General features: G+C 46.0%; 3 protein-coding genes across 7 annotated transcripts; 1 reads left to right on the plus strand and 2 right to left on the minus strand.

Moving 5' to 3' along the window:
• The first annotated feature begins 23,832 nt into the window (after nucleotides 1-23,832).
• PPP1R1A (protein phosphatase 1 regulatory inhibitor subunit 1A) lies at nucleotides 23,833-31,546 on the plus strand. The gene is made up of 7 exons (XM_061205439.1): nucleotides 23,833-24,090; nucleotides 27,625-27,685; nucleotides 28,686-28,723; nucleotides 29,061-29,124; nucleotides 29,717-29,872; nucleotides 30,761-30,867; nucleotides 31,415-31,546. The coding sequence occupies exons 1-7, from the start codon at nucleotides 24,007-24,009 to the stop codon at nucleotides 31,418-31,420; spliced, it is 516 nt and encodes a 171-aa protein (XP_061061422.1). The 5' UTR covers nucleotides 23,833-24,006; the 3' UTR covers nucleotides 31,421-31,546.
• A 969-nt stretch (nucleotides 31,547-32,515) lies between these two features.
• Nucleotides 32,516-59,558, minus strand: PDE1B (phosphodiesterase 1B). 5 transcript variants are annotated; one of them, XM_061206319.1, is made up of 16 exons: nucleotides 59,420-59,558; nucleotides 59,209-59,331; nucleotides 42,628-42,741; nucleotides 41,552-41,734; nucleotides 41,298-41,364; nucleotides 40,835-40,951; nucleotides 38,460-38,600; nucleotides 37,947-38,047; nucleotides 37,740-37,865; nucleotides 37,521-37,622; nucleotides 36,369-36,489; nucleotides 35,970-36,051; nucleotides 35,546-35,654; nucleotides 34,988-35,118; nucleotides 34,361-34,480; nucleotides 32,516-33,892 (listed from the first exon to the last, which is right to left on the minus strand). In XM_061206319.1, exons 2-15 carry the CDS (start codon nucleotides 59,316-59,318, stop codon nucleotides 34,377-34,379), a joined length of 1,608 nt encoding a protein of 535 aa, XP_061062302.1. In that variant the 5' UTR covers nucleotides 59,319-59,331; nucleotides 59,420-59,558; the 3' UTR covers nucleotides 32,516-33,892; nucleotides 34,361-34,376. The 5 variants fall into 5 exon arrangements, 4 of the variants coding, with proteins under 4 accessions (XP_061062302.1, XP_061062300.1, XP_061062301.1 ...); XM_061206317.1 differs by having other exon boundaries at nucleotides 59,209-59,298; nucleotides 59,420-59,498; XM_061206318.1 differs by lacking the exons at nucleotides 59,209-59,331; nucleotides 59,420-59,558 and adding an exon at nucleotides 47,860-48,164.
• Nucleotides 59,559-66,028: 6,470 nt separating this feature from the next.
• On the minus strand, nucleotides 66,029-107,112 carry NCKAP1L (NCK associated protein 1 like). Its single transcript, XM_061204825.1, has 31 exons — nucleotides 107,011-107,112; nucleotides 105,848-105,958; nucleotides 105,027-105,119; nucleotides 100,295-100,351; nucleotides 99,647-99,789; nucleotides 98,728-98,818; nucleotides 98,500-98,637; nucleotides 97,622-97,670; nucleotides 97,370-97,526; nucleotides 93,696-93,752; nucleotides 93,308-93,404; nucleotides 92,778-92,887; nucleotides 92,474-92,606; nucleotides 91,997-92,078; nucleotides 91,758-91,816; nucleotides 91,396-91,541; nucleotides 88,984-89,116; nucleotides 88,575-88,694; nucleotides 86,285-86,430; nucleotides 85,845-85,976; nucleotides 82,322-82,540; nucleotides 80,669-80,799; nucleotides 78,195-78,292; nucleotides 77,968-78,061; nucleotides 77,734-77,816; nucleotides 77,358-77,438; nucleotides 73,849-73,942; nucleotides 72,823-72,939; nucleotides 72,059-72,168; nucleotides 70,090-70,179; nucleotides 66,029-66,200 (listed from the first exon to the last, which is right to left on the minus strand). Exons 1-31 carry the CDS (start codon nucleotides 107,110-107,112, stop codon nucleotides 66,069-66,071), a joined length of 3,405 nt encoding a protein of 1,134 aa, XP_061060808.1. The 3' UTR covers nucleotides 66,029-66,068.
• Nucleotides 107,113-143,346: the final 36,234 nt, after the last annotated feature.

The following is a 143,346-nucleotide window of genomic DNA, read 5'->3' on the forward strand; positions in this document are numbered from 1 at the left end:
AAAGAATACAGAAGCTCCAAACGGCTAGCTTAATTCCCTTACTGTCAAATTCTTTCAGACTAACCAAGTTCAGTGGAAAAGAAAAACATTATAAAAGATTATAATGACAATAATCATCATAATAACCATGATAAATAATGATAGTAACAGGATAATAATTCATTGACTAAATAGAAAGTCATGAGTCCATATTAATATAAATAAGTGAATAAATAAATGGGGAAGTGAGAAACTCTGCTGTTTTCCTTCCAGCAGAATGGCAGCTAATGAATGGAGAAGGAATGATTGAACTAGAAAATCACTATTTGGCAACCACTACAATAATAAAGAATTCAGCCAAGAAATATCAATGAGTGCAAAACTAACTGGTAAAAGTTTGATGAGGAATAGGATATTTACATAGCCTCAAAGTACCTTGCCACAAAATACTTATTCATTACAAAGAGGAAAAAGAGTAACTCCCCAGAGGAGACACCTGACGGACTTCACATTTATCAGTGATCAAAGTTAACATCACAAAAATGGGACAAATCGAAATTATGTCCCACCTGATAAAACGTGAACGTGAAGAATACAGTGTCACTTCTTGATATTCCTTGATATTTTTCCATCTGAAAAATCAGATGAGCCCAAATTGGGGAACATTTTACACAACCGACCTGTAATCTTCAAAAGTGAAAATGCCATGAAAATCAAGGAAAGACTGAGGAACTGTGACAACTAAATGTTCTGCAGAATCTTGGATTAGATCCTTTTGTCATAGAGGACATTACTGGGACAACTGACATTTAAATGGGGCCTGTGGGACTCACAGATACAGAAAACAAACTAATATTTACGGGGTGGAGGGGCAATATTGGGGTGGGGGAGTGGGAGGTGCAAACTATTGGGTGTAAGATAGGCTCAAGGATGTATTGACAACTCGGGGAATATAGCTGATGTTTTATAACTGTAAACGGAAAGTAACTTTTAAAATTGTATAAAAACTTTTAAAAATTAAAAAAGAGATCAATGAAATAAAATAAATGGGACCTGTGGTTTAGACAGTAATAAGGTATTAATAGTATATAAAATGTAAATTTTCTAGGCCACCCTCCCACACCGTTGGTGGGAATGTAAATTGGTTCAGCCACAATGAAGATCAGTATGGAGTTTCCTTAAAAAACTAAAAATAGAGCTACCATATGATCCAGCAATCCCAATCCTAGGCATATATCCAGAGAAAACCATACTTGGAAAAGATACATGCCCCCCAGTGTTCATAGCAGCACTATGTACAATAGCCAGGACATGGAAGCAACCTAAATGTCCATCAACAGATGAATGGATAAAGAAGGTGTGGTACATATATACAATGGAATATTACTCAGCCATAAAAAAAAGAATGAAACAATGCCATTTGCAGCAACATGGATGGACTTAGAAATTATCATACTAAGTGAAGTAAGTCAAAGACAAATATCATATGGTATCACTTATATGTGTAAGCTAAAAAATGATACAAATGAACTTACAAAACAGAAACTCACAGACTCACAGACTTAGAAAACAAACTTCTGGTTATCAAAGGGGAAAGGTGAGAGGAAGGGATAAATTAGGAGGTTGAGATTAACATATACACACTACTTTATATAAAATAGATAATCAACAAGGACCTACTGTATAGCACAGGGAACTCTACTCAATACTCTGTAATAACCTATATGGGAAAAGAATCTGAAAAAGAATGGATATATGTATCTGTATAACTAAATCACTTTGCTGTACACCTGAAACTAACACAACATTGTAAATCAACTATACTCCAATATAAAATTAAAAAAATTTTTTAAATGTTAATTTTCCGATTTTAGTGCTGGTATTGAGGTTATGATGAGGCTGTCCTTGTTTGTCAAAATTACACAAAATTCAATAGAAAAGAAGTCAGAAATATTGAAAGTCAAAGGATGGGCAAAAGCGCATAGGCAAATTTTTTAAAGGAGAATATTGATCTTAATATCAGATAATATTTATGTCAGTACAAAGACATTAAATGAGACAACGAAGAGTATTTATATGAATAAGGTTTGCAATCCACAATAAAAAAATTTAACAGACACAAATATTTCTGCACCTTCTAAAAGAGCACCAAAACTTGAGGACAGGCAAGATTAGTAGTTGGAGAGGCTCTAATTACCTGTCTCAGTCCCCAAAGGTCAAGTAGAGCAGAAAAGCATGGCTATGGGGTATGTAAGTAACTTAAATAGTAAGATAGAGCTAATTTAATACTCTTGAAAAGAGAGAATATTCCTTCATTTCAAAACCTAAAAAAAAAAAAAAATGCATAAAAAATAATATCATGGTAAATAACCACAACAATAATTATGACTAACACTTCTATAGAACTTTTGTTAGCACTTTTATGAGTTCATCAGTTTTTCATTAGAGTTCTGAAAATGCTTACTCATTCAGTTCAGCAGTATAGTCAGTTACCAGAAACCTGTACTTGTCAGAGTCTTTTCCATGAATTTCTTGAAGATGAAACCCTTTTATAGGAACATATTTGCAAAAGACTTCTATAGAACTTAAAGACATGTCAGGCACTGTTCTAAGCACTTTACAGATTTCAATTTTTTTAGTCCTCATAACAATTCTATGATGAAACTTGAAACAGAAAATTTGAATAAGGTCACATAGCTGATACAGGGTAAACCAGGATTTGAACTGAGTCAGTCTGACTCCAGAGTCCACACTCTTAGCCAATACTTTAATAAACTCTAAAATGTGGGAGAAATGCAAATGGACATTCTCTAATCATAAAACAATAAAACTAGAACTAGATAATCCCCCCCCTAAAAAATTCTTATCCAAATAGGAATTTATAATCTTCTTAAACAACTGTTGTTTTAAAGGGGAAAATAAAAATACTCTGTAATTGCCTATATGGGAAAAGAATCTAAAAAAGAGTGGCGGGCGTCCCTGGTGGCGCAGTGGTTGGGAATCCGCCTGCCAGTGCAGGGGACACAGTTTCGAGCCCTGGTCCAGGAAGATCCCACGTGCCATGGAGCTACTAAGCCCGTGCGCCACAACTACTGAGCCCACGTGCCACAACTACAGAAACCCGCGCGCCTAGAGCTTGTGCTCCACAACAAGAGAAGCCACTGCAATGAGAAGCCCGTGCACCACAACGAAGAGTAACCCCGACTCGCTGCAACTAGAGAAAGCCCGCACGCAGCAACGAAGACCCAATGTAGCCAAAAAATAAAATTAATTAATTAATTAATTATTTTTAAAGTGAAAGATTATTTTGCTTCAATATGTGCAAATAAATTTTTAAACCTGAATAAGATGGATTGTTTTCTAGGAAAATATGCAAGAAATTGATCCTGGAACAGGAATCCTAGAGGTCCTTGGAGATCCCTCTGGACACTTCCTCTCCTTGCTGAGGAGGAAAATGAGGCCCAGAGAGGGCGAACGGCTGGCCAAGAGCCACACAGTGAAGTAATGGCAGATTGACCCTTGGACGTAGGTGTCCCAACTAAAAGCTAATTTTTTAAAAAACAAAATAGGCTTTCTCAAGTTTATAAGACTCGCTCAGGTTATGTCAAGTGACATTGGGAGGAAGGACGACCAGGAAAGCATCTCAGGAGGCCCAGTGGAGTGCTGTGCAGGGTACAACCGGGGCTGGGCCGTGAGCCCCTCCGGCTGCTCTGGTGACAGTCATCTTGCCCTAAATATCAGCCCAGGACAAGTACTGCACACATAATGACCTCTCTCTGTCTCGCTGGCGTCTCTCTGCCTCTCCTCTCCTCCTCTGCATCTACTGCTTTTACATCCCGTTGAGTTTTTGTTCTCTCCGTCTCACATTCCGAATTCACTGAGAGGGATCTCGTTGACTTGGTTAGGGACCATCCATTATGGAGCACTGGAAATGGACACGTCTCTCACTCTGGCCTCCTCAGAAGCCACTGGTCTTCCCTATGTCCAGCCTGTTGGTGGCTGCCTCTGGATAAGACCCAGACTTCCTCACCAAATAGGAGTGGCCAGAGGAACAGGGTCAACTGACACAAAGTTGGGAACTTGTATGTAAAGAACCACTGTGACCTCTTTTCTCAGAAGGGAGCTACAGGCCTGGCAGCCGGGCTCCACTCCTGTCCATCTTCTGTCTACCCCTGAACCCTTAAGTACAAAGGACAAGTCTCCGTCTTGAAGGGATAGATGGCGGAGGGTGGAGGCTGGTCTGGAGCCTTGGGGTAGGATTGCCAAACTTGGCCAGCAAAATACAGAACACCCAGTTAAATGTGAATTTCAGAAAAACAATAAACAACTTTTTAGTTTAAGTATGTCCCATGCATATTTGAGACATACTTATACTAAAAAAAAATTATTCACTGCTTATCTGAAATTCACACTTAACTGAGTGACTCGCATTTTATCTGGCAATCCTACCTGGGAAAGCAGGGATCCAGTCTGTTTTGCTCAGTGTTGAATCTCAGGTACACATAACATGCCTGGTATATAGCAGACACTCATACAATTCTTGTTGAAATATTCAATTATTGAAGAAGGCCTCTCAGAGGTCCCTCCCTCCCCATTAACGGTAAACATATCCCCCAGGGGCCAGCTTTGAACGGACAAATTGACTCATTCAGTTTACCAGACTGGAGCACTTAGCAAGTGTCAGGATCTGTGCTAACTAAATTGAGATTCAGAGATAAACCATGGCTCTTGTCCTCAAGATGGTAATTGACCAGTAGGAGCAATCGCTCTAAACAGAGAATTACAATCGAGTGTGATAAATGCTAAACAACAGAGGTCATCAGGTCAGGGCCAGGAAATTTTGCTCACCACCATATCTCCAAAACTTGCAACATGGCAGGCACTCAATAAATAGTAGTGGGATGGAATCACAAAAAGGCGAAGATATGAACAACGTATCATGGGACCACAGAGGTGCGGCGATTAACCAAGAGATTGGTCATGGTGAGAAGGTGGGGTTCACTCCAGGGAGGAGGTATTATTTGAAGTGGATTATGAGGTAGGAACACAGCTGGCAGATGGAGAAGAAAGAGCATTCCTGACAGAGGAACAGCTTGAACGGGAATAACACTTCAGTGAGCAGGGAATAATTCAAAGGGCCGAGAGATGAAGTCAGAAAAGTGGAGAGCCTCAAACACATGGCCAAGGAGTGTGGACTTTATCCAATGGATAATGACGGTCATTAGAGACTTTTGAGTAGGGAAGTGGCCTGAACTTCAGGGATTCCTCCAGCATCAGCACAGAAGATGGACTAGAGTGGAGACAGACTTCAGGCCAGAAGGGCAGTGAGAAATAGCCTAGACTGGAAACGGTGGAGGCCCAAACTTGCGGATTATTAGGGGTATTAGGAAATAAGCCTATAGGGCTGCAGCCGTGTCCTCATTCACGCTGTGAATGCCCTCCCCTGTCCATGCCCTGTTCCTAAGTGCCCTGGGCTGCGAGAGGGGAGGTGGCCAGTCAGTGGGGGAAACTGGAGAGGAAGGGGAGGCAGGAGGCAGCCCAAGGCAAGCTTCCTTCACTTCACAGCCTCGCCTAAGGAGAGAGCAGCACCCAAGCCATCACAGGATTCCGGCCAACCCCCGGGCTCTTCCCTCTTGCTTGCAGAGGGAGGAGAATGACCCAGCTTAGCTGGCACAGCCCAGAGCTCTCTGTGGTCTACAGGTGGGACTTTATCCTCCGTGGGAACCCCACATGCCCAGCAAGTCGTGCTCCCTGCTGAGGACAGGAGATTCCATCACGGGGCGGGTAGCAGCCCTCACCTTCCTGGAGATGATCCAAAAAACAGGTTCCAGAGAGATCTTTGAAACCTCCAGCCAGAGGAGGGCACAGGAAGTCAACTAGTTCAGTCCCAGGCCCAGAACCAGGCCTAGGACATTTGAACATAAACCCCCTCCTAATTTCAAAAGTAACAAAGAACAAAATTTAAATACACTTTCTTTTAAAGTAAAATACAGGGAAATGAAAGTCCAAAATTCTTCTCTTTCCAATTTCTTATTCTGCTCCAGGAGGTCTCACTCCAAAGGAATCTGGTTTTGTCCATTTGCCTAGGCATACCTGTTCCTAAAGATTATCTGTTTCCAGGCTTCCCTGGTGGCGCAGTGGTTAAGAAGCCGCCTGCCAATGCAGGGGACACGGGTTCGAGCCCTGGTCCGGGAAGATCCCACATGCCGCGGAGCAACTAAGCCCGTGCGCCACAACTACTGAGCCCACATGCCACAACTACTGAAGCCCGCGCGCCTAGAGCCCGTGCTCCGCAACAAGAGAAGCCACCGCAATGAGAGGCCCGCGCACCGCAAGGAAGAGTAGCCCCCGCTCGCTGCAACTAGAAAAAAGAAAGCCCGCGTGCAGCAACAAAGACCCAACGCAGCCAAAAATAAATAAATAAATTAATTAATTTTTTAAAAAAGACACTTCTGTCATCTTGCGATACGTAGAAATTTAAAATAATGCTGCCAATAGTACTAATTTAACTCAGGTGGAACTAGAGCTATTTCTTTCCTGTATGATTTCCCCTTAGTGTGCGTTTCATCTTCTCAGTAACTATGTGGAGGGTCAGTCCTGACTCTACAAATTCCTGGGCTTGGCCCCTCAGGACGTGAGCAATACACACACACACACACACACACACACGCACACACACGCCCAGATAACTGTGACCCTTTGAAACTTATATAACAACACTCACAGTGCTCCACCTGGTCCTTTCTTCCCTCATGCTGGGCAAGCAACTGTCTACACTAGTTTCCCGGGTCCACACTCCCTCTAGCGGCCTCTCTCCTCTTTGCATCGTTGTTAAATCTGCCCATTCATCCTCCCTGATCTTGAAATGAATAAATATTTTGCTCTTTTCTAGTTCTGTCCTTAAAAGCATTTAGGTGTGGAAACTTCCTTTTTCTCTTCAAACATCTCAAGCACGCCCTCTAAAAACTCAAACTATTTCCCAAGAAAATCTTACCTTTTCCCCCAGCTTGAACAACAGAACTTCCTTCTTTTTCTCTTTCCCTTTCTTGCTGACTTTTCTCACCACAAGACCAAGACTTGTATCTCTCATGGACCCCATGCCTCCTTGACGGCCTGAGTAAGTCTGCTTTCTAGAGATAGAATGTTCCAGGTACAAGACTTGTTCGTTTCTCTCTTATCTTTCAGGTTTGCGATAATTCCAAATTGAGTTTTCTCCACTTTCACGCACATTGGCATTTCCTCCATTTAAGGGGTCCTGGTCCTTTTTATTGGTATGAAGTCCGCCACACCTCTGTGGTTAATCCCACAGCAGGCGTCTGAAATACACAACTTCTGAAATAGGCAGGGCTAGCTTTATAAAGGTACAACCCCAAGCCAACTTGAGACTGTGTAGCAGGAAATAATTCTAGGAACCTATGGACAGTCCATAAATAAAATCCCTCCATGGTTCCTTCTGTGGCCCTAAGTGAAGTTCATAACAAAGTAGACAATCAGGATCTGGGACAGCCAACCTAGCCTCACTTACTAAAGATTAGCACAAATAATCTGAAGCCAAAATTTAAGTCTTGTGCTCTGTACCCACGTGGAACTGGGGTAATTTCATTCCGGCTTCAACTGTACCTATAAGGCTGCAGGTCAGAGGTAACTTCAAAGCCTTTTACCTTTTAAAATCCACTGTACTGTGTCCCCCAAGGCTAGTCCTTGATTTTATCATCAAGGCTCCAGAAGGGAGCCTCCCCACCTCTGAATCCGGCCAATGGAGAAAGCACCCAGAGAACAGAGGGCACAAAGGAGACAAAGTATCAGTTTTATTAATGACCGGACCAGCTCCAGACAACCCACAGCACTCTGACCTCCCTGGCAAGCTGAGCTGGAGAATACAATTGAGACACGAGTCCAAAAGGGGCCTCCTCTCTTTCCTGCCTGCCTGCCACTAAACAGAGAGGGAAACAGCAGACATCCCCCAGTGGTGAGGAGGCGAGGGGAAGCCTGTCCAAGTGTGTATGTTTGCATCAGGAGAGGGTAGCAGAGGAGGAGGCAATGTTATTTGGGAACATTCCCGTTCGTGCATTAACTCCACTTCCTGGTGAAACATGGTCCAAGAAATGTTCTGCCTCACCAGCTGCCATAGCATCTCGCCCAGCAGTCACCCAGAATAGGAGACCCTTTCATCTTGTATTACTTTTCTTTTTTTGTAATTGAAGTATAGTTGATTTACAATGTTGTACTAGTTTCAGTTTCTAGCGTACAGCAAACCATTATGGTTTTTCACAGGTTGTTGAATATAGTTCCATGTGCTATACAGTAGGACCTTGTTTATCTATTTTATATATAGTAGTTTGTATCTGCTAATCCCAAACTCCTAATTTATCCCTCCCCCATCCGCTTTCCGCTTTAGTAACCATAAATTTGTTTTCTATGTCTGTGAATCTGCTTCTGTTTTGTAAATAAGTTCATTTGTATCATATTTTAGATTCCACATATAAGTGATACCATATGGTATTTGTCTTTCTCTTTCTGACTTCACTAGGTCCATCCATGTTGCGGCAAATGGCATTATTTCATTCTTTTTTATGGCTAATATCCCATTGTGTATATATATACCACATCTTCTTTATCCCTTCATCTGGCCGTGGACATTTAGGTTGCTTCCTTGTCTTGGCTATTGTAAATAGTGTTGCTATAAACAGTGGGGTGCATGTATCTTTTTGAATTAGAATTTTCTCTGGATGTATGCCCAGGAGTGGGAATGCTAGATCGTATGGTAGCTCTATTTTTAATTTTTTGAGGAATCGCCATACCGTTTTCCATAGTGGCTGCACCAACTTATTGTACATTCCCACCAACAGTGTAGGAGGGTTCCCTTTTCTTCACACCCTCTCCAGCATTTGTTATTTATAGACTTTTTGATGATGGCCATTCTGAGCAGTGTAAGGTGATACCTCATTGTAGTTTTGATTTGCATTTCTCTAATAATTAGTGATGTTGAACATCTTTTCATGTGCCTACTGGCCATCTGTATGTCTTCTTTGGAGAAATGTCTATTTAGGTCTTCTGCCCATTTTTTGACTGGGTTGTTAGGTTTTTTTGTTATTGAGTTGTATGAACTGTTTGTATATTTTGGAAATTAAGCCCTTGTCGGTCGCATCATTTGCAAATATTTTCTCCCATTCCATAGGTTGTCTTTTCATTTTGTTTACAGTTCCCTTTGCTATGGAAAAGTTTATACGTTTGATTAGGTCCCATTTGGTTTGGGTTTTCTTGTTTGTTCGTTTGTTTTTTGCTATTATTTCTATGGCCTTGGGAGACTGACCTGAGAAAACATTGCTACGATTTATGTCAGAGGGTGTTTTGCCTATGTTCTCTTCTAGGAGTTTTATGGTGTCATGTCTTATGTTTTAAGTCTTTAAGCCATTTTGAGTTTATTTTTGTGTATGGTGTGAGGGAGTTGTATTAGTTTTCTAATTACAATTTCTAATTACAAATTACCACAAATGTACTGGCTTAAAACAACACAAATTTATTATCTTGTAGTTCTGGAGTTCAGAAGTCTAAGATGGGTCTCACTTAGGCTAAAATCAAGATGTCAGCAGGAACACAGTCCTTTTTGAAGGCTCTAGGGGAGAATCCATTTTTGTGACCTTTTCAGCTTCTAGAGGTCACCCACATTCCTTGGCTCATGGCCCCATTCTCTCACTTTCATACACAGCAACATCCAGCCAGGTTCTCACTTTGCTATCAATCTGTTTCTCTCTTCTGAATCCCTCTTCCACACTTAAGGATCCTTGTGATTTCATTGGACCAAACCAGATAATCTAGGGTAATCTCCCTATTTTAAACCAGTTGATCAGCAACGTTAATTCCATCCAAATCCTTATTTCCCCTTTGCCACATAATCTAATATATTCACAGGCTCTGAGGACTAGGACATGGACATCTTTGAGGTTTTTATGTTTTTTGTTTTTTTGGGGGGTTTTTTTTGGCCTCACCACATGGCATGTGCTATTTCCCCGACTGGGGAATTGAACCCGCACCTCCCTGCAGTGGAAGTCTTAACCACTAGACCATTAGGGAAGCCCCGTGGGTTGTTTTTTGGGTTTGTTTGGGGGTTTTTTTGACATGGACATCTTTGGGGGCCATTACTCTGCTACCACACATCTCCTGCTCCTATGGGATTGGCCACTACTCACACCCCCTAGTTCTTGGTACCACAGGAATTGGTTACCCCAACCAGAGGCCCCAACCATCCAGCTAGATGCTCAGGTCTTTATCCTATCCCAACTGCTCTTAGAGGAAGATGGTCAACTGAGTCACTCTTGTCAAGCCTGTTCTGTTTTCCTCAGTCATCACTGGAACCAAACCATAGCCTCCAGGACCCTATTATCCAGACGCCCATCTCCATTTGACTCTGTCTGTCCCTAATCCAACCCAGTCCTCTGCCTCTCTCTCTCAAACCCTTTTACTGTGCCCTCTAGAATTGCTGATCTGTGATCAGCAAACTCCTTGAAATTGCCAATGTCTTGTTTTGAATGTTCTCTCAATTGCCTGATCTTAAGAGACATTTTAAGATTTCCTAAGAATCCCACGGTGTCTGCAAGACTCCCAAGTGGAAGCTGCTGTCTCCCTTACCACCATTAACCTCAGAGCCAGAAGGTGGGAAGGGACGTCCTCCTTGCTCCCCATCTCTGCTTCTACCCCACTGCCCCTCATTGACTGACACCCTCAGCACTTGGTCTTCCTCTCCCCACCTGCTCCTCTCACCATTCCTGATGTTCAGCATTCACACAGATGACCTCTCATCCACTCTGGCTTCTCAGCCCTTGACTTTTGTACCTCAGCCTACTCTTTGCTACAGTAACCTCCTAAATCTCCAGTTCAAGAATCCCATCCTCCGTCTACAACCTCCTGACCTTTCATCTCCTTTGCTCTAGAAGTCCAGCTGTAACAACTCTTTCACCTTGTCCGGACCTCCAATCTACTGACTCTGCTATTGTTTCCATGTAACTAATGACTACATTTCCCAGGCTTCCTTGCAGCTAGATGTGGCCATGTGACTAGACTGTGGCCAGTAGGATATGAGCAAATATGATAAGGGCAGTTATGGGTGAGATCCTTGATAGAAGAGGAGTGTGTCCTCCCCTTCTCTTTGCTCCCCTTCCCACTGGTGGGAATGAGATGAAGAGGTGGGAGCTGGAGCAGCCATCGTAGGCCACTAAATGGAAGCCACATATTAAAAAAAAAAGTTGTGGGACTTCCCTCATGGCACAGTGGTTAAGAATCCACCTGCCAATGCAGGGGACACAGGTTTGATCCCTGGTCTGAAAGATCCCACATGCTGCGGAGCAACTAAATCTGTGCGCCACAACTACTGAGCCCATGTGCCACAAATACTGAACTCCCACGCCTAGAGCCCATGCTCCACAACAAGAGAAGCCACCGCAATGAGAAGGCCGTGCCCCGCAACAAAGAGTAGCCCCCGCTCACCACAACTAGAGAAAGCCAGTGAGTGGCAACGAAGACCCAAAGCAGCCAAAAATAAATAAATAAAATAGTTAATTTTTTTAAAGTTGCAAAATAGAAAAAGCCTGAGTCTTGAATATTGTGGAGCCACCATAGTACCCCTGTTTAACTTCTGTTAAAGCTGCAGTATTATGACCTTATTACTGCATCTGAACTAGTATCTTAATATACTTGTCCACTTCATCTTGCTAGCTCACTAAATATAACCTCCATATAATCAATTATTCAAGCCAAAAACCTGAGTCAGTCTTGATTTGTGCTTTTCCCTCAATGCCCACATTAATAAGGCCTTGAACTCTACCTCCAGAATATATCTTGACTTCCTCCCTCTCTCCCGTCTCCCTAGTTCCACCACCATGATTCATCACTCAGATGTCTGCAGTGGCCTCCTGACTAACCTCTCTGCCTCTACTCCTACCCCTTCCAAACCACCCTCCATTCAGCATTTAGACAAGTGATATATTTAAGGTGTATATCATATCACGTCAGCCAGTCTGCTGCTTAAACCCTTAGGTGTTTTCCACTTGCACATCATGTAGAATCCAACCCCTTTCCCAGGGCCTACAGGTTCCCACCTATATCCCCCCAACCTCTCACGCTCCACTCTCCTGCTCAGTACCTCATGGCCACGCTGGCACCCTTCATGGTCCTGGGACACACAGCGTCTTTCCCAGCCCAGGGCTTTCCTCCTCAGGGCTGTTCCCTCTGCTTAGAACCCCATTCCTCTTGCTCTTTGCTTAGCTGACTCCCGCTCATCCTTCAGGTCTCAGCTCAAATGTCTCTTTTCAGAGAGAGCTTCCCTGGCCACCGCATTCAGTGCTTAGCCCCGCCTCCCTTCCCTTCTGTCACCTCACTCTCTTTACTCCCTCATTGCACTTACCATGGTCTGAAATTATCTTATTTATATACTTGTTTACTTGTGTATATGCTTTCTACCTCAGAAAAATGTGAGCTCCATGAAACCTGGGAACTTGTCAATCATTAGTATTCACCATTTTCTCCCAGGTGCCTTGAACAATAATAACTGGGCAAACAGAGTTCAATGAATGAAGCCGAATTGAATTCACGAGTGAATTGAATGAAGGAATGAATGAATGGTGAAATTAGCTACTCCTTTCCTAGGAAGGAGCAAGTAAGGGACAGAGAGAAACAAGAAGGGTTCACTCAGACGCCCACCCCTTGCGGAAGAAGGGAGGAAAGTCCTCTCCTCTAATGGAAAGGGGCACAGGGAGGGGACAGCAGAAAAGGGTCTCCCTTCCTCGGAGTGGTTGGGAAGAAAAGATCCTGGGAAGGGCTGAGAAGCCTTTGCTCAAAGGCCCCGTGCTCTGTTCCCCAGCCTCTACAGGGTTTACGCAGAGATGAGGAGACCACATTCCCAGAGAACAAGGTACAGCATCAAAGGTTCAGGCACTGCACTGCAGAAGCCTGAGGCTGTGTCTCGGAAAGGGCTTCTCAACACATGCACAGGGAGGGGGACCCCGGAATTGGGAATTTCTTTTATTGGGGGTGAGAGAAGGGTCTTTAAAAAGAATATTCCCCACCGCTCCCAGACTTCCTACACAGAATACAGAACTCCATCACGTGGAGGGAAGAGGAGGGACGGGACAACCTCCACGGAGCTTCCTGCTTGCGCCCTCTCACTCGAGGAGACAGGAAAGCTAAGGCTCCGGTGATCTGGCCTTGGACCAGGAGAGACACTTGTTCTCTCCACTGCCGGTTCCATCTCCCCTGTTCCAGGGGCCCTTCTCCTCCAAGGGAAATCACAGAATCTTCCATTCATAGACACTGATGCACAGTTTCAGAACAACCCAGGATCCCAGAGAATTGAGTTAGGAAGAGTCATTAAAGGTCCAGCTTTGGGCCTAATGTAAGGAGCTCCCAGACAGCCTCTGGGTACTTCAGAGACCGAGCTCTCCTTACACATAATGCAGCCTTTCCCAGGCTTAGGCAGCTCTGATTATAAGAGGTTCTTCCTCCCAGCCAGCCCAAATCTGTCTCCTTCACACCAGCGTTGCTAGTTCAGTCTGGTGGACCAGCACGGATGAGCTGGTTGTTCCCATGTGACAACCTTTGAAACATATGAAGGCAATTATTCTAATAATAAATGCTGCCATTCGATGAATGCTTACCAGGCACTGTGCTAAGCATTTTATGTATATTATCTCGTTCAATCCTTGCAGCATCCCTAGCATGTAGGAATTATTATTCCCATTCTGGGGATTAGGAAATAAACTTGAGAAGTAAAGCCATCAGCCCAGGGTCACCCAGGTATTGGAAGAATCAGGATTTGTTCCAAGACCCGTCTGACTCCATCCAAAGCCCATGCCCTCACTTCTCCTGTTATGCAAGATCACCCATCCCTAACAGAGTCGTCTTTAATCCTGGCTAGACAGCACCAAATCCTTCAAGCATTTCTTCTCTGAGAAGCTCAAGGCGCCCATCTCCCCATTTTCTCTGATAACTTCCAAGTTCAATAAAATCCTCGCGTCATCTAGGCTCAGACCCTCTTCCTGGAGACTGGAGAATGGAAAAGGAAGCTCTGCTTCTGGGACAGCCGAAAATGGAGTCTTCCCAAAGTTCCCCCACTGGGCCCCAGTCTCCCCTCGGTCCTCAAACACAGCCCTGATGACCCACCAGTTTCTGCTACCCTCACCTCCCTTATCACCTGTCAACTTCCTTGTCCCCCAGGACTTGTCCATCTGGCTCCCCCTTATCTCACGCCTCTTCTTTCCCAAAGTCCTACTCATCCTTAAACAAACCCAACTCCAACTCCCCCTCCTCCATGAAGCCTTCTCCAGCTCCTGCTCCTTCCTCAGTGCTTCCAAAGCCCTTATTTCTTCTTTTTTCGGCTCTATTGAGATATAACTGACATACAACATTGTATGAATTTAAGGTGTACAATGTAGTGATTTGATATATGTATATTTTGTGAAGTAATTACCACAATAAGTTTAGTTAGCAGGTCCATCACCTCACATACTTACAATTGTGTGTGTGTGTGATAACTTCTAAGATCAACTCTCTTAGCAACTTGCAAATATACAATACAGTATAACTATAGTCACCATGCTGTATGTTACATCCCCAGAACTTATTTATCTTATAACTGGAAGTTTGCACCTTTTGACCCCCTTCACCCATTTTCCCCACCCCCACTCCGGCAACCATCAGCCTGCTCTCTGGTTCTAGGGGTTTGATACAAAGCCCTTTTTTCTGCCTCTGCAGCGGAAGTTGCTATTTTGCATTCCATCACATCTGTTCACAGCACTGGTTAGGCTTCTCCAGGGCAGAAAGTGTGGCTTTTTAATTTATTAATTAATTTATTTGTTTGTTTGTTTTTGGCTGTGTTGGGTCTTCGTTGCTGCGCGCGGGCTTTCTCTAGTTGCGGCGAGCAGGGGCTACTTTTCGTTGCGGTGCACGGGCTTCTCATTGCGGTGGCTTCTCTTGCTGTGGAGCACGGGCCCTAGGCGCACGGGCCTCAGTAGCTGTGGCCCGCAGGCTCCAGAGGACAGACAGCAGTTGTGGCGCATGGGCTTAGTTGTTCCGCGGCATGTGGGATCTTCCCAGACCAGGGCTCGAACCCGTGTCTCCTGCATTGGCAGGTGGATTCTTAACCACTGCGCCACCAGGGAAGCCCAGAAAGTGTGGCTTTAATGTCCAAGCCCATTACAGTGTAGGTGTTTGGTAACTGGCTGTTACTGTCAAATGCAGGCTGACATCTTTGATCCTTCAACTGGAAGAATGGTGGTTAGACTGCAGAAAGTCAGAAAGCAAGATCAACATTGAAGAGCCGCTTTAGATACAGGGAGAGCTGAGCCCCTCCACGTGACCCAGCACCTGGGCGCCACCTGGTCTCTGGGAATTGAATAAAACAATCCAGCTCCAATGAGTCCAAGGAAGGAAACAGGGTTTGAAGCAGGATCTGCTGCCCTCTGGTGGCCATTCCACCTCAGGGCCGTTCACCTGATGTCCTCTCCTCCACACAGAGAAGGTGCTAGTATGAATTTAAAACCTGATGCCCCTCTCTCCCGGCACAATTGTAACTGTCCCAGATGCTTTTGTAACAGAATATTAAAATTAGAATTTCAACTGGGCACCAAGATACAATAGATGGAATTTCAAAGAGAGGCGCCAAATCATCATAGGAAAAATTTCAAAAGAAGTGTTTAAGAACTAGTTTCTGACCCCCTCAGCCAGATCAAGGAGACAGAAAGGCATCATTATAGAGAGAGAAGGTGTTAGCGAGACAGTAACAAGGAAGGGATGGGGTTAAACCAGAGTATGTCATATCTTGCAGAAGTAGAGTACCAGGCAATAAGAGAAAGCGTAACACGCCCTGGACAAGCTTACGTTAAGAACCAGAGCACACATTTCAGAACCCCTCTCTGTTCTCTTTACTGATGATTCGGAGAAAGGTGAACTATGGCCTCCTAGGTCTTCATGTGGAAAGAATCGGTCTCAATAATTAATGATTTTAAAAAGAAAAAAGAATGCAGAAGCTAACTATTATCAGAAACTGAAGCAACCATAGCAAAGATAATAAATCAGTCTTAAAGACACCCAGTTTCTCTTTCAAAGGTAAAGATCAGCCTGAAGCACATTCTTGAGCTGTTCTGTAGGATCCAAACCCCCTCAACCACTCAACCACCAGATTCACTGGAGCCCAGGGAATGACAATACTGACCTTTGCTGACCCTTGTGACTTCACTCAACGAGGTGCCTGGATTTTGTCAGGCTAGAGTGCCCTTTGCCTCATATCAATGCTAAAATCTCCACTCCAAGGGCAGGGATTGCCACCATTTTGGAACGCACAACATATGTTTGAACGTGTCGTACTGCACAAGCGCGTCTGGAACTCCACCTCTACGTGGAAGATCACACTCGCCCGTTCATGAATACGCATGCACCTTTAGCTTAAAACTTCCCTGATCCTGATGTTTCGGGAGACAAGGCTTTGAGAGCTATCTCCCTGTCTCCTTACTTGTCACAAATAATAAATGTTTCTGCTTTAATCAAAAGTACTTGGCGTGTTCATTGGCTAAGCACCCCAAGCGATGGACCCATTGCGTCCAGTAACAAAGGGAGGATTTTGCAAGGAGGAAATGCATGGAGGAAGCTGTGCTGTGAGCCCCATCCCCTCTCTCCCAAGGAAGAGAAGGGGGCCTGCCCCCTTGCAGCAAACCTAGTGGATGCTGGCACGGGTTACCCCAAGAGCTGAATACGTGGCCCCTAGAGTGGGGAGTAGCATGTCCTGGGGCCTGGATGCCTCCCAGAAGTTTAGAAGGAGAGACAAGCACCAGGGGACTGCCTGTAGGCAGGCTGGCTGAGCTGGAGCTCTGGGACAGCCTGGGCTCCCAGAGTTTGCCTGGCAAAGGAAGAACCAACTACGGGTCCTGGGGGAGAAACAGGTGTATCCCCATGCATCCGTCTTGGGTGCTGTCCAATAGGGCTTCCTCAAGGGATAAAGAGACCCCAGCAGCTGAGGAAGGAGGCTCAAGTTCCTGGGATAAGGAAACACAGGTGAACGGAGCAGATGGCAAAGCTCTGAGGAGCCAGGAGAGCACCCATGAGAGAATGGTCACGAGAGAACGTCAGAGAGGAAGGGCGAGGACCCTGCCAGCTGATGGAGGAGGAGGCTGAGTGCCAAAGGGTGTAAAAACTCGCCTACCCCTTCCTGCCTGCTCGGCACCACCCCCACTGGACAGGGCTGGGTGAGGAGGGGGGAGGGAGAAGAGAAGCCAGCCACCCGCCCCTTTCCTGGCTCCAGCTGAAGCAGGGTCCAGCAGACCACAGAAGAGTGATGTTAAATAGAATATTATGCTTAGTGAAACAAGTCAGAGGACAACAAATACTAAACGATATCACTGCTATTTGGAATCTAAAAATGATACAAATGAACCTATATACAAAACAGAAACAGACTCAGACACTGAGGACAGACTCATGGTTACCAAAGGGGAGAGGAAGGGAGAGAGGGACAAATTAGCAGTATGGGATTAACAGATATACACTGCTCTACATAAAATAGATAAGCAACAAGGATGCACTGTATAGCACAGGGAATTATGTCCAATATCTTGTAATAACCTATAATAGAATGTAATCTGTAAAAAAAAACCACTGAATCACTATGCTGTACACCTGAAACTAATGCAATATTGTAAATCAACTAGACTTCAATCAAAAAAAAAAGACTAAGAATAGCAAGCTAAAAAAAAAAACAGTTTTAGGTTTTGGTTCATACTTTGGCCTGGTCATTCTAATTTCTGAATTGAGCCTGTCTCTTATCTAAGAGTGAGCAGAATAGTTAAGAGGCTTTCCTGGGTTTTCTCCCAGGAACGAGAAAATAAATTCTCCCTGCCCACTGGCCCAATAAAGTATAAAGGATTGCATCATGAAATCAAACTTATCAGGTAATCAAAATGCAACTTTATTCTTTTATTACATGAAAAGTTGTGGTTGTCATATAATATATAGTATATAATAGACACAATAACATGTACAATATACAATACAGAATATGTACGATATACAATGTATAATGTAATGGGAGTTACACTCTCCCCTCCAATGAGACTAAATTACAGGGACCCAGGATTTTCCCTTCAAAGTCCCCTCAGCCTTCTTGACTCCAATCTAGAACAGCTCTACTCCCATCCCTTTGCCTCTGTACCACCAGTAGCCTTTCTTTCTAGGCCTCTTGAGACCCAGTCCAACCCCACCTCCGGTTCCTGAGCACTTCCTCTACTTCTGGGGGAGGGGGAGGGACCCAGAGCCTTGGTCTCCTGTACCAGCCCTGGCCCAGCCTTCTAGAGTACTCACCACCTCGCTGACCCACCAGGCAATCTCACTCTCTGTAGCGGGCCAAAGAGTGTCTCAAAAAAATTCACGTCCACCCGGAACCTCAGAATGTGACCTTATTTGGAAATAGGGTCTTTGCAGATGTAATTAATTAAGGATCTTGAGATGAAATTATCCTGGATTTAGGGTGGGTGCTAAATCCAATGACTGATGTCTTTACAGGAAGAGGAGAGAGGACACAGAGAGCACACAAGAGGGAAGAAAGCCATGTGAAGACAGAGGCAGGGACTGGAGTTATGCTGCCACAAACCCAGGAACACCTAGGGCCATCAGAAGCTGAGAGAGAAGGAAGGATTGTCCCCTAGAGCCTTCAGAGGGAGCATGGCCCTGCTGACACCTTGACTTCAGACTCCTAGCCTCCAGAACTGTAAGAGAATAAACCCCTATCGTTTTAAGCCACCCAGTTAGTGGTACTTTGTTACAGCAGCCCTAGGAACTAATACACCATCTCCCCCTGTCCTTCCGGCTATAGCAGTATTCAATGGCCAACCCCCGGCAAGAGGAATGCCAAGGCTTGGGCTGGGGCCCAGTGCCCTCTGCCAAGCTTGGTAGGAGTGGGGGAGGAGGATGGGCTGTGACTTTCAAATGACCTTTCTCCATCCACTCTCCCCTGCTGAGCAGCCCCGGGAGAAAACCAGGCATCTGCTCCCCGGCCACCTACCGTCAACAACGTACCCGGAGCCCAGGGGGCCCTTCCCTCCTACTCCCAGTAACCTACCTCAGTCCCGTCCTGTGGCTGGGGAATTTTCCATCCCACCCCCAAGTCAAAGTCAGTAGATGTAATGATTAACAGGGCGGGTGTTAATTAGCAGGGCAGGGTGATCATCCATGCTGATGAGGACACAGCTGGCCATCAAGAACAGCTGACCAGACAAGGGTGGGAAGAGCAGGATCTGGCTAAAAAGGGGCAGGGGGTGTTCTGCAGACCCCCTCCCAATTCTGAAAGCTTTGAAGCCCCCATTTCTTCGTCCCTGCCTTTTCCAGAGTCAAAGGAGAAAACATTAGCTAAGATGATCTCCTCGTTACTCGTGTTCCTTTCACAAGAGCTTGATGGGTGCCAGGCACTGAGCTAGGCGCTCTGTGGACATCACCTTATCCCACCCTCACTAGGATAGTAGAGATACCGGTTAGTTACAGATAAAGAAACCAAGGCTCAGAGAAGTTAAACGTCTTGCCCAAAGTGGCAGAGCTAAGATTTGAACCCAGGAGACGGTTATCCGAGCAATCAGAGGTCATATTGACCTTCCTCCTTCCCTGATGCACCTCATTCTTGTACTTTCACTTTGCAGTATTTGTCATTTATAATTACCTAGTTACCCTACTCCACCCGGAGCCCTGCTAGGCTGTAAGATGCCAGCGGACAGAGACTGTACTTGTTTTGTGCTCCACTGTATCCCCAGTGCTTAGCACAATGTCTGGCACATATAAATACCTGATAAAGATTGGTTGGAAGTATAAATTCAACCTGTTAGAGAGCTGGGGTGGAAGGCGAGGGATTGGGTCTTCTAGACTAGTGATGATCACAGGGTGCATTTCAAGAGGTCCTCTGGTCTATGCCCCTGCTTCAGGTTCAGCCGTTGCCTCCAAATCTGGCTTATTGGGGGAAACATTGGCATGGGTTCAAGTCCTTGGGAGAGCTGCTTCCTCTCTCTTGGCCACAGTTTCTCCTCTCTAGCTCAAGGGGGTTGGGTTGACTGATCTTTACGTCTCTTCCACCTCTACCAGTTTGTGGTTCAAGAAGAGGCAAAGCATTTTGGAAATGAGCATCCCCTCGGTTTGAATCACCAGCTCTGGCCCCATTCCCAACAGTGCCAGCTGCAAGGGGGTGTGCACCCAAGCCTGGCAGAATCGCAGCAATGGGTTTTTTCGCAGGCAAACCAGGACTCATGCCGCTGGAGGAGGCTGGGCCTTCCAAGTCATCCCCTGAGAGGCCACACACCTACTCCAACGGTGCTGCTGGGGCTCACAAGAAGTTCTGGAAACTTCTCTTGCAGAGATGGCTTCTAGATGGGCTTTGGAGCCCCAGGGGGCAGACAGCCTCACTGCAGGATACGCACACCTCAGTTCTAGATCCAGTTCTGCTCCTCACCTGTTTTCCCTCCTTCTTCACAAGGCACAACCCCTAAAGACTCTCACTCGTTTCCAGAAGAGCAAAGCCACCCCAAAGGACAAAGATTCGCTCCCCAGTAAGGATTTTTCAGAGCAGATGCCACCAGTTCTGAGATGATTCCAAAAGAGTTTCCAGAAATGTTTAAGAAACTGCAGCAAATTGGTAGGAGCATATGGCTTCCCAGGGGACCACTTGGATAGGGTCATTACTCCTTTGGGTGTATAAAGTCCTCAGAGCTGAATGCGTGGAAAGTGCGCATGCATCATGTTTTCTTTTCTTTTTTTTTTTTGAATTTTATTTTACATCATGTTTTCAACAGGCAGGAGTTTAGCCCTGCCACACTGGCCAGCAGGGAGACGCAAAGATAGAGGTAAGAGCTTGGCCTCCTGGGTTCTAATCATAATTCCTGCCCTCCTTCCTGGTTGGGTGTGGGCATTAGTGAATTAATGCAGGAGAAGGTTAGTGGGGGGTGAGGATGACAGACAAATAAAAGCAGAAATGCTGAGAGCCACAAAGAGCAGCCACATGAAGCCAGAGTCCAGCTTGGAGAGTAGGGGCGGGTGCGAGCTGGGAAGCAATTGCATCACCGAGTCACATCCCTGTAACCTTAAATATTTCATGGACCCAGAAGTACACCACGTGGAACAGCTGCCGCTCCTCCGGTGGGGCCGGGACTGCGGCAGGGACGTGAACGCTTGCACACACACAAGCACACCTTGCACAGACACGTGCAAGCCAGGGAAGGGCTGGGACGGGGCAGGCTCCGCTCTTACTCATTCTAGGAAGGGCTCCAAGAGCAGGCACTGCAACTCCCAGCCTCATGTGCAAGCGACCCACGTCTCCTTCCACCCACAAGCCCAACAGACACCACGGTCACCCACCCAGCTCCGGGCATAAAAAAGGTCAAAACGACATCACAGGCCTTCACAGACAGACCCCTTCCAGCTTGTGCAGCAACCCCAGGACCAGAGGCTGCAGCCAGCCACACTCCCCTCCCCGCTACCCATAAACGTTTTGCCCACCCACCCCCAGGCGCCTCCCAAGCCAGAACCAGGAGCTGCCTGTCCTCCCTCCCCGCTCTCTCCCCTCCTCTGCCTCTACCCCAGCACTGGCTGCTCCCAGGAACCCTTGTCCTACACAGCCCCCATCAGCCATCTCTCCAAAGCCTGAGCGCTCTGGGCCCTCTCCTGACCTGGAGCTTTCAGCGGAAGGGAGTCTGAGAATCTGGAGCTTGAGAAGGGAAATGGAAGGGTGGATGTGAGGCTTTGGGAGGAATTTCCATGACCAAACCCAAGTTTGAAGGGAATACGGCAAACTGGGTGACCTGGGGTGGGTGTGGAAGGTCTTCTTTTGAGAACCTGGAAAGGTGACTCCCCTAACTCTGCTGTCCTGCCAGGAGATAACGTGACAATAGTAACAGCAGCTATCAATTAATTGAGGGCCTTCTGTGTGCCAGGTGCCTTACCTCCTATGATACTCAACCTTATCAGGTAGGGACAATTCTGCCCATTTTACAAATGTGGAAATCAAGCCTCAGCGAGGGGCATCTGAGTCCCCAGAGACAGGGGTGTGGGAATCCTGGCTTCAAGTTCCAGGTTCCAGGGTCCTGGTGGAATGGGGTAGGGGAGGGACAAGTCACCTATTTAAAGGACACCTTGGACCCTGCTCTGTGTATGTGTAGTTAGGAGATGGGTGAGCGGAGGGAAAGCCAGAGAGAGCACCTGGGTCCTATTGGGCCCCCTTGTCCCCCACCCTAACCTTATCCTCTTGGCTTCAGTGCCTTCACACACCCTCCTTCCAATGTCACCTGGGAGGAGGGGAGCAACTGGAAGGGAGGGATCTGAGGATCCAACCAGCTGTTATCCAGACTGGCCCTGCTACCTAAAAGAGAGCACAAAGGGACCATGCACGTGTAGGCTGGGTGTAGGGGGTCATTCCTGGAGTCCAAGTGACAGCAAAACAGGGGTGAATTAACAGCAGATAGAGGTCTGGCTGGCCCACTGGGTCCCTATAACCCCAGCCTTGCCCTGAGAAAAGTGAGCCAGGCCTGTTTTGTGTAAAGGGATACAGTTAGGGGTAATGGCAGGGGAGGTTATTTTGGGAGGTAAGACGGAAAGGGGCAATGTGAAATCCAGGCCAGGGAAGGGCTGCCTGGAAGAGGAGGCAACTGAGGATTTAGGCTGACCACTTAGAGGAGAGGATGATCCCAGGGTTCCCAGAGAACCAGGCATCAATCTGTATGGAACGTGCCAGTTGCTCAGTTTAAGACTAAAGAAACAGATCTCTGGCCCTGGCCTCTGCCCAGCCCCTCCCTCAGAACTCCCTTTGCCCATTTCTTCTCCTCCCCCAAAGATGCATCCAGCCCTGCCCCTCCTCAGTGCCCAGCACCTCTCCTCCCTCTACCCAGTGGCCCCCAGCCCCTGGCAGAGTGCCCACCAGCTCCGGTGAATATCCTATCTCCCTCACTCACTAGTATTGACATCTTCGTCCTACACCAAACTAGTAAGTTCTTCACACAGTCTCACCTCCATCCCTTCAGTTACAGCAGATCCTTTTCATTATTCTGCCAATAGTGGAACTGGAAACCAACCCCATCTATAAACAAGCCACCCCAGCAAAGGTGCTTCCCTCTCCATCCCCGGGGAGCATTCTCCCCTGGCAGGCCTTTCACCTGCTTTACATCCCCAGAATTTAGCAAGCAAGAAGAGAAACCTATTTCACAAGCATTACTGGCTCCCCACCCCCATTTCTCCTTCTGCTGAGTCCCAGATGGTCCTGCTCCCTGAGCCCTCCACCCACTGCCATCAGCACTTCAAGACAGAGGCTCTGGATACCCTCTAAGGTCTTCGGTTCCCCCTCTCGCTGCACAGTGAACCCAGACCTGTGCCCAGACCCCACGCCTCCCCTCCAAGTTTCCACCTCCGCTCTAGCGGTTTCCTCTCAGTGGAAAGTCCCTCTCCTGGTCTAACTTTAATCCCTCCTGCTGCAAGCCTAGATCCCCTTTCTTTCTTTTCTCTATGAGGCGACCCCTTTAAGATCAGAAAGGAAATCTTCCTCTAGCGTTTGCAGTCTCCTCTCTGGCAGCGCCCTTCCACATTCCCAGCCCCTCAATTCTGCCCCAGCCTGGAGAAGTTCTTCGTGGCCGCTCCCCACCTCCACTCCCCGCGCAGAACTCTGAGGATCCCCGGATACCCATCCGGGTTGTGTCCACTGCGACCGGGACCCAGGTTCGCCCGCCAGCGGGGCGGTGACCCCCGCCAGCCGGCGGCGCAGCCACCACGGGGTTAAGGCTCCGGGCGTGGGGAAGGGGAGGGGGCCGGGAGGGGCGGGTGCCGAGCCAATCGGCGGCCGCGGAGTCCCCGGGGCCGCGAGCCGGGAGCGCTGAGCCGGGAGCCCTGAGCCGGGAGCCCAGAGCCAAGCGCGCCGGGCTGGGGCCGGGCCGGAGCGGAGCGAAGAGGGAGCGCTCCCGCCCCAGCCCCGAGTCCGCCGCCTGCCCGCCCGCCGCCGCCGCCGGCCCAGCGGCCGCCGCCCCAGCCATGGAGCAAGACCACAGCCCTCGGAAGATCCAGTTCACCGTCCCGCTGCTAGAGCCGCACCTTGACCCTGAGGCGGCGGAGCAGGTGCGGAGCGGGGCGGGGCGGCAGGGAACTCGCCCCACAGAGGACGAGGGACCCCTGGACTGTGCGATCCGAGACCCCCGCTCAGTCCTCCCTTAGCGGTGCGCCCCTGCGAGCGCCGGCGCGCTGTTTGGGGGGGGGGGTCTTCTCTCCCCTCCCCCACCGTGGAAGCCCCGTCTCCCCGTCTGTGCTTCTTCGAGACGGACTGAAGGACGAGCGCCTGCCCTCGAAGCCGGTCGCCGCGAGAGTCGCTCCCTGCCTCCCCAGCCCTGGGGGAGGGGGCTTGCCTGAGGACACGACCCCTCCCCCCTTCGCCAGTCTTTCATCCCCCACCCAGTCAACCCCCCGCCAGAGTTTCTGAGCTCGGTAGGGGCGCCCAAAGGTGTCGGAGGGCCTAAGGGAGAGGGCAGGCAATGGAGGGAGTTGAAAGAGGAGAAAGAGCCCCCCCAGCCCTCTCCTAATTGGGGGCGACCCTGCCGGACCCCAGAGGGTGAGAACAAGAAGGGGCTGAGGAAAACTGCGAGGGCCGGGCTTGGGGGAGAGGAGTGGTCGTGTCTGCAGGCTGACTCCGCCGCGCTCTGCAGGTCTGGACACTGGGTCCTTATTCCCATCTCCTGCCCTTTGGATCGGTAATGGGGGGGGGGGGAGGGCGGGAAGGGGAGGGCATGGAGAGAATGGCCCTGGGGAGCGCGAAACGAGGGCTTTCTCGGGGCTGGGGTCCTAGCTGGGCGTGGGCAAGGGAGAAGCACTGTGCTGGCCTGGGCTCAAGGGGTGGGAGTCCAGGGCCCTGGCCCAGCCTCCCGGCCTGGCCTATTTTTAGCTCCGAGCAGCCTGGCAGAGGCGGCAGTGTATGAGACTGTGTGAGCAAGTGTGTGTATCAGGGAGAGTGAGCATGTGCGTGGAGACGGTGACCACCCGTGGTCGCTACTACCGCCCATTTGCCAAAGATTTGCTCATTTGCTCATTGCTCCATCTCTTTTCGCGTTCTCTATCCATTTGCCTAGACATCCCTGTTCCTAAAGACTATCCATTTCCCGCAAGGTCACTTCTCTGTTTCCCCCAACCGGCTGCCAAGTCTCTGGCTGGGCCTCCCCACCTGAGAAAACTCTGACCTCTTGGGATGGGCTGGAGAGAGTGTTCTTTCTGCTGTTCCAGCTGTTTGGTGGAATAAGGTCTGATGTGAAGGGAAAGGTTGGGTACACACGCTCTCCTTATAATGTTAGCTTCCCAAAGTGTGGGGAGGGGTTAGGGACCTGTGTCTCCATCCTCTCCCTGGCCTGTGGGGGGAGCCGGATCTCCAGACCTCTAAGGTGTGACAGTAGGAGGGAGGGTGGTGAGACTGCAAACCTCCTGAGGATGAGGAGGGTGGAGAGCCAGGAGCATGGGGAGCGTCCCCTTGGGGTCAGGAAAAAGGCTCTTATGCCTAGAGGCAGTGGGCTGGCTAAGATAACCTCAGACCCAGGGAAAAGGGCCCAGGAGTGTGAGCTACGGGCTCAGAGGTGAGGTTCCAAGCAGAAATGCCTTCCACTGGCACAGCCAGTGCTCACTGCCTGACGCCTGCCTCTGTTTGGTGTTAGATGTGGCAGGTGTAGGTGTGTGTTGGGGGAGGGCAGGCCAGCTGGCCCAGGGCTCTGGGGAGCAGGGGCGGAGGATGAGGCAGTGCTAATAGAGCCAGAGGGAAAAAGAGCTGGGACTTCAGCCTTCAGCCTGCTTTTCTCTCATCTTCAGAAATCTGTGACTGCTCAGCCTGAAATTCTACCTGCAGTCTAACTTCAGCCACCCTTGCCGTGTTACCGAAGTGTGTAGGCAAAAATTTCCAGGCTTGGCAGGAACACCTAACCCAGACTGACATGAGAGGGCGGCAGGGGTTGGAAACTCTGAGTTATGGAGCACAGAGTGGCAGGGGATGGAGGGGTGCCCACAACTACCAGGTCCTTGGCATAACTGGTTTGGAAAGAAATCAAAGGCAAAGGCACCAAATGTCCTTGAGAACTAGGATTTGCGATCGGGGCAAGGAAAATAAGAGACCGCCTACTCATTTGCTAGTAGTTCAGGTGCCTGGGAGGTACTTCAGGAAGTCTAACTTTACTCCCTCCTGCTGTAGGACATCAAAATTCTCAAAGACTCTGAGTGCTTAGAAATCTTGTCCAAGGCAAGGAAATTGGTTAAGGGACCTGTCCAAGATCACAGAGCCCTGCTGCCCTCTCAGAGGCCCTTTCTGTCAAACTTGCAGACTCCTTCTCATGCTCCCAACCCCCATTAATCCCCACCCCCACCGCACCCTCTCCCTGTCTCAGCTCCCCTCCCCCAGGGCAGGAAAGAAATAGAGCGGAGTCCTCTCTTAGGAGAAGGATGGCCTCACCCCACATGCACGAAGCACACTTGCCCACCTGCTGGCCCCCAGCACGTTTGCACCAGGAATAGCCAGAGACGGACTCACAAATAATGTCTATGCAGTGCATGCTTGTATGCACACACAAACACACACACTGAACTGGTATTGCCAGGGACCTTGAAATGCCACCAAAAACAGATACTGCTGGATTCTCCTAAGAAAACAGTGCCCACCCCAACCTACCCCCATTCTTACCCATTTCTTCTCTGAGGAGTCCTTCTCTCACATTAACCCTGCCCCCAGCTAGGGCTGATACCCACTTTCTGCCCTGGAGGGAGCTGCAGGGACTCCAACCCCACGGTACCCTTCACTTTCAAGCCTCCAGAGAAACGGAAAAAACTACGTGTCCCAAGAGTCCTTGGACTGACTTCAACAACAGTCAACTTTATTGGCAGCAAGACAAAAGAACAGAGGCGGGGAAAGGGGGCTCAGAGGCCCAGCAGTCAATCCGCTCTTATCTGTTACTTCCTTAGAATGGGACCCCAGAGCCCAGGATAAGATTTTTCAGCTTAGCTTTACTCCCTGACCAGGGTCCTGCCTCACGCTTCTCCTCATGTTATATACCATGACAAGGATTTCTCCAGGCTGTATTTCCTGACAAATCAGAAAGGCAGTGTGTACAAGGATAGGGAGGAGATGAGGGAGGGAGGGGCATGGGCCAGGTGAAGGCACGTTCAGACCTACCTTCTCTGTGCTGTCCTCCCAGGCTGGGTGGGGATCGAGGGGCGCTCTCCGCAGGTGCTGGCCCACGACAGGTTCATGTCCGTTTGGGGAGTGGGCTGGGAGACTAAGGGGAAAGCTTTGTGCCCTCTCGGGTTACTTCTGACCATTGATCCAGGATGGATGGAAGGACAGCAGGCCAGAGATTGATGCATTAGCACAGATATAGCTGCTGAGATGGAGAGCTGGGGCCAGGACCCAGGGAGATGCGGAGACAGAAAGGGGGTTGGGGGATGCAGGGAGTGGAGGTGGTCTTCTGGGTCCCCAGGGCAGAGGGACGGGCCCAAGAAGGTCCACCCGGAGACCGTGGGTTCAGTGTAACGTGGCACTTTTTGAGGTGTGCTAAGTGGGCGGCCTGGATTATGTTGCTGAGTGTGCGCGGGGCTGTGATGCTTCCACGTGTACTTGACCTCTTCCCTCAGATCCGGAGGCGCCGCCCCACCCCTGCCACCCTCGTGCTGACCAGTGACCAGTCATCCCCAGGTAACCCCAGGATGGGTCGCTGAAGGGAGTGGGGGCTGCTGAAGACAGCTGGGTCCCAGTGAGAGAAGGTGGGTGCTAGACAGGAGGGCACATCTGAGGAGCCCGCGGTCTCCTCAGTCCTGGAGGCAGGGAAGTGGTGGCTGGGTTAGCAGGAAGATTTCCTCTGCTTTGGAAAGACAGAGCAGTGCTAGGAAGGAGACAACCTGGTTCCTAAGCCCCCCAGGAGTTGGGGTGGTCAACGGAGTGTTGGTTGCTGTGGCAACAGCCTTCCAGGTTTCTCCAGCAACTGAGAGGCTGCTGCCCCCACCGCCAGAGGCGGTGACAGCTGTGAGGGGGAGGGACCGTCGCCATCAGCTATTCTCATGGCCCCCAGAGGGGAAGGGGAAGGTTAGAAACAGCTCAGGGAGCAGCTGGCATTCTGGTCACCAGTGTCTCCATCAAGGTCTGGGGAGAGAACAAGGTCTCAGAGAATGTCAGGGGCGCTGGCGAGAGAGTGGAAGAGAGGTAGTGATGCTAATAAGCCGGACTGGAATTCAGGATACCTGAGTCTCCAACTTTCCTCCAACTACTAAAAAGGACTGTCCTGGGCCCTGCACAGGATAAGTTTGCTGTTCTCTATCCGGTGTTCCCTCCTAGGCATGTTTCAGTTCTGGATTGGGGGTGGGGGGCTGATTGGAAGGAGACAGGGAGGAAAAGGACAAAAGGACCACAAACCCTGCCTTGGAGAACCTCCAGGTCTGAGGCAAGGATGTAGATACAGACTGACCACAGAGGCAAGGACAGGACTAGAAGCAGGAGGTAAAGCCAGCCAGCAGAGCAGGAAGGAGCTGGAGGGAAGAGGCCGGGGACAGCCACCATCAGGGCCAGCTTCCTAGGGGCAGATGTGAGGGATGGATCAGGAAGGAGGTGATTGCAGAGGCTCCTCCCCTTGGGAAGTCAGTCTGCGGGACCCCCTGGATTTCCCATCCTCAACACTTTCTCCTTTCCCTCCTTCCCTCAGAGGTGGATGAAGACCGGGTCCCCAACCCGCATCTCAAGGTGAGCTGGCCCCTCCCGCTCAGCCCAGCACAGAGAACCCCCAGGCTCATTAGAAAATTATTACTCAACGCCCCCATCTGTAAGACCTTTTGTCTCCCTCTTTCTTGTACCCACCCCCAACATGTTCTTCAGTGGATGTACACACATGGTCCTCTACGTTCTCCCACACACCGTCTCCTTGCTCACCATCATGGGGGTGGGGGCCGAGGAAGCAGGAGTTTTCTTCCCCCACTTGCTGAAGCCCACACCTACCCCCAGTCTCCAGTCCCAATGCATGGCATGGCAGGGAGGAGGGCGAGAAGGGCGGACACCCACCTGTGCTCTGTGCCCTTCACAGTCCACTTTGTCCATGTCTCCACGGCAACAGAAGAAGGTGACGAGGACCACACCCACAATGAAAGGTTCGGAAGACCCTTCCCCGCTATGCCTGATGCTGAGCAGTGGCCGGGATGACCCCTTTGGAAGGAATCCTTGGGAAGTCATTAAATCTGCCTTTATTAAAGGAGAGTTGTTGCTGGACCACCCGGGGCTGCATTCCAGCTCTGCCACCCACTAGCTGGGTGGCCTTGGAGAACCTGCTTAACCTACAGGGGCCCTGAATACTACCTCACTTTAGCAGTTAAATAAAGTATGTGAACTCACCCGGCATAGTGCACAGCACAGAGGAGGTACTCAAATATTTCTTGAATCTAAATTGAGTCTTTTCTCCTGCCCCCAAAGGAGACCAGGTATCCCAGCAAGTCAGGAGGATCTTTTGATCTTAAAGGCTCTTCCTTTCCCCTCCCTTACCTTTGAAAAAAGTACATTTTATTGTCTAGCTTTAGTCCCTCCTTATTGCCCAGCAGATGTCCCTCCTTGTTCAATCTCAGACAGGAAAGTCAAACCACACGGGCAGTGTGTGCTGGCCCTCTAGTGGGGCTGTCAAATCTGAGGGTCCATGGAGGAGACTGGGCAGTCACGTCCATTGCTCTCTCCCTTTCTCTTTGCCCTCAGAGCTCCAGATGATGGTTGAACATCACCTGGGGCAACAGCAGCAGGGAGAGGAGCCTGAAGGATCCGCTGACAGCACAGGGACACAGGAGTCCTGCCCACCTGGGATCAGAGACACAGCAGCGGAGTCGCGGCTGCGCACCTCTGGGAAAGCACACAGTACGTTCAGGCTGGGGAGGGACCAACCCCAGGGGAGGCCAGCCTTACCCGTTGTAGGGAGGGGCCTAGCAGTAGCCAGAAACTGTCTTGAGAGTATGGATTCTTTGCATGGACGGTGTGTGTTTGCATCTCTTCATCTTTCTTTACTGAATGACACCATCCCCTCCCAACTTGGACTGCAGAGCTCCCTATTGTATCGGGGGAGCCCGCTGGAATGGGAGCAGCCTTCACGGGCTGGAATCCTGGCCCTGCCACTTTATCAGCCCAGAGGTCTTGAGCAACTTAACCTCAATCCGTAAAGTGACAATGATGGCGCCTATTGCATTGGGTTGTTTGTGAAAATTCAATGAGACTGGTCCTTAGCCCAGCAGCGAACACAAAGTATGCAAGAAATGGAACCTGCATGTCCACGAGTCCTTATCCCAGATGCGGGCCAGAAGTCAGAATTTTTCCAGTTTTATGAAGGTGACACGGTATATATACCATATGTTCCATAATACCCCCAGCAGAGCCCCCTGTAATCAAACACATGAATATTTCTGCAGGGACATGAATGGTCACACTAAGTGGGATAAATAGGCTATCAAAAGCTCCTCTCTGTTCAGGTCAGGTTTAGCCACACTTTGAGATCATACCCAAAATTTTAAGCTTTTTTTTAGAGGGTTTTTTTTTTCGATTTCCGATTGCAGATTTTTAAAAAATAGTGAACCTAAGTAGTCATTGTGACCAGAGAAAACCCTGTTGGTCTTGCCCCGTTGCCCTCCGCTTGGTCTTGGGCTCCTCTCAGGGGTCGTTGAAGTATGGGCTACGGTGAGCAGAAACAGCTCCCTCTCTCCAAGCCCTCCTGAATACTACCTGTCCCTCCCACCACCTGTTCTCCCTCCTCAGAGCCTGCAGAATCCATCCCTAACACTCAGGAGAGGGGCAGTGAGAAACCCAGCACAGAGGAACCCTCAACCCATAGACCACCATTGGATTCCCAGGGAGCCAGTTCGGTAAGACCCCAGGGCTGGGCTGCCTGGTCTGCAGGAGAGCAGGCTGTGTGGAGAGGGTGAAGGCTAAGATCTGGAGTCAAGGAAAAGGGGGACAAAGGACCAGCTTCAGTCACTGAAAAGCTGTCCTTTGTGGCCAGAGGATTTGCATCTCCCCAGAAGGACAAACGAAGAGAAATGGGATAAAAGTGCAGCAGGAGGGATTGAGGTTAGACTCTGTCTGAGGATTTCTGGCTCCTGGAATGGGTGATGGAAGTAGACCATGGATTTTCTGATAAAGGGCATTTGGAACCCAAAGGGAGATCCTCACCTGTCCAGGCTGGTGAGCAGTGGTCCTGCCTGGAGTGGAGACACTGATGAAATAACCCCGTGAGCTCTGATTTTACAGTCTCCCCTCCCCTGTGTAGACTGGACACGGGGCCAGGGACTGGTGTCAGACATTAGAAGTTAGATGCCTAACGGGATGGTTGGGCACACCAGCAGGGGAGGGGACAATAGGACCTCAGGCCTCTCACTCACCTTCTCTTTCTACCTGCTTCCCTCGCAACAGGTCTGAGAGTGAAGGAGGTATCTTGGAATCAAGACTGCAGTTGGGAATGCATGGACACTGGATTTGTTTCTTATTTCTTCACTTTTGGGGAAAATCTCTTGTTTTTAAAAGTGATAAATTTAGTGTTAAGTCCTTGGTATTTTCCTTCTTTCCCAACTTGGAGAATCTGTTCTCCCTCCCGTCTTGTCCTGCCCTCTCTATAGCCCCCCTCCCTCTTGCCCAGCTGCCTCCAGGAAGGAGGAAATAAGGAAGCTGGGCAGGAGCCTTGAGAAGGATTTTTTCCCCAGCCTTGCCCTGACTTGCTGGGGGAAGAGAGCTGAGGGTCAGATAGGTAGGAGGACTGACTTCCGGGGTACCAAGAAGGAAGGATGGCCCCAGGCTCTCTTCATATTGAGGAAAAGATACAGCCACCTGGCAGGGCTGCCCTGAAGCCTTGGAGCCCTAAGGCCCGGCTGGCTGCGACGCTGCTTTGGGCGCCATCTGCTGAACAAAGCCGGGAACTGCACCCTGGCACTTGGCCCATGGGAAAGAGGCGGGGCGTTGAGTGGATGCCTCCCTGCCTGCCCTCCAAGCCTCAGTGATTCCCAAGCTTCAGGATGTGTTCCCTCTCCAGCTGTGCGGAGACCACCACCCAGATTCCAACCTGTTAGCCAAGCTAGATTGAGGACACAGTGGCTATTCACGAAGAGGCCCTTGCTGGGAACTGGAAAGGTCACCTCTCCCCCTTGTCCAAGACACCGAGGGGCCAGGGTAAACGACGAAAGCTGAGCAGAAGTGAAGAACCTTCCTCAGACCCCACAGCCAGGCCTTTCCTGTCTACTGCTTTTGATTTTTCCAGGCAGTGGAGGGGAGAGGGGAGGAGGGAAGGCAAGATTCACCCCTCTTTACTGAAGAAGTAGTGTGATGGAGAGAAAAAAGAACTTCAGAAGTGTAAGGTCCCCTTCTGCCACCCTTGCTGTGCACCTCAGGCAAGACCTCACCTCTCTGGGCCTCCATATATAACAGGATGAACACCGCACCAGGGTTTCATCAGCTTGAAGAGACAGTGCACGTGAAGATGCCCAGTGCACTTTCACCCGGCAAACAACACACACAGCCAGGCCAGGTCTCCCTTCTTTATTGATCTCTGGCTATAGCAGGATTCTGGGAGACCAAGGGCGGGGGTGAGTCACATGCGTCTCTGCCCCACTCAGGGTGGGGTAGGAGGGACAAGTGGCAGGTGGCAGGTCTAAGAGACCATGGATATGACTTCACAGGAACAGGGCCCACTGTACAAATGCGTGGTTGGTACAAGACAGGAGAAGGGCAGTCACCTGGACTTGGGCCCTTCCTGGGACAAAGTGGGGTGAGAGGAGCCTGAGGCGAGGAAGGGGCAGGCGCCTGGCTGGGCTCTCTCCAGAGGACACGAGAGCAGCAGCCCTGAGCCCCTGCCCGTCTGCCTTCCACCCACCACTCCCCACTTGTCCTGGGGAGGGGCCTCTTGGGCCGGGGCTAGGAGGGGGAGGGACCCTCTCTGTCAGCAGCACAGGATTACTGGGTTACACCTCACCCTCCCCACGCGCCCTTGACCCCAACCCAGCTCTCCCGCCTGTGCTCGTAGGATGTATCCTGAAGGTGCTTTGCTGGGGAGACTTCAAAGCACTTTACAGACATTGGTCGGATGGGAGCCTCCCAGCCCCAGGGGAGAGGAAGGAGGCAAAGGGTTCAGGACTCAGCCAGGGCAGGTGACAAGCCCCAGGGGCCTAGACCAGTCCCGAGTCCTTGGGGACCCCAGGAAAGGCCTCCTCTCAGCCCCTGGTGGCAACGGCTCCTCTTCCCCCGGTCACCATTTCAGAATGGGAGAGAGGGAAGATTGCAGGGTCTGGGCTGGGGATGGGACTGAAGCAGTGCAGGTCTGGGGTAAAGAGGATGACCCCCATTCCCAGGCCCTAGAAAGGTACCATGCCCTGAAGGAGCCCACTCCCCTACCCTCACATAGGGCTCTGAAAACCCCCAGCTTCCTATCCTATTCCAGCCCTTCCCAGGGGAGGAAAAGGGGGACCCAGACCTGCCAGCTAAGATCTGGGGTGGGGGCTGAGGAAACCCCCAAAATGTATTGCTTAGAAACTTGGAGGCAAAAAAGATGGGGGAGGACCCAGGGGGCTGGCATCTCCAACCCTCCCCCGCAGGCCCTGGGAAGCCTCCAGGAAGCTCCCCTCCAGCCAATCATCTGGTCATAGGGAGAGTCCAGAGGCAGGGGGGATGGACACAGTGACCACTGGGAGCCTGAAGTTCCCCAGTCTTGCCGCCGGGAGATTAAAGTGCGCCCCAGTGGTTGTCGGATGGGGACAGGCCCTTTCCCCAATCCCACAATCTCTGGCATTTGTCCTTCGGGTGGGTTGTCTGTTCCTTGACGTCCATGCTCCCTTGGAGCAGATGGGGGAGCCAGTCCCGATGGATGGTGCTGATGACATCGAACACTTCGGACCCGGTGAGGACCTGGAGGAAGGGGAGACAGCTCGGTGCTCTGATCTCCGCCTTCATCTCCAGCCTGACTTACCTTCCTCGGGTCCCACCGGATCCCCACTCAGTCCCGCTTACAGTTGAGCAAAAAATGCCCTGCAGAAGGAGCTCAGCCAGGGCGCGAGCGGGGCTGGATTGAAAGTCATGCCCAGCTGACCTCCCGGAGCCTTGGGCCCTGACTGCTGCCTCTCCCCAAGCCCTCACAAAGGAGCTGCTCAGCCCCACTCCTCTCCTCCTGCAGGTGGGCGGACTCTGCTCTGCACTCAGGCCCCGGCTCGGGTCTGTGTGTTCACTTCCTCCATATCCCCGCTGGGAAAGAGGGAAGGACCGCCTTGCATCCACTGAACCCCAGAGATGACCCTTCAAAGAGGCCTGTGGGACACCCCGCTGGCCCGACTCCCTGCAGAACCTTAAGCCCCTCCCCGCGCACCGCGACAGGCTCACCTGGGCCAGCCCCCGGCTAGTCCAGATTCCCGTTCTGGCTGTGCTCATCGTCGGCAGGGGAGGCTGGGGCCTCTTCCTCACAGGGCGACAGCTCGTCAATGGACATCTGGTTGGTGACGCCTACAAAGGGGCATGAGGGAAGCTGGGACCAGACCAAGCAGTATATTTCCCCCAAACCCAAGGAATATGTGGAGACAAGTAAGGGATTCTCACACATCCCCCTTCCTTCGAGCTGAGCTACGTTCAACCCATGCCCACCCGGGGAGAGCCTCTCCAAGCTTGCTAAAATGCACAGCCCTCAACGCCCACGTTAAGGAAGAGATGTCCCAGCCGGGGCCACCAGGTTACCACATCCACAGGGCACCACTGACAGACCGCAATGTGCATGGGTCCCTCGGGTCGTGGCATGTGGCTGTCCCTATCCTCTCTCAAGTCTGCATTCTAGAACAGTCCAGGCCAGTCAGCCAGTCAGTCGTTCCTGTGATCTTACTGCAGCCTAGTCAGTTCCCTTCCCAACTCAGGGAGGGAGTCAGACAAAGGGTTGCTTGACGGGCTTAAGGAAAAGGGACCCGCTACTGCTGCATCAGCCGCCCTCCCCGCAAGGCCTCATCCTCCCAATGGACCCACCGCTTGCCGCCTGTTCCTTCCATTTCTGCTTGTTCTCCTGAATGTATTTGGTCCAGGTAGAGCGGAAGCTGACCACGTCGGGGTTGGGGTCTCCCACTTCCACATCCAGAGAAGGCTGGCGCCACTGGAAGCTAAAAGCCAGACCCCCAACATTGCAGAGGTCAGGCCCTGCCCACCCCAGAGCCATCTTCACAGCCCTTGGAGTAGAGGGGATGGAAGACCAGGAGGCTCAGGGAGCCTCATCCTTCTCTTTTCCCTCTGCTAGGCACCCGCAGTCCCCATCCCTCTCCACACCTTCCCTCCTACTAGAAGGAAAATAAAAGCAGATTAGCAGAAAGGCAATAAAGACAGAGCTAATGGGAGAGATATAAATACGGTGGAGGGAACACAGGTGCAGACCACACTCCCTGCCCCGCCTCCTTCCGCCCCTGTGTGTGACTCGCAGTAGAGGGGCTCCCACTTTTGGAGTCGCCTGCTTCTCCACGCCCGCCATGCCTGTACCTCCTCCCTGGGAGTCGGTGCTCTCTGTGGGCTCCCGGCTGCTGCCGCCACCCTCACCTGGGCTGGGTTTTAGACTTGGAGTCTTCATCCCCCATGGGCTGGACACTCTTCTCGGCCACATCAGTCAGCACAGAGAACGTGGGTTCCACGATGAAGTCAATGAAACCTGCAGTGCAGGGGTAACACAATGGAGCCACCTGACCTGGGGGGCTGGGCAGAGGATATGGCCGGCACAGCTGTGCCCCCGGCTGCATGTAAAACAGGGTCACCTGGGGCTGAAAAGTTCCCGGTGGGGGCAGCCTTTGCGATGATGTCTTCGCGACCCCAGAGAACTCCACCCCAGGACTCCATGCTCTAGCACAGCGGGCTTGCCGCTACGGGAAGAATGGCTTGGAAGGATGCGGACTTGGAGAGGTCCTGACCCGGCCCAGCATCCTTTAGCCTTCGCAACTCTCTCCTCCCTGCGGGAAGGGACACTCACCAATCTGGGACTGTGCCACGAGAGTGGAAGTGCGGTCACAGAGCGGAGAAAAGGGCAGGCCCAGCTCTGCCTCTTTGTCACCCTGGGGGAGCAGACAGGGCGGGGAAGCACCTCAGTCTACCAGATCAAGGTGCAGCTGGGGGTAGAAGGGGCTGCCGGGGGAGAAGAGGGATCTCTGTGCCTTTGACCTGGAAATGAGTGGCATGCAAATGCCACTGCCAGCAATTAACTGTTAAGCTTTTCGGAGATGACATTGTATCCCATGGGTTTGGGATCAGGTTGGCAGCAGCAGGCCACTGAATGGGGAGCTGGAGTAGGAACAGGAAACTTGGAGAACAAAGGGGAGAGAAGGCCCCATGGAGGGGGGGCGGGGCGGGGGCGGGCAAAGAGGCCTCGTACCTGGCGGAAGAATTCCTCCATGAGGGCCTTGGTCCAGCGGCTGTGAACCGACCACTGCTTGGTTGGGTGGCTGATGTCAGCAGTATGGAGCAGTAGAGACAGGGCCTTGGACTTATCAATCCTATTGGGGCAGATGGCAAGGGGAGGGAGACTGATCTTTTAGGAAAAGGAAGCCTGGACCATTCCTAACTTCCCATCACATGCCCTCTCTCAGATCAAACTTCAAACACCCTGTGAGGCTAGACACACACACACACACACACACACACACACACACATTTACATATGTATAGGAAGCAGCCCAGGCTCTCAGAATCAAAGGGCCTGGGTTCGAATCCCCACTATACCTATCACACACTAGCTGTGTGACGAAGAGCAAATTACTTAAAATTTACATATTTCATTCTCCTCAATCCTAAGTGGAAATAATAACACAATCTGCCACATAGAGTTGTTCTGAGAATTAAATGACATACAGCATATAAGTATTTAGAAGAGTGTCTGGTACCTAATAAGTGCTCGGTAGATGTAATCTATAATTATTATTATTATAATTATTATTATTATTTCCCAACAATGACACGCTCTGACACTGCACACTCTCCCACACACAGACACCATACATTAACACACACCTTCAGGACACACAAACACAGTCTGTTCTCCCTTACATTTATATACTCCCACCCACTTTTAAGCAACATTAGATGTAATTATGGTATTTCTTCTGTGCTTTTTTTTTTTAACCTCACATGACTCTCCCAATAGCCCTATTAGAGTAGGAACTGGTGGCAAGCTATTGTGGAGGGAGGCATTACATTTTCACATTTCACAGATACAGAAATGAGTCCAAAGAGTTGAATGCTTTTCCATTACATTCCAGAGTAAGCCTGACCTGAAGCTGCCCTGAGAACGCCCACCTCAGACCCCCAGCCCAAGCGCTCTCCAGTAGACCGGCTGCCTGGGCTGTACACAAACCCAGGGCCACGTGCACACACATCACATACACGAGATACACTCAGATAGCTGGAGCCAGGAGAGTTTCTATATCCAGGTAAAGACTTGTCACACCCTTTATCCATGTGGATGCCCCCCCCAATTCACACAGCCCTCACTCTGGCCTATGCCCAGCCACACCCCACCATATCTCACCTTTCCAGCTGCTGCAAGGCTGTCTTCATGGACTTCACTTGCTGGAAATGGCAGGACATGTCTGTGGCCAACACCATCTCGATGACCAGGGCCCGCAGCTCTCTGAAAGGACAGAACCCAAGTATTGATCAGCACTGCTACGCAGGAGTTCCGGGAAGTGGGAAAAGAGGGTTGGGGTGAGGGGGTCTCTAGGGATGCCCACTCCTGGCTTCTGCTCACACAAACTCATCCTTGGTGAGGTTGATGAAAATGTTCATCTCATCGTCCTGCATCATTCGGAAAACAGAGCTGATGTGGTGATTCTCCAGCACGGAGCGATCATTGTACAGGATGGCGCATTCTGACCTGCAAAGCCCAAGTCACCGTGTCCGGCCCTCTGCACCTCCACCTGGCCCCTCCTGCCCCTGCCACGTCCCCACCCCTCACTTGGTCTGGATGTGGAAGCTGTTGGTAGTGCCGGTGTGCTCATAGTCGTGGATGGCTGCAGCAAAGATGATGGCCAGGACCTCGATCTCCGACAGGCAGTGCTGGGAGAAAGAGACAGACGATGAGAGGGGGCGGACCCCCTGCCGGCCCCTGCCCAAAGACCTCCACACACAGGCAGGACCGCTCAGCCCAGCCCTTCCATTCTTCGAGGCCAGCTCTTGGGCTAATGCAGCCACGTTTCTCAGCTCCCGGAATGGCCAAAGACCTTCCTCCATCCCAACCAGCAACATTCCCATCACATCCCGGCACACATCCCCAGCGCTGCCCATGAAGTTACAGTCCACCCAGGAATACTCTAGAGTGAGTAAGCCCAATCTGACTCTGTAAAGACTTTGGGATGCCAAAGGAGAGGAACCAAAGAGAGAAAAAAGGAAATGGGAGTAAAGTCTAGACTTCCCGGTTCTGCAGCCATAAGACCCTAAGTCACAGAAGAGTGATTTCCAGGGCACCTACCACCATCCCTGTGCGGAGCAAGAAGCAATGGACCGTCTGGGTAACGTCAGCTGCATGGATCTGGTTATGGTAAGGGTTCTTGTACTTCCCATAGCCTGTCTCCAAGGCATCCAGGAAAGTCATCAAAAACACAGTGGGAATCTGCAGTAGGACAGAGGAAATCGAGATTTGTGGAGGATGTGCGGGAATGGCAGCGGCCGAATACGGAGGTCAGCAAGGCCCTTTCTTTGGAAGGCAACAGGGCATAGGAGAGCGCTGGCTCTGCAGTCGGGTGAACCTGGGTTCACATCCTGGCTCTACCACCTGCTGGCCGTGTGACCTTGCGCAAGTCACGTGCCTTCCTGTGCCTCAGATGCTTAACTGCAGAATGAAGATAATACCACCTACCTTGAATTTAACGAGATAAGCACAAGGCACTTAGTAAGTGTTCTCTAGAGAGTAACTATAATTATTATTATTTCCCTGGAGATTTTTAAGCAGAGGAAAGAAAGTTTCCCTCCTACCTTCCAACCACTTCACCCCATCCCCAAGCCAATACACTGGAGAGGGGCTCAGAAGCAAACGAAAGAATAAGATGACCCGGAGAGGCCCCTCTAGCCAGATGTGGATCACCCCCTCCTCTGAGAAGCCTTTCCCCACCCTTCGACCACCACACACACACACCCAAGCACCAGGAGCCAGAGCTCTGTCGGGCCGCCGGCTACTCAATCCTGTCTCGGTCTCTGCATATGCCCTGGGGTACGTTTGCTTCCTTCAAAGGCCCAAGGTTCCCAGAGGGCCGGGCTGGTCCCTAGATCTCTGAGGCTGCGAGGAGAGCGGGGTTCAGGACTTGAGGAAGCTTCTGTAGAGATGCGCAGTAGTGACGAGACAACAGAGGATGTGCCACTAGTCAGTCAGACCCTAACATCCCCCGCCCCAACCCCTGGAGGGCTGTGCCCCAAATTCAGGGAATTTTAAAGGACTGTTTCCATGACAACCGCCCTTGCTTTTGCGTTGCCATGGTGTCCCTGGAGGAAGGGAAGGGGAGGGGAGGAGCATGGGAGGGGCTGGGTGCCCAGGAAGGGAAGGTGGAGCTTGAAAAGGGCGGCTCCAAGGGGTTCTCCACTACTAGAGCAAGAAGGCGCCTCTCTCTCTAACTGCCTTGGAGCAAGGTGGGCTGGGGCTAGGCCAAACCCAATGTGATGCAGTTACTCTCGGAGTTCCCCGAACCAGTCCTGCCGGGTGAGGAAGCACCCATAGGAGAACTTGGTGTCTGCAGTAAGCCTGAGAACCAGTCTGGAGAAACATGAGCTGGGAAAAGTCTTAGGAAAAATAAGAGCCTGCTGTTCTCCGTCCTGGAGAGGGCAGGATTGGAAAGAAGAAGAAAACGCAACTGCAGAAGAACAGGGCTCAGGGAGGCACTGAAGAAACTCTCAGCTGAGCATCTCAGGGAAGTTCTGGAAACCCCTTGGGAGTTGTAAAGGGAGGAGTCAAGGGTCAAGGAAAGGCTCTCACACACCAACAGTCTGTTATAGTGAAGTGGAGGCACAGGTGGCCGGGTGGCCTTCCAGAGCCCTCTGGGAGGGGCCCTCCGGCTGGACTCCTTTGACCCCCCCAAACCCCTCAGAACACATATGCTCTCCTCCACCCTAACGCCTATTGTCACCCCCACCCGAGTGCTCACCAATTATCCCCATGGCGACTCCTCAGCCCCCCTCACCCTCCACTTCCGAGTGTGGTTTTTCCACGTGCAAGTGATTTTTTACCAGCCCCTGTTCCCAAAAGACGCTCCCTCCTGGCACAGGATCTGAAGAGGACATTAATCCTGTACACTTCCTGGCCAGCCAAGCTGAATGGAGCAAATGGAGTTCACACCCTCCCTCCCCTCCTACAGCCCCACCTAGCCTTGCCAAGAGCTGACCCTCTCCCTAAAATTCCTCGGACAGAGACTAGAGCTGGAGGGGGAGGGGAGGGAGAGCCCCCCACCCCCGAAACAAATGGAGAGACGCTAGTCCTGCAGGGCACCAGCTGAGAGCATCCGGCCTCTAAGCCTCCAGCGTCCATGGGCAGGGGCAGGAGGGCTGAAACAGGGAGCTGAACTTGCAGCCAGCCTGGAGAGGACAAGTTAGGGGACAAAGCAAAGGGCGAGAGTGCAGAATCCTAGGCTGGACAGTTGCAGGGCTAGAATCTTCCCCTAGAAAGCAATACATGAAGCCAGGGGCTGGGACTGCAGCAAGTGAAGGAAAGGCTAGACTGGGGTGTGCACGGGGCGACTTCCCTGACAGTGAGACTGAGCCAGGGAGCTTGTGGAATCTGCTGCTTGTTGGGACTCTTTGAGAACAGGGTGGTGGGAGTGGAGAATCCTACCCAAAGGCAGGGATAGGATGCTGCCCAACCTTAAAGCGGCTGATGAGGTTGTGCCGAGTCAGCAACTCAAAAACAATGGTCCTCAGGGCGTGGTCATCAGCTGCCCGGTTCAAGGAAAAGACATCAAAGCACCAGAGATCCAGGTTCTGTGGAGAAACAAGGAACTAGGCAGGGAGACTCCCAAGGGGGACATCCCCTGCAGCAGCAAGGGCTGCAGGTAGACTTCAAGGAGGACTTCCCAATGATTACAGAGGCTTGGGAAGCAGGAAAACAAAGAAGTGGTAAATAGGCCTCTTTCTTCCCAGATATCATTCAGTATGGGAGTGACAAGAAGTCAGCAGTGTGCCTCTTGAGTGGGGAAAAGTTGTTTTGAGGAATATGGAAACAACAGTTAAAAGGGAAGGCAAAAATCATCCCGTAAAGAGTCTGAAAGTCCCAAGGACTCTTCCACCCCCGCAAGCTTCTCCTCTTGCCTGAAACCCCCGGGATCACCTTGAGACAGTTGAGGACCGCAGTGGAATAGGTGGGGCCCACAGAGGTGTACGTTCTCCGGAACATCCTGAGGGAGAAGAACGGAAAGGAGCCCAGGTGTGAGGTCTGGGAATGGGGTCGGATCAGGCGGGGCTGTGCGGATAGGCCGTGGGCATGTGGGGCTGGTGGTACAGTGGGGTCCTGGAAGACGAGGGTGGCTGGGAACGAGGGACACAGCGAGGGGTAGAAGCGGGCAGGGCGTGGGTGAGCCTCACCGTTCCACGAAGATCCCAGCCTGCACCGCGTGCACGATGCTCCGGAACTTGGGCTTCTCCTCTGCTCGGCGGCCTTTGGCCCGGGCCTGCTGGGTGAAGGTGGAGGCCAGCCAGTCCCGCACCTCCGAAGGCACCGCGTCAGACCGCAGCTCCTGCAGCTCATCCTCCGTGTCCAAGATTTGCCTGAGGCCCCAGAAGGGGAGTCACAGAGGAAAGACGGCAGGTGCTTCCACAGCCTAGAGGCCCAGGCCCAGCCACACCTTGGAAACTCTCACACCAGCTCTCTCCCCTCTCTGACCCTCCCTTTCCTTTCTTTCGCTAAGTCTTTTTACTTCTGTTTCTCTATCTGATGTCTCCAATAATGAAACAGGTCACTATGCGAGGTAGTGAGCACCCCAACTCTGGAAGTATTCAAGCAGACAGTGGAATGGATACCACCCATCAGGATGTTACAGACCAGCAGCACTGTCCTCCAGAAATAAAATGCAAGCCACGTATAAGTTACTTTAAATTGTCTAGTAGCCACATTCAAAGGTTAAAAAGACAGGTGAAATCCATTTTAATGATAACGTTTCTTTAACCTAATACACACAAAGTACTATCATTCCAATGTGGAATCAATATAAAAATATTAATGAGATCGTTGACATTCTCTTTTCAAAATCTTGTGAAATCCAGCATGTATTTTACATACACACACATCTCAATTCACACTTGCCAGGTTTCAAGCCCCACAGCCATGTGTGACCAGTGGCTCCCACCCTGGGCACGCAGTTCTGGAAGGCCTCCGCACTGGGAAGAAGGTTAGGACTAGATGAGCTTCAAGGTCCCTTCCGGCTCTGGAACAGTGTTCTCTTCTTGATGTCTGTGTTTGTCTCTGTCTCTGCAACTCTATGCCTGTACCTCTGCCGATATTTCTACCTATAGATCTATCTGCCCTCCCGCCCCTCCTCCCTGCTCTGGCTGGGTCAGGTTTCTGTCTGACTCCCCGGCCCTCCCTGAATCACTGTGTCTGTCTGGTATCTTTCTCCTCTGTGTGTGGGTTTCTCCCCGCAGCCCCATGTCACCACTCTCACCGCGTCTCATTTATGTAGACGGCCTCCAGCAGGGAAGCGGTGTACTCCAGGTTTTTCTTCAGCTCCTCAATGTTTACCTCCCCATTCTCCAACTGCTTCACCATGTAGCGCAGCCTGTAGGGGCCCGGGTACAGATAACCTGCTTAGGCGCTGCCACCTTGTCAAGAGAACAGGATACCTCTAATAGGATGCATTTTACAGAAACAGCCTCAGTCTTCCATAACCCATTAATCTTTCTAATAGCATAACAGCAGCTGGGCTTCCCTGGTGGCACAGTGGTTAAGAATCTGCCTGCCAATGCAGGGGACACAGGTTCGATCCCTGGTCTGGGAAGATCCCACACGCCACAGAGTAGCTAAGCCCGTGCGCCACAACTACTGAGCCTGCGCTCTAGAGCCTGCAAGCCACAACTACTGAGCCCACGTGCCACAACTACTGAAGCCTGCGCGTCTAGAGCCCGTGCTTCCCAACAAGAGAAGCCACGACAATGAGAAGCCCGCGCACCGCAACGAAGACCCAACATAGCCAAAAATAAATAAATAAATAAATTTATTTTAAAAAAAAAAGAAAAAGAATCCACCTGCCAATGCAGGGGACACGGGTTCGAGCCCTGGTCCAGGAAGATCCCACATGCTGTGGAGCAACTAAGCCCATGCGCCACAACTACTGAGCCCACGTGCCACAACTACTGAAGCCCGTACACCTAGAGCCCGTGCTCCGCAACAAGAGAAGCCACCACACTGAGAAGCCCATGCACCGCAACAAAGAGTAGCCCCCACTCGCTGCAACTAGAGAAAGCCCACGTGCAGCAACAAAGACCCAACGCAGCCAAAAATAAATGAACAAATTAATTAATTTTTTAAAAAAAGAATTAAAAAAAGAACAGCAGCTAATGTTTTTCATCTCAGGCCATTGCCACTGCCTGTACTAAGTTTACCTAGCCCCCAAAGTTAAACCTCGGGCTCTTCCACGGTCCCCACCCCCCTCTGACCTCTCAACGCCCCCCTTCTAGTCAGTGTTTCCTGAAAACTCTTGTTTAGATTGCCCTGAAAACTCTTGTTTAGATTGCCCGGGGCCCAGCAGAATTAGGCAGGTACAAGCTCCCGGGGTGATGTTTTGGGGATGCGCTGTTTCATAGTCTGAATAACCAAGATCTGAAACTGCTTATTTCCCTCTAAGAGAGGGCTTTGGGATCAACAGCCATCAAAAGAGCCCCAGCATTCTTTCATTATGTCTTTTGGTCTTGGCGGGGAGGGGGTACATGTCCACAGCCCCTCTGTCCCTGGCAGGGATGGCAAAGACATAGAACAAAGACCAATCTGAATGCTTTCGCCTGGCCTCACTCCATCCCGGCAGAGCTAATCGATTATGATTCCAGAATCCATCAACCAGGACAAAGCAGGGTTAACCCCTGCCTCCCCAGTGCCACTCCAGAGAGAACCTCTGGCCAAGGGTGACTGTACCCATCCCCTACCTCTGCCCTGTGGCAGCTTCCCACAGAGACAAAGTGGGGAGGGTGGGGTTGGAGGTCTCACTTACTGGATGCTTTGCCTGAAGGAACAATCCCTCATATTTTGCACTCATGAATTCCAGGGGATTAACAGGGAGGCTTCTTAAAAGTCCGGTTTGTGACTGCCTGAGTCCAGCCCAGGCAGTCACAAAGCAAACAGAGCTCTTTGACTTTAGATGGTGATTTTAAAGAAAGCGATGAAACATTCCCCTCTGGCTCCTTCCCCCAGCCCTGCCCCACCCCATCCCACCTAAAACCAAGGTGGCGTGAAATGGTGGCCAGCAGAGTTCCCCACTGAGAGGGGCTTCAGAAACCCAAGGTCACCCTATGAGTCAGGGAGGAGAAGAGAATGAGTCAGGGACCGGAGGCTGAAATTAGCATCCATTCCCAGGGATGCCAGGGGAGGGAGAACAATGGCATTCCTGAACAGAAGCAACTCTAGAATCCCGGGGTCTCAGCAGCTTTGGAATAGGGGCGTCCAGAATAGCCAACCCCAGGAAGCGTCACTGGCCAACTCTCACCTCAGGGACCAGCAGTCCTGGCCAAAGACAGGTCTGAATGCAAATGGGGCAGAAGGGAAAGGGGAAAAATGGGTGGGGAAAGAAGTTGGAGGGTGACGCTGCAGTCTGCTCGGTGGGCTATCTTCAAATATCACTTCCAGCCTTCCTGTTGCACCATCTCCATGTGGAAAGAGCAGGTGGTTCAACAAGGAAGAGTCCGGGTTCAGTAAAGCTCAGCCCCAGCTCAGGCTTCATTAGGGAGGAGGAATAGAAGCTGACAACATAAAAGGCTTTCCGGGGGGCTTCCCTGGTGGTGCAGTGGTTAAGAATCCGCCTGCCGATGCAGGGGACACGGGTTCGAGCCCTGGTCGATCCCACATGCCGCGGAGCAACTAAGCCCGTGCACCGCAACTACTGAGCCTGCACTCTAGAGCCCGCGAGCCACAAGTACTGAAGCCTACACGCCTAGGGCCCGTGCTCTGCAACAAGAGAAGCCACTGCAATGAGAAGCCCACGCACCGCAACGAAGAGTAGCCCCCCGCTCGCCGCAACTAGAGAATGCCCGCGTGCAGCAATGAAGACTCAACGCAGCCATAAATTAATTAGTTAATTAATTAAATTAAAAAAAAAAAAAAAGGCTTTCCAGCCAATGGGCTGGAAAGGAGCAACTGAGAGCTGACCAGAGATCACAGAGGAAAGAGATACACTCTGCCATTGGGGCACACGGCTTCCCTCTCCTGGTCAGTCCCCATGGCCAGGGACCCTCAACTCTGGGGACGCACAACCCAGGAAGAAAAAAAGGCCTCTGGTCCCATCTCTTCCCAATCCCAGCCCCAGTCTTCCATTTCGATCAGCCCCTTTTACAGCGGAAAACTCTGCCCACTAGGGGTCAATGCCCACCACCAAAGTTCTTCTTTCTTGAGCCACCTAGGGAAACACACATTCCAGCACAAGCTCCCAAGTGAACAGCCAAGCCCATGGGTGCTCATTTGCATGTATCTGCATAATCTCTGACAATGCTGCCAGCTCTACATTCTAAAAAGGGCTTTCTCCTACATTATCTCCTTTTGTCTTCACAATGGGCCTAGAGGGAGGGAGAGAGGGAGGCGGGAAGGCAGTGCTGCCCCTATTTCCAATGCAGAAACCCAGGCTCCCAGCACAACTCTGGGAGGCAGGACTCCTGGATGCAGACCTTTCACTTCCTGGCTCTGAGTCCTGGGCAAGTCACTAATTCTTCATCAGTGCCTATCAAAGTGTGGCCTGTAGACCACTGCATCTGAATCACCTGGGATACTTGTGAAAATTTTAGATTCTGGGCCTCACTGCACACCTACTGAACCAGAATTTCTGAAGTTTGGGTCCAGGGATCTGCATTTTTAACAAACATCCCAGATAATTCTCATTCACACTAAAGTTTGAGAAACTTTATTTTCAAGCTTCAATTCCTTCATCCGTTAAATAGTGAGGATAATAGTAAACCACCTGTTAATAAGAGGATTAAATGAAAGAATGTATGTGAAAGGCCTGGCATATAAAATGAGGCTCTTTAAACATGATTTGAATTGGAATTAACTGACCAGCATCATGCTGGCCCAGCTCACGCCTCACTCCCTTCAAGTCCAACAAGCGCCTGCCTTCTTGATCCCAAGTCCAGATGGAGAAGAGTGAGCCTAGTTTGGATGGAGGCTGGTAATTAGGAAGCCCCCTAACAGAGGAAATGAGAGGATGATAATGACCATGATCTCTCCTTTATAATTACAAACCTGACTTGAGCCTCACAATCTCCTTATGGGGGAGGTTATAAGACTCGTCCAAGGTCACAAAACTTGTCAATCTCACTCAGGTCGGCAAGCCTACAACTCACTCTACTGGAGCCTAACTGTGTCCCAAACACCAAAATCGAGGCTGGACCCCACTGCATCACAGCTCCTTCAGGGTCAGTCGTCCATCCTTCCTGGGGTGATGGTGTCTGCAGACACCATCAGACCCCCAGGAAACTGGGGGTGTCTTGATGGCACTGACAGTGACTTTTCTATCCTGGCTGCTGTGCCCAGAGCACATAGTACATGCTCGGTAAATGTTCATTAAACAATAAAAGGGAAAGGGAGCAGATTAATCAGGTCGGGGGCTATCTGCCAGCACTCCCAGTTGAGATCTCAGGGCTTGGGGAGCAGAGTGCGGTTGTAGGCTGGCTTTCAACACACCCCTCCCTCCAAGTTCCTCCCATCTCCACCTCTCGATGTTGTCCAGGAGCTCTTTTATAGCTCCTGTTGAAATCTGAACCCAACATGATCCAGATACCAGAAGGAGGGGGGTAGGGAGGAAAAGAAAGATTAAAGAATAAATCTGCCAAATGGGGAGGCCAAGGAAGGGACCTGGACTCGGGCAGCTGGAAGGATCCAGGTGCTGAACTTCTCCCTCCTGAAGTTACATAACTCTCCCCACGTGTCTCCCCAAGACACTTCCTGGCCTGGCGGGGGGCCTCTCTGATTCTAACGCCCTTCAGAGTTAGGATCTCCACAGACCCACCCAAAGTCCACACCTTGGCATTCATCTGCTTGGATGAGCAGGATGCTCACCCCTGTCCCGTCCTCGTCCAGACCTAAGGAAACCTGGAAGCTTCCCAACAGCCCTTCCACTCCACTCCTAGCCCTGGTTCACCACCACCACTTCTTTCTGCTTTATCTTCAGTCCCCATACCACGACGGGAAAGCCTCAGGTCCTGACTGCTGGAGGCCCCAGTCTCTCCCAGCTCTAGGCAGCCAGCTGGAAAAGGCAGCTCTGAATAGTAATAATCCCAACGCCCCAGAAGAGTGCAGCTTCCCCAGCCCCCATGGGATGATCTGACGATTTCCAAAGTCCCCTGCCACTACTTCCAGCACCCACACTCCCTGAAAGATCACTGTAAGTAGGGGGCTTAGGACAGGGCAGCCTCAAGCTAAGAGGCTGGGAGTTGAGAGAAGAATCCTATTTCCCTCTGGAGGTTTTAAGACCAGATGAGGAGATATTGGAGGAATATGAGGTCCTAAATGATGCTGGGGGGTCAGGAAGGAGAGAAAGAGGGGAAACACTGCTAAGCCACCTGCCACTGCTAACACACACACACACACAGCATATGGGGCTGTCAAGTCTTGATCCCTCCCCTCCACCAAACTAAGACTGGTAGACCCACAGCAGCCTGTCCTCCTCCTCCCCTCTCCCTTCCTCATCCCTGGCGCCTACCTGAGGATGGGGCCCTGGAGGTGACTCCTCGGCACAGCAACAGGGCTTGCCATGGGAATCAAAGTTTCCTACTTCAGAGTATCAAAATGCTGCCCCCGGGCCCCCTGGGCCCCTGAGGGGAATGGCTCCCTCTTGGGTCCCTGACTTCCTCCTCCAGGTCTCAGCAAAAGTGACTGACCAGAGAGAATTTGGGGGAGGGGAACAGGAGGAGCCTGGCTGGAGGAAGGAGTGATGAGGCAGAGACCCAGCCCACAGCAAGTGGGTGAGAGGCCGCAGGAAAAGTTTCACATCTGAATCAGACTGAAAACGAGAATCTGTTCTCAGAAGAATCCCAGAAAGGACAGAAATAGTACAGGCCAGCCCCTTGCTCTGAGGAGGTGGGGCTCCTCTTTGGGGAGAAGGAAAGGATTAGCAGGAGGCTTAAGGGTGCAGGGACAGGGAACCATCCTGAATTTGTCCATGAGAGGAAGTCTGTAGTGAAGGGAAAGGGCCCTGCAAGAGCCCCTCAGCGAGGCTAAGGCAGATTCGGCTCCCTCCCAGGGTCTTTTTCCGGGGCCATTCTTCAAAATGAGCTTTAACCCACCTGAAAGGATGGAAGCAAGACCGGAAGAGAACTAGAAACTGCAGGAGAGGGGCTCGCTAAAGCTAGGGATCCGGGGATCCTTACCCAGAGGTCCGCTCAACAGGGAGGGAAGCCCCCGCCCAAGTAGTGACTGAAAGTCAGAAGGACTTGCTCATCGAAACCGAGAGGCTGGGCAAGTTTCTTTAATACTCCCAGCCCCAGTTTCCTCATCTGTAAAACGGGGACTGGGGAATAACCGTGAATTAACTGGAGAGAGGTCAATCCAGCCCAGAGGGAGAAGAGAAGTGATGGGATAGCCTAGAAAGTGCCTGGGAACCAAGACCCCTCTTCCTCCTCCAGGCTTTGCTCTCGCTCAGGTTAGGAAGAAAACAGCCCGGCCTCTGCAGCGCGAAGTGGACGTGCGTATACAGCTCCAGCCCGCCTCCGGATTGGCTGTGGGGTGACGTCACCAACACAAGTGCATTGGGGTCGCGATTGGTCAGCGGAGGGGCGAGGAGGGGCTAAGGAGGAGAGCCGGAGTGAAGCCAAACGCAGCGGATGAAGAGAGTTCCGCTCGATTACAGTCTCCTTAATCTACGGCCTAGGGCTGGGGGTAACGTGAGGATGAGGAAAAGCGGCTAGAGGGGATGAGTATGACAGGAGAAAGAGAAAAGAAAAGAAACGGGCCAAGAGCCAGGATTTTATGATGGGAAGTCTTGCTCCAACCCCGCACACACCTCGCCTCGCACCCCTCCCCACCAAAAGCAGGGAGAAATTAAAATACCTTGTCACTGTGCCATAGCCTTGAAGGCTTATAAACAAATGAAGTTTGGGAAATTACTGGGACCAGCGGAAGTGGGCTTCAGCAGCAACAAGAAGCAGCAATGCAGGTTAAATGTCTACAAAGTTGTGTTCTAGTAAACTCCTGGTAGCCATGCAGCGCGGCCGCTGCGCTAGGTAGTGTTTTTAGAGAGAAAGGACTAGACCCAGAGTCAGAGACCTAGAACTGCCACCCAGGGGATGAGGGACAAGTTATTCAGCCTGCTCCGTAGACAAGCTCGCTTGGAGCGATACAGATGGGGTGGGAGTGGGGCCAGGTGGTACACCAGCAAACACCAACCCAAGCCAGCTCCCCTCCCTCACCTGACTCCAGGCCCAGCCCCCTGAGCCAAGTAGGCACTAACCTCAACCATCCTACTGAAAGGTAGAGATTTCTTAGACTAGAAACGCTCTAGAGAGGATGTCTTGTCCATCCCTCTGCTCTCTTGCCCAGTAGAACCAAAGATGGTTGGACAAATAACGGCTTACCACATCACCCCACGTGCATACATGCTGCATCATCCCAGCGTGCACCCCGTACATGGTCATCCCAGCCTATTATCAACTGTTCCTAATTAGAAAGGATATTGATCAACCACCATCCCTTCCTGGGAAAAAAAATTTCACACGTATCCACTCACCCACACATATACACACATGCCAACTCTACCTCTGTCTGAGCTAAGGAGATTGTTCCCTGGATGGGAGGCAGGGCATAGATGTGATGATCCCAGCATGAATTTTCCTTCAGCCCTTAAATGTAGTTTTAAAATAGCAAGGAGCCCAACTATAATGCCTCCCTCCCCGGTCCATCCCCACCATTTCCCACCTGCACTGAAGAACAGGAGCTGGAATAGGGGATGAGCAAAGCATAGGAGACTCTGCCTGTGGTCAGAGAAGAGGGGTGTAAGCGGGAGTGGGTGGAGGGGTGCTGGGGAAGGGATTACCTGGCTGATCTAAAGGCTCCAAAATCTCAGAAATTGAAAAAAATCAAGGAAATCATCTAAATCCAATAGAAAAAGGATGTGAATTAAAATCAGGAGATTTTTGCCTGGACTTTAGCACTATGTGTGACCTTGGACAAGACACCCCGGGCTCCAGTTTCCTTGTCTGTAAAATGGGTAAATACACGCTTCATAGAATTCTCACAAGGATCAAACGAGATCATATGAGAGCACCCTGGGAACTATAAAGTGATGCATAAATGCAAAAGATTACTATTTAGTTTTTATTTTAGTTAGTTCATTACAAGTCCTCCATGAACAAAGTCTAGTTCATTACAAGTCCTCTATGAACAAAGTCCCCTGTGCCCACCCTTGTACCCAGGGCCCCTGATGTGGAAAAGCCCAGTCTCCCCGCCACCACCATTCCAGATGTCTGGGTCTCCTCCCTGGCTCCTTATTCCAGGGACCAGGGAAGCAGCGGAAGCGGAAGCTGGGGACATGCAGAGCATGGAGCTCCAGAAACCAGGAACAAGCAGATCCCCACCTTACCCAAGCACTGCCGCTCCCCTCACTCCCCTGGCTTCCCACTGCTGTACAGGCAGCCCCAGTTCTGGCAGCTGGCTGGGCACAGTGGCGGAGGTGGCTCCAGAGATAAAAATAGCCCCCCCGGTGACAGAGCTGGGGTGCCATCCCGGGAGGCGGCAGGCCTCAGGTTGACATGGCAGCGGTGGTGAGAGATCTCCAGGTACTGGACAGAGGAGCTGGATGGAGGGAGGGTCGAGGGAGAATTGGGCAGGGCCTGGGGAAGGCTGGTGGGTAGTGGGGGAAGGACAGGAGCCAGGCGAGTGGAGGGAGATGAGGGAGAGGGGCAGGAGGTATTAAGGGGGCAGGGAAGGAAAGAAAGGACACTTGAAAAGCGCTGCTGCAGAAGGTCTGGGAAACACTGAAGAAGAGGGGGATGAGTCGGCTCACACCCTGCGTGTGGCTGAAGGCAACTCCCCCTCCGCCTCCTGACCAGATGCCCTTTCTAACAGGTGTTCCTAGCAACGGCCCAGCACCGCTCAGATCAGCTGAGGTGGGGGTAATCTAAGCAGCTGGAGCCTTAGCCCAGACTAATAAGGACCCAGATACCCCAGCTGCCTACCCAGCACACAAGTGAGTCACCTCTCCCTCAGGCTTCAGCCCTTGAAAGAGGGAGGAAATAGGAGGGGTGGGCAAGAAGGTCAGGGGAAGGCTCACCAGAGAGGATGCTCCCAGGACCCAGCCCAGAAGACCTCTGTCTCTGGTTCACTTGCTCACTCCTCCTCGCCCTCCCTGCACTATTTAATTCTGCTCATTAACCACCTCCGCGTGGACCACCCCACCGGCCCTCCAAGCCACATCCCAACAGATGTTCCCAGCAGATGCCCTGCTTCCAGGGGACCTAACAGATGTTGAAGGTGGCCTTGGATGGGAGAGTGAGTTGGAAGCTTGGCAAGGTACTGACTGCCAGTGTGATGGGAGCAGCTCTAGATTGTGAATCAGCAGGATTTGAGTCTGGCCTCAGCCCTGCCCCCCACCTCACCAACTGTTTCTGGGCCTCAGTTTCCCCCTCTGTAACACATAATGGTTCTCAGAGTCACTGCCTGGGTTGGAGGCACTAGGGAAGTAGGGTGCCTGGGTCTCGAGTCCCTGGTTGGAGTTTATCTTTCTGACTGGCTCACTGCTTCCCCCAACTTAGCCCTAACCTGATGCTTTAAAGGAGGAGGGTGGCTTTCTTCTTTACCTTAGGAAGGTTACATTCTAACCTCCGTGAACTTTCCAGGAAGTTCTCCTTCATATCTATCTTCAGTCCATCTCGCTGCAATGAAAACAACAGCATTTTCTTGGCATTTCAAAGAAGAACAGAAAGGAAGAGAATGGGCAGGACGAAGAAGTCTTTGGGGTGAGTCTGGTGCAATTTGATTTATTATATTTCTTTCAGATTGGAATTTATAGAGCTACTCCTTGTAGAGAGACAGTTGGAGCCTGATGACACTGTTGGCATGTGTGCTCACTCAACCCAGGCCCCGAGAAGTTTCCAAACAAGGTGGGCGCAGAGGAGAGAACTAGGCAGATGGTGCCAAGTTAGATGATCAAGAGATGATAAACAGGGGAGCAGAGAAGCCAAGGAATAGGAAGGAAAGAAGCTTCTCTAGTCCCCAGGTCCTGCCTGCCAGAGAATCATTAAGCCCCCTGGAAGCCAAGCTCCCTTCCCAACCTAAATGGTGCCAACACCAGCTGGCAGGCTAATCCCACTGCAGCCACTGTAATTATTTGCAAGTCTGACTTCTCATTGCAGCTGCGGAATCAACTGACCTGGGGGCCTGGCTGGATCCAACAGTACCACCTGAGTACCCCCTTTCTAGCTTTTCTCCCAGCCCTGAGCCCCCAGGCCTCTCCCTGGATATGCCCTTTCTCCCCCAAGCCTGCTTCTGCACCAAAACCCCATCCCAGCTCCCTCAGTGGACCTCTGCCAGGTCTGGGATGCTGAAGTCATATCCTAACCTGCTGTTTTCTTCCCAGAGAGGGAGAAGATGCCGCTGGAACTGAGGGGAGAGGAGCAGCTGCAGGGCTGGGGACATGGGAGACAGAGGGGCAAGAGCCCTGGCACTAGGGACCTTCCTGCAGTGAATGGATCACAACTCACTTTTCTCCTTTTCCCTTCTCAGTAGCCCTTCTTCCCCTTCAAGTCCCATCTTTGTCCCACTCACTATTCCCAGGATTCTCCCCCAGTTCTCGGGGACCATTAAGTCTTCCTCCCTTAGGGGACAATCTCATTATATAACAACTTCCAGTCTCCCAGTGGTCTCACCTGCAGCCCACCTGCTGCCCTGGTTCTGACCCTCTTTCTCTGCTGCTATCCTGAAGAGAGTTGGAAAATAGCTACTCAACTTCCATACCTGCGAAAATCAGCCCCCTGAGATCCAAAGGCAATTACCTGGCTTCCTCCCCAGAGGAGCTGGGAGGATGAGGTCACTGAGAAGGCGAAAGAAAGGCCTTGCAGAATACAGGAGTTGAGGCTGGGCTCATAAGGCGGCCCCAAAGGGTGCCTGCAGCAAACTTGCCCTGAACCATCACTGCAACAACGCCTGAGCCTGGGGAAGCCAGCGGGGGAGGGGTGCGGTCCTGGCTCCTGACCAAGAGACAGAGGAAGAGGGACAAGAGAGGAGAGCAAAATAGAGCCCAGCAGAGAAAGAGAAACCAGAAAGAGATGGGAACAAAGGAGGGAAGGGGCAGAGGAAAGGCTGCAGGAAGACTCAAAGAAGAGGAAAGCAGAGGGAGCAGAGAAGCTGCAAACAAATCCTTGATGATCCCCTTAAAGACTCAACAAAGAGGGAAATATCTGTTTCAAGGTTCCCGGCTCCTCCATCCCAGTCTGATGGGAATAGCCAAAAAAATAAAGAGGAGAAGATGAGACACAACCCCTCACTGCATTGACTTCAGGAGCTCCCTGGACTGGGGGCGGGTAGAAAGGGTCTAGAGACATCCAAGCTTCCTGAGTCTGTCTGTCACCTGGCCTTCCAGTCCGATAGCATCATCCCCAATCTATTTCACCCTCCTCCTGGCAAAAGTGATAAGTGGCAACCTCAAACGTGGGATCTCCTCTGTCTTTTTTAACCGGCCTCCTGGGGCTCCCGGGCAAGCAGAGTGCTTTTGGGTTCTAAGGGACTTTAGAGATTCTCTAGAATAGGATGTGTCATACCTGGTCATATCACCCCCAGGCCTAGAGACTTAGGATAAATGCCAGAGGGGAATTCCTCCAATGCTCACGGAACTCACCAACGCAGTCCCTAGGCTCCCCACACCCACCAAAACTTAAAATTGCTCCATCCACTTCTAGTTTGACCAATCGGAAAGAGGTGACAAGGAGTAAGTTTCTCTCTTTTCTTTTGACCTCAGGGGCCCACACCCTTTGTGGGACAGCCCTCTTCCCACCCCACCCAGCCTTCTATTCTCTAAGCTCAGTCACCTGCCTCACCCCCTCCAGACAACCACTCATCAGCAAGACTCTTCCAAATCAGGTCCCAGATGCCAGGACTCGAACCTATTAAGTCATTCATATTCCTGCCTCTTGAGTCTTTATTTTCTCCCCACCCAAGCCAATGGCCACCCATTTATTCCCATTCCGCTGCCTCTTCACACAGCAAGCTCTCCCATGCTGAAAGAACTTCAGACTTTATCATTTAACAGCCACTTTCATATGGACGCTACCAAATAAAGAACAGAGACGCAGAGATTATGTGACTTCAAGATCATGCAGCTAATACTTGGCAGAGTGGAAACAAGAACTCAGGCTCAAGTCTCCCAACATTCCCTCTGCTCTTCCACTGCCACCACTCTGGTCCCCGGTCCCCTCCAGCCACCTGTTCTGACCAGAGGTTTGTGAAGTTCTCCCCTTGGTCTAAATTTGAGTTCCCGTATCTCTGCACCTCCCCCTCACCTTACTGCAGGTGTTTTCCACCCTCTACCATCGAGAGATGCCTCATTCAAGACAATAGAGGGGGATATAAAACCCAGGGAGGAGAGATTCCCTTCGCCATGGTTGGATATAAAGGAAGAAGGGCCAATCCAGGGAGGAAGGCACTAAAAATCATTCCCACCAAGGCCTGGGAGAAATGATGCTCCTTTTTCTCCAGAGGTCCAGGGAGCCAGTTTATCCTGCAATCTTCATGGAAACTCCACAGCCATATGCAGAGAAAGGACAGCAGCACAGTTTTCAAAACTGGTAAGAGCCACAGAAGATCAGTCCATGGGTCATATACAAAATGAAGACAAAAGGTGGGATAAGTCAGTGAGGCACCCAGTCCAGTCCCTGGGCTTCTTCCTCCTGTGCATTCGATCTCCCCAGGATTGTCCAAAATTTGGGTCTGTCACAAACACATACACCAGATCACACATACATATTATCCCATTACCTATACACACACTCACGTACACACGTACATCATCTCATTCACACATAGGACAATTTCAGGTATTCAGGTAAGCGCATGTTTATTATCCCAACATATTTATTATCACACATGCCATTTATAAACATAAAAACAGACATCGTTATGGAGCTCACACTCCACCAAATGTCCTTGTCACGCACATCAACCTTTACCCAGATTCATATGTATACACGTCAGGCATTCACAATTTCATCCTGATATGTCTCGTTCACATATCCAGATTGTTTCTGTATCCTCTCTGTAACTCCTTCAGTTCCAGGCTCTGTTCTGAGGTCCTCAAAACAGAGGACCACACCTTTTGTACATCACCCTCTAAAAGCAACAACAAAAACAACCTCTCCCTTTCTGCCATCCCCATGCCTACTCCCCTCACCCCCTACACACAGGAACACACACAGCACAGAATCAGAGACAGAACTGGGCTCTGTGACATATACAGGTATATTCATTCATTCATTTGTTCATTCCTTTATTTAAGAGCAATTTTTGAGTGCCTATTATGTTCTGGGTCCCACACTAGACTCTGATGAAACAAAGATGGGCAAAAATAATCCCCAACTGGGTCCTTGCTCCAGGTCCCCTGAAATGTCCTTGAACCACAGCTTAGGACATTGGGTCTACACCATGGGAGCCTGAGTGTACACCATGTGGAGAAAGGAGAAGAGAAAGGGATTGCGTCTATACTATCCCAAGGAAGAGGGAAGTTCTGTCTGTAAAATTCCAGGAGGAACTGGAGCAGAGAGAAGAGAGTGATGCTTGTACTATCCTGGGAGAGAGAGAGAGAGAGATCATATATGTGCTTTTCCTGTGTAGGTAACCCCCCAAAGGAAAATATGAGGCAGATACCAGAATGGTTGAATTTTACCATTTAGATGGGTGTGGCAAAAACGAGGAGCAGGGTGCCTTCTCTACTCTCCACTCCATCTGTTGGAGTTGATCCATATTACAAGCTCCACAGAATCAGGGACTGAGTCCATTTTGTCCACCACTATATCCCCAGCATCCAGCACATCACCTGCCCCACAGGGGACACTCAATTAATAGTTGTTAAATGAATGAATGAGCTAAGGATGGCAAACCAATCTCTGCTCATAGCTTTTCTTGTTTCACAAAAGACACCAAAAACCCTTTCAACTTCTACTGGCCCTTCCCCACACTCCTCAAGGCTCTCTGGTCTCAGAGAAGGGTGGGCAGGCAAGTCCAGTCCTCCGTCTTAAGGTTAGAGATGCTGAAACTCATCTGGCCAACCCATCATCCCTGAACTGCCTGTCTCAGCCTCTCTCATGCCTCAGCCTATTAGTCTGCTTAGGTAGGAGAATCTTCCTGCTAGGTAGAGGTGAAATCCCACACTCAGAGACTCTCCAGCTAATATGCTCCAGATTCTGAATTTAGCTTTGGCAGAGTGCTAGTACGGGAAACAGAATTCCTGGATGCCCTTCCCAAGAAGAAATTGCCCTGGACAATTATATTCCTATGGGCTTTTTTAACCAGAGGAAAAAACAGCAGGCCCAGGTTCCCTAAAGAGAATCTTGATGTCCCAGATTAGAAATTAAAAGGGTCATAGGGGTGGGGGAGATAGGATATGCTGAGCATGGGAATCTATATATTCCATCTGTCTTCATTTCTGTTCAGTATCCAGTCCTGAGATAATCACGTCCATCTACCTCTTTCCAGACTAAATAGCCCTTTCCCACCCAGGCCTATTTGGGGACAGTGGTGACTGGGGGTGAGGGTGAGGGTTCTATTTCCATTTAAAGGAGGAAATGCCCTCTTTGCTCACCTCTTCAGAAACCACTCGACCCTGAGAGTTGTTTCCCTCTCCTACCCAGCAAAAGTCCTAAATCCTTTTATTTCCCTTCATCTGATTGGCAAAGCACACACACACACACACACACACACACACACACACACACCCAATATTCAAACAGGGCCAAATCTAGTAAGCTATCAACTTGGGATCTAACTTGATATCAAGATCTGCCTCTGCTTTGAAAAAGTGAGACTGGGAGTCTATTCCTGGTAATTAACATTGAGGAGATGGTACTTTTCTGGGTAAGTTATTACATGTAGCTAGCACTCTTAAGGACCAGATTGCTGAAGTGAGTGAAAACCAGAAGTCTCATCAATAAGATTAGTGATCCTCATCCACAGTGATCTCCTGTAAGGACATCTCAGCCAACACACTCTGTAGGGGCAGCTGCCTCTACTCCCTTCTTTCCCTGGGTTTCAGTGCCTCCTTGTGAGGGTCCTCTTCTCTTGCCATTGACCACTTCTCACACTAAAGGAAGAAATAGCAATTTGCTTCCAGAAAAGACCTGTGGTTAGAAAGGTGTGGGAGAGAGTGAAATGGTAGAACCTGCTCATTTGCAGCGTCCCTTACCTGGAACGGAGGCAAGGGAAGTACATGATGAGCCACCAGTGCTGTGGGGAAGCATCCTGGGACACCTTGAATTCTGCCACTTATAGACCCTGTGGGCCCTTCTTTGCCTTTTGACCACTTCCCTACCTACCCTTCTTCCCAGCTTAGTTCCTGTTAACAGAGCAGTGTTTTCTGTCAAGAATCACCCGGGGCTCCTCCCAACAAAAATCAGTTCAATCCGGTTTTCCATTTCTTCATCCCAGAATCTCATTCCAAGGCTGCAGTTCATGGAGCCCGCAAATTGCATTGGTCAGAGACAGCAAAGGAGGGGACCGAGAAGCACATTTGAATTCCACTATGGCACATTTGTTGCCCACTATGCCTCCATTCTCCCTAAGGCCTCTCTAAGCAGCTCGTGTGTAAATCAGACCCACGGGCCCAATATAAAGGCGTCATCTTATCACCACAGGTGAATGCTTTTTAAAAAACACAATCATAAACATCTATCCATATTCTACCCCCATCTCTCCCTCTGCCGGAGCCCAGAAATGAAAAGCTTCAGTGCTCACCATTGAGAATGCTGGGGAGGAACTGGGTTTGGAGGTTGTGTTTCCTGTATTTCCTCACCAAACATCTGCAGCCTCTTTCCTAGGGCCATGGAAAGTCTTAGCAGGGAGAGGAGCACTTCCCTAGCTCTGGTTAAGAATCAACAGACTGCGGAGATTACCCGATGGCAGCTGACAGGGAGATAAACATGATGCATGGCTTGTCTTTGACCCAATCCTCTCCTTCTCTGATGAGCAGGAAGAAAAGTTCCTTTCCTTCCCTGGAACTGGAGTATGGGACACCGGAGTCCTCCCCTTTCCCATTTATTCCTCCCCACATGCCCTCTTCCTGCAACAATAAGATGCCTAAATGTGCTTGGAGATCCTTGGGAGACCCTACAGCAACAAAAAGGTTTTGACAGTTACCTTGCCCCTGTCAACAAATCTCTCTTCACCACCACCCCAGCTCCCAGGTAGGGGCTCCACCCCTCCTCCTCCAGATCCCAGGTCAGGGTTCCACCCCTTCTCTAGATCCCAGATGGGTCCCCCATTATTAATATGCAGAGAGGTGAGCAGCTCAGGTATGGGGTGCCCCGCCCCCGTCCATCCCCTCCCCCCCCCACCCCGTTGGATGCAGGAGGCGGAAACCACCAATCCCAGTCGAGATACATATGACCCACAGGTTAGCACAAGTATCCCCATGCAGTAGATCTGCAACTGTGTGCAATCACTCTACACACATCTCTGTGACCCTGGGACAGTCATGCACACACATGTGATGTGTCTCACATCTGCACGCCCATGCACATGGATACGTGTGAGTCAGCCTGGCACCTCCCGAATGCTGCCTGTCCGCGGCCCTGCCACACCGCAAATATCGTGCCGCCTCTCTGCGCTGCATGTGTCACCCGGGGGGTCCGCAGGCACATCGTTAGCTCTGCAACTCCTAAACCCGCTCCAACCGGCCGGCTTGCTCCGCACATGCCTTGCACATGTGGTCTGGCCACGCTTGTCAGGGCAGCTTATTTCCTCTCACTTGCCAACATGTGCGCCCGAGAGAATCCAGCGGCCCGGCTCCGGCTATCCCCCGCCTTTCCAGGCTCCCTAAGATCCCTTCCCCCAACTCCCCTCCCCGGGGACTCACAGAGACCGAAGCTTAATCCACATCTTCTTGCTGGGGGCTGACTTCAGCTCCAGGTCTGACGGGCAGTCCGACTGCAGCATCTCGGGAGGGCTGCTGGGGGACAGCTCCATGCTCAGCCTCTGTCTACGGAACAGAGGGAGGAGACAGCCCCGCGGCTCAGCCTCAGCCGCTAGCCGGGAGACCCGCGCCCTCCATCCCAGCCCCTTCCCACCTGCGGCTGGCGGGGACCAGCCAGGCCGGTGTCTCTAGGCTCGGCCCAAGCTGGCAGAGCTGCAGTTCCTGAGGCTCCTCCTCTCCCGCTGCCCAGCCGAGCTCTGGGCTCCCAGTCCAAGCCCTCCGCGCCGCCGCCGCCGCCGCGCGCTGCCGGAGCCGCCTCCTCGCCTCTCTCCTCCTCCCCGGGCCGGCTTCCCCTCCCTTTCCCCCCTCCCTTCTCCTCTGCCTGCGCGCTCGTCTCTCACTCCTCGCAGCCTCTCCTCCCCCTCCCAGAGGAACGTTTGGCAGCCTGGGGCACACACAGCCGGCAGCGCCCAAAGGCGAGTGCACGCACGCTGGCGCCGGGTGCGGGAAGCTGCGTGTGCCCCACGCGGGTGGATGTGAGTGCGTGTTCATGGAGCGCAGCGCAGGCGGCGGGCGGCAGGACTTCGCTCTGGACGGTGCTGTGGGTTCCCTGGGTGTGTGTTTTGAGTTTCTGTGTGTGTGCGTGCCGTTTCAGAGCCACCGGTGCGTCCCAGGCGTGAAGGAGGGGTCGGGGACAGAGTCCACAGCTCTCTGCCTGGGGTCCTGGGCACTCGCTGAGTGAGGCCGCCCACCACCAGCACCCAGCCCCAGACCAGACCCTCGCATGTGTGGTCCTGCCTTTGAAGCGAGAAGTCCAGCGTCTGCTCTGAGTGGCCACGGTAGCCCACTCCTCTGCCCCCGTTCCCTCAGCGCGGTCTTCCTGACACGCACCCATCATGTGGCCTTCCCCGGGTGCCTCTAACTACCCACCTGGCGGGTGGGAGTTTCTCCTAAGCTTAAAGCTTTCCAGAGAGAATTCACAAGAGCAGGCCGCACCCCATCTTCATTTGGCTATAGATAACTCCATAAGGGCCAGGAAATCATTCCTATCTCATCTCAACCCCTGCTTTAGCTTTCCAGTTTATTTCCTCTTATTCTGTCTTCTGTGAAAGGAATCTAATGGCTAAGGGCCCAACACAAAACAGTTTAGCTGCTTAAAGCATCTGTAGAATGTATGATCTGGAATTTGAACTCAAGACTTGTAACAGGGCAAAGCCTCTTCCATCAAATTGAGTCCTACCTGGAACTCTGGCAGGAACCACCTTAGGATTCCTTAAACTTCTCCTCCTTAATGACCACCTACTTTGGCATTGAGGAAAATCCTATATAAACAGAAAGTGGAGATGTATTCACTAACGAATCCATGATCCCAGAATGTGAGTTTAATTTCAAGAACTCTGGAGGTTGGAAGGAGGGGTGATAAGGAAAAGATATGTACTCCATTCTAAATATCGGGTGGAAGCTCCCCTCTTCCCAAGCAATGGAGGAGAAAAGAACAGAAGTGGCAGCGTGAAGAGTCCCAACATAAAATGATTGCCTTCTAGGCAATTAGGTTAGGTCAGGCCTTCAGACCTGACAGGACAGAGAAGTATCAGCAGAACCAGCTCCCAGGAAATACAGAGGCAGAAGGAGAGAGCAAAGTCAGAGATGCAGAAAAAAGCAGAAAGAATACTGAGACTTCTGCCTCTCTATCCGTCTAACTTCAGCACACACCGTTTCCCCTCCTGGCCAGTGGAACTGTCCCAGCCAAGACATAGATGCCTCTGAGATCTGACTCCTACACAATCCAGCTCTCAAAACTTGAGAGCAATCACCTTCCTTATCAACTGAAAAAGAATGGGCTGGAAACCATAATTCTTTTCTTTTTTTCTTTTTTTTAAATTTATTTTTGGCTGCATTCGGGGTCTTTGTTGCTGCGCGCGGGCTTTCTCTAGTTGTGGCAAGCGGGGGCTACTCTTTGTTGCGTTGTGCTGGCTTCTCATTGAGGTGGCTTCTCTTGTTGCGGAGCATGGGCTCTAGGCGTGCAGGCTTCAGTAGTTGTGGCTCACGGGCTCTAGAGCACAGGCTCAGTAGTTGTGGCGCACGGGCTTAGTTGCTCCGCGGCATGTGGGATCTTCCCGGACCAGGGCTCGAACCCACGTCCCCTGCATTGGCAGGCGGATTCTTAACCACTGCGCCACCAGGGAAGTCCTGGAAACTATAATTCAAAAGAACTGCAAAATAAGATTACAGCTAAAGAGCTCTAATTAGGAAATTAGGATTAGAGCTAAGGAGCTCCCCAAATTAGGCAGGTATTTCAAGTAGAAGAGGTGGGAAAGAGGCAGGAGATGTACTTCCCGAGGGATCTCTCAACGTTTCTTGTCAGCACAGTGGCATATCCCATCCCTGCCCTCTCAGGCCCCCAGGTCCTAACCCAGTTTAAGAAAAGGAAAATTCACTCACACATACACACACACACACACACACACACAAATTATTCATTAAAGATACTTCAGAGTCCATCTAGTCTCACCCCATCCATTTAACAAATGAGAAACTAAGCCCAGAAAAATTATGTGGTCCCACAGAGTCAGTGACAAAGCCAGGGCCAAGTCTCCTAAACTGTTTCTAGTGCTTTTCTGTTCTGTGGCTCTCTTTCTCTTTCTTTATCCCCGGTCCTGGCATTTAACCTCAACCTCATCCCTCTTGTTTCAATCCAATCCCATTTCTGCCTTACCCTACCTCTAGAGAGGTAAGAACAGGGTATGTCCGCTGCATTCATAGGCTCAAAAGACCACCACCGTTCTTCTCTCCCTGTCTTTTCCCCTTGTCCTCCACCCCCAGCTTTCCCAGGCTCCTTCTGCCCAACCTCATCCCTCTCTTTTTCAGCTTCCAAACTGCCTCTGCCCCAGAGACCCTGCCTCCTCACTCCCCTAACCCCAGCCGACAAGCTTTGAGTTTGATAGAGACCAAAAAAAAAAACGATGCTTTGGCAGCGGGTGGCGGTGACGGCTGGATGTGATCTGCCTCCTACGGGAATGCTATTTAAAGGGGCAGCCTCACAATCCTCTCCCTCCAAAGTGACAAGAGAAAAGCCTGCTCCTCAATCTCTCCAGAGCTGCAAACTCAGCTCAAGTTAACTTCTGACTTCCTCATCCTGCACCCTGGCCTGCTGCTCCTGCTTCCTAGTTAGGTGGGAGGGAGAGGACTTGACAACTCATCGAGGTGTGGGGGCTGAGGGGGGATTCATCCTCATCTCCTTTGATGACAGGTACTTAGGAGGAGCAGGAGGCCCTGTGGGGCGGAAGACTGGAAGAACACTCGTCCCCCAACCGCGTGAGTGCATTTCACCCAGGTGCCAGCTTCTTCTCAAAGTCAAACTTTGTTGGAGGAGAACTGATCTAGGCAAGAGGATCTAAGGTGAGGGAAGTCTTGTCCCTAGCGGGGACCTCCTTCCCTTCTGGGTCCCCGTGCGCAAACCACATTTGTTCTTTTCCTCCCAGGCAAAGTGCCAAAGGGTGAGATCCCCTCGGCCAGGCCCCGGCGCCCCCTGCACATGAAGGCTGCCCTCACCCACCCACTGGACTGAACAGCATAGTGGGGGAAGCACTGTTTTTACTGCCTAAAGGAACGGGAGCTCCTCTGCAAGCATCTCGCCCCGGGTCTGGTGGGAGGGATAATTCTATCTCATTGCCGCAAACAAGTTAATGGAGATTTTAATGAAAACACTGCACTGATGAAAATGCTGAGGCTAGAACCCACTCTCTGCCTGTGAGACAGAACAATCGGGGTCAGAATTTCTCCTTGATAATTCATTCTGCAGTTCCTTTTAGGCCTACATAAAGCGAGCTGGGGATCTAAGAGCAGAAAGCAGTTCATCGTTGATTGCATCCCAGACTGTAAGAGGTCAGAGACCCTCCTGGCCAAGGAAGTAAACTGCCTAAAATGCCTATGGGTCCTGTTACCTCATCTGTCCTTCACCTCTAGACAGTCACCTTTTGTTTCAGGTGGTAAAGGCCATATCTCCTCACCTTCTCCTGTTTTTGCTCATTCTAAGGTCTCTGGATTCTAACAACTAAGTCTTCCCAGATGAAGAGGCAGTCGGGGCAGGTAGAAAAGGTCTAGGACTGAATGTCATATTTGGGTCCCAGTTCCAGATGTACTGCTAAACATGTGACCTTCATTAAGTCATTTAACATCTCTGAATCTGCTTACTGGCCTGAAATAGGGAAGCCTTCCCTGGCTACCTTGCAGAATTGTCTTAAGGATGTGAGAGCACTTTGAAAAATTTTATGTGGTAGAGAAGTGTGTGTGTGTGATTATATGTTTATAAAAAGATATTATGTCATTATTACAGATATTATGTCTACCCTCTATTCCCCTGCAGCAACTTGTCTTGCTGTCCTCCTTTAGAAAAGGAGGACAGATTTGTGTTGCCAGGGGTTAGGGAAGGGGAAGGGGGTTGCAGGAGGGACATAAAAGAAAAATATGAGGGGTTCTTTTTTTTAATATTTATTTATTTATTTATTTGGTTGCATTGGGTCTTAGATGTGGCGCGTGGGCTCTTCCTTGCGGTGTGTGGGCTTCTCTCTTGCTGTGGCACGTGGGGCTCAGTAGTTGTGGCACACAGGCTCTCTAGTTGTGGTGTGCGGGCTCTAGAGTGCATGGGCTTAGTTGCCCCGTGGCATGTGGGATCTTAGTTCCCCGACCAGGGATCGAACCCGCGTCCCCTGCATTGGAGGGCAGATTCTTAACCACTGAGCCACAAGCGAAGTCCCTGAGGGGGTTCTTGCAGTGATAAAACTGTCCTGTGTCTTGACCATGGTGGCGGATGCGTGAACCTACATGTGATAAAGCTGTACAGAGCTAAATACACACAATGAAACGAGTATTGGGATTGATAAAGTGCTGTTGGCAACTTGTGATTAAAAAAAAGATGTAAACATGAAAAAAAAATCCTGGTTATGATGGCATAGTATAGTTTTGCAAGATGTTACCTTTGAGGAAAACTGGTAAAGGTACATAGGATGCACTTACAAGTGCATGTGGATTAACTATCTCAATAAATATTTTAATTAAAAAAAAAGTTATTATGTCTACCCTCTATTCCCCTGCAGCAACTTGTCTTGCTGTCCTCTGGGAGGCTCCTCTTAGTGATTCCACATGTATATGGAAAAAGGATCTCCCAGCTCCTCAACGAGAAGATCCCAGCAGAGATATAAGAGGGTAAGGGTAGTTGCTCAGATATTTCTGAGCTTTCTCTTCCTCATCAACTTTGCCGTCAGTCTCAGTAGGCCTGACCCCGAATCACTCCTTAGAACATAATGTCCTTTCCATAGCACAGAAGGACAATTCGCTGACGCACGAAGCAGGACCCTCTGATGCTTCTATCCTAAAGAGTACACAATTGTTGCTAAGAAAAACTTGTGTATTGATTATGGCTGCCAAGTTTAATGAGTATTGACTAAGCCTGGGTCTCGAGAAATAAAGATCAAACACACAAATATCTAAAAATAGCTAACAAATAGCTTTAATGAACTCCCATGGATTTCCTGAAAACCAAAAATCGCTTCCCTTTTATCATGGAAGTATAGACATGACCCTAATTAATCAATTAGTTAATTATATTTGCCCATTCCAACCACTCTAGACTTGTGACATATGATCTGTTGCTCCAGTCCTCCCTGGCACTGGGTACACAGAAGTGCTGGATGGGGGCCACTGTTTCCTGCCACGGAGTTAACTAAACCTAGTTTAGTGCTATCTTGAATGCCCTGGGCTTTGTGACACTTGAAATTCTAATTAGTGCAGAAAAGGGCTAAGCTGAAACAGCTTGTACTCCCTCAAGTATACCTACTCTCAGGGCCCTGTAACCTAATGAGGTCTATGAAATTTAAGATCTAGAAGAGAAATCCCTGCCTGGAGCAACAGCTGTACCCAGGATGACAAGGGGATTTGGGTTAAGTTAGTCCCTCCAAACAGGGGGGAGAATACCCCCAAATGCTATGTGACAGAAACTCACATGACACTGGTCCAATTAGTTGTCCTGTGACCTACAATTAATCTAGACTGACCCTCTGCTCTGGGTTGTGGCGATGTCAAGGAAAAGCAGGAGGGGTTAAAGTTAAACAGATGAGAGGACTTAACTGGTTACCTACAAGGTGTGGTAGGGCAGGTGAGGGGGGTTTGGGGCAGTGAAAATCTCTCAAGAGCACTTCCTCATTGCCCCTGCAGGATGCAGAGCTGGAAGCAGAGGAAGAGACTCATGGCTCCTACAAGAGCTCCCACAAGGGAAAAAGGGGTTCCTTTCCTACTACGTTGCAGTAGGGGCAGGCCGAACGCTTGCTGAACACATTTGGAAAAGGAAGAGAGCAGATAATCATCCTAATGAATGTGCAGGAGACAGAAGCAGCTCCAGTGGGAGGATTATAGGCTCATTATGGTTTAATATGATGATTGATCATCTCTGCCCGCCAGCATTATCCTATAATAGTGATGAAGGTCGAAGAGACCCATGCCAGTCAGAGCTCAAGCTCTAGTCCGCAGAAGACAGAAAACATACTTGTGTGTCAAGATTTTTTCATTGTAAAAATTCATACCCGTGGCCCCAATCCCCTAACTTTTTTCCATTAAAAAAATCCTCCACTCCCCGCCCCAGTGGGCCCCACTTCTCTATGATATCTCAGCCCTGGGCTGTTCCCCCATATTCCTCTTCACCAACTCTGGCTGATCCTCTCTCTAGTGACCCCACCCCATTCCCACCCTCTGAGAAAATAGCCACAGTTTCCAGTGCAGCATGGGCTGAGGTAGGTCCAAGGGGTCCTTCAGTGGGTACTGGCCAACACTCGGTTCAGGTGGAAGGCCCGGGATACCTCCCGATAGGCATTTCGAAGCAGGACATATGGGAAACAGGACTCCAGCATGTCCAGGGTCAGGAAGGAGGATTCCTCCACCACCTGGAAGAGAAAGGGCCAAGACAGATGAGGACCCCAGGTAGGGCATACCTCAGTGATACCCTGTTCCTCTTCATTCAGTTCCCTGGGCCCTCTGGGGTGCTTAGAGTTACAAGTGAATGGGGTTCCCAAGGCACTCTCCCCCCATTCCTCCCACACTCCATTCCACTCTAGGAAAGCAATGTGGCCTCTTCAGCTCCATTATAATGGCCTCTGTGCCCCTCCTCAGGGTTATATAAAGAGCTCAGAAGCAGAAAGCAGGAAAGAATCACTTCTCTAGCAACGGAAAAACTCCCATTCTCTCCCATTCTGGATGCTAAAATACGTGGGTGAGCAGCACAGATGCAGGTAAGGATGGATAAAAGAGCTAACGACAAAGCTCTGCAGAGAAAGAAACAGTTACCACTACAGGCCAAGAAAGAGGGGTCTGGAATCCACACGGGTCCTCTTGTGCTGGGCCTCAGTCTCCTCCCTCCCTTAGTACAGTGCTTGGGGAACAGTAAGGATGCTGCATAAAGGAGCAGGCATGATTAATTAGTTTAATTAGAAGCCTGTGTGCTGCGGTAATCCCTGCAGCCCGCAGAGCCAAGCAGAATGATAGATGGAGATACCTGGGTAAGACAGAGGGAAGCAGGGCAGGGGGATATTAGCGAAGAGCAGCACAGCCTAGTGTTGGGCCAGAGGACCCTCTTCCCTAAGGAAGGAACAGGGTGTCTTTCCTTCGGTACTCTCCTCACCCAAGAGGTTGTGGGACTAAAACACACTCTGGAGAGAAGTGTCCCATATCCTCTGGCAGTTCACACAGATGGGCCTTCCCAATATGTCTGGTGTTTCAAGTCCTGAAAATTCACTCAGGGAAGAGAATCTACCGTCTCTACTCTAACATGTTTCTCTCCCTGAAGCCCTTTCAAGTTTTAAAATTTGTAAGATACTGCAGTTCTCAAACCATGCACACACAATACACACAACAGCCTCAGAAGAGCAGACACCACAGGCTGAAGGAAAGGAAATCTGCCCGTAAAACTGTAGCTCTGATCTTGGGCTGGATGACAGAAAGAATTTCTTGCTACACACAAGACTTTCAAACCTTAAGCCAGGAGAGAGATACGATCTCTTTTCCCGGACATGACCCTTGGGTACGGGGAAATGAGTGGTGTCTTCAGGAAGGATCCACTTGCCCAAGACTTCTATTCTCTGCTCTATTAAGCACAGAAAATCACAGGGCTCCTAACTGGAGGAAATTCATGGTAGTGGAAACAGCCCTAGAGTGAAGGCCAAGAAATTGGTTCTAGTCCCAAATCTGCCCATATATTCTGGGGGAGACCTTGGATGTCATCTTTCCCTCCCTCTCACCTATGAATTGTGAGGACTGGACTAACTGCCAGCATCTGATCTGGTTCTGACATCTAGGATTCCATGATTCTATGAGAGAGTCATTCCTTCCCCCGTGACACCCAAGCCAGGAGCAATCTGACAATAGTGGGGGTGGGCACTGCCCAGGCTTGACAGCCAAGACAGAAAGACCCCACGGAGAGAAGTGCCTGCCCAGGATTTGGGGCTACATGAGTAGCCTCTTAACTCAGAATACAGCTCCTTCCCTTCAGTCACTTCCAATTTCTCTGTGGAACCATTTGCATTTAAATTGCTTTGCAGCAGCTAGGCCCTCTGTCTCTTCCCTCCTACAAAATGTGCCTGGTCCTAGCTCTGTTCCAGCCACTCCGCAGGCCTGTGATGCCATAAGGGGCAGACAGCTTCCCACACTTTGGGGCGGGGGGAGGGGGGGACTCAAAGCAGAGGGAGGAGACAGCACTGAGCGGCAATACAGCATCACCTCCAACCTCACAGAGGTGAAAACTGCCCAAGGGAATGAACAGGCGTGCCTAAATCATCCAGAAACTAAACTAAGCAGCGGAGAGAGGGGACTAACATTTATTTAGCCTCTCTTATGTACTAGGCACTTTTATATATACCGTCTCATGAATCCTTGCCCCTCTATCATAAGGATAATTGCCCACTTCCATGGCTGAGGAATCAGTCTCAGAAAGGTTACTTAACTTGCCCTAGGTCCCACTGCTCTGAAGACTGTGCTCTATCTAGCATTCTACACTTGCCTTCCCTCTGCCCTCCTTTGCCTCCTGTGCCTTCTCACCCCTCACCTCACCCCACCCCCACCCTCAGGTCCATTCTCTTCTCTTCTCCATCATAATCCTTAATCAGCCCAACCTAGGCCTTTTTCAAGCTGGAGAAACTGAGACACAGACACCACTCAATGCCTGTGTATTTAAAGAAGGAGACCCAGAGGGAGTTCCAGGCTTGCCTGCCCCTAATATTTGTCAGCCTGGCCAAGAGTACAAATGGAAGCCCACATACCATATGACTAAATAAATCAGACAAACTATTCTTCCTTGTGACCTTTGCAATATGTAGTCGTCTCTCAATATTCATGGGGTACTGGCAGGGGATTTGTTCTAGGACCACCCCTGGAACTAATTCAGGGGATTCAGATACCAGAATCTGTAGATGCCCAAGTTACTTATATAAAATGGCATAGTATTTGCATATAACCTACAATATCTTCCCATATACTTAAATCATCTCTAGATTACTTATAATACTTAATACAATGTAAATGCTGCGTAAACCGTTGTAAATACAATGTAAATGCTTAAATAGTTGCTGGTGTGGGCAAACTGAAGATTTGCTTTATGGCACTTCCTGGAATTTTTTTTTTAATATTTTCAATCCAAGGTTGGTTGAATCCATGGCTGAGAACCTGTGGATATGGAGGGCTGAGTGTACCTTTACAATTTCATGGAAGACAGGTTTGAATTAAGAATTCTTAGACCCCCCAGAGTTCTGCACCAGAATAGGGGGAAGAGAGGGAATCAGCCTCCAGCCTGGCCCCCTTCTCCTCCCACCCCCAGTCTGGGGGATCTGTATACACACATAAACTTCCTGTCTGCACATCTAAACTCCAGCCATACATTCCGTGGGCTCTAGAGCACAGTCTGCCTCAGTAGGATGGACTTGAAGAAGCTCAGCACAAGCCCTACAAGTGGGCTGGAGCTGCTTAGCAGAGAATTCTGAGGCCCTAGAAATCTTTAGTGGGGGCTTCAAGGTGGGGCACAGGCTCCAGGTGGGCATGTCCTCTCCCTGTAGGCCAGAGGGGGGCCACTTAAACCCAGGGCCCCAGACAGGAGCCCCTCCTGTCCACGTCTAAGTGCAGCACTAACCGAGGGACTCAAACTTTAGAGCAAAAGAGTAAGCATGTTGAAGAGGGAAACAGGGTCAAGAGGAAAAGATTTTTTTAAAGTTAATTGGGTCAGAGTTCCCAGAACTTTCTGCCAAAGTAGGGGAAAGGCCACAGCTTGGGAAGACGGAAGAGACAGCAGGAGCTGTCTGATTCATGGCCCACCTGGCTCCCTGCCTTACAGCTTTTCAGCTAAAATCCCATCCCTCCTCTGAGCCCCCATCCCCCTCCCCCAGTTCAGCTGTGTGCTACTCAGCACCTTCTTCATGGTACTCTTAAGAACAAGAAATACAGCGGTAGGAAGTGGTCAAGTAAAACCAAACACGTACTGGACAGATAGTTATGGATGAGGGACACAGCTGCCCCACCACGTCAGACTCAAGAACACTGCAGGGAAAGGGGCCCAGTTAGCTAGGGGCTGGGAAGACCCTGTCCTGCAGAGAAGTCCTCGAAGACTCTACTACCTTGGGATTACAGGACAAGTCTAGAATGTTAGCCAGAACGTAAGGCCTAGACCTCCTCAGGCAGAATTAAGTTCTTAGTTAATGCTTTTGGGTGATAACAATGGCTGGGAGCCAAGGACCCTAAAGAGGAACCTCCTTCTGGCCCTTCCTCTAAGACCAACTTACACCAGATACATACCAAGCGCATGAGCAGAGAAATGGATTCCCGATTTCTGGTTTTAAGCTTGTCAGTCTCCTGGCCCAGCTGCAGGAGGCTGACGGAAGCTACCTGTAAAGGAAGAATTTGTAAGGAAGCAGATTTTTATGGTCAGAGTACGACAGCCTCAGACTACAGAAGTCAACAAAAGATCAAGGAGGTGAGTTAAGAAGTGCCGGGATGTTCCTGGAGGCTCAGGGTGGGCAAGCGGCAAATCCCCCAGGTTTCAGAGATGCACACTGCCTCTAAACTAGCCAGTGCAGACAACAGGAGGTTGCTGGGGATGCTGGAGGAGAGGTTGCAAGGGGCACAGAAAGAACCTGCAGCAGAGGCAGGTAATACTGTATGCCAGGAGATTAATCTCTTTTCCTAGGCGGCCTCCAGACACCACTGTCATCAGACCGTTTATAGCTGACTCCCCACCCGACCAGAGACAGGGCTGGGCCTCTGATTCAGACACAGTGTTCTTGGTATTCTCCTCCTGTCAACTCCCGAACGGCTGTCCTCTTCGTTCACCTTCAGGCCCCCAACAGATCAAAGAGGGAGAAAGAAATGTCACTAATTGCATCCCAGGCCCAGGTTACCTGTATTTAGCAAAGAAAGAGGGTAAAAGGGGAAAGGTGGCGGGGCGGGGGCGGAGGGGGGGGGGCGGGGACGGGGCGGGTGATTCCCTTCTCACTCCATCTTAGAGATCTGGTGTGAATCCTCTTTCTATCCAAGATGCTCAGAGCCCATTTTGTGTGGCCTGTTGTCCCAGTTTAAATAGAGACACTCTCACTAAGCTTCCAAGTCCCTGACATGTACTTCTCGGGTCAAGAGTGTGATTCCCTAGAGCATATGATCTACTGTTTCCCCCTAAAAGGAGACAGATAAGGACCTAGTTTTTAAATCAGGACCATGCTTTGCAAAAGAATAAGCTCCCTATTGCTGAGAATGCTCAAGCAGGCAGTGGGTACTGGACCGTGTTTCAGAAGTGTATGGAGGGGATTCCTCCATGGAGTATTTAGAATGGGAAGCTCTGGGGCCTCTTTGAACAGAGGAAAGAGATTACTTATTCTGTGATTTTCCAGAGGCAAAACTTAGATCAATAATGATAGCTACAGGGAGTCAAACTTCGGCTAAAAAAAATTTTAACAATTTTTTTCAAACAAATTGGACATAACCTATAGTAAAATCAGCTGCTTGATTGTAAGTTCCAGTCCCTAGAAATCTAGACCAGTGATTCTCAAAGTAAGATCACAGAATGGGCAGCACCAACATTACCCGGGAACTTGTTGAAACTGCAAATTTTCCAGCCCCACCTCTAATCTACTGAATCAGAAATTCTCCAGGTGATTCTGACTTACAATGAAGTTTGAGAATTTGAAAAAAGCTTGACTTTTTAACAGTATTAGAGTTGAAAAGGGCCTTATAGATTATAAAACTCAGCATCTCTCCAACTTCACTGTGCATTTGGTCTCCTGGAGACCTTGTTAAAAACAGAGGCCTGGACTCACCCTAGAATATTCTAATTCAGTAGGTCTGGTGTAAGGATCAGAAATCTGTATTTTAACAAATTCCTCAGGATAATGTAATGCACACCAAGGTAGTGAATCATGGATTCAGTTTAATCTTTCTATTTAATAAATGGGAAAACTGAGGCCCCAAAAGTTTAGTTTGGGTCTTCAGAGATCACACAACTGCTTAGTGGCAGATCCAAAACTAGAACTCAGATTTGCTAACTCTTAGTCCAATGCTCCTTCCAAGTATTTGGGCAGAGGCTGAAATACCAGCTGTTAGAGAATCTAGAAGAAACCCCTGCCTTTCACAAAGTGGCCTCTCGCTACTTAATGAATAGGATGGGAGGTTAGGCTCCAAGGCCTGCTCAACAATAACTGTCTATGGATTTAAGTCAAACCAATTCCCACCAGACTTTGCAATCGTCCATTCCTTGTAACGTATACCCACTCACCACCAGAAATTCCTTGAGGTGAGTTTCAATGTTCTTGTTGTAGAGGGTGAAGAGGGCAGCAGACACCTGGATGATGGCTTTGGTCAAGCAGTGAATATTGTTGCTGTAACCTAGGTTATTATTGACAGAGAGGGAGAGAAAGGAAAGGAAAGTGAGCCACCCCAGGCGACCCCAGCTGGTAACTTCTCACTTTTTCAGGCTGGGCCATCCCTATTTGACACCAAAAGGACTGGAAGGCATTTGGGGATTAGGAGAAGGATATTCCTATGTAATTTCACTGGAATTGAATTTTAGGGATAGTTCATTCTCGAGTGCTTTTCGAAACAGAACTTTACATCTGAGTCAGAAGTCTGTGTTTTCCAGATAAATGTCTCCGTCTCATCTCCCGACCCCAGGACACTAACCTAAACTGCACTCGTCCCCCAAACCTACTCCTGGGCTTCCCTGGTGGCGCAGTGGTTGAGAATCTGCCTGCCAATGCAGGGCACACGGGTTCGAGCCCTGGTCTGGGAAGATCCCACATGCCGCGGAGCAACTGGGCCCGTGAGCCACAACTACTGAGCCTGTGCGTCTGGAGCCTGTGCTCCGCAACGGGAGAGGTCGCGATAGTGAGAGGCCCGCGCAACGCGATGAGGGGTGGCGCCCGCTCACCGCAACTAGAGAAAGCCCTCGCACAGAAACGAAGACCCAACACAGCCATAAATAAATAAATAAATAAATAAATTTATTAAAAAAAAAAAACAAAAAACCTACTCCTTACTTACCATCTTTCTCAATGCTATAGAAGGAAGCTGGGTCCATGGCAAGAAGGGGGAGGGAAACGGCAAGAAAGATCAAGAGCAGGCAGGCCACCTTATATTCTTCCTCAGGGGATGACGCATCTGGAAAGAAGGAAAAAGGAAAAGAGAGTAAGGTCAGCAAACAGGAGTTTTCTTCCATGGGGTCCTACTCCGCAGAATTACTAGGAGGATCACATGAGAAAATATCTGTGAAAATTACTTGTAGAGCACTATAGGCAAGTCATTACTGCTGCAGGGGACAGTACTGGCCTCCACTGATAGTGAGAGGCCTGAGTCCTGGAGGCTTCCCCTGGTGACTGAGCACAGCTCTTGGCAAAGGGCTCTGCTGACACGCAGTCTGAGGGCACTCTGTCAGCTACCTGATGGGGTACAGAGGCAGGAAGGAGAGGAAAGAGTCTCACCAAAACCGAGAGAGAAGAGGGAGAGCCAGTCTGGCAATTTTAAAAGGGCTTACTACCAGCCCCCTGATTCCAGCCTATTCTGAGTGTGTACAAGTACGAATGTGCTAATCCGAGGAAATGTGTAATGGAAATATAAGAGACAAGTGTGAGTCCAGGGGAGGAAGTGCATGGTGTCAAGGTGATTTTAGGGGAGGGGAGAGCACAAGATCTTTCTGGGGAACTTGGATGCTATACCACACAATTTAGTATGAATTCACGTCTACTGTGTATTGTTCGCTCATCGTTTCATTTGCATGACTCTTATTTCCCCAACCAGATTGTAAGTTCCTTTGAGCACCTGCTGAGTACCAGACTCTCACTTAATACTTTTTAGCTGATTGACAGATCAACTGGTTAGAATCTGACTAGAAATCTAAATTGCCTGTGGAAGTATTTTCTGGGGATTAGAGACTATGCTTTAAGTCTTTCCTTAGCTCCCAGTTTATAACCTCTGAATTCACAATCCCAAATAAAGGCTTCTTTGAGATTGACGTTTTTCCACCCCAAAATAGGGCCCAAGCTCTCCGTTGCCCCCTTTCCCCAATCTTACCAGTTTTCAGATTGGCAATGGCAGCCACCAGAGCTGGGTCAATGTCACAGCCCACCCCTGCAGCAGATGCCAGCTCAAAGACACTCAGGGTCACCTGGTAGAGAAGAAAACAACATTCTGGAGGGTATCCCCTGGAGAGAAGTGCTTGACAGAAGCTACAGGCAGTCAAGACTCCTGGATCACAGATTTTAAACTTTTGGTGTACTATCATCTTTTCTAGGTATTCCTTTCATAGATCTCACTAACCTACAGGGGAAAGAGGAAAAAAAAAAAAATCCAGTGCTTTAGCTTGGCATTCAGATTCTCCACAGTACAAATTTATTTTTTCAACCTTATTTCCTCAAATGCTTCCTACAGTCAATGCAGCCAGGGTAATTTATTCACTGTCTCCAAGCTACAACTTACTTTCTTACTTGCATGCTTCAGTTCATGTGCTTCCCTCTTCTAGAATGTCCTTTCTTCTTGAGAGATGATAGAAAACATATGTATTGGTCCCTGCCCCTGGTTCCTGACACAGGGCTCCTAAAACCCTTATAATTTCCTAAGTGATAAAAACACTAGGAGCATTTTTTTGTTCTTATGCGGCAACTCTGGGTGTGCTCCCGAACAGCTCCTGGATGGCGGCTGGTCACCAGAAAGACCAAGCTTGGTTAGAAGCTGGGAATTTTCAGCCGCGCCACACCCCCACTTCTCCAGAGAGGGGAGCGGGCCTGGAAATGGAGTTAATAATTGATCATGCCTACGCGAGGAAGCCTCCATAAAATCCCAACAGTACGGGGTTCAGAGAGCCTCCAGGTTGAGAACACATCCACGGACCAGGAGGGTGATGCAGCCCAACTCCACGGGGACAGAAGCTCCTGCCCTCAGGATCCTCCCAGACCTTGCCCCATGTATCTCTCCATCTGGCTGTTTATCTTATATCCTTTATCACATCCTTTAATAAACTGGTAGATGTGTTTCCTTGAGTTCTGTGAGCCACTCTAGCAAATTAATGGAAAATAAGGAGGGGGATATTGGAACCTCCGACCTACAGCCTGTTGGTCAGAAGCACAGGTGACAACTCAGGTTTGCAACTGGCTTCTGAAGCGGGGAGTAGGTGCAGACTTGTGTGAGTAAACCCTTAACCTGTGTGATCTGACACTATCTCCAGGTAGATAGTGTCAGAATTAAGTTTCAGGACACCCAACTGGTGTCACAGAGAACTGGTGTGGGGGAAAAACCTCCACACATTTGGTGACCAGAAGTGTCAGAAGTGAAGTGTTCTGTGTGAGAGGAAAGAAGACTCGCAGGAGAGAAACACGCAGGAAAGAACTGGGTTTTTCCCTACATAGGAAGGAAAAAAGTCTATAGAGTTTTTTCTATTTACCTCTCCTCTACTTATATCTAAGTGACACCCACACTTGAGGCCTAACTCAAATCTCATATTCTCTATGGACCCCTCCCTGCTGACTTCAGCCCAAGCTCATCTCTCCCTCCTTAACCTGGCACCGCTGACTTTGCAGTGATCACACACAGCACCTGGTATCATCAGTTTTCTTTTCAGATTGGAGGTGAGACGTATGGCTTATCTCATCAACTAGATTACAATTTTTTTTTTAACCTCATGGAATAGAGAGGGGAGAAAAAGGCTTTGGAGTGAGAAGATCTGGGTTCAAATCCTAGCACCACCACTTACTAAATGTGTGACCTTGGCTAAAAGTTAAGTTACTTAACTTCTTCGAGCCTCCATTTTCTCATCTGTAAAAGTGGGATAATGATACCTACCCCACAGAGTTGCTGTGAAGATTAAATTAGACCACATGTGTAAAGCATCTACCCTAGTGACTCACAGAGTCACTAAGAGACTAATAACCATTATCCCTTTCGCTCTACTTCCTTTCTCTCAAAGCCAGGAACTCTGCATTTCTTTTATCCTCTCTAGGTTTTAACACAATGCTAAGCACATAGAAGGCATTCAGTTAATACTGATTGATTGATTCCTGAATCCCTCACTGTACTTAGAATCAGGTTCCCAAGATGTAGCCCCAAACACCCACCCACCCACCCACCCACCCACAAAGTACTCAGACCCCTTTTGAGGTTAAAAAAAAAAAAAAAAGGACTTGAAAATGTTCTGAGAGAACAAGGATAACTGTTTCAACAGTAGATAACTAAGTAGAGTATCTTATGCAAAGAACCCCACAGACATAACAATAAACACACTGCCTGTGGTGCTGGACACAGGAAGTTAACCTCAGCCACATCCTGCTCTGCCCTTTATTTAAATTCCCTACTAACTAAATAACCCTGCTTGTGGCACCCATGACTTAGGAGATCAAGGACCTGGTCCATGACCTGTGGTTTTCTGGAGGAAGAAAGTGGTCATTGGAGGAGCTTCTGTTCTCTTCTCCTAATCTTCTCACCCCTCTGAGGCAGTAACAGAATCTCTGATGGACAGGCCATCGCCCGCGCCACCCAACCTGCTTATTCTCCCAGGCAGGCAGAGCCTAAAGCTCGGAGCTGCCTGGAAGATGCCAGCTAGACACACTCCTGACAGGCCAGAGCGTTCAGCCCCACCACCAACAGCGGCCCGAACCCCAGGCTCACCATGACACCAAAGACCTGGCCTGAAGGAGCAGCCCGCCCAGTGAAACGTCACCCCCTCAGGGCCCGTGACCCCTTGACCCTCATCATCTGATTTCAGGCAGAGAGAGGGGAAATGTTCACAACTCTTTTGACCTCAAGGTAAAGGAAGTTTTTTTTTCTAACTAAGTTTTCTTTTTTTTTTCTGACTACTTCCTGTTAACCAGTTTCCTCTTCTCACAGACCTCCCTCCGTTAACGGAATCAATCATAAGAGAAGTGCCCTGCCCTGTGCATTTGAAGGCCCTTGTTCCCAGCCTTCAGCTGTATTTCCTGCAAAACATACTTGTTTGTTCTAGGTGATTCAAAAGGCAAGCTGACGTGAGGTGGGGGAGGGGGAATGGATGTTTAACTTGGGTGCTTACAGAGTCCCCTCCGCCTTTCCCCATCTCTAGAGGAAATGAGGCCCAAGGCAGGTGACACACGCACAGAGGAACCAGAAAGTTTCAGAACTAGGAGGAAGAAAAGGCCAGAAAAAGAAAGGAAAATCTGAGGGCAGGCAGGGTGGGTAGGAATGGAAGAAACAAATTTTACAAAAAGTACCCAGGCTCCTGACTAAAGAGGGGACTTGTCTGCATATAGTTGGGTATCTAATTTGCACATCTTAAGAGAAAAGCTGTAGAAACTATCCTAGACCTTACTCCCCTCCCTCCAGTAATGTTTCCCTAGCCCCCGCAGGATCTCCCCAGGGCTCCCCAGCTGTGCACCCTCTCTTCTGACCAACGCCCCTCCCTCCACAAAATCTCCCCCAACAGTGTTTCTATTCAAATTCTGGCTCTTCTCCCTGCAGTATTCTTCAGAGCCCTCTCTCCCTTACAAGATCCTAGCTCCATCCTTTTTCAACAACAAAAATCTCCTAATTAGATTCCACTTTGCACTCTCCCATACCTTGATGTCTGTGTCTGGGGTGACAAACTCCTTCAGGCACTCAATGGGACCCATAAGAAATGGGCAGTGGGAGGAGAAAACCTGGAGGAAAGAGAATACAAGTGAGTCCAAGGGACAGTGGCCGCTGCCTTCAAACAGGTGGAAACAAAGAAACAAAAAAAGGGCCTCAGCTTAGATAAGAACTTAGCCAGCTTCCCATGCTACTTCTCTCCTCATGCGTCTAGGTTTCTTCAGCTCATCTAGCCTCAAAGAACTTCCAGGACCTCTACCGAATTAAGCTCCATTCTCCTCAATGCTCACCAACCCTTTCCACAACTTCTCACACAAGCCCTACCCAAGGCTTTATCCTGTGGCAGCCCCCTCTCCCCCAGCTCACCTCCCGAAGTCCCTCTTGGGCCATGGCTCTAAAACTGAGGATAACTCCAATGATGGTCATACGCTTCAGCACATTATCAGCCCCTGAGGAGAAAGAAGAGCGTTCAAGAAGAGAACTTAGGAGAATGGCAACGGTTTTGCTTCTTTAGACCCAGCCTAGGCCCCAGAGCCCCAAAAACCCGTCATCCACAATGCTTTTCCCACAGTTCCTTCTCCCTTTAGGAGACGTGCTCACCCATCAGCTGGGGAAGCAGAGAAGCCATCAAGTCTGCCTTGCTAAAGTTGGATCTGATCTGAACAAGTACATCCATGTTTTCCACCACCAGCTTCTGCAGCCAGGACACAGAGCCATTAAGCACGAAAAGATGAGACCCATGGTACATCTTCCCCCCCGGTCTCCTACCCCTACCCTTCTTCCCCCGGGGGCTGGACCTTCTTCACGGGGACTTGCGTCCACAGTACCTTCAGCTCCACAATCTGAGAGGTCACATGCCACATCAGGTTTTCACTCAGGAACTTCATGCCATAGGGGCCCAGGAGTTCAGCCAAAGCCCGCAACTCTGCAATAGAGTCACAGAGGTCCCAGGTGGGACTCAGAGGACACTGGTGTGTTTGCACAATAGCTATAGGGTAACGTGAACACCTTAAGTGTTTTTCAGCAAGGAAAGGAAGTGGGAAGTTGGAGAGCAAACGTAGCCTGAAATCCTGTATTCAGGTGACAGGTCTGGCCTGCCTGTGGGACAATTTACCCTCTCCCCACTGGTACTCATACCATGACGTACCACAAATGATAACTATTTACTTTTCATTCCTATAAGAATCTAGACTTTCCCAGTCCCTTTACATGGCACCAGGGCTTTACTCTTGCTGCACTAGCTGCACTAGCTTTATCAGATGTTAAGCCCCTCTCTGAGCCTCAGTTCACTTCTCTGTAAAATGAAGAAATTAATATCCACTCTGAATACCTCACAGAGTTGATATGATAGCATAATCAGTACACATCCCCAGACTCCCAGCTGTCTTTTCCCCTAAATTCTTCTTCCCTCAAGCCTGCCCCATTACCTTATCCCTCCCTACCCAGCCTGCTTCTGGCCCTTTGTGAATTAAATAAAACCTGGCTGAGGAAATCCCATGTTAGAAACACTAGTGACAAATTCAGACAGGGAAGAGCTCCAGCTATGATCTTTGGCTATGGGTGGTCCCAGCAGAGAAAACCATAAAGACCAAAAGTAACAAGAGACCAGTAGAGGAAAGGTGAGTTTAACATAGTTAACAAGAGTTCAGAGGGAAAAGGAAATCAAGGCTCCACACTCAAGTGTTTAAAGGCAGGACCAGTTGATCTCCACCTCTACCACTGACAAAGGAAGTGGAACTGGTCACAGCAGCTGACACAGAGCCTCATGTGGAATAAATACTAAACATTTTTAGAGTCACCTATTTACAATAGGAACAACTGAGCTGAGAACTAGAAAAGGATTTCCTAACTGGCCAACTTAGATAATTCTAAAATGGCTGAAAGAGAGGCAGAGGGGCTGAACTGCCTTCTCTGGAGAGAAGACACACTGATCTACTGATTTGGATCTGCCAACTCTCCTTACTCTAGTCCTCTCTAGGCTAGTAACCCTAGGGCATCCTTCTCTATCCATCTATCTATTTTTGCAGCAGCATTGCCCCATCACCATGGTAACCCAGGGAAATTGGGGTGGGGGTGGTAGAAGGGGGAATCAGCATTACCTCCTGCTGCTCGTCAGTTGTCAGGAAGACCTAAAGCTGATTTTAGATGCTGCCTACAGTCTGTGGGAGGAGTTGATAAGAAGGGGACATCTGAAGCCTCCAGCAGGTAAAGGGTAGGGTCAGCTCACTGATGGAGTCAGTATGAGGGTAAGAAGAAGGCAGAGCTGGAAAACAGAACTGTATACTCTGACTTTCATAACACCCCCCAAGGAAGGGGAAGAATGGGGAGGGCAGGGTCATTGAAACATCTCCTACCTGTCTCAGATACCACGCGGGGTCCATGATTTATACGGAGGTGAGAGGAAGCAGGAAGCAGTGGGATAGTTCATGAATCAGTCAGTCAGTAAAACAAATCTATTAAAAAGGATCTGCATGGCTTCAAGCCCTCTTTAAAAAGAGGATAACTTCCCAACTCATTCACGACACACTCATCTGCCTGCCTTGAGACACAAAAGCACTTCTATACACTGGGAAGCAGCGTGACAGAGTGACTAAGCACCCAGGTTCTGGAATTTGACTGCCTTGAGTTGAAATCCCAGTTCTACCATCTATGAATGATGTATGACCTTAATCAAGCTCCTTAACCTCTCTGTGTCTCAGTGTCCTCATCTGTAAAATGGGGGTAATAAGAGTACCTACCTCAAGGCTGCTGTGAGGAGTAAAGGAGTTAAATACATGTGAACATTTAGAACCAAGCCCACACTAAATGTCATCCATTATCTCATCATCATTATTAAACATCAGCAATCCAAGCACTAGCTAAGGCTCTAAAACTTATCCCTCAGGAAGAAGATGCCATGACGTCAGACCACTGTTTAATAATTCCAAACATCAGAATGTCCTCCTTACATTTATCCTTTACCCCTCATTATATGTCCTACTCTTTACTCTTTGTGGAAATGGAAAATAACCATTTACTACCCTTCGAAGAATAAATCCTTTCAGTGACTTGAGTGCCCCTGCCTAGCTCCTAACTCCCCTCATCCTCCCTCTCCACCTTCAACCCCCAAGCCACTCCTCAATTCTGGGTCTCACTTGAAATCTCTTTTTACTGTCCCTAAGGTAGAATCTAGCAGAGATCTAGGAGAGTACAGAATGAGCCTCTGGGAAGGTAGGAGAATTTAGATGGGATCCATAGGTTAAGATATTGTATTGAGGGGAAAGGTTCGGCTCCCTGACAGGAGACCGGGCTCTGGGCTCACCAGAGATGTCAGAGAACTCCTCTGCGCTGAAGTTCTGCTCCCCTTCTCTGGGGAGGCTGATGAAGGCCTGCATGGCTGGTGAGAGGATAATGGTTCCACTGCTCGCCTGTCTAAGCAGACTTTCTAGGTACCTACAAGGTTGGCAAGAAAGCACAGAAGATTAGTGTTCAATCCTTTCTCCCATACCACCACCACTGGGCTCAGGAAGAGAAACTCCACCAAAGGCTGGGGTGGGGAGAAGAGACTCAAAGAAGACAGTACAACACTCTAATTAACACCCCAAGCTGTTGGCTCAAAAACAACTGGCAGTAGCGTGGTTCCACTTTGCCTCTAATCTGCAGGGCATTTGGCTGTGCTGTCAGACGTAATGGTGTGCACGCCCTACCACCTTTTCCAGCTACTGCACACCCCTCACCCTTGGCCTTCCTCTGTCAGGTGAGACAAGCCTAAGCTGACAAGACAAAAAATTCCTACTAATTGGGCTCCTCTGAAATATACTTAGCCTCAACCTCTCCAACGAGAGTGTTGGACTAAGGGCCTGGGACCCTGGAAGCAGGTCTCAAGTCAAACCTCCTGGACAGAGAGAGGCCCCGTGAACACTTGTCATCCAGTCTCCAAATATGCCCTCCTGACCTCTGGGCAAGCTGAGAAGGCTTCCAGCCAGTGTCAGCAGAGGGCGTGGCAACGCCTGCCACTCACCCAGGCACTAGCTCCGGGCCTAGGTCTTACAGAAGTCACAAGCTAACCAGGGGTAGGTCAAAACCAGCACTCAAACGTGAGGGTTTTTCCTTTTAATTTGAATTAGCTGTCAAATTTTGGAAACTGAGAGATTTTACATTACAATAAGGATTCAGTGGGGCAGCGATCAGATGGAGCTAAGTGGTGGCTGCCGCCTTTTAGAGGGGCACGCCCTCTCCAGCTATTCAAAGTCCCCACCTGGCCCACAACACCCATTTACCTTACCTGCCAGGCCCCTGTTGGCATTTTACGGTAAACCTTGTCTCAGTCTTTCCCCTTCCTCAGGGGGTTCTTTGCAGCCGGGCTCCTGCCGAGCTGATACTGGATTAAGAACGCCACCCAGTGGCTTAGGGAGGTAGGAATCCAGCTCCTCTCCATCCTTAACCCTCAAAGGAAATACTGCTGACCCCTGCCTCCTCCAGTCTGGGGGAGCAGGCCCCTTTCGCTATGAAGAACAATCTACTAGACGTGACACGGTCATGTCGGGAGGTAAGGAGCAGGTAAGGAGACAGTGCTCCGGAGAGATGGTGTGAGACAGAATGGTCTCCAGGGGGAGAAACTGGACAAAGAGAGAAATAAGAGAACTTCAGAAAGAGGAAGAGAGATCACTTGAAATGAAAACAGTAAGAATCCAGAAAAGGAAGGTTAAGAAGGGCAGATTAAGAGGAAAAGGGTCAAATTGCTACAGAGTAGATCAACGGATGTTACATGGAAGCTTAGAAAGAGACCTCATGGTGGACAGAGGGGATCTGAGTTTGCCCCCAGCTTACAGCTCCAGTCCTCGGGCAGAAACAAGCTTCTGTTTGGGGGTCTATGACCCTAGGAGCTAAAATGCCTGGTCCCGAGGTCCTACTGCATAAAGGAAAAAGTGCTAACAAAGAAGTAAGGCAGTGAGAGAGGATAAGCAACACTGACCAATTTGTGTAGAGAGTGGTGATAGTCTGTTCCCCACACGAGTCCAGTGGCTGCGTCTGCTGCAGGAGGGCGTTGCGGATGACTCTGGACACATCTGCACCCAAAAACTGGGCCAGTGACTTTATGAAACCGATGTACGCTTTGACTCCTGCCAAGAGCTCAGAAGGCCTGGCGATCTCCTGGGTTGTGGCATTGTAGCCAGCCAGCCACACAATGGCTCTAGGTGACAAAAACCATAATCACAATCATAATGACAAACATAGTAACAGTTATCACATTTATACTGTGTTCTGGGTGCTGTACTATGATTTAACGACACGCATTATCTCATGTAAATCTCACAGCAACCCAATAAGGTAGGTACAATTATTATCCCCATTTTACGGATGAAGAAACTGAGACGCAGTAAGCCACTTGCCATCTGTGAAGACCACACAGCTGGCAAGTGGCAGAGCTGGGACCTGAATCCAATAACATTTGATTCTCAATCACCATGCTCTTCTGCCTCCAATGGAGAAATTAAATCAGGTGGTAAAAGACCTGGGCTCCCAAATGCCATCTAACTGTACATGCTTGCTTACAACCTCCTGCATTCTCAGGGCCAGCATTTGTCTTTTCTCCTCGGAAAAAATTAGTTCCAATCACTGTCAGAAATGGAAAACCACACCCAGAAATCCTTAGAAGTTCAGTGCAATCCCAAGTGGCCACGGGATGCCAAGTGGAGAGACAGTACACTTGGCTGGCACACATCTATAGCCAACCTTAGAGAAGGTAGAATAACTGTCCACGCTGTATTATTTTAGGGGCACACCAGGAACACCCCTCCTCACTGGACTCCCAGCCCCTTCCAAAATACCTTCCCCAGGAACCTGAGAATTCACAATTAGAGTCAGTCCTCTGCCTGAGGCTTTCTTCCTTGTTAAAATGTAAACAGTAGGGGAAAGAGGAACATTAGACTTTGCCAACACAAGCTTTTGTCAGTCATCTGCACATCAGTATGAAAGAGTCCATCAGGTTCTCCCTAAAGCCACAGATGTTTGGGAGTTTTTTGTTTGTTCTGTGTTTTTGGGAAACTGTTTATGGCAGGGGAGGGGAAGGGAACAGGAGGGCCTACTCCCTAGACGAAAAGGAACAGAGAAGAGGTACCACTTGAGGAAAAATACTACGGAAGGGATAGACGGGAGGCAAGCCTAATCTATTTTAGAGTTTTCATTGAGGCCAAACCTTTAGGCCAACTTCCAGGCTTTAGGAACAATGATGCCAGTGACATGCTGCTCCAGGGCCTAGAAACCATTGCCAGCTTCTGAAGGTTTACGCATGGATGATTATCAAATTGTCATCTTCTTGACATTTTATATGCACCTGAGACACTTCCTTCCATATAGCTAAAGTGTACGGAATGAAAACAAACTAATTTTACTGTCACCCAAGCAAAAAACTAATTGAAAAATTAGCCTGCATCTCCGACAGTCAAGGCACAGACTCCTAACTGTTCTCCCTACTCCTGTCCTTGGCCCCCCTAGTGCAGACAGAGTGAATCTACTGAAATGTTGAGTGAAATCATGTTCCTGCTCTGCTCAAACCCTGCCTAGGCTCCCTGTCTCACTCAGAATCAAAGCCAAAATCCTTACAATGGCATAGAGCCACCTGAACAGTCAGTCTGCCACTCCTCCAGCCTCTCTGACCTCACGTCCTACCAGTCTCCCCCGGGCTCACACTGGTCTCCTCCTTGTTCCCTGAACATACCAGGCATGTTCCCACCTCAGAGCCTTCACACTTGCTGTTTCCTCCGCCCAGAATGTCCTTTCCCCAGATAGTCATCCACTTGGCTTCCTCAATTCCTTCAGGAGTTCACTCAAATGTCACTTTCTCAAGCAGACCTTCCCTGGCCACCCTATGTAAAATTTCACCACCACCACCGCTACACACTTTCCATCTCCTTTTCCTGCTTTAACTTTCTGCTTAGCACTTATTTTCTAATCTACTATATATCCTACGTTCTTATTTTGCTTGTCTCTCCCGCTAGAAGGTAAGCTTTATGTGGCCAGGAATCTTTATTTCTTTTGTATACTGCTGTATTAACAGCTTCGAGAACACTGATGACACACAATAGATGTTCAATAAATACTTGTTAAGTGAATGAATAAATATACTACGTATTGCAAAATGAAACACAGAAGACTAGGAGATTATTCATAAAAAATTTTTCCCCTCACTCCCCTAATTTGCCTACTATAGTGCCCAATTTCAATATAAGGACTGTTCCTGCAGCTTCAGGGAGCAACAGAATGAGAGGCAAAGTGGAGGGAAGGGAATTTATTTTGTTGAGGCCTATATATGTCACTCATTATTATCTTTAATTCTCTACCAATTCTCAATTACAGGTAATTCTCATTATAAGGTAAATATCATTATCCTTACTCTATAGGGTAGGAAATTAAGGCTCAAACAAGTTAGATAACCTGCTCTGATGTCTTAGCTAACAGCATCAACACAGATCTGCTGACTGCAAAGGCCCCACTCACCCTACTAAATCAGTGATGACCAGTTCTGGTTGTTCATCAAAACCACCTATAGAGGGACTTCCCTGGTGGTCCAGTGGTAAAGAATCCGCCTTACAATTCAGGGGACATGGGTTCGATCCCTGGTCAGGGAACTAAGATCCCACATGTCGTGGGGCAACTAAGCCCACGCACCACAACTACTGAGCTCGAGCGCCTCAACTAGAGAGCCCGTGTGCCACAAACTACAGAGCCCATGCGCTCTGGAACCCGTATGCCACATCTACAGAGTCCACATGCCCTGGAGCCTGCACGCCACAACTAGATAGAGAGAACCCGCATGCCACAACTAGAGAGAAGCTCACGCGCTGCAACGAAAGATCCCACATGCCTCAGCGAAGATCCAGCATGCTGCAACTAAGACCCGACGCAGCCAAAAATAAATTAAATAAATAAATAAATAATAAAATAAATCTTAAAAAAAAAAAAAAGAAACCTACAGAGGTTTGGGGTTCTTTTATTTATTTGTTTGTTTGTTTGTTTGTTTATTTTTGGCTGCATTGGGTCTTCGTTACTGCGCACAGGCTTTCTCTAGTTGCGGCGAGCAGGGGCTACTCTTCATTGCAGTGCACGGGTTTCTCATTGTGGTGGCTTCTCTTGTTGCGGAGCACGGGCTCTAGGCGCACGGGCTTCAGTAGCTGTGCACGCGGGCTCAGTAGTTGTGGCTCGCAGGCTCTAGAGCACAGGCTCAGTAGTTGTGGCACACAGGCTTATTTGCTCCGCAGCATGTGGGATCTTCTTAGACCAGGGATCAAACCCGTGTGCCCTGCATTGGCAGGCAGATTCTTAACCACTGCGCCACCAGGGAAGTCTGGGTTCTTTTCATTTATTTATTTTTAATAGAGATGCTTGGGACCTATGCCAGATTGACTGCATCAGAATGACCACCAAGATGGATCTAATGGAACCCAACTTTGAGAACTACCATACTAGGTAAACAGAAGACAACAAAAGAGTGATACCTGTTGAGTCTGGCCTCCAGATGGCTGCTGAGATACTCAGAAGGGAAGATGGTGTGTTCAAATACACAGAAGCTGTGTACATGATTCATTGTCAGTGCCAATTCTGTCAAGTTTAGGTGTAGCTTGTCCATGCTGGGTAAAATTGAGAAAGTAAAATGAGCCTCCATTACAGGTCTGGCACTGCCTGCTAGTATCTGGGGAGGATCTGTCAGGCCCATGACCCTCAGACCCCTTTCATCTTCTGGAAAAACTCAGCCTAGAAGAGTACACATTGATGGTGACTTCAAAGGCAAAGTATAAAATTCATATTTAAGCGCTTTTCCATATCTGTCATTCCCCACCACCACTTCCGCACTCTTTTGCTGCATCACCTTCCCTCTTTCCTGTTCTCCCTTCTTTGAGGTAGTGCCCTGCTGGCCCCCTAAGGCCTAGGTCCTCACTTGGTGACAATGCTGCGGTTCTTCCGGTGACTCTCAGCTCCTGGTTTGTCCCTCTCAGGCTCTCCTTTTCTCGGAGTCTGCCTCTGCTTCATGGTTTTCTTGTTTTTGGCCTTGCTGATGGTAGTGGCACAGTGCTTAGGTAGAAGCTTTAGAAACAAACACAAGTGAATGGAGAAATGAGATTCATTCCTAAAACTGCCGAGTAATCCATCTAACAGTTATAAATAGGTCCCTCCCTTATTGTCTGTTCTTTTCTCGTTCTGCCTTTCTCTCTCTTTCCTTCCATGCATCTCTTCATTTGGAATTACTCTTAGAGCACGATAGCATCCATGAGAAAACTGGTTTTCTTACTTGATAGTCACACTTGTTTTTTTTAAAATCCAAGCTTCTACTGTTTCCAAAAAATCAAGTCTACCTTGATGGGCAAAGGTGCGTCAACCTTGAAACTATGCAAAGCTGTCTGTGGTAGATTCTGAAAGTAGTTCCAAAAAACGCAACTCCATTAGTAATGGCAACATCACTATTTATTCAAAATGATAACTTTGGAGGTGCCAATACTCATTTGCAAAAGTTTTGGTGCGTGTGAAAATAATACATAATGTTTTAGTCAACCCTGATACAGCACTGAGCAAATATCTTTAACCGCGTCCTTTGCATGTAGTAGGTATTCAAGTTGAGTGATGAATATACCCATAATTGTACTTGTTTACATATCTTCCTTGCATTAATTATTTAAATTTCTTTCAAACATGTATTTGTACACCTTTCTCCCTTAAATTGGGACGTTCCCCAAGGGCAGGAATTGTGTACCTTTCCTTCTGGGACCCCATTCCAAAAACCCAGCACAGGGCTTAGTGCCCAATAAATACCAAATAATATAGCAGCTAACATCTATTGAGAATTGCATACCAAATATTTAACATACGCTATTTCATTTCACCTTTATGATACTTCTTCTAAGAAACTATTTTTGGACTTCCCTGGTGGCACAGTGGTTAAGAATCTGCCTGCCAATGCAGAGGACACGGGTTCGATCCCTGGTCCAGGAGGATCCCACGTGCCACGGAGCAACTAAGCCTGTGCGCCACAACTACTGAGCCTGCGTGCCACAACTATTGAGCCCGTGCACCACAACTACTGAAGCCCGCATACCCTAGAGCCCACGTGCCACAACTACTGAAGCCCGTGCACTCTAGGGCCCGTGCTCTGCAACAAGAGAAGCCACCACAATGAGAAGCCCACAAACCACAGTGAAGAGTAGCCCCCGCTCACCACAACTAGAGAAAGCCCGCACGCAGCAACGAAGACCCAACACAGCCAAAAATTTAAAAAAATAAAAAGAAACTATTTTTATCCCCATTTTACATATGAGAAAATGGGAAGGTTAAGTAATAATATAACTGTGCATATGTACACACACACACACGTACGCACGCACATGCACACAACCTGACTCCCCTCCTACCAAAGTTGCTACAAAGCCTGACTCAAACCCAGGAAGGGTGGGTAGTCTAGGAAACCTGAAAGAATCCAGGGCAACAGCGGAACAAGTTCTTCATTTTCAAATTTCCTATAAACTTAGGTTGAGCTAATCATGACTGGGTGCTATGAGTCAGTCAATGGAGGGGAGGGGAAAACAACAGACAAAGACACAAAAACAAAGCAGAAATTTCCAGCTGAAAATCAGCAAACAGAATCCAGAAGCAAAGTGAAGAATAACACTATGATGGTGAAGTATGTTGAATTAGTGATTCAATATTAAAATCCATTAACATAATTCAAAATACTAATAAAATCAGGAAGGTTGACTCCTCAAAAAAAAAAAAAAAAGACACAAAAGCAGCCTTGAGGATAAACACAGAGGAGGTGCCTGAAAATGTTCAGATAGCTACAGATTAGGGTGCAGATGGACAGAAAGGTGAGACAAGACAGGTGATCTGGGGCCACTGTTCTAAGTATGTGTACACAGGGCAGAGAGAGGAGGGGAAGTAAATTAGAAAGTTAACTCATCTCTTGGAACACTTCAAATGAAAGCACAGATTTTGTTGCAGTGCAGCTGTTCAAATTAGAGTATTTTTAGACACTTCTGTTGAGCCCCAAGGGAGTAAAGACTCACGATGGAACTACACTAAAAAAAGAAGCCTGCCATAAACTCATGTACACAAAAGCCCTAGCCCTACCTGAAAGGGTTAGAGAACTTGGTGTTTGAGAAGAAGATAGAGGTAGATAGAGGGGAAGGCAGCAAGGGACTGCAGAGGGCAGACTGAAACAGAGAGAGGGCTGAGCCTACCTGCTCACTCAGGTTTCGCTGTTCAGCACAGACCTCCAGGACACAGTTGCTGGTCTGCTTGGCCAACTCTTCCAGGAAGGAGTTGCAGTGATGAAGGCCATGGTTCTTCAGGTGGGGGTACTTTGGGAAAGAGGACCCAAGGAAGAAACTGTCATCACCAGGACAACCACTTCTTCCTCATAATACTGTTCTGAGCCCTAGCCTGAGCCACCCACTCCTACAGAAGAAGAAAATGAGACCCACAGAGAGTACACATTCTACATAAAGCTGAGACATTTAGGGACTTGCATCAGATACCTATGTTTGTACCCTTCCTGGGACTAAACTCAACCCTTGGAATTGTGTTTTGGGGGAATAAGAATGATATGTGATTAAAGAGATGACAGGGTTTGGAGTTCAGGGTACTCACCTCCTCTGGGCACATCTCATGAGTGCAGTGGACAAAGTGAGCACAAATCAGGGGAAAAGCAATGGCATAACGCAACATGGCAGGTTCCTCCAGGGTCATAGCAAACATCTTCTCAAAGGTACGAAGATGAAAGCTGCGGAAAAAGGGGAAGGACACTTACAACCAGGGTTTAGGAGCTGGTCCCTTTGAGATAGAGAGAATATTCAATCTTTCAACAAATATTTATTGATATTCACCCCTCCCTCCTTAATTTCCCTACCCTTAAGGTAGACGGGAACCCAAGAAACTCAACCCTTTCAGACTTTTTTACTGGATCCCAGGACAGGTTAGTATTGGGTTGGCCAAAAAGTTCGTCTGGTTTTTTTCTGTAAGATGGCTCTAGTAGCACTTAGTTGTCTTTAACTTCATTTGAAACAACTTTTGTTAGATTGTATTGTGACAGCTGTCATTATCAGCATGCCTTTAAAAAAAAACTTATCAAAATTGGTGAATTTTTGTGTAGCCATTTTAGGATTGAAGATGAGAGAAAAAAAGCAACATTTCTGGCATATTATGCTTTATTATTTCAAGAAAGGTAAAAACGCAACTGAAACGCAGAAAAAGATTTGTGCAGTGTATGGAGAAGGTGCTGTGACTGATCAAAGGTGTCAAAAGTGATTTACGAAGTTTCGTGCTGGAGATTTCTCGCTGGACAATGCTCCATGCTCGGGTAGACCAGTTGACGTTGATAGAGATCAAATTGAGACATTAATTGAGAACAATCAATGCTATACCACGCGGGAGGTAGCTGACATACTCAAAATATCCAAATCAAGTGCTGAAAATCATTTGCACCAGCTTGGTTACATTAATCGCTTTGATGTTTGGGTTCCACATAACTTAAGCAAAAAACAAACCTCCTTGACCATATTTCCACATGTGATTCTCCACTTAAACATAAAAAAAGTTCCATTTTTAAAACAAATTGTGAAGAGCGATGAAAAGTGGATACTGTACAATAATGTGGAACGGAAGAGATCGTGGGGCAAGCGAAACGAACCACCACCAACCACACCAAAGGCCGGGCTTCATCGAAAGAAGGTGATGTTGTGCATATGGTGGGACTGGAAGAGGGTCCTCTATTATGAGCTCCTTCCGGAAAACCAAATGATTAATTCCAACAAGTACTGCTCCCAATTAGATCAACTGAAAGCAGCACTCAACGAAAAGCGTCCGGAATTAGTCAACAGAAAACACATAATCTTCCATCAGGATAACGCAAGACCATATGTTTCTTCGATGACCAGGCAAAAACTGTTACAGCTTGGCTGGGAAGTTCTGATCCATCCGCCGTATTGCACCTTCAGATTTCCATTTATTTCGGTCTTTACAAAATTCTCTTCATGGAGAGAATTTCAATTCCCTGGAAGACTGTAAAAGGCACCTAGAACAGTTCTTTGCTCAAAAAGATAAAAAGTTTTGGGAAGATGGAATTATGAAGCTGCCTGGAAAATGGCAGAAGGTAGTGGAACAAAAGGGTTAATACGTTGTTCAATAAAGTTCTTGGTGAAAATGAAAAATGTGTCTTTCATTTTTACGTTAAAAACCGAAGGAACCTTTTGGCCAACCCAAAATACCTCTTTCCCTTTTCTTGTACAAACTTTGCTATTCCTCCCTCAGAACCTCTGCATGATTTGGGCCCTGATTTAGAAGTCCCTCAGTATTACTAATTCACATCCCTCTCAAAATTTGACACTCAGGCTCCAGAAAACTTTCTCTGATTAATTTCATGAGACTGATCTTTCCTCAACCCTGTATTCTCTCAACATCATGCACATTTGCCATTATTATGTAGATGTCCTTTTCACATGTGGGTATTATACCTCCCCACTCATGCTGAATGCAGAGAGCAGAGCCAACATATTGTGTTGTGTGTTTGATCCCTCAAAGGGTAGAGTTATGAACAACAGTGGTCACTTAGTAAAGGCCGAATGATACCCAAGGAAGACAAACTCATTTGCATTCTCTAAAGACCCTGTTCCCCAGCCCTCCCAATTATTTTCAGTCCTCTCCACTAAACTTCCAAGTTTTCCATGTCTCTTTTAAATCACAATGTCCCAAGAATAAAAAGAAGAAGGAGGTTCCACATATAACGGTGAGGAAAAGACAATCAATGAATTATCCCAGAGAAGAGAAGGCTGTGTAAAGTCCAACTGGCTTTCCTAAAGAAAGCCAACACAAAAGGGAATCAACTTCAAATTCCTACCACTTGATAAAAGCTGGAAAGAAGAAGCTGTGGAGTTTGAGCATCCGCCTTTAAAGAGATCTCAAAGAAAACAAGCCTTTCCCGTGTATCTGGGGGAATTAGAGTCCTCCACAGAGGCCAGGCAAGAGATCAGGTCAATTGATAAAGAGCTCTGAGTCAGGACATACCAGAAAGTAGATAAATCAGAAGTTTCCACCAGCATATTCTCTACTGAGTCCAGCATTTGAGAGTGAAAGACAATGAGGTTCATCACCTTGGCTAAGTCAGGGTTCTCATGCAGGTGCAGGGGAGCCTTAGCCACACTGGTATACGCCTATGGTTGGAGTTCGGAAAAGGGTGGAGAAAAACAAGATAAATGAAAAAGACTCCCAGCCTTGGGACTACAGTTTGGCTGGTATTTGTCCTGTCCAATCAGCAGTTTTCAGTGTTGAATCATTCCATACAGCAGAGCTTAGGAGTTAGAAAGAGAAGGGATTGTGAGGGAGAAAAATCCTTGAGAATGGGGGACCATTAACAGAAACAGACCTACCTGTAGACGGAACCAGTCCAGCCTCAATCCAGAAAATTCAAATTTTTCTCCATTATCAACTGCAAGAAAAATAGAAGTTTAAAAGGAAATAATAAAACAGCACCTCTATCCAACTGCATGGAATGGTACAATAGGTCCTCTTCAAAGTCATCTTGGCTATTCCCTGGCTCAAGAGATCAATATTTCTAGAAAAAAAGATGTTTGCCCTCACTCTTCCTCTTCCAATTCCCTCCAGTTACCTTGTTTGAGATTCAGAGAGGAGAGAGTATTGACGAATGAGGACATTATGATGGACTCCTCCTCAGGACACACAGACAGGTTCTAAAAGAGAAGGTGGAGTTACCGTCAAGGAGGTATAAGTTCCACCAGGAGAGAAACAAGGACCACAAGGCTCAGTCAGTGTATGAAGGTAGAAAGAGCTGCCAAGTGCCACAGACAAAGAGAAAGAGCCAAACAAGACACGGAGGAAACTCCCTGAGTTCCCTGCCATGCTAACACCCAACTGCCCTTTACTCTTCTCTCCTATTTCTATGCAGCCTCACTTGGGGAAAAAAATTGCTAAGATTATTAGTCCTTTTTTTAATCTTAACAAACGTAGAGGGGAAAATCAGGCTTTTTGACACACAATCTACAGAGCATGAGATTCAGCCAGGGTGGCCCCCCCCAATGACCAGGGATCACCCCAAAATTTCCAAAGTATCATCAATTAAACGTACTTGAATGATGTCACTGAGCACAAGAGCATCAAATCTGGCCAGGTACTGAAGGTGGTATTGCTCTATCACCTTGATGTGTCTTCGGACCAGAGCCCTGATCTCCTCCAACAAGAAAAGCAGTTCTGCAATGCTCCTACAAAGTTGAGGATGAGAACAGAGAGCTGTATGAGACTGAAGACATGACCCGAAACAAAGACAGCGACAACAGGGCAGAAACTGAGACTTCCTGAGGTCATTTGGTGTCCCCCTGTCCCTTTTCCCGGTCCATCTAAGGTCAAGATTCTTAACCATGCCAAGTACTAACGAGTCAGCGTAGTCCTCAGGTGTCTTCGTCTTGGTGACATTTTCTGCGTGGCGAACCAGCCAAGTGACCTCATCACGAATGAAGGACAGGGCCATGAAAGCAAAAAGGGCCTAAGGAGGGGACAGGGACTATGAGAATTTTCAACTTTAAAAATGGATTTCAAAGCACAGAGAAAATTATCATGAAAATATGCATATGGATACAACTGTGTAACCATACCAACAGTGGTATCCAATATTAAACACAGAGACTCACAAAAAACTATCTGTCTTCAATTAGTTCACAGTCAAATAGAGGATAAGACAAGTACACAAATAGCTATAATATATGATATACTATGATAGTGCCCAAAAAAGAGATACAAGAAGTTTTAGGGTACTCTAAGAAGATTCAAGGGAATCAGCATATACATATACACAAACAGAACAAAAAACTCAGAAATGCAAAAACTCAAGAATGCCAAGTCATCCCCCACATAGGAGTCTTTTATCATTGAACATCGTCCCCCTCCCAACGTTTCTTTCTCTTGCCTTGGGACCCAGTAGTCCTGGTTCATCGGTTAACACAGTCTCCAGCTCCTTCACAGCCATCCGCAGAAACTGACGCCTTTGAGAGTGAAACTGGCCACTGAGGAAAGAAAGTGGAAACTAGAGAATACTGCCTCTCCCACCCTTAAAAATCTTCCAAAGGCAGTGCAGAAGACAGCTGCATTTAGGAAGGGGTGTTAGCTAGGAGGAAGGTTCAATGCCACAGTTAGACCTGGTAAGGAAACACAAGAGTCTGTGGGGCAGCAGCAAGTTCTTGGGTTGAGACAATAAGGCTGTACAGAAACTTGGGTGAGAACAAGGAGAGGAGAGAACAATCTCAGGAGAGATTCCTATTCCATCCCCTCTGGAAGAGCTCATTCCCCGTCTTTACCTGTTTGCAATTGCATGTTCCTTGCTTTCCTTTACGTCCGCCACTCGCTTGCCATACCTGAGGATTGACATACGCACAGAAGGGTTGACCATACCACCAGCTAAAGGCCTCGTCCCACCTTCCCAGTCCTCAGATATTCCAAACTACAGCCTGCAGGGAGCATGGGCAGCCCTCACCATCAGGATCTTTCCAAACCTTACTTTTTACCCTGACCTATTAACAAGAGACTCATAGAGCTTAGAGATTATCTAGTTCTCCTCATTATTTTGCAGATAAAGAAAATAATACCTGCGGAAGAAAACTGACTTGCCCAAGGTCACATAGGGTTTTAATGGCAAAGCTGGGACTAGATTTCTTGTCCTGTGCTCCTGCCTTGACACCTTCAAGCTGAAGTTCTCTTCCAGGTTTGAGGGAAATACAAAGAAGCAGTGCATAAATATGACACAGGCCCTGCTCTCAAGTAAAAGTAGTTACTCCAGCTCTCCCCTGGGTCCCATTCCCACCCATCTTCTCTTAGAATTTAACCTTATCAGTTACCCTTTTGTCACTTCAATCTCTCTCTCTCTCCACTGGTTTATTCTCTTCTCCCAATAAGCCTCCGTTATTCTAAAAGGAGCCTCGCTTGACCCTGACAAGCTACTGAACTTTGCTCATTCTCCCACACCACCAAACTCCTCCAGAGAGACACCTTTACTCTTTTTCACCTCACCTTTCACTGACCCTTGAAGCCCATATGACCTTAGACACTAAACAAACTGCTCTCTCTAAGGTCACCGTCAACTTCTGAATCACCAAATTAGATGGCCTTTTCATTGTTCTTTGTTTATCCGTAACATTTGACTCTCCTGACCATATTTCTTTTTTTCAACTAGTGACCCATGCTCAAAAGACCCACACTACTTTAGGCTCTGTGCTCTCTATGTCCCTTATATCTGTCTTCTCTTGTCCTGCATCTGTTGCCACCACATTAGTCGAATTTATAACCTTTCGTTTCCCTTCTCCAAACCACCCCTTATTGAGCTTAGCACAGAATCAAAGAAATTTAGAGTTGGAAAGTATCTTAATCAAATCAGGATTCAACTCCACAGCATTCCTGGTGGGTAATTATTTCATCCTCTACATGGTACGATGGAAAGTGAGAGGATTAAGAGTCAAAAAATCTGGAATGATTTCCTAATTCCATCTCTTATTAACTGAGTGACACTGAGACTGAGCCTCTATTTTCTCATTTATAAAAGAAGATATTGGGACTTCCCTGGCGGTCCAGTGGTTAGGACTTGGCACTTCCACTGCAGGGGGGCGCGGGTTTGATCCCTGGTCAGGGAACTACGATCCCGCATGCCGCGTGGTACAGCCAAAAAAAAAAAAAAAAAAGAATATATTAAACATATACCTGAGTATAAGTAACATGAAGATCAAATTAGATCACTTATGTCAAAGAACTCCCTAAACTATAAATCTTACATGTTAGTGTTGTTCTTAGTGATGGGGAACAACACACGCTTCAAACATCCCTTCCATTCCCCAGAAGCGGTAATCATTAGAAAGTTTTTCTGTATATCTATATCTATTTACCTCCTGTAACTTCTAATTATTAATCTTAGATTTACTCTCTCTTAAATCTGGCAATGAATTTTTAATAATAATCAGTTGTTGAGAGTATGAGGAATAAGTATTCTCATAGATGGTAGATAATACATCTGTTTGGAGGACAATTTGGGAAGAGCTATTAAAATTTGAAATATGCATATCCTTTACCCCAGCAATACCACTTGTAAGAATTTACCCTATAGAAATGTTCACAAAGATATATGTCTAAGGATGTTCATTTCAACATTGTTCGTAAAGGTTTTTTTTTAAAAAAAAAAAAAAAAGGAGGGAGAGAGGGAACACTTCAAATGTCCATCAATAGTGGATTGGGTAAATAAATTATGTTACAACCACATAATGAAATACTGTTTGACTGTTAAAAAGAATAAGTCTCTATAGACTGATATGCAAAGATATCCAAAATACAGTAAGTAAAAAAAAACAAACAACTTCAGAATATAATGTAGAGGGACTTCCCTGGTAGCACAGTGGTTAGGAATCCGCCTACCAGTGCAGGGGACACGGGTTCGAGCCCTGGTCCGGGAAGATCCCACATGCCGTGGAGCAACTAAGCCCGTGTGCCACAACTACTGAGCCTGCATTCTAGAGCCCGTGAGCCACAACTACTGAGCCCGCGCCTAGAGCCCGTGCTCTGCAACAAGAGAAGCCACCACAATAAGACGCACGCGCACCGCAACAAGGAGTAGCCCCCACTCGCCGCAACTAGAGAAAGCCCGCGCGCAGCAACGAAGGCCCAACACAGCCAAAAAAAAAAAAAAAAAAAGAATATAATGTAGAATGTGGATCCATTGCTCTTTATCAATTGCTTATATAAGGGTGAAAATATATGCACACCTTTACATGTTCATATATATACACAAGCATCTGGAGGACATGCACCAAACTATTCTGGGAAGTGAGACTGTAGTCAACTTCCTCTTTGTATTTTTCACATTTCTGGTGTTAGTTTTGCAACTACAAAGATAATAAAGGTATTTGACCCCTTTCTTAATCCCACACTTCCTTCTCATTATAGCTCTGTCTCTATTCTTCCCTTCAAGGTCAAACTTCATGAAAGAGTTACTTACTAAATTCCTTATCTCCCATTTGGTTCTAAACCCACTGCAATCCAGATTTTGACCTCAGCACTCAACTGAAGTTATCCACAAGAAGGGGACTAAGACCATCTTTACAGCCAAATTTAACAAACATTTTCCTGTCCTCATTTTATTTGACCTCTCAACATCGTCTAACATATTTATAGATAACTGGTCCTTTCTTCTTAGCATGTCTTCTTCCCTTGCCTCTGTTATTCTTCTTCTCAGCACCTCTCACTGATTTCTCTGCCTCTGCTGGCCCTTAAATTTCAACGTTCTCAGAGGTTCTATCCCAGTCTCTTCCCACTCCACACATTCTCCGTGAGTAATCTCACCTACTCCCATGGCTTTGATTACCATTTTGCCAACCTTTATCTGAATCCAGATCTCGCTCCTAAGCTCCACAATCACAAGGTAAAAGGTCTACATCTAACTTCAATGTGCTACAAATACTTCAAATTCAAACTGCTTAAAACTGAATTCACAACCTTTCCCCCACAAACCAGCTTTTATCATATGTTCTTTATCTTAAGGAATACCAAGTATCGAATCCAGAAACCTTGACTTGATCCTCAATTCCTCCTAATTTACTTAATTAACCCCTGCTTCTAGTTTTTTTCCACCTAACTTCTTTTCTTCCCTGCAGCCAGAGTGACTTTTTCTAAAATGCAAATATGATTGTGTCACTCCCCTGTTTAAAAATCACTCAATGGGGACCTCCCTGGTGGCACAGTGGTTAAGAACCCGCCTGCCAACGCAGGGGACATGGATTCGAGACCTGGTCCAGGAAGATCCCACATGCCGCGGAGCACCTAAGCCCAAGCACCACAACTACTGAGCCTGCGCTCTAGAGCCCGCAAGCCACAACTACTGAAGCCTGCATGCCTAGAGCCCATGCTCCGCAACAAGAGAAGCCACCGCAATGAAAAGGATGTCAGGAGGGGCTAAAAATCCCTAAAGAAGATTAGTTGGGATCTCATATCTCACCCTTTCAAACCGCTAAACAGATCCTCGGTGACCTTGTGCACTTGTAGCACATCCTCCCGTATGAGGGTGATGTACAGGGAACCCTGCAGACACAGCTTCCACAGCTTCTGGCACTGGCTATTGGAGTTGAGGCACCCGTGACAAAGAAGAAACCCAACTGTGGGTGGGTAAAACAGTGCAGAGGAAGACTTTTAGAATTTGATCTCCATATAACATGCTATGTCTGTTCCCACCTCATCCCACAAAACTTACTGACAATCCAGCGCTCCATCACTTCCACAGACAGGTACTCACAGGCCATCTATGAGAAGAGAGGCAGAGATGGTCTAGCAGTTATTTAACCTGGTCTACGCTAAAGACTAAGGCAGTCAAGACAAGGGCAATCAAGCTAGAATTTGAGTATCAAAACCAACTTTTATTTTACCAGACTGAATAAGGGCACTTTGATAAGCCAATATCTGGGAAACCTGCAAATAATGGAGGTGAGGCACTAGAAGTGGAGTGAGGAAAAAAGAATATAGTTGAGAAAAGAAAAAGGAACTTGGACTGGAAGTGAGGACAAACAAATGGTTTGACATAACTTCTCTTCAACAATTCAGGAGAGTAATACTCAAAATCTCATGATTTCCCTCTCCCTTGGATTCTTTTACCATGTAAAAGAATATACATATACGAGTATACATCACTCGTTTGGTGCTTCTCATACTCTTGTACCGTCAGTTGTATTTTTATGACTACATGGCATATCTTCCTACTAGATTATAAATTCTTTGAAGCAAGGACCTTGGGCCGATAGTGGTTGAATAAAAACATTTGTTAATTAATTGACATCTATGCTCAAGTTCCTGCTGGGCTGAATAGGTGCCTAATGACTCAGTTTCATCCATTCATTCATTCTATGAACATTTATTAAATTCCTTCTGTGGGCAGGCACACACTAATCCTGGTCCAAAGAAAAGGTCCAACCCAACTATGATTTTTTTTAGCCACAAGAGGTGATCAACTCAGAGGCATATCCTAGAAGAGTGCTAAAGCACTCTTAGGCTGATATTTCCTGAAAAGAAGCACCCTCTAAAGAGATGGCCTTGGAAAGAGAATGCTTCCACTGACAAGAGGAAAAGGGAACTCACTGTGTCTGAATTAGCAGGGTTAATCATGGCTGCAGGGGTGCTGATGAGACTTAGAAGCTGGGCACTGCGCCACTGCTCAGCCCCCTGGTTCCTTCGGACAAACAGAAAGTGCAAAGAAAGCAGGGCTCCACTCACAGCCTGTGGAGGAAAACAAATGAATCTTCAATGTCAATGATGGGGACAACATCCTTCTGCCTGAGGAATTCTCCACTCTCTCAAGAAACTTGCCTTTGTGTGAGGCCCAAACTCCTCTGTCAGCTTCTTCAGAGGGTGGTCATACTCCAAGACCATCTGACCCAGACGGGCAAAACTGGGGTCACTGGAAGCATAGGAAAAAGGAGTTACAGCCCTCCCTTAAACATGACGTAAACTCTCATGTTTGCATATAGGATAACGATGTGTACATAGTCTGGTATTCTCCACCACCTCCAAAGATACTAAACTGAATTACATATACAAATAACCCACTCCAGGCCCAGGTATAACTAAGATAGAATCACATGATTTGGGGCTGGTCCATGAAAGTTTCTTCCTTATAAGCACCTGAAATAAGGTTGGACACATGACAGGTATTCTATAAATTCATATTGATTAGTCACAAATCAAGTAATATGGCTGGACCCAAATCTGTATACAACCCAAAAGAATATATATACATTCAAAGCGAATGGTAAGTCATGTGCCTAGGTATTCATGTAGGCACATGGGAATACACATCATACATAGAACAATGTTCCATGGCCCACTCTGATCCCTCTGTTTTTTATTTTTTTCAGCCCTTAAATACTTTTATTTGCACTAGTGGAAAGGCAAAGAATTGCAGATAATCCAAAATCCATTTATATTTGGCTCCAAATGTATTTTCATACATTACCTACCTCTAATGGCTTTAACTTTACTAATATTATTCCTACCAATGTTAAAAAGAATTTTCTTTGCCTTTTGCAATAACCTCAAAAGTAGAGTGGCAGCCAGCCCAGGATTAAAAACTCGTTAGAGACAGTGCAATTGTTTTATTTTGCCTGGGTTATCACATAGATTATAGATTCTCACATGAGAAAGCATGCCATCTATTTCTCTTGTATCCACCTTTACCTCATAGCACCACGTATGAGATTCTTCATCTTGTCACCTCAACTCAACTCACCTATGTCCATGCAGCATCTCATGGGCACAGTTGAACACGCCAATGAGTACCCGTCGATCCTCAATCCGTGACAGAAGTAAAATAACTGAGGTATAAGTCACTATCAAGTCCAGGTAACTCCGAGTGAAGTCAAAGTTGAGATTCTACAAGGAAAATACATAGGAACCCAAGAACAGCAAGGCCTATTAACCACTATTTCCCCAACCATTCCAGATAGTGCTAAACAGACTCTGGAAAGATCTATTTAGAAGGGGAAACTGACAAGACTGCAAATTCAGAAGGAGAAAATTTTAACAAAATTCAGGGGCTAAAAGTGAGCTCAAGATATAAGGAGGCCAGGAAATAAGGTAGCATTTAGAGGTTGGAGGAGGTAGAATAAGAAGATTTTTATGTGAATTCTGGATTAAATAAATCACATTGCTGATCTGCTTAACATGTAAATACACTTTAACTTCAACATTTTTACAAAAGAATTATAGTCCTGGAATTAATAGCCATTCATTCATTATACAGTATATATTATATTATACATATTATATTATAATCCTGGGGGAATAGCCATTCCTCCAGTCCCATCTCACCCCACACTGTCCCAACAGAGACAATTTCCGTGGCTCTAGGATAGAAGAGAATTGCCAAGAATCTTACGATATCAAAATGGCACTGGCAGGCATCAATCGTGTTGAGAAGTTCATATACATGATCCTGGGGGTAGAATTGGAGATGAGAATAAATAAAGAATAAAGAGAAGATGACATGTACTACCAGAATTTGAGGGGAAGGTTCTCTTCCTTGGAGGTCCTAGAGAGCCACTGAATAACATAAGAGAGGCTTGCTGAGTAGAGGGAGTTCCTCCTCCATAAGCTGTCCGTGGGCCCCTATCAGGCTACCCTACTGGATGCCCATGTCTCCACAGGCACAAGTCACTACTACGTTATGCACACTTTCCCTGATCTTATCATCCCAGTGCCCCCTTCCTCCACAAAAAAAGGTTACAAGATGCAGACCATCTGATAGACTGTTTCTAAAATACCAAAAATCAGACCCATTTTTATTGATGAATCCCAAAATCCCAAAGTCTGTTCTTTTATTCTGTCTCTTATTCTCAGAAGTTAATCATTAACAAATGGGAAAACTACCCAACTTTCTACATGTTTCTGTTTACTGATCACCTACTATGTACTAAGTACTTACTAGGTAAGTTGCATATACTTCATTTCACCCTCATTTCAGTGTGAGAGGGATTCTTTTTCTTTTCATACATAATTTTACCTAAATAAATATGCAGTTTTACTGTGGACACTTTCCTCCCCGCAACATCAGCACCCACCGCCATCCTGCCCAACCCTCAGGTAAACCAGTGTAACAACCTGGTATGTCCTTTCTTAATTTTCATCCTATTTATATAATCCTATTCAGATAGGGAGAAAAAGAGAGAGAGGAGTCTTTTTGAAAATCATTTGTGTTAAAAATTTGAGATAATATTACACTGTTCTTATCATTTTACTTTTCTTATTCAACCTTACCTGCTAAAAGTCCTCAAGTCATCTGGTAGAGCACTAATGTACTTCTTATTAATGGCTGCATAATAGCCCATGGTATGGCCAATTCATTCAGCCTTTTTCCCACTGATGAGTGTTTGCTTTGTTCCAATTCCTGGCCCTATCCACTGCACATTGGTATTTTCATTTCTACAAAAGTGGAACCGCTAGATCAAAGGGTACATATTTTTTTATTTTTAAAATACGTTGCCAAAAGATTTGAACAGGCTCTTTACAATTAAAAATATAAAAATGACGAATAAGCACATGAAAAGACGTCCAATAATATTAGTCATCAGGGAAATGCAAATTAAAATCACAAGAAGATATCACTACACACCCATCAGAACGACTAAAATTCGGGAGTTCCCTGGTGGTCCAGAGGTTAGGACTTGGCACTTTCACTTCAGTGGCCCAGGTTCAATCCCTGTTCAGGGAACTAAGATCCCGAAAACTGTTTGGCGCGGCCAAAAAACAACAAAAAAAAAGAATGACTAAAAGCAAGTGTTGATGAGAATGTGGAGCAACTGGAACACTAATACATTGCTGATGGGAAGGGAAAATGGAACCATGACTTTGAAAAAAATGTTTGGCAGTTTCTTATAAAATTAAACGTATACATACCATATGATTTAGCAATTCAACTTCTAGATTATTTACCCAAGTGAAATGAAAAATGATTTGTACTCAAATGTTTATGGCAACTTGTGCATAATGGCCAAAAACTGGACACAACCCAAAAGTCCATCAACAGGTAAATGGATAAACAGATTGTATCCATACAATGAAATAGTGCTCAGCAAAAATGGGAAATGAATCATGAAACATAAACAAATCTTAAAAACATGCTGAGTGAAGGAAGCCAGACACAAAAGAAAACATGCTATATAGATTCTAATTATATATATGAACCCCTGAAAAAGAAAAACCTAATCTGGAAAGCAGACCAGTGGTTGCCTGGGGCCAGGAGTCAGGGAGGTAGGAATTGACTGAGGAAAAAAAGATGCAGGGAAGCTTTGGATTGATGGAAATTTTCCGTACTTTGTGGTGGTTGTTACACAGGTGTATACATTTGCAAACTTATTAAATGTATCGGGAAAAATGTTTCCAAGTTACCTTCCCCAAAAGGCTGTATCTAAAGTAACATATGGGGAAACTGGGGCTAAGAGCAGTTAAGAAACTCCCCAAAGATCACAAAACTAGTAAGGTAAAGTATCAGAATTAGAACCCGGAGGCCATGATCTTCTGTCTATACTACATGATCTCAAGACCTCTGTCTAGGTCTATGCTGCCTCCTTTGCTGGGAGGACCTGTCTACAACTCCTTCCTGCAACCCAATTCCCAAGGGATATAACTGAAGTTTGCTTTCAGCCTCTCATACAACCAGTGTCACTATACTGTAAAGACAGAATCAGAAGGGAATGGATTTAACATCTGTTTGGCCTATTACTTTATTATATGCTAAACACTGTACTAGATGTTTTCAATGTGTTATCTCATTTAATTCTCACAAATACCCCATGTAGTAAATCTCATTTCCCCTTTTATAGATAAAGAAACTGGGAGTCAAAGAGTTTCTTGTCTAAAGCCATACAGTTTGTAAGTGATGAAGCTGAGATTTAAAACCAGGTCTGTCTGATTCAGAGCCTACCTACTTCACAATGCACAATACCTCCATGTCTCTATTTCCCTTCCTGCCCTGAATGAGGCATACTAGATTCCTTGGGCTCAGAACTTTACCACCGCAGCAACCAGAGGTATCCTAAAATCTCCTTTGGACAAATTTTCTAGTAATAGACTTTTTATATGCTTCCAGCATTCTTCTACTACCTCCACCAGTGCCTACCTTCTTCCTAATCACTACTCTCAATTCCAAATGAATTAACCTCTGACCTGACCCTCCTTCAGACCTTACAGTCTTCCACATCCCAACTTCTCTCTTCATTGCATGATCTAATGAACAGCCTGGATTAGCTCCCTAGAGAAAACACAGGACACCCAAAGCAGGGTCCCATACTCTTGTACCATCTGAAGAAATACTATAATACCATCACAAACTTAAATGGCTCGGATGACTAAAATTTGTGTTATTTCTTGAATACATAAATAATAGGTGTTCATTGCAGAAAAATTAGAAAATACAAACATAATTTCAATTTATTTTTAAAGCCACTCATAATCTCACTATGTAAAGAAGTTCCAGCCTTATTTATATGCATTTTTATCTATGTAAATATACATTTTAGGGACATCTCCTGTCGTAAGCTACATTGTAATTTGCTTCTATACTAAAGAACATGTGAAGAGCATTTTTCCATGCCAATTAATATAAATATGTGTTATCTTTAACAGCTGTATAATATTCATTTATGGACATATACTTTGAACTTTTAACTAAGCCTCTTTTTTTTGAATATATCAATTATCAAGTTGTCACTATCATAAATAATGCAACAGAGTACATTCTTGTACATATACCTTTGTACTTCTGATTGTTTCCTTAAGACAAATTTCTAGAATTAGAATTGTTACATTTAAAAGTATATATTTTTGGGGCTTCCCTGGTGGCGCAGTGGTTGAGAATCCGCCTGCCGATGCGGGGGACACGGGTTCGAGCCCTGGTCTGGGAAGATCCCACATGCTGCGGAGCAACTAGGCCCGTGAGCCACAACCACTGAGCCTGCGCGTCTGGAGCCTGTGCTCCGCAACAAGAGAGGCCGCGATAGTGAGAGGCCCGCGCACCACGATGAAGAGTGGCCCCCGCTTGTCGCAACTAGAGAAAGCCCTCGCACAAAAACGAAGACCCAACGCAGTCAAAAATAAATAAATAAATAAATAAATAAACTCAAAAAAAAAAAAAAGTATATATTTTTAAGACTTTTGAAACACCGTATCGATCTGCCCTTCAAAAACATTGTACTAAATAATTTTTCACAGTTTATGTTTACAAAAATAGTACATGCTCATTGTTTAAAACTCAATTTATCATCCATGTATTATGCTACCAAACACTGTTAACAATTAGACAAATCCAAATTGAGGGAAATTCTGAAAAATAACTAGTCTGGATGCTTCAAAAAGGTCAGTGTCATGAAAGACAAAATAAGGCTGAGAAGTATTCTAGATTAAAGACTAAAGAGACATGACAACTAAGAGACATGACATCAATTCAATGTATGATCCTTGAGACACTAGACGAATATGAATATGGGCTATATATTAACTATAACATTGTAGCAATTTTACATTTCCTGAGTTCGATAATTGTATTAAGGTTAGGTAAGAAAATATTCTTGCTCTTAGCAGATGTATGCTAAAGTATTCAGGGAGGGAAATGTCGCGATGCCTGCAACTAACTCAAATGGTTCAAGAAAAAAAAAAGGTAAGCAAACATGGCAAAATACTAAAAATCAGGAGATCCAGGGGGAGAGTAGAACAATATTCATTGTACCATTCTTGAAATTTTTCAGTAGATTTGTAAAAAACTATTGGGTAAGAATACTTAAAATTTTAACTCAAATAATACAAAAATGTATAGTGTAATAAATTAAAGCCAATCATAATAATCCACCCCCAAAGGCAGGTATTTTTAACAGTTTAATGTGAAATATTCCAAATCTTTCCTATATATATATACTAACACTATGTGTATATAAGTTTATGTATCTTTTAAAACAAAAATAAAATTGTATCATACACTATTCTGCAACTCACTTTCATTTAACAATACAACTTAGATATCCCTCCATGTACCAATACATCTTATTTTTTCAAGAAACAGGAATAAGGAACATAAAAGAACATCCAAACACTGGGGACCTGGGCTAGAGAGAGCTCACCCGAAATTCCATAACGTCCACAAATGACTGGTAGTAGTTGGTGAGGAATCTAATTATCTCAGATTTTTCCCGATGTACTGGTCCTAAATGTTGCTGAGAGAAACAAAATAAAAAACACAAATTAAGAAGACAATTGATCAAAGTAACCCAAGAAGAACAGGGGTTGTACCTAAAACATTCTTAAAGAGGGTTAAAATACACTGACAGAGGAAGTTGGAAAGTCTTCGAACTCTGAAGGTTTTTAAACAGAGAATATTCTCTATCTAGGCAGGATGGTTGCATGCAATCCTGACTGGATATAGAGTGTGAAATGAGAGGAAATTTCAAGGTCTCTTTCAGCTAAAGAGGTTTATTATTCATATCAAAGTCAAAAGAAGCTGAATGAGAAGATGCTATAGGTAAGATGGTAAGAAATCTAGGGCTAACATTTAATAAGGGAGAAGTAAGGGATATGACACTAGATGCATAACTCTAAGACAATAACCGAGAAAACACTGAGGGGGAAATAGGAACAACAATAAAATATATGCAACTGCTTCATCGATAGAGCTGTGTTTCTTGGTAAGAACATAGTGTTCTTGTGAATCTTACAATGGAGAAAGGGGCAATGCTTTGCTCCAGTTTACCCTAGGAGAATCCCATCTTATCTCAGAATTCTTAAGACTACAACAACCTGAAGCCCTGTGGTTGAGCTTAGGAAAACTAAAAGAAGGCTACTCCATCCCCTGCCAAGTTCAAAGAGAGGCAGTCAAAAGAGGGTTTGAACCATCCAAGCACAGAGTTATTTCAGAGAAAGGAGAGAAGAGGAACAGCATTCTCACCGTGCTGTTTCGGACATCTATGTTGGGAAATTTCTTGTTGATGTACTTGAGAGATGATTCCATGGACTTTTCCAGTAAGAAAGGGGGCTTGGATTTGGGGTCTGAACAAGTCTGCACAAATAAATAACACTATATTTCAACCCTTTCTCCCGCTCCTTGGAAACATACCTCTTCCTGCATCATGCATTCTCACACAATCTCTCTTAGGGAAAGGGAATCTGGGAATTAATTATAAAAGCATAAGAGTAGGTCAGGAACAAGTTCCAGGACATTAAGCCAACTATCAGAAGAGCTAAATAACCTCGGCATTTCGTCTTGCTGGGTAAAGCTTAACATCTGCTCGCCCGGCACAAAGAGGAAGCTCTCTCCTCACCCCTCAGCTGAAGCCGGAAGGAGTGAGAAAAGCAGCTGCTCAGGAGTTAGACTCTGTGGGAGAATCAGTGTCACAATTATGTCCATTATATAAGCATCTAATCCCAAAGGGCATTTATAGGGGGCATGGAGACAGAGAAACTATGTCCCCAGTGATTTGTTTTATTACGAAATGCACCAAAGTCCCCTCCCCCAAGTCCCCTATTTTCTCTTCCAGAAATTCCCCACTCCCACCCGTCTTTATCTCTTAACTTCACTAGGCCCAGCCCCTAGCCCACCTCTTGCCACCAGCTTCTCCCAATCCCACAGTTCCTATCCTAAACACACATATATATAACCACAGCAAGAACTGTCTCAGAGTCTAAGTCCCTCAGAAGGTACCTACTCTTTTTTTAATCCAAATAACATATCTATTTTTTCCTTTGAGGGAAAGTACTTGCACGAAAAAGTTTTTGCCAGAGACCCAACTTTGGCTGTCTTCAGAGTGTGGGGGACCACAATTCTAGACCCAGACTTTTATCCCGGAACACAGTTATTTCCCATCCCACCTCTAACCCCAGCAGGAAGCAGACAGCCTCGTTGAGGTGAGAATCATACCAAGAAAGGGGGAAGCCCTGAAAAAAAGCCTCCGCTTCTGCCTCCCAGCACTGGTTGTCCTACATAATCCAAGTGACTGAAGGCCAGTTAAACTAGTGAGAAAGAGGAGCAAGCCTAACGGCTGGACCTGCCTCAGGGTTCCCTGCCTTACTACTGCTGGAATAGTTAGTACTAGTCCAGTTGCCTGTGCTTACCTTCTTGATGTTATACATTCGGATGAGAACCCCCTGACCTCGGTCATTCAGGATAGTGAGCTTCTCTGCTAATTTATGCTGGTAGGCAGAAGTCAAAGACATGATGGCCACGGAGAGAGAGGAGCATCCAGACAGCAATGCCTGATCTCCCCAGACACTTTCAGCTTGGGTGGTGACACCCTCTGGGCGGAGGCACCCAGCCTGGTTGGTGCGCTGGTCTTCCTGTTGCCTCTACAATTGGCTCATGGCTGAAAGCAGTCATTACACCTCACAGGCCCTCCGCATCTTCTGTGCTTCCTCTTGCACACTCAGCAGGGGAGACTTCCTCTTTCTAGCTGTGCAGCATTTTTGGTAACACTGTAAAATGTGTGGAAGTGGCGGAGAGGGGCAGGCTTTCAAGGCTCTTCACAGTCTGCCACCAACCTTTTTGGCCTTACCCTTCCACTAGTGCCCTATATAAAGCTCCACACCAGACAAAAAGTATCAACCACCCCAGGCCCATCCACCTTTATACCTTCCCTCTTTCATATCCCCATCAAGAAAGCCTATGTTATTCTCTCCTGAACCTTAAGCCTATTCACATTTTAGGGCCTAGATTAAATTCCAACTCCTCCAAACTACCCCATTCAATGTCAAACATTATATAACACTGTATTCCTTGTTATATTTTTAAGTATATGTCTTATCTCCCCAACTACATCATAAGCTCCTTAATGACAGGAATTGTATCTAACACTTCTTTATATCCCTCTAGCACAATGATTCTCAAAGTGTGGTCACATTAGCATCACCTGGAAACTTATCAGACATGCAAATTCTCAGGTCCCACCCCAAACCTACTGAATCCAAAACTCTGGGGTAGTATCCAGCACTCTGTTTTAACAAGCCCTCCAGGTTAAATTCAATGCTCTCCCAGGTTTGAGAACCACCACTTAAGTACAATGATTCTTAAAGGTGCTTAAGAAACTGAGATCAATCCCTGTCTCCTGAGATTCAGGATTGGCAGGTCTGCAGTGGGGTCTAGAAGTCTGCATTAACAAGTACTCTAGGAGGTTTTGGTGCAAATGTTCCGTTGGACACATATTGAGAAACAATGATCTAGAACACCACCTCTTAGACACAATAGCCACTCAGTAAATATGCTGATTTATTTGTTGAATTATTAAGACTAAACTGGGAAATAGGCCCCATAAATAAGAACCAAATTAACTGAGATTAACAAGGGGAAATTAATGACAGACTTTAAATCTTAGAAGACTAGATAAATTTTAGCACTATAATATTTTTGTCATTCCAAGTTAGGCCTTAACTCCCTAACTCAAGAAAATCAGCTCCCTTTCAAGTTTCTTTCAAGGCAAAAAGCAGAAAGTCCTCAGAAAATTCTAAATCAAACAGAATTGTCTTCATATCTACCTCCTTTCTAATACCTTTTCAAATAAACAAGAAGATGGAATAAAATTTCAAATATCTCCAAGGTAGACTTTGCATTTTCGGAAAACAGAATCTGTCTTCCAGCTTATTTACTGCAATTGAGTCCCTAGAAGGCTATGGGCCTAGCATAAGGTGACAGTGGCCCCAAATATTTGAATTACCTGCTGTTACCAACGAAACTCAGGTTCTACTAAAGAGATCTGTGAGGTTTCTATTGGTCTTTCACCTTGATGGAGGAGAATAAAGGGCAGGCAGTAAGACACCAATAACTACGGAGCTGACCAGCAGTACAGCAGCAGCCTCCTTATGGGTTAGTATAGTTCCTATTGGATCTTTCTCACTTGCATTTCTTATCCTCATCCAAAAAATTCTGTTAAAGACACTCCATGCCAAGCCAATCTTATGCTCTGCTGTCCCCTATTATGTACTCACCAGCTTAGTGGGGACCGTGTTCTCCGTGTCCTATGTTCATTTTTCATTTCTGCCTTTCTCATTTATGTATGCTTTCCCTCTTGCTGACCCAAATCCCAGTCAATCTTCTGGATTTAGCACAAACAATCCCAAGTCCAGCCCTTGCTGAACTCCTACAGCACTTGGTCTATAGCACATATTTTACACCTAAATTAGTTTTCACCTTTAATTGCCCTTTTCATATTATACTGTCACCTCAGCTGAACTGTAAGATTGCTAGAGCCTAGAAACACTTATTTGCCTGTACTTGGCATATGGGAAAAGCCTACATTTTGGAATCAGACAGAATTCTGGGTTCAACAGTTGAGTACAGTGGACTGAGCCTTATGACTTAGAGGCTAGGATTCCAGGTTCTAGAGCCAGATAGCTTGAGTTCACATCCGAACTCTATCACTTAGCAGCTTTGATCCAGTGTCCCTGTCTGTAAAATTGAGATGATATTAATAGTTCCTATCTCTTGGGAGTACTGTGTGTGTTAAGTAAGTTATTGCATGTAAAGTGATGACCTGGTTATTTACTATGTACCAGGTACTTTAAGTGCTTGACATGTATTACATCAAACAATAGTAATAATGATACTCAAACACTTGCTAGCTTTTTTTTTTTTCAGAGAAAACCACTGACAGTATTTATTGCCACTGATAAAATACAAACTGTCAAGCAGAAATGACAATTTTGGAAAACTTGTATCCACTACTATGAGCCTGACAGATTCCCGATACTTAAAGACATTCCTGATGAAATCACCACTTACTAGCTTTGTAACTTGAAGCTATCTACCACCACTGAGTTGGTTTCCTAATCTATACAATGGCAGTAATCCCTCATACAACTGTGCAAGTAATTATATGACATGGTGTATGTAAATATTTGGCTCAAGACCTGGTACACTGGATTAGGAGGGCCAAATATAAATTTTTGATTTTTTTTTTAGCATGTAGTGAGCTTATGTTGCTTTCTGTGGAATTCTATTTGGCACCCCATAAAGAAAAAGGCCAGGTTTAAAGATGAGACTAATCATGCCAACAGGTAATCTCTAGAGAAACTTCACTGGAAACATTATGTGGCAGGTCCTGCTGGAAACTGGAGGAACCCTTCTAAGGGGAGTTTAATTACCCCAGAGCAGGGTCTAGTAACCCTGGCTACAAATCAGAATACCCTGTGGAACTCTTTTAAAGCCACAGTTAGCCAGACCCCATTCGTGAAGATTCTAGTCCAACAGTTCTGGAGTGGGGCCAAAGGCTCTATCACTTTAAAACTACTCAGTGATTCTCATGCACAACCAGGCTTGAGAACCACTTCTCAAGACCTAACTATGACATCAAAAACTTCCAAACCTCTGAGAAACCAAAGAACATATGATGGGAGAAGAGGAATTGAGTAGAAAGTTGCTTCACACCACTTGAACAGAAAGTTGCTTCACATAACTTGACTGAAAGGTACTGTGCTTTCCCTCCCGTCAAACTTCAGCTATTTGCCTTGTTTTGCCTTACAGAAGGACTGCTCGCCTGTTCAAGTGACCCTGCCCTTCGGATTCTTGAGAGTCACTGCTTCAAGAATAAGTTCGGTCTAAAAAGCCTTTAGACTAGGTTTAAGTGTCAAGCTAGCATCAAGGTGGGAATACTCTTGCCAAGTCTAACAAATGGTATTAAACCAAACGGCCTCCATTATAGTGTTGGCCTCTCTACATGGGATATTCAGCTATCAATAATTAGGTGAACAATCCCAGGTCACCAATTCTCGAGGCCTATTCCTGAAGCACTCTTTGTTTATTAAGACCAGCCTTTCAGTCCAATCAAACTTCAAATTTTTCTAGGCTGCTGGCTAAAAATAAGGGTTTGAGGTTATCTAAAGACTACATTTAGGTATTAAAGCTCTTTTTCCATTATCTTTAAGAATCTTCATTGTAAAACAACTAACTATACCCCAATAATAATAAAAAGAAAAAAAGAAGAAGAATCTAAAGATAGCTATGCAGTATTGGATTATACTGCGCCTTTATATTCAGGGAGCCAATTCACTTCAGAGTTAAGTGTTCACGGCTCTAATATAACCATTAATATGCATTGTAAGCTTTAAAAAAACACCTTGGCTTGTGTTCCTGAAAGGTACCTGAGTTTAAATCCCTAGACTTAATCACCTAAATGCCCTCAGGAAAATCTGACATTTAACAGTCTAGCTCTGTGCCCTTTGTCTATGCCCTAGGCATGATGTAAAGTAGAATTGAAATGGGCTATTCTAGGCACTTTTCTATCCCTACTGCTTATGGCAGTCTGCCTTGATCTTTTTCCCCCTTATCAGACTGTGCTGTCTCTGGTTTGCAGAAATCTCAACTGTAGCTGTTGCCTGGAAACTTGGGAGTCCTTGAAGTGAATGTCTGCGATGCTAAAGACAGCTAGCCATAAGGGAGTGTAGGCCTCCTATTGGTAGTAAAATGAGGCAGATTTGAGATTGTGTATTCTTAGTTCACTTCTAGGAGTCTTCATATGTTAATACCTACAACTTTAGAGATTTCAGATGGGCATTCTCAGATAACTATAAAGTAGCCTGAACTTGAATATGGTAATGTTCATTCTTCCAAATCCCTCTCCCCAAAAGTGTCTATGCTGACCTATCTGACAAGTACCATCCTTGTCTGGAAAAGAGCTTAATTTAGACAGGTTTGGCAGAGAGATGGAAGGGGGCAGTGCTGAACAGTAAAAGAACTGGCTGCCCCAGCCCTTGCTTTCTCCAGCACTCAAGCTCATGGTGTTAAACTTCACCTTACCCCAGTACTGTGAGTTTTCCAAGGAATCCTACCTGTTTATTTAACACGCTAATGAAGGGCAAAAAAAACTATCTAAAACAAGCTATATAATATGTACAAATACTAATTTTTGGCCTTCCGAGGCAGGTAAGCAGTGAATTTGTCCTATTATCCTATTATCGAACTGGCTAGGCTATTGTTTAGTTATCCAAAACTTTCATAGGTAAAACTTGAGACACCAATATCTTTCACACTACTCTTTCTCTGAGAACAGAAAGTAGACCTATGTCAAGATTATTTGATCCTAAACATCAGTATTTTCTTTGCCAACCAATGGCTCCTGCTATTTAGGCCTCATGGAGCTAGAAGTCTTGGAAATATGTCCTTATGACCCAGAACACAGGATGTCAGCCAGCAGGTTACAGTACCACCTGGCATCATGTAGAAAGGTAAGTTTTCCTGATAACTCTTAAGTCACTGGAGGGAGAAAACTAAGTTCAGAATATAAAAGGTTAAAGACCTTTTAAAAAAAAAAAGAACAGGACTTCCCTGGTGGCGCAGTGGTTAAGAATCCACCTGCCAATGCGGGGGACACAGGTTTGAGCCCTGGTCTGGGAAGATCCCACGTGCCACGGAGCAACTAAGCCCGTGCGCTATAACTACTGAGCCTGAACTCTAGAGTCTGCAAGCCACAACTACTGAGCCTGCGTGTCACAACTACTGAAGCCTGCATGCCTAGAGCCCATGCTCCGCAGCAAGAGAAGCCACCGCAATGAGAAGTCTGTGCACCACAATGAAGAGTAGCCTCCGCTCGCCGCAACTAGAGAAAGTCCGGGCACAGCAACGAAGACCCAACGCAGCCAAAAATCAATAAAGAAAGAAAGAAATTAAAGAAAAAAAAACCCGACTTCTGAGTATACATAGCACCTGCAAGTTCTTAATGTTGGAACATGGTATGTCTTCAGCATTTCCAGAAAGGAATGGAGGGTAGAATACAGGCAAAACCTAATAGCCATTTAACAAGAACTTCTTCCTTTTAGAAAAATCCAAAGAAAGTTAAAAGATGGCTAACTGCAAATATAATGCTTGTCATGTGGTCTCAATCAAAAGGCTCAAAGAACATGAGGCGAACTGTGTCAATAGACCTGCTATAGATAACGGTAAGTTTTTCATTTGGGGGACAGATAAGTGGAGTCGAGTTCTGTTGCCCCCCCTCACCCTCCATATTTCATAGCTATGGACACCTTAGCCAAATGAGGAATGAAAAACAAAAAGAAGTTTCCACTCTGCTTCTATAACTTCTGGTCTGCTTTATTTACTTAATAGAAGGTTACTTAATAGAAGGTTACTTCTTTATTTACTTAATAGAAGGTTACTTCTCCAAGTTTGAAACCAAGTGAAAAATTTTCTGACGCCGCCAATCAGATTCCTGACCCTGATGTCTGGAATGTAGGTAAGCAAGGGTGAGACAGTGAACACAGTCCTAAGTGAAGGCTTGGACCCTAAGTCCTCTATAGCTAATAAGTATGGAAGCCCTGCAGTAATTAGTCTTAATACTCCTCCCACAAAATCCTTCACCAAAGCAATCAAAAGAGTAAATCTGAGAATTTCATCTCTCTCTGGAGAGGCAACCCAGTAAAAAGGAGTCTAATTACATCTAAATTCACTTATAACAGTTAAAAGATTCTTATCTTACCAATACCCAGGCACTTTCCATAGAAGTAATTTTTTACCTGTAATCTGAAAGGTTAGGATCTATCCTATCTCAAGTGATATCCTTTCTCTAAGATGCACCATGTTATATTGGAGAATTCACTAGCTTTTCAGTCAGATCTAGGTTCAACTATCTGCTCTGGCCTTAAGGAAAGTTACTTCTCAAACACATCTTCTTCATCCATAAAAGGAATAATATCTACCTCATAAGGTAGATTAATATTAAATAAAGATGTATGTATGTGCTAGAGCAATGCAAGCCCCTTTAACAGATAAAGTCCAAACTGTGTTAATGTCATGATTTAACACAACAGAAGTTCCGTTGTATACAATCCAGTGCAAGTATTCGGTAGGAGTGGTGATTCAAGAACAGAGGCTCTTCGACTTTTGACTGTCACCTCCCACACCTGGCTTCCCAAGCTGCCACAAAAAGAGAATGGAACTTCAATAAAGATGTTTAAAAAAAAAAAAGAGAATGGAGAAAGTACAGCACCTCTTAACCACCTCAGCCCAGAAGAGAATATTTCTACTCACATCCCATTGGCAAAAACTAGTCACAAGACCATACCTATGTCAGGGAGGCAGGAATGTAGGCCCAGGCAGAGCAGTCACTTCCCAGCAACAGCTATGGAAGGGAGACTCAAATCTCCTGCCAGCTAGCCTTCTCTGCAATAATGTAAAAATGCTTAGTACTTGTGTTACTTCATCCTGATTTCTTTCTTTCTAGATAACACACATCATTCTCCTTCATTTGTCCTTAAGACATTTGCTCCAAAAATGCTGGTTTGTGAAAGGTAAGATAAATCATCCTATAGAAGTTATTGGAATAGAGAGTGGAATACCTTTAATACCTTAGGAGAATGGCCACTAGATCATAGACATGGCAGATGCCTAAGCTTCGATTACAAATTTTAAAAGAGCTGTATTCATGGGCTCTGAGTATTTCCATTCCTTTCCTAAGGCTCCACTTAGGACTTTAATCCATCAAGGACTTGATTACACAAGGTTCTCAATTCTGTGTAAGATTTTCAAGGAAAAAAACCCCCAATTCCTAAAGCTACAAAGGGGAAAGAGCTAGTATACTATACATGGGCAGGGTCCCCAACCACACAAACTTGAAGGGCACAGCCAAGAGCTAGAGGAGCCCTCAGTGGAGTTACCCACTGGATACACAGTGGGGAGGGAAGGTGCAAAGGAACTATATAAAACAGAAGCTAGCACAAAACCAGTAATTCCTACCCTGACATGTAGTAGCATCAACTATTTTTGTTAAAGTAACTTTAATCTCCTAGAACTGGTTATCTAGACTAATTCTCTAGTTCTGATTTCCAGCTAACTTTCCTCCTTTGGTCATCTTCTACAGAGACTCAAGAGACATAAAAAAAGAGACTATGGATGATAAACATCCTAACAACCATAAGTCCTGGAGAAAAGGTAGAATAACTTTTTTAACATCACAGTTTTAACATATATTAACATAGTTTTTTATATTAACATAGTTTTAACTAATATCACTAACATCGTATTCTAAATCTTCAAAGATTCTTAGACAAGCTTTTCTTCTTTAAACATTTTCAAAAAATAAAACATAAAAAAAAATAAATAAAAATAAACGTTTTCTATTCAAAGTCCTCCTCCTCTCACAATAGAATGCAGGGAAAGTCCTGATGGCTTTAAATCAGACTGGAGATAGAGCTGTCTAGAACTCTATTTGAAATGCTATTAACACACATCAAGCTTAGGTCTTCCATAAAAACGCTTGCTATCAAAATGACACTGCCTCAATGTTCTCTTTCTATCCTTAGGTCAGAAGAACTGACCGGGAAGTTGTAGATTAAAGAGTCAGCAGATGGAAGATTTATTAAGTCTTTTTTTAAAACTTTGGGGAAATCTTTACTGTCAAGTTTTAGGTAACAACTCTTGTCACTGTTGGCATCTTAACATGTTTTTATTTATTTAAATAAAGAGTATTTTTCCTATGACAAGCTTCATTTGGTTTTTTATTCTTCCTTGTTGTCATATCCTCATTTTTCAACCAAAGGGCTGGAGGGCTGATTTGCCTATTTCTCTTTGTAGGGGAAATACAGTCACCATGTGGTCTATAATGCTATTCCTTAGTTAGGTTCTTTATCCCCCAACTTTTTTCTCCTACCTCCAAGTCATTTACTATATGACCATCATATCAACCTTCTTCAATCAATTCTCCATATGAATCTTCCATGCTTAAAGGATATAGTTTTGGGTTTCCCTGGTGGCGCAGTGGTTGGGAGTCTGCCTGCCAATGCAGGGGACACAGGTTCATACCCCGGTCTGGGAAGATCCCACATGCCGCGGAGCGGCTAGGCCCGTGAACCACAACTACTGAGCCTGCACGTCTGGAGCCTGTGCTCCACAACGGGAGAGGCCGCGATAGTGAGAGGCCCGTGCACCGCGATGAAGAGTGGCCCCCGCTCGCCGCAACTGGAGAAAGCCCTCGCACAGAAACGAAGACCCAACACAGCCAAAAATAAATAAATAAATAAATAAATAAATTTATTTTAAAAAAATAGGATATAGTTTTTATGACAAGCTGAGTTTGAAACATGGCTCCAAATCTACCTTCCTAACTCTGCAGAAGTCAGTTTACACCCATGTTAAATATGTTTTATTCTTTTTCACTCTGTTCATTTTAGAATGTCACCCCTTGCCCTTCAACTATTCAAATCCCTGTTCTAGCTTTTTTTAAGTCCAATTCTTAATCCTCACCTCATTTAGACCTTCCTTGTCTCCGACCTCAACCAAACCACAAACCTTCGTGAAAGAAGGCAGAATCACATACTGCTTTATATTTGCTACCTTATTAGACTAGTGCTGTGCATCTAGGAGAAATTCAAATACTTGGTGCTTAAACTGAACCAAGACTCAATTTAAAACAGGCCAAAATTAGTTCCTCTTAAGCTGTAATTTTTATTGCAGCTAGCTAATCCTTTTAAAATAATGAGTTTGGGGTTTTGCTAGTTTACTGACTAGTTCAGGTATATTTAGACTTAAAGAAGTTTTAGTCAAATGAATATTTTCTGCCCTTAGGAGTCCTATCCTTACCTAAGTATTTTCTAGATCCTTTTCAAACGATCCTTTTTTTTTCTTCTGCTAAAATAGAAGGGAGAACACTAGACACTTTTAGCATCTAGCACATTCCAGTATATTTTGTACAAAGTGGAGGGGGTAGGGGGCTACTGACTTTCTCACTTAGCTTTACATAATATAAACAAGATTTACTTTTATCTCTTGACTAAGACCTTACACATATTTTGAATTTTTTAAATTATACTTTGGTATATTAACACCAGACTATATAAAAACAAAAGGTTGTTTCCCAGGAAAAATGGCCCTAAAAGATAAAACTGTCTTCCTTTATCATATTTTAGCTATATGGAATCTTCCCCTAAAAGAGCATGCAGTCTTAACTGGGGGACCATATAATTTTTCCTCCAAACCAGGATACTCTTGAGCTTGAAAGGGGGACAATAATTATCCTGGGATAACAACCAGACAAACCGAGTCAACCACCCTAATAAGTCATCACTTATTAGGCAGTTGTATCATTCAAAACATGGGTGCCAGATTTACTCAAATCTTGCTTTAAGAGGTTTTGAGTCCCTTGGAAAAAGGCACAATAGAATCACTTTTTTTTGGTTTCTAACATAACATTTGGTCAAAGCTTCAAAAAGACCAAATTAACTTATGGAAAAATACTTTTTAAAAAAAGCAAAGTTTAAAAATAATTGCCTCAAACCTTGCCTAGATTCCCCAAAGTCCTAACTATTCCCCCAGGCTCCCATAACAGGTGGCTTATGTCTCCTTTTAACCTCCTTTCATTCTGATTTATTACTATTAAACTATAATATGCTTTAGGAGAGGCATGATCTTACTATGTACTAGTACTATGCCCATACAAAATCAAAGCTGCTGAATGTGGAGAATCTATACTTTATACCCATGGTGTAGTAAAAGAGATTCAGTACTCTGGGCTAAATATTTATACTGAAAAAAATCAACCTTTCAAAACCCTTGGTAACCAGGTTCACTCATCTTCACAGAAAAGTTCTATCAAGGTGACTTAAATTATGTCTGTGTAACAGTAATAAGACTTTCTGGCTATAAAGTTTCGTCCCTAAAATCGAGTTTTAGGGTTTCTACTCTTACATTCACAGTATGAACTATGGGGAAAAAATTGCTAAGGCCCATTACTCATGTCCTAGATACGTACCAAAACATATCTCGTTGGTTCCACATCTTTTATCCTTTTGTTGGTCCATACTTTATGGGTCTTTTTGTTCAGCTTTCCAAGCAGCTGTGGTATAAAAAAGGGAAAGAAAACAACCTCAAATATTTTAGTCTCTTCTTCCCACGTATTCTCTTACAAGACAGATGATGTCTTACAGTTGCTGCAGCCCCTGACAAAATATACCTGTGCTCTCAAGTCAAATAATCAAGTATCTACTAAGTTTGGGACACTATGTTAAGAACTATAGTAGGGGCTTCCCTGGTGGCACAGTGGTTAAGAATCCACCTGCCAACGCAGGGGACCCGGGTTCGAGCCCTGGTCCGGGAAGATCCCACATGCCGTGGAGCAACTAAGCCTGTGTGCCACAACTACTGAGCCTGCGAGTCACAACTACTGAGCCCATGTGCCACAACTACTGAAGCCTGCGCACCTAGAGGCTGTGCTCCGCAACAAGAGAAGCCACCACAATGAGAAGCCCCTGCTCACCACAACAGGGGAAAGAGAAAGCCTGCGTGCAGCAACAAAGACCCAATGCAGCCAAAAATAAATAAAAATAAATAAATTTGTTAAAAAAAAAAGAACTATAGTGGCCTTGGTCCATTATGAGGGAACAATGTTGACAACTATAGTTAATATAAGGCAACAGTTCTCAAACTTCAGTGGATATCAAAATCACTTGGAGGGCTTATTAAAACAAAGATTGTAGGGCATCTCACCCATGAGTTTCTGATTCAGTAGTAAGGCCCAAGAATCTGCATTTTTCTCAAGTTCCCAAGTGACGCTGATGCTGCTGGTCTGGAGATCACACTCTGAGAACAACTGGTATGACACGCAGTTTAAGTGCTGGGAGGAAAGGAGGTTATAAGAAAACATAAGAACTTAATCCCAGGCAGAGCTTAAGAGAAGGCTTCAAAAAGAAAATGACCCTTGGGTTTAAACATTTGACATTCCTTAAAATAACATCAGAAGAATAGTAGTATTGGAATTTTAGAACTGTTCCATACAAGACTAGCCCTTTACACAATTTTTGGAAGGTAAAATTTCCTTAGCGTAATTCTGCCATTCTACCATCTTTTCAACAAACTTTTAAGAAGTTTCCATTTTCTTACCTGTCTATTCATTAAGCCTTGCCAAAGCAATACTAACAATGGTTTGCAAACTTGGACTTACAATTTACATCTTAGATGCCAGCACCAGAAAGGGCATGAGGGGCTATTTGTTGCTGAGTCCCAGGGAAAGAAATTACCTAGAAGTCAAGGAAAAACACAGAGAACAGATTGCTGGAGTACACTGGCAACTATTACAGGCAATGTGGATTACACAGCTATATAATATTTACATATTAGGACACAGAATGAATTTAAAGACAAAAATTAAAAAGTCACTACTGGTTTTTCATTTATCCTGTATCATCCTGTGTTTGTGGAGGGGGTTGCTGGCTATTCTTGGCAAACTCCCATTAATGACCCTTTTTTAAACATAAATTTATTTTCAATGGCTCCCTGGTGGGAACACCTCTTCCTGCTACTTTGCCTGAAAAATTGTAACCAGCCCCAACTTCTCACCCTCCTCTACAGCAATACTTCCCAATGTAACCTCACCAATAAGAACATCTATTATGTTCCCCCATAGATCTCTTTTTGAAATATTTTGCAACTGCATTTATTGAATAATTTTCCTATTTTAAATTATACACTTAACAACCAATCAGAAATCATAATTAGATGAGGGAACCAGGACTTAGTTGATAAAATTTAAGCCAAAAACAAAGAAATTTAATGTTTTAGTCTTCTGATGGGCAAAAGTTTAAGTTTTATCAGGCTTTCTGAAACACTGAAAATCTCTGAAGAATCTGAAAGACTACTGGGATTCCTTCAATCCTAAAAACTGAGAAAACTCATCTTCTAACAAAGTTGGGGTTTTTTTTTTCAGTCATTAACATACAGATCTGTCCCTGTACTCATTAGTTCAGTCTTTATTTTTAACTAATAACTCTAAAAATATAATTTATAATTTAGGGGTAAATGCAAGCATATCCAGAGATAGAACCAGCAAAGATCAGATTCAGTTTAGGGTATTAATCCCAACTAGCTCTTAGAATGACCCTGTGTAAATGCCTTGGTCTCTCTTTTTTTTTTTTTCCTTTTCAAATACATTCAATCTGGCTGGAAAATCAGTCTGAAAGAAAGCTCAGCAGGGATATCAGATAAAGCAGGAAGTTTCTGGGTTGGAAAGGAATGAACAAAGCATTTAAGAATAGAAAGAATAGATGTGTGGTGCATTTTTATTTTAATATCTCCACCGCTGAAAGACAGGTTTGGTTCTTTTGTTTGTTTGTTTGAAAGTCAGTCGGCTCATTCACTGGTGCTAAATGGAACAGCTTTATCAGTTGAGGATCCTGTCACCCTGACAAGGCATTACTGAATGCACTGAAGCCTGACTTTGGATTCTGGTTTGGTACCCACTCCCCGTCCTCTCAAGCTCTTAGCTCTTTCTTCCCCAGAAATTTCAACCTGCAGGTATCTGAATGAAAAGTTCGGATGGGTCACAGAAACAGTGTCAACAATTTCACCAGATTACCTCAATTTAAAGCCTGAAAAATCGGGCTTCCCTGGTGGCACAGTGGTTAAGACTCCGCCTGCCAGTGCAGGGGACACGGGTTCGAGCCTTGGTCCAGGAAGATCCCACATGCCGCGGAGCAACTAAGCCTGCGAGCCACAACTACTGAGCCTGCGCCCTAGAGCCCGCGAGCCACAACTACCGAAGCCCATGCACCTAGAGCCTGTGCTCCGCAACAAGAGAAGCCACTGCAATCAGAAGCCCTCGCACTGCAACGAAGAGCAGCCCCCCACTCACCACAACTAGAGAAAGCCCACGTGTGGCAATGAAGACTCAACACAGCCAAAAAAAATAAATAATAAATAAAGCCTGAAAAATCACATTTCATTTCAAGTCACAGTGGCCCCACTAACTCTGCATGAATAATGCTGTGATAAATCCAGAGGTTTAAGGTTTAGGATTTCGTGAAGATTACGTTAAGATACTCCTAACAATCTGAAACTGATTTGCCAAAACAGCAGCTTTTTCTAAAATGCTTTGTGCTAAGCTTGTAAGGAAGCTTTCATTCTTAGCAATCATCTTTCAAGAAGCACTTTAACAGCTTGCTCCTCCTTCACAGGAATCATCTAGGCCACCCAGGTGAAGAATAGCTTTTGTAAGTTCAAAACAGTGCCTAGGTCAGTGGTTCTCAACCCTGACTGCACGTTAGATCATCTGGGTAGATTTTTAAAAATAACTATGCCCAACCCTTTAATTGGTCTGGGAGGGGAACATGGCACAATATGTTTTAAAAGCTCCCCAGATGATTCTAATGTGCAGGCAAGATTAAGAACCAGTAGCCGGGCTTCCCTGGTGGCACAGTGGTTAAAAATCCGCCTACCAATGCAGGGGACATGGGTTCGAGCCCTGGTCTGGGAAGATCCCACATGCCGCGGAGCAACTAAGCCTGTGCGCCACAAATACTGAGCCTGTACTCTAGAGCCCACGTGCTACAACTACTGAAACCCGCGTGCCTAGAGCCCGTGCTCCACAACAAGAGAAGCCACCGCCATGAGAAGGCCACGCACCACAACAAAGAGTATCACCCGCTTGACGGAACTACAGCCTGCGTGCAGCAATGAAGACCCAATGCAGCCAAAAATAAATAATAAATAAATAAATTTATTAAAAAAAAAAAACCAGTAGCCTGCACCAAGAATGGCTTGGGCTCTGCTTGCATCAACGCATTTCTTTTTAGGGTCTTAATATGAACCAAAGGCTGTGAAGCACACTCTCTTCAGCCCAAGAGATGATAATTAAACAAAAAACAGGACTTCCCTGGCGGTCTAGTGGTCAAGACTCCGCGTTTCCAGTGCAGGGTGCTTGGGTTCCATCCCCGGACAGGAAACTAAGATCCTGCAAGCCGTGTGGCGCGGACAAAAAAAACAAAAAAAACCCGATAACAATGTTTACATATTTTTTTTTAATTTTTATTTATTTATTTATTATTTATGGCTGTGTTGGGTCTTCGTTTCTGTGCGAGGGCTTTCTCTAGTTGCGGCAAGCGGGGGCCACTCTTCATCGCGGTGCGCGGGCCTCTCACTATCGCGGCCTCTCTTGTTGCGGAGCACAGGCTCTAGACGCGCAGGCTCAGTGGTTGTGGCTCACGGGCCTAGTTGCTCCGCGGCATATGGGATCTTCCCAGACCAGGGCTCGAACGCGTGTCCCCTGCATTGGCAGGCAGATTCTCAACCACTGCGCCACCAGGGAAGCCCTACATATTATTCATGTAAAGATAAAATGTCCCACGACCCTTCTCACTGAAGCCACATTAAGTTCGTGCTGTCAGGATAAGTTCTCCTAAATCATATTTAGGCTCCAGAAACCACTGAAATGTCCTAAAACCCCCAATATTTCAGCACCCAGACTGAGCTCCCAGACTGCGTACCTTGGGCAATACAAAAATTTGTCATATCACATCTTTTACTTCTTGGTTTTGAAAACTATTATTACCAGATCTACCTGTAGTGTCAATCTCTTCCTTTTTTCTGTCTAATCTTCAAAGGCCACACGTCCTTTTTCTCAAAGCCTTCCCCAGGTGACTCTGGGCCCCATTGATTTCCTCCTAATATGAATTTACAGTCTCAACAACTTTTTTGCATCTGTTACACTACCATTTAACCTTTCACTTTGGGGCCTATTTTCCTAGCACCTTGGAGACAGGAAGCACCGCTTGCACCTTTTTTTTTTTTTTTTTTTTGTGGTTTCACAGTTTCCAGAACAAAGGCTCACAATATATGTTTTGTTTTCCACTATCAAATTATAACTTTCTGGCCCTTTTTACCTCGAGCTCTCTCCTCAACTCTAAAACTCGCTTTAATCTGACTAGGGCATCCATCCTACCACGCATTCTCAGATAAACCATTATCAACTTTTGAATTTTGAAATTCTACCGACAATGCGTGCTAAACAAAAACAACTAGGGCTTCCCTGGTGGCGCAGTGGTTTAGAATCTGCCTGCTAATGCAGGGGACACGGGTTCGAGCCCTGGTCTGGGAGGATCCCACATGCCACGGAGCAACTAGGCCCGTGAGCCACAGCTACTGAGCCTGCGCGTCTGGAGCCTGTGCTCCGCAACAAGAGAGGCCGCGATAGTGAGAGGCCCGCGCACGGCGATGAAGAGTGGCCCCCGCTTGCCGCAACTAGAGGAAGCCCTCGCACAGAAACCAAGATCCGTCCTTGGTGATTCGTTTTGGGGGGTTGGCGTGGGGGGGGGGGGCCTGTTGTGTCTGCTTATCTCCTTTTCAATTTTCCTCTTCCTTCCAGTCAAAATCTAAATTATCTTTCTCTCTGGACAACTTCCACAAACAAGGCTTCGTTCTCACCAGTACCCATCCATCGACCCCTAACGAGTCCCGCCCCTCCTCGAGCGCCCAGGTCTCAGCACTCGTTCTCCTTTCTAAGATGGCCACCCCAGAGCCCGGCAGGGCAGCGCGAGTTCCACCCACGCAAGGCCACGGTCATTCCGGGGGCCAGAGGACGACGGCCCAAGGTGGGGGGCAGGGGTGGGAGAGCCGAGGAAGGAGGGCCGAGGAGGCCCTCTGCGGAGCCCGCGCCTCGCTCGGTCAGAGCCCAGCCTCCGTCACAGGAAGTGGGAGCCCCACCCCCTAACGTCAGGGGCCGGAAGTGAGCGTTGCTGGGCGCGGGTGTGGGGTGAAGGCGACTGTGAGCAGGGTCTGTCTCGGCCGAGGTAGGAATGACGCGCGGGCCCCGGCTTGGGGCCTCCAAAGACCTCACCTTTAGTGGGCTGGGATATCTTCACCTTCTAGTATCTTCCCTTTTCTGCCCAGAGCTTTCGGCCTCGTGGGTTCTCAGCGCGGCTGTTTTGGCAACCGGTGGTGCTGCCGCTGCTTCGTCCCCTCGAGGTCCTCCCTGGCTCCTGTGTCTCCATTCTTTTAAGTTAACCATCTTCCCCACCTTCTCCTGTTTAGTCCTATTGTTTAAATCGACTCTGACTGTTTTGTTTAAAGGAAGAAAAATGATGGTTTTACCGAGACCCCAGCTCGGTTAAGAGTGTAACCAGTTGCTTCAGGCTGCAACCAGCCCCCAAGCTTGACTGCTGAGTGTCATTTGTCCATTACACCGCTGTCTAGTACTAGGGAAAACGTAAAAGACTCACTTGTTAACAGTTTAATACGGAAGATACTTAGATGGACAGGGCTGAATGATGAGGCTATAGGTTCCAGTGCCCTTAATCTTGTGTAATTTAGTCTTTTTGCCCCCAAAGGATAGGGTGGCTCCCTACAAGTTGCTGAATCTGGCACTGATCTCTCCTTTAAATGACTTAAAATCAAGGAACATAGTGCTTGATTCTTTCTTCCAATTCTCTTTTATTTTCGTTGAAAAAGTATAAAGTAACTATGTGTAACATGTCAAAAGGAATGTCAGAATTTCTTAATCCAGACATGAAAAATATTTTTTATGACAGTTTCACCGATGATTGTCATTTACAAATGAGCTCTGCAGCAAATTACTAAACGAGTTCCAGCTGATCACTTGTATTTCCTATCGTAGGTTCCAAGGCTGCTTATGTCATAGAATGGGGGGAAGGGGTGTGGAATTGTATGAGGAGGCAAAGGAGAGCTGGCTCTAGAGGCAATAGATGTAAATCTAGCCAGTTTTCAGAAGTTTCCTATGGAGATGGTTTTATATAAATTTAGTCTTTTCCATAATGATAAGTCTGTTTAATCACAGAGCTCAATAGGGAATCTCAGGTGGAAGAGGACTGAAACTAAAAAAAATTTGTCTTTTAATCTTCCACATTTCTGTTACAGACTTGTTCTTTTATGACTGTCAACTATAAAATGGACAGTTCTCGAGTCCTAACATTCAGAAGTTTTTTCTCAATGCATAGAGGGAATGAGTATTAACTGGAGAGATTTAAATTACCAAGTCTATCCATTTTAGCATAGGAGATTTGGGGAGGGGGGTAAAGCATCACTGGAAAAAGTATGGTACTTCCTAATCATGTTTAAGAAAAGTCATAGAAACAGTAAACTAGAATGTCTCTGGACATATTGGATGGATTGAGTGTATAGTCTGACACAGGCTTCCAGCATCCCCAGGTCCCGGGGGGAGAAGCAAGACTGGCAGCCTGCCCATCCTGTATTTTTGAGGACTTGAGAGGAGAGCTTTAAAATAGTACCCTTTTCCTTTGTTTATCCTGAAGTTTAAATCACAGTATTCTTGTGGGCTTGACTTGCCCCCTCTAATGTTAAATAGCATCAAACCCTAATAGATGGTAAACAGTGACAGGGTGTTGTAATGGTACTTAAAATAGCCTGACATCTTATCACCTGAATACAGTTTTAGTAGTCATATTTGGTTTTTCTTAACTGTGAGCCCTAGAATTTATTCCAAGAGTGTGAATTGGGCAATGATGTTAAAATGGTTCAAAGTAGTAAAGAATGCCTTCAAGGGGAGAGACTTATTGAGGGGGAGGGAGGTGCTATAAGGGTTTTTTATATTGAACTTGGGTGACTTCAATTCTAGTTTGAATCCAAGTTTGACTCCACTTCTTAGGGCTACTTTTGATACATTTCATTTCTGATTCCCTGATCCACTGCTTTTTTTTCCCCCCCCAGCACTTGGATTTGGCTCCTTCATTTCCAACATGGAAGACACTTACAGTACGTACTTCTTGTTGCTTTTAGAAAATAAGTTAAATTACTAACATGTAGTTTTCTGTCTGACAAGACTTTTACTGTGTTGGGAAAGATTTACTTTTCTCGCTAGACTGCTGAGAAGAAAAGGTCTCCCCAGAGACTGTTTTAGTAATGTAGAGAAATGTCCAAATTTGAAATACCACACTTGAAATTTAAATAAAGAAGTATGAGAAGTCATCAAGCTTTGAGAAAGCTGTGGTTGGGACACCTGTGTTAAACTATATTTTCATTAAATGAAGCATTTTCATTCCTCAGGACTTCAGTTTCTCCTGTTAATGACACAGGGATAGTCATTAACTAACTAACTGGTTTCTTTCTATTTTGTGGGATAATATGATATACATAATGTTGATGTACACTGAGTTTTTAGACTTAAAGAAATCCTAGGGAGGATTCTTGTTTCTCAAGTGATCCAGGAATCTAGATGGCCCAACAAATCAAATGGGAACCAGGAGACCTAGGATCATACAAGTGTAGCACCAAAAGAGACCTGAAAAATCATTTCATTCAACGTTCGAATTTTACAACTGAGAAAACAGAACCTAGATTAATTGATTTGTCCTAAAGTTACATAGTTAGTTGGGGACAGAGTCAGAACCAGAGTCTTATATGTTGTTTATATGTAGTGCCCTACTTGCTACTACAAAGCACTATGGTTTCTAGACCCTGACCAAGTTTGAGGAACATCTGAGTGGATGAAACTCGTCAACAAGGCCTCCTCTGTTTCGTACTTTCTGTCTTGTTCAGAATCTCTATAATTAATAAGTTCTAACTAAAGGGTATTTTAGTCCCATTCTACCTTCAAGGAAGAGTCCAATAGAATCTTTATCACCAACATGTAGAAACTACATGGAAACAATCTTTATTAAATATGTACAATAGAGATTCTTAAACTTTAGCATGCAGCAGAATAACCTGGGAGGCTTGTTAAAACACAGGTTGCTGGACCCCACCCCCAAAATTTTTGATTCAGAAGGTCTGGGACCCAAGAATTTGCATTTCTAACATGTTCCCAGGTGATGATGCTAATCTGAGGACCATACTTTGAGAATAATGGATCTGATTCTCCTTGATCTTCCTTAGGGCTTCCTCCTTCACCCCCTTAATTTTTCTAAAAATATGTTAATTAAAATCTGAGATTTCCATGTGAGATAGATATGAGAGATTTATATTTATTTATTCTTGGAAGCTTACTACTCTATTAAATTAGAAAGCAACATCTCCCCTTTATATCTCTATTCATTACTTTTGTCAGTGGTGATTTTTTTTTTTCTTAGAAAAATATCACCTGGTTCTTTTAATTACTGTATTGCTACATAACGGAAACTTTTTTACATAGTGATAATCAGTAGATGTTTGTTAAAGAAAGAAGGAAATGGTGAATTTTGCTGTATGTTTACAATTTTATTTAAGTTTTGTGATTAAGTTTAATAAATAAGTTGGCTTGTGAAGAATCAACTCCTTTAAGTCTATAGCATTTCTTTCTGTTTATCTATGTCTTTCTTAATAAAGCTTCATTGTTTTAAGACTTAAAAAAAAGAAAAAAAAAGAAAAATATCACCTGGAAGTAGGTTAGAAATGCACAGCCTCAGGCCTCATCTCAAACCTGCTGAATCAGAATCTGTATTTTAACACAGTCCCCAAGTGATTTAACACCAGGAATCATGTTAAAGTGAGAAACAGTGCTTTAGAATATGTTTGACCTTTTTCCCAAAGTGACCTAAAACTCTAACGTTAATCTGATAGATTCCTGAAGATCTCCAGCTTCTTCTGTCTTTGGCCGGTACCTCTTAGCTGATGATACTCTCGTCAAGTCTAGTTCCTTATTTCCGTGAAGTTTCCTCCATTTCTCACCATGGGTTCTGGGCCCTATGCAAGTGTGAGGAACATCTGAGTCTACACTCTTGGAGGAAGGTTGTCCACAGGGCCTGCTTTGTTTTCCAAATTAAGTTATATTCCCAGAAAGCCACTCAAGATTTTTGCTGAGAAGTTCGATAGTATTCATTACAACTTTAAATGCATGTATACTTCGTGTAGCACTCTTAGGTATCTGCCCAAGGGAAATACTCGTACAATGCACAAAGAAGTATATGTTAGATTGCTAGTCACAGCATTGTATGTAATAGTAAAAAACTGGAAACAACTTAAATGTCTATCTGTAAGGGAACTGATTAAGAATCTATGGTACATCCGTATGCAGCAGTGAAACATTTCTTAACATACTGACATAGAAGGAGCTCTAAGATATGTTAAGTTAAAAGAAAGCAAATGGCAAAATAGGTACAGGAAATCTTGTCACAGGCTACACTGTGGATGAACTTTGAGGACATTGTGGGAAGTGAAACAAATCAGTCACAAAAAGACATACCATATGATTTCACATATATGAAGTATCTAGAATAGTGAAACTCATAGAAACAAAAAGTAGAATAGTGGGTGCCAGGGTTTACAGGGAGGAGGAAATCGGAGTTATTTAATGGGTATAGAGTTTCAGTTTTGCAAGATGAAAATTTCTGGAGGTTGGTTGCACAACAATGTGAATATACTTAACACCACTGAACTGTATACTTTAAAATGGTTAAGATAAATTTTACGTTATGTGTATCTTATTACCATTAAAATTTTTAATTAAAAATAAAATTTTAATCTAAAAAACCAGTTTAGAGCTGACCTAAGTTATCAGAGACCAAAAAGTAAAGCATTTTGGTAGGAAGCTATCATTATCAACTCTGATGAATACCACTGTATGGGCAGTAAAATGTGTATGAATCATAAAGTACGTCCAGTCTGTCAGCTGCTGACATGGCCTATCATTTGCTAGTGATGGAATGGATTAAATGAAGGAAAACTAACAAGAATTTCATCTGTAAACTCTTCCTGGGTGTCCTGAAGCTTCAGAAATATGAAAAGATTGCTGGTCAGGATGAGCCTGGCTGGCATAATAAGCCTGCTTGTCCTTTAAGACTTTTCGTTCCTATTCATTCTGTCCTTCAAGTCACCTTTCTGGCTCATTTGCATCACGATCATGGTTAGCAATTTATCCCATGTTTACCACTCTTCCAGTGAAGCTGTCTGTTTCAATTCCCCACTAGCTTCTGATTTTCATAGCAGTCTCCTGGTTTATAAGCTTCTTATCAAATGTGAATTGTTTATCTTATTTCACTTTTATTATTGCCTTCAGTGGTGGCAACAGCATTTTATTAGGTTGCCTCTTGTCCTCATAATATATTCAGAATGTGCTTAACCATTTAATTTCCCTTCTTTAACCAGGCTTCTTAAAATTTGGGGCTCAGCCTGGACATTTTGCAGAACGTAAGGATAGTTTTACACGTTCAGAGAAACTTCTCTAGTTTCTATTCAAACTATTGAAATGGTCCCTAAAAGTATAGTCTTCTAAGGGTACTTTTAAATAGCGTGATATAGGTTAGGGGCTTTCTTTCACACAGCAGCCCCGTTAAGGTGTCTGCAGTTGTCTTAACTTAAGGTTCTCTTTTTGCAGATTATTCTACTTTTTTATCTGGCCAATTTGATAATCACTAGGTTAAAGAATTCTCTGTCTTTTTCTCATTATGTTCCAAAATATGAAAAGTAAAACCACCGATCTGGTAAAGGTATTGGTTTCATTTGAGAGGTAACTAGATTAACCGAGATCAGGAACTACTTATAGAAGTACATTAAAGCAGACAGACGAAAAAAAAATCTATCAATGAATATTTCTCAAGCTTCCATAGAATGTATAACTGATATAGAGCAATGCTTACCAACTTTTTTCATGTCATAGCATACTAGTAAATAGACAGGGATGCTAGTGTAGGGGATTCACTACCCTCAACTTACCTAGGACTGGTTGGGGAATAGGGGACACGCGTGCAATGGACCCCCACGGCAGTGTATCAGTACACTGTCCATTCCAACCTTCAACATACTGGCTGGGAAGCTCTGGTTGAACTAGCTAGAGATAAGAATGACCCTGAATTAGCACTTTTTTTTCTTTTTGGCTGCGTTGGGTCTTCGTTGCTGCGCGTGGGCTTTCTCTAGTTGCGGCGAGCGGGGGCTACTCTTCGTTGCGGTGTGCGGGCCTCTCATTGCGGTGGCTTCTCGTTGCGGAGCACGGACTCTAGGCACACGGGCTTCAGTAATTGCAGCACACGGGCCCAGTAGTGGCGGCATGCAGGCCCTAGAGCACATGGGCTTCAGTAGTTTTGGCATGCGGGCTCAGTAGTTGTGGCTCGCGGGCTCTAGAGCACAGGTTCGGTAGTTGTGGTGCACGGGCTTAGTTGCTCTGCGGCACATGGGATCTTCCCGGACCAGGGCTCGAACCCGTGTCCTCTGCACCGGCAGACAGACTTTTAACCACTGCGCCACCACGGAAGTCCTATGACCCTGAATTAGGACTTTTAGAAAAGCAAAAGATGTTCCATTTAATTTTTTTGTTTATAATAAGGATAACCAACAATGAAAGCAACAATATTTATGTACAACCAAATCTGAACTAAGACCCCACCCCATGATTGCTGGTTTTGCTGGACTTAATGAAGATTCGATGATAACGCAGTTTTATCTTCTCACAGTTACATTTTTATTTTCAGATGTTTAGTCACCCTTTTAAAAAAAAAATTCCAAGCCGTCGTTAGACTGTCTTGTTCAACTCTTACAGATTCTGTTGAAAAAATCCAATGTGCCGGAGATGCTGAAGTTTTACAAGGGCCTGTTAAGCTTTATACTTACCCTATTTTTCTCTCTTTCAGTCGATACCCTGGACCCTGAAAAGCTGTTACAATGCCCCTATGATAAAAACCACCAGATCAGGGCCTGCAGGTTTCCTTATCATCTTATCAAGTGCAGAAAGGTAGGGTATTATTTTCTTAATTTGCCCTGTGATGCCCTCCTGAGTTCTTTTTAAAAGCCAAATTTTGTAAATATCAAATAATTTTAGCATAAATGTTTTAACTGAATGCCAGAATTGCTTTGGGTTAAATACCAACATTTATAGAAAAGAATTTGTTTATTTCTTGGATATGTAAGTTTTTTCTTGTTTTGGTTTTTTCCCCCGACTAGTGACAGAGCACCCTTCATAAACAGCTTCTCTAGAGTCTTCGCAGCCTTTGTAAAACAGAGGAAACACTAATTTTTGCTAGCAGTGAGAAATCCCTCTTGCCTTGTGAATTTGATGTGTTCATTGTCCTGATAAGGATTGAGTGTTGTAATACACTTATTTCTGATTTTTTTGTTTGTTTGTTTAGAAATTTTAGAGAAGTTGAACAGCTAGAGGTTAACCCAAGAAAAGATCATTCCTAAAAATAACTGTTTCTCCAAGTTTCAACAGTAAGCATCTTTGCGGGAAAAAAAAACAGCTCAAAGATTTTTTTTCTCTGATCACCCTTTTGTAATACTTAGCTGATGTAAGCTAGTTTAATGCTGATATATTAATTGAGGCAGTTTGAAAGGATTGTTAGAATATAGATGTCAGATATAGAGGCCAAAGTTCTGCCAGGATTTATGCTTGGAAAACAATTTTGGTATTTAATCTAAATCTGCATACAATTCAAGTATGCATTAACATTCTTCAAAGGATGTTTCTCTTGCAGTCCTGGAGACATGATTATAATGCCATTGTTGATTATTTCTCAGCTCCTTTTAATCTCTAGAGCAAGGATTCCTTAAGGTTGAACCTGGGCAATATGGACTAGCAAATACTACCACAACTTCCTCCCCTAGGCTCTCAAAAATGTTCCAAGGATAAAGGTTGGGAAAGGGATCCAAGTGGTAAAAAGACATTGTCATAACTCCCCTATTCTAATGCTCTTAATCTTCAGCAACAAAACCTTTGCATTCGAATGCCTGATATCCCTTACAAAAATCATGGAGATACCTGCCCTCACAATTTTCTCCATCCCCTATTTTTTTCCACCCTTCTCCCCACTTTACATTATTTTTACTTTTTTGAGTATCATTTATGATATATCTTTTGCTTCTCCTAATAAATTTCTTAATTGCTGGTAAACTTACCATAGGATTTGGGTGATATTAAACATTTTGTTTTGTTTTCTTGTTTTGTATTAAAATAAGGAACTTGGTCAGCAGAGTTCTCTATCATTTGGGCTTTTCCTTAGTGAAAGCGCTGAAATAAAGGTCAAATTGTTCAGAGCCTCATTTCAGGCATCATTACTTTAAATAAGCGTTCCTGTGTTAATCTGAAAAATCATTGGGTTTGCCTCTTCTGCAGCTCCCTTCCAACAGCTGTTTTCCTGCACTATTGTACTGCAGTAGCAGAGGCACTACTGCAGTGCAGACTAAGTGTGTTTTAGTGTTGCTGTTCATCCTGAATATCAGCTTTCAAAGACGTCCAGAGAGCTCTACCATTACAGGCTGTGCCGCCTGAATCTTGTGACCCTGAGAAGTAAACGGGGTGAAGATATGTTTCAAATACCCCATCCTAAATTCACTGTTTACTTCCATATAAGCCACTTTAACCCCAATATCTGTGTTGTCAGTCTTTATAATCATAACAAAGAGGCTTAGCTTTTGATGATTCTGAGGTAATGTCTCTATGGTCCATATGAGTGATAAATAATTCCCTCTTAATGTTCTACTATGAGTTTACCTACCAAGTTAAGCCACAAGTTTATTGACGGACCCCTTTAATTTTTTTCACAGAATCATCCTGACGTCGCAGACAAACTGGCTACTTGTCCCTTCAATGCTCGCCATCAGGTTCCTCGGGCTGAAATCAGTCATCATATCTCAAGCTGTGATGACAAAAGCTGTATTGAGCAGGATGTAGGTAAGACTGACTAGCTAAATGTTTCAGTGTTGGAGGTTAGCCCCTTCAAATTTATATGATGCTACGTTATCACCTTGATTTTGGCTTTCATCATTTCAGAAGAACAGTGGTTTTCTGCCTTTGAGATTTTTATTTTAGCAGCAAAAGGTTGTCAGGTGGTGTTTGTCAGACTGCTTTCTCTTCTGAACAACCTGATTTCATTTTACTAATAATTCATCTAAAAATGAAAATTCTTTTATTACCATAAATATGGCAAACATCTTTGTTTCTGCTTCTCTTTCTTGTCTTCTGTTGGCAAGGGGATAAGACCTCTCTGTTTAGCTTTCATCCCATCCATTTTTCAGAAACAAAGACCCTGCAACCTTTTAAGCCACTAACCCCTTTAAACATAATAACTTGGCAGTGTTCCCTTGTTAAGTCAGAATCTCTATTGTCTTGCAGTCAGCCAAACCAGGAACCTCGGACAAGAGACTCTGACTGAGAGCACATGGCAGTGCCCTCCTTGCGATGAAGACTGGGATAAAGGTGAAGTGATCCTACATCTTTTTCTTCACAGTGTCAAAATCTCAAGTCATTTGCTTTAGATAGAAGGAAGATTTTCCTGTTTTATGAACATACCATGTTGTTCAGAATGACTTGTTATTTTTACTGGGCCCCAATACAAGCACATTTGTCTCTGTGCAGACACGTGGAACAGCCTATCCCTCTTGATTGGAAAAAGCACTTCTTTACATCTGTTTTTTTCCATAAATTGTGTTGTACCATCTGTGTTTGGTTGCTACTAGGCACATTTATTATTATTTATGTCACTTGTGTTTATATCCTTCAATTAAATTCTTGCTACTCTGTCACTTAAGCCGGGTACTTGATCAGTTATTACTTGCTTCTCTAAACTTATGTTTATTATTTCTCATCTTACAAATTCAACTAGCATGAATTGGTGTTTTACCTAGTAGTACCACAAACCATGTTTTGCTTCCTTTGGCAGATTTGTGGGAAGAGACCAGCACCCCATTTGTCTGGGGCGCAGCCACCTACTGTGGCAACAACAGGTAAATGAAAGGGCCTCATTCCCACCTCTTCCTCCCAGAATCACAGTGCTCTGTTACCAATAGAAGCCACCAAAGCATGTATTGACCTCTTTCCTTGATGATGTTACTTGGTGGTAATTTAGATATAGTTTTGGAGGGGTTTTTTCCTTATTTATTCCTTGATTCATAAAAAGGTCGCATGCTTTGTGTTAATTACCACGGGAACACAAAAATACTAGCTTATAGTCTAGTAAGGGAGACAGTGGCGCCAGCTATTCTTATGTCTTAGTTGGAGTTTTTGCTAAGTTCACGTTATTTTAATGCTTTGAAAAAATTCTCTAGCTATACCACATGTATCATTTTTACTCTGGGTAACTAGTGTCTAAGGAAAAAGTAATCTTAAAAGTTCTATTTTTTTTAATAAATTTATTTTTTTTATTTATTATTTTTGGCTGCATTGGGTCTTCGTTGCTGTGTGCGGGCTTTCTCTAGTTGCAGCGAGCGGGGGCTACTCTTTGTTGCGGTGCACGGGCTTCTCATTGCAGTGGCTTCTCTTGTTGCAGAGCACAGGCTCTAGGCGCACAGGCTTCAGTAGTTGTGGCTCGCGGGCTTCAGTAGTTGTGGCACACAGGCTCAGTAGTTGTGGCTTGCGGGCTCTAGAGCGCAGGCTCAGTAGCTGTGGCGCACGGGCTTAGTTGCTCCGCGGCATGTGGGATCTTCCTGGACGAGGGCTCGAACCCGTGTCCCCTGCATTGGCAGGCGGATTCTTAACCACTGCGCCACCAGGGAAGCCCAGAAGTTCTTGATTTGAGATTGGGCAATCCATAATACCAAATGGGTAGGAAAGAAAACGCATCTCTTCTTCCCACTGATTTTGTATCTAATTTAAATCTCTAAGATTTTTCATTACTACTTGATCTTCAAACCTTAAAAGATCATGTTTCAAATTCCCTGGCGGTCCAGTGGTTAGGACTCCGTGCTTTCACTGACGAGGGCACAGGTTCAATCCCTGGTTGGGGAACTAAGATCCCATAAGCTGCACAGCGTGGCACAAAAAAAAAAAGATCATGTTTCAAACCCAAATGAGAATATTTCTGGATTAGAAAATGAAGGAATTAGATGCTAGACTTCATTTTTTTCCTCAAATAGAACACTTACCAATTTTTATTTTTTAGCTCCTGAAGTCAGTTAGTTATAATAAATGTATCTTAGTCTGTGTATGCACTGAGATAGAAAAACTTAAAGATGAATTCCATTGGTACAATTTTAATTTTATCTCAGTTCTGTGAGATTTGTTGCCTTTAGTTTGGTTGTCTTGGCATTTTATTTTATCTCTTTTATCTATTGAGTTCATGAGCCTGTCATACAACTGAACAGTAGATGGCATTGCTGTTTATCTCAATTTCTGGAAAATGAAAATGGTTAGACCCATCTTAATGCCTGTACAGAAGAGTGAGCTTTCCAGAGAAGCTGGTAATCATTCTCATTGTGAGAATGTTTTGATGGAAATGTGTTTACATTTCAGAATGTAGGTTGTTGTTTTCCCCCAAATTACAAAAAACGCATTTTGATTGTCTTGTGTGTGCCTGCCTGAAGAATACAGATATGCTGGCATAGTCAAATTCATCTTTCTTTTTGAAGCCCCGCAAGCAACATAGTTATGGAACATAAGAGTAACCTGGCTTCAGGCATGCGTGTTCCCAAGTCTCTGCCATATGTTCTGCCATGGAAAAACAGTAAGTGAAATAGAGGCAAAATGCATTTACTCTGTTTGTTGTGCTAAATACAGTTGGTCTTGGTTATTCAAGGACATGTTCAGTCTGAACACCTTGTACCCACATGACCCTGAGAGTGAGTGCCTCCTTAAATTTTGCACCCCAAGCACCTTACTCACTTCCCCCTACTCCTGGTTAGTAGCAGGAAAGGACAAGATCACAGAAGCATAAAGAATATTTTCAAGATGGGGTGACCACTGACATCGAATACCATGGGTAAATTTGGGGACCAGTAAAAAGGCTATTGATTTTGGCTAGGAGGAAATCATCCCCAATTCTCAAGGCATAATATTGATAGGGAATTGGGATTAGAAATTGGATTGCAGGGGCCTAAAAGGTAATGGGTAGAGACAAAATGAAAGTAATAAGTCGTAAGAAAGAACCAGCATAAGAATGGTATTCAGATGTGTTTCCTAGGCTTCAGAGACCATGCTGAGTAAACAGGTGCGAAATTCATGTCATACCACCCTAGTAAAGAAATTCCTACATATGGTACACCCAAGATACTGTCATTTTTATTTAATACAAACTTTCTTTTCCTAATGTTGCCCCCAAATTCAGATTCTCTTGATTTCAGTTTTTGTTACTGTTTGAGCTAATTTTTAGATGGCTAGAGGATCCCCTTTAAAACATTTCCCTTTGGATACTTGCATTTCTCCAAAAATGCGATCACCAAATCATATGCAATAAGGCTTGATAGGTAGAGGACTATTTCCTTTTTCCATGCTCTTGAGTGGAATCCAATTGCTAATTTTAAATTCTTCTACTTTTATATTGTAATTCCATATACCCCAGGAATAAGTCATTCGTGTTTAGTAAGAATAGGGGATGGAGTGATTTTCAATTGACATGACGTATTTATTTTGAAATATTTCTATTCCGTAGATGGAAATGCACAGTAACTGAGTATCTATCTCAAGTAAGTATTTCAGTTTTATTTCACTATTTTTTTTTCCAGGTGGTAGCAAGATTTAACTGGACATAAAGCAATTTGGGTCCAATTTTCTTTCAGATTATGGTACCAAATTAAAGCTTTGTATGTGCCTGTGTTTTTAAGTATATAGCCTCTGTTATGGCTTTACACGCTAATGAATAGGCATTTAGTTAAATTAGAATTCTGTTACATGCCAAGTTGCTTTCCCTAATGTTAGTACTCGCTGCCTCTTTCCTTTTTCTTTTTTTTTTAATCAAAGTTGCATTCTAGATCTATCATGCCTTTTTAATGGACTGAGATTAATCACACAACTGTGCTTCACTGCTCTGCAGTTCTTTCCCTGTGCAGTACAGTTTAATACTCATCAAAAAATTCATACTCTTTTGAACGAGAACTTTAAAGTTTCGGGTCTCTAAGAGTCTCTCACTGTTGATCTTATCTGAATATTTGATTTAGCAGAACCTCACAAAATCTATATAAAGAGTCCAAAATCTTTTAGTTTTCACAGATGAAGCCTTTCTTTGAGGTCACCCTGTGTACCCATAGCAGAGCCAGGTTTGATGCTTCAAATGCTGTCTTGGCTGAGGCTGCCCAGCCACACTGCTTCTGGCAGAAGGAATATTGTTGGGCTGGGAATGGGGTGATAATCCCCACTGTCTTGCAGGTAGTAGGCCTTCAGTGATTATTTAGTGAATGAACGAGTAATTGGCCTGTTGCCTTCTAGTCCATTTACTTTCTCTGGACAGTGAAGTAGATGGATCTTCTGCGAGTTAGGGTTCATTTTAGTACCAAAACTGATGTTTCTTCTGGTAAGAAGCAGAAAAGAGATTCTAAAAGCAAACACCCCTTAGCTAGGAACAATAATATTTATCTGTTGCTTGTAGGTACTGGCCATTTTTCTTGGTAGGTTCTGACATCAAATTATTAAATATATCTGGAAGCCAGAAAATTGGATTTGATCCCAGAAGAGAAAGACACAACTGCACTGGGGTGTGTCAAGAAAGCATACACAGACATGGGTAAATGGTGAACTTTGAATCCTTCTCTGACACACTGCATGAGATGCTTGGTGTTCACAGAGTGTGGATAGTTACCTAGTAAAAATGGCTACTCTACGGTGAAAGCCTAGGAGAAACTTCTCTCTATCACTTAAGACTAAACATTTTTCTGCTTTGGAACTTAACTCTTTGCTAATAAACTCCTTACACACTGATAATTTTTTTTTCTATGTAACCCCTGAGGAATAAGGAAAAAAAAACAGATACGAATCCTTTCACAGCCAAAGACCTTCTCATCCCCTTAATAAAAATAAAGCATCATTTTTTGAATGCCTGTTGTTGCAGAACTCTCTTCTTTGGATAGATACACACACAAAAAAAATGTAAGACATGACTTATTCCCTTAAGGAACTTAAGAGTGGGTGGAGAATTTTTTTTAATGCACATGCCTGAAAAGGGTTTGTTCACCTTGCACTTAAATGCTTTATCCCATTTGTGTTTTTATCAACAACTCCAATTTTTACTAGGTAAGTGCCTCAAAAGCAGGTAATACCATGTTAATTTTTGTTCCCCTGATGTACATTGTAACAGCTTAAAAATATTATTGAATTAATGAGTAGATGGGTATATGAGGAGAGAAAAAGATCAATATAAGTTAATTGGAATTAATCCAGAATTGTCTGGAGAAGTCAATTGCCTGGATGGTCAATTCTGATTTTCTCCTCACCTGTGAAAACTGTTGACATGAGTGTACATTGATCTCTGTATAGAATGTTTTTAATTCAATTAACAAGTTTCTGTGTGCTTAGTGATACTAAAGAGCTAAGGGTCAGAAAGTACTTGGTGTTCTGCCATTAGCAACAACAGATTCTTCCAGCAGACCAAGAGACTTTAATTGGGCTGTAGTTGTGTGGCCCATTGTCAGATATAGTTGATGCTTTTGTCATTGATAGGAACTAAGAACTCTTTTTTTTTTTTCTCATTTCCTTGCAGATGCCAGACCCTAGAAGACTCTTTGCTTCTTCCTGCTACAGTGGGTTCTTCATTTTTTTCTCCTAATCTAATTATAGAAAGATAAATTGTCTGTGACTTTCAAACTGATAAGTACCTTTCTTTTCCTCCCCACTTTGAGTCCTTACTCATTTGATGCAAGAAAGAACCCTCATGCTCAGAACTGTTTCAAATAAACCATCATTGTAAATAGCTTGATAGTTTGGTTAAGTACCTGCAGCCCCAAGATCAGAACTCATATCTCATTCTACATTAATGAAACAAAATCATTTAAAGTTATCTTAAAGGAGCCAGCTAAAGCAGGCAAGAAATTTGGGTTGGAAAAAGTAACTGTGTATATATTTGTGTTCTCTGACACACATGAACCAAATTCCTTTTAACATTTATAGGAATGGACCTTTTCTGATTAGTGCATTTGTTTATTGAGTCTTTGATGTTGATAGCATTTATATATAGAAATATACCCTATTCTTGTTTCGAATCTTTAGGACATCTTGTTCCCTGAATATTTGTAACCTAGGGTAGGTTTCTTTTATTTCTTTTCTCTTTCCCACATTCCAGCTAGAAATTGTACTAGCTGTCAAACCAGGTGTGGATTGTGTAGGAGTGAAGATTGGAATGGAGAGGAGGAACCAGTGTACATGTGGAGAAGAGATAGGCTTTTCAACTGTGTGTGAAATTTGATTAAGCTTCAAAGCTGAAATGTGTGAAGGCCCTGCTGACTACCCTGGGACGTGTGTATAATAAGTTAGATTTCTGAACTCAAGGCTCTGGCTATCCTAGCATCTTGTTGACCCTCACAAGGAGACTTCATAATCTCCCAGACCAGTTTTTTGTTTGGTTGGTTTTTTTCAGGTTTGGTGTGGTTTGGTTTTAAAACCATTTGGCATGGGAAGGGATTTGGGATCTGGTATAGATAGGGAGTCAGATGAAGCATACTGACCAATAATTCCAAAACTGATGTGTTGAGCATTGTTTGTAGGGGGAGTGGGCTCTTGTGGAATGCCTCTTCCACAAGTTTCACACAAAACAGGATTCTCTCTTTAATGAAGCAGAGCTATCTGTTTATTTAGTTGCAATCTCTAAAAACAGATTCAAGATAAGCCCTAGTACAATAGTATTTCTTCTTCTAGCTGTATGAATAAGTGAATAAGTAGACCATCTCTTCTGGAGTGGGTGGTATAATGTATTGAGGAGGGGAAAAAAACACCCATTATTCTCCTAATTCTGGTTACTTATGTTTGAGTATCAGTCAGCAACTCACATTTAACTTTATTTAAAAATAGTTTTAACTAGAAAATACAAAACCCTTCTGATTTCATTTGTTTGGGTAATGACAACCCAAACTGTCTACACTACTCTTGTAACCCAGAGCTCCTTCCTAGTGTAGGAAAAACAGGGGTATGAGTCATATTGCAAAGAATTAGCTACTTGAGTACAACTCAACAAAGGAATTAAATAGAAAATAGTTACTTTGTGTTTTTTAAATATCTAAAGGGGCAAGAAAGGCTAGCATCTGTCATTCATGAAAAACCTTATGTTATTTTAGGAGGACACCTCTTTGCTCACCACTATGAGAACTTAACCACAACACATCTGACCTTTGCCAGTGTGAGTAACACTCACTATGGGAGAATGCCTGCCTATGTTAATTTTGTTAGCTCACAAAATAGATAACCCAGTTGTTCTTTAGTAAACTAATGATTAAAGCAGCCAATTTGTCTTGTCCAGGAGCTTTCAGAGACTGCTTAGGATTTTTATTGGGCCTAGGAGTCACTAGACTGGATTTAGTTTGCTGAAGATTTTTGGACATTCCTAAAAACTAGAACAAAGAAGTGACTGTTTAACTCTTGTCAGAAGTTGGGAGAAGAAGCTTACTTATTTTTGAGACCTTCTTCTTCCCTTTGGAATGTGAACAGTGGAAGGTAAACAGTTGAATATTCTACCTTAATTTCAGTTAAGGTCAAGTGTTATGGTTAAAGGTTAAATGCAGACATGTTTCAAAATTTTGAGCTTATCTTAGAGCGCCTTTGAATCCTGCATATTGATCTTATCCAGGGATTCCATACTCTACCCCAAGGAGAGGATTTGCTTTCTGGAAGATTACCTTTCTCTGTAGGTATTCTGGAAGTGCCACTGTGATTTGCAAATGTTCTTACCAGGAATAAACAAATGTAGGTAATAAATGATACTTAGTTCTCCTGGTAGCTGTACCTGAGCTAAACAAGGAGAGTATTTGGATTCAGTTTCAAATAGTGCACTGCAGTACCCTTTCATTGTTGAGAGAGAACAGTAGCTGCTTGTGTTAGTCTCTTAATACCTATACTGACATTCTTAGAGTCCTTTAGTTGTACTTTTCACAATTCATACTAAGCTCCAAAGTAGACAGAAACCAAGGAGATGACATTATACTTCTTATTACCATTTTTAAAGAGGCAGGTTAGGGCTTCCCTGGTGGCGCAGTGGTTAAGAATCCACCTGCCAATGCAGGGGACACGGGTTCGAGCCGTGGTCCGGGAAGATCCCACATGCCGCGGAGCAACTAAGCCCGCGCACCACAACTACTGAGCCTGCGTGCCACAACTACTGAAGCCCGTGTGCCTAGAGCCCATGCTCCGCAACAAGAGAAGGCACTGCAGTGAGAAGCCCATGCAGCACAACGTAGAGTAGCAACGAAGACCCAACGCAGCCAAAAATAATAAATAAAATAAATAAATTTAAAGAGGCAGGTTATAAAAATCAAGGTGATTTGTATGCTATATTTTAAATGATTGAAGCAAGACTGGCCTTGGGAAGAAGATACCTCTAAGAAAATATCTGTTTTCTTGTGCCAATTCAATGGGTAGAATAAGGAAAACTACAGAAATTCCATGAAAAAATTACTGTAGTGAATGCTCATTCTTTTGACCACTGTTGTCCTGATACTGTTAAGGTTTAGAACATACTCACATCCTACTTCACAGTCATGGCCTCTTCAAAGGCCACTGAAAACACATTAACCGGTTACCTCGTACCAACAGTCTCAGCTGACTTTCTATTCCAGCCATACTGAAGTCTGATAAACGCAGACCTGTGTATGAGCGGGGCATTTATTTGCCTTTGACATAGCAATTCCACTGCCTGGTCCAACTCACTTAACTCTTATCAACTTGGTAACTGGTGTGACAGATACAAAATCTCAGGTTGTTTACAGGTAGGGAGAGCAGCATCCTAGGCCAGACAGTCACCCTAGAGGAAAACCATATATGGTCGGCAGATTTGCATTTTTGTTTACCGTATTTAAAGATGGTTTTTTATGAAACTAAAATAGTGTTAAGCACCTTTGATGAAAGTTAAAAAGACAAAGTTAGTTGTTTTACTTTATACTACTTATATATACACATGTATGTGGAAGAAATAAATCCAGGTTGTATTAAAAGCTACTGCATATGAACCCAACCATGCCTCTTAATTTTTATTAAAATACTTGTCACTGAAATAAAGTATGCTTTCCCAGTTCATCTGTTTCAGTCCTATTTCCTCAGGCTTGAGTGTCAGGATTTCATTGGACAGGGTCCGGGGCTTAGATTATTTAGCTCCTTGTGTTGGTTTTCTCTAGAGTAGAACTTTATAGCAGAGTTGCAAATTGAAAGTGATGGAAAGTCTTGATCTTGAAATTAGAAGTTCAGTTGAGGGGGCTTCCCTGGTGGCGCAGTGGTTAAGAATCCACCTGCCAGTGCAGGGGACACGGGTTTGAGCCCTGGTCCAGGAAGATCCCACATGCCGCGGAGCAACTAAGCCGTGCGCCACAACTACTGAGCCCGCGTGCCGCAACTAATGAAGCCCACGCACCTAGAGCCCGTGCTCCACAGGAGAAGCCACCACAATGGGAAGCCCGTGCACTGCAACGAAGAGTAGCCCCCGCTCGCTGCAACTAGAGAAACCCCATGCACAGCAACAAAGACCCAACGCAGCCGAAGATAATAAATAAATAAATAAATAAAATTTTTTTTTTAAAGCACAGACTCTTGTAAAAAAAAAAGTTCCATTGAGATATCCTTTTGTTGAATTGGAGATTTCAACAGAAGAGCAAGTGTTTTAGCTTTATAAAACCCTTGAAAAATAAACATTGATATGGTTCTGCTAGGTATGTAGCTTTCCTATCCACCTATCATATCTCATATACTCTTAAAGCTAGAAGGGAGTTCAGAGAGCCGCTAATCCAAAGCTTCATCTTACCTATAAAGAAACAGGCCCTGTACAAATGTGGAACATGACATTTTTTTTAAGGAAAAAGAATGATAAATACAAAATTCAAGATAGTTATTTTCTCTAGAGGAGAAGCCAGGAGGATGGGATCAGGAAAAAACACAGTATATTAGTAGTATTCTGTTTAGTAGGTTGGGTGGTGGGTTTCCCAGTGTTTATCTTACTATGCTTCATATGTGTGTGTTAAATAGTATATAATTTTAAAACATCTAAGAATAATTGCTAAAATCATTGCAGAGTGCTTACTGTAAGCAAGCCACTGTTCTTAGCATTTTACATATTTTAACCAAGGATGAGGGGAAAACAGGCCTTGAAAATTTTCTCTTTACCAAGGATACACAGCTTGTTAATAGTGACCATAACCTGCAACTTCTGATTCCTAATTTGCTGCTTTGGGCTTCTATAACCATTCTGCTTCTCTAAATGTTGATTCTGCACTCAACCTCTCATTCTCTCAGGCTGTGTGTTTCCTCCTCAACTCATTTCCATGTCTACCAGTTTGGACTCCGTGGTCAGTCACTTCAGTGGCCTAAGTCAACACCCTGAGTTCCCTTGACCCTGTTCTTCTACTGTCTCCGCTTCACCAATTCTCAAGTCAAGCGAAACCCGCCATCTCTTTATTTCCTCTAGGTTATCAAGCGTAGTGATAGAAAAATCACAAAAATATGCCAACTGACTCCACTGCAGATGCATGATTTCTTAAGCACTCATTCCTGTTTGGCTTTTTTCAGCTTTACCTGGTAACTATTGCACCCTTTTTATTGTTCTCCTCAACTTTATAGTCCCTACTTCCCACCCCTACTTTCAGCAGATGGTGTTGCCTCTTACTCTCTAGAGAAAATACTGGTCATCAAACTTAACTTCCTCTTTTCCCGTCACTAGACTTGCACTCTTGTGACATCCATCTTTTCCTTTACCTCAGAGGTATACTTCTCCAAGGCTAACTTCATCCCTGTACTATATCCCAGCTATTGATGCCTAACAAATTTCCCCAAAGCACAGTGGATTAAAACAAAACTAAATGTTATTACCCTCCCAGTTTCTATGGGTGAGGAATTCAGGCATGGCTTAGCTGGGTAATCCTGGCTTGGGATCTTTCATGTGGTTGCAGTCAAGATGTCAGCCAGGGCTACAGTTTTCTGAAGACTTGACTGAGGCTGGAGG

Source organism: Eubalaena glacialis, chromosome 11, assembly GCF_028564815.1.
Source record: "Eubalaena glacialis isolate mEubGla1 chromosome 11, mEubGla1.1.hap2.+ XY, whole genome shotgun sequence".
NCBI classification, from domain to species: domain Eukaryota; kingdom Metazoa; phylum Chordata; class Mammalia; order Artiodactyla; family Balaenidae; genus Eubalaena; species Eubalaena glacialis.

Bases quoted from the DNA above. Each gene is read 5' to 3' on its own strand.
- PPP1R1A (XM_061205439.1), top strand. From the start codon at position 24,007: ATGGAGCAAGACCACAGCCCTCGGAAGATCCAGTTCACCGTCCCGCTG. The intron at 28,724-29,060 runs GTGAGCTGGCCC...TGCCCTTCACAG, and splicing joins TCCCCAACCCGCATCTCAAG to TCCACTTTGTCCATGTCTCC. The intron at 29,873-30,760 runs GTACGTTCAGGC...CTCCCTCCTCAG, and splicing joins CACCTCTGGGAAAGCACACA to AGCCTGCAGAATCCATCCCT.
- PDE1B (XM_061206319.1), bottom strand. From the start codon at position 59,318: ATGGAGCTGTCCCCCAGCAGCCCTCCCGAGATGCTGCAGTCGGACTGC. The intron at 41,365-41,551 runs GTGAGGCTCACC...CTTCTCCCTCAG, and splicing joins GCTGGGATCTTCGTGGAACG to GATGTTCCGGAGAACGTACA. The intron at 37,866-37,946 runs GTGAGGGGTGGG...TGGGCTTTGCAG, and splicing joins AGCTTCCACATCCAGACCAA to GTCAGAATGCGCCATCCTGT.
- NCKAP1L (XM_061204825.1), bottom strand. From the start codon at position 107,112: ATGTCTTTGACTTCTGCCTACCAGCATAAATTAGCAGAGAAGCTCACT. The intron at 93,753-97,369 runs GTGAGATATGAG...GTCAATCCTCAG, and splicing joins CTGTTTAGCGGTTTGAAAGG to GTATGGCAAGCGAGTGGCGG. The intron at 72,940-73,848 runs GTAAGATTGGGG...CCTTCTTTCCAG, and splicing joins CATTGCCAATCTGAAAACTG to ATGCGTCATCCCCTGAGGAA.